Genomic DNA, 134,186 nt, shown 5'->3' on the forward strand with positions numbered 1-134,186 from the left:
CGATCGCGAGAAGATACCAAAGACCGGTCGCTAGCCGCTGGAGTTTGAACTGACCCGGAGGGAGAAACTTCGTGGCCCTTATTTCAAAAAGAAAAAGAGTCATCGCACGCAGCGTAGCTCGCCAAGTACTCCACGGGCCCACGCCCAAAACCGCAGGCTGTTTACTGTTCGGGAATTGACCCAAGTACGTATAGGTGGACACCGTGGACAAATTGCTCTTGCCTACGCTCTCCCAAAGTGTTCCAAAATGTCAAGGTCGTCGTTCTGCTTCAGTGCTTCGTACGAAAAGGGAGAGGTCCACACCAGCCGAGCTGGGAAAAATGACAAATAATCCGAAAAATAAAAACATAGTACTAACAGACTTCTCTCGGTATATATATGTGTCTATCTCGTGCCTCACCTAATTGCTCCCCAGAATTCTTTTTATTTTATCAATCACGTCGCGTTAGTGTCAATCGATGTCACCTGTGTGCCCGATGTTAGGTATTAATCCATTCCAAAATATAATATGTTCCAGCTTTATCTGGAATTTAAAATTAATACTATTTGACTAAGTTAGTGAAAAATCTACCGGCATCTAAATATTGAATAAGTATATTTCCAAGTATATATGTTATGGCCGATTTACTAAAATTAATTTAAGATTGAATATGTTGATATGTTTTTTAAATTTGACCAAATTTTCAGAATTTTGACTTAGATAAAACGGACGGAATAATACTTTCTCCGTTCGGAAACAAATGACTTAAATTTGTATAAATTCTTATAAAAATCCACGTCACTTATTTCCAGCTTTTGCCCATTAAACGTCCCTTCAGTCAGGCAGGAACTTTTCCCATCCCTGCAATATCAAAAGCTCACGTTGCATGATTTATTTTTCTTTCTGTCGGCGATAATTTCTTGAAAATATTTCCTAGTATTTCTCTCTCGTGGCAGTACATTATTGCGCAAACATATACCGGTGTCACGGCACGCCACAATTCAGGCCGCCCTCTCTAGTCTCTCACCGTCCACATCCCGAAACGCAAGCACGGCTGCCGCGCTGCTCCGATACCACCGCACTATTTCCAGTAAAGAAAGCCCACTCCCACTCTCCCCTCCCCCCCTCCCCTTCCCCCTAGAATTCGGAACAAGAACTCGTGCCTATCTCCCTCGCCATTCTAGTCCTCCTTCACTTTCTTGATTCTTTCTTGGCGTCAGGATCTTTCTGTTTGCTAACTTGTTTTCCGTAAACCGGCGGCGCTTGCACGGGATGCTTCTTGTTCTTGCGGGGGTTTGAACTTTGAAGAGCCGAGAAGAAGAGGAGCGGAGCGCCAGCAGGAGATGGGTTCTTGCGCTTCGGTTCACAAGGACCTTGGGTTCCCGTCGTCGCCGCCGCTCAAGGAGAAGGCCATGAACGGGAAGGGTGGCGGCGGCGCGGTCGGCGACGTCCTCGTTGACCTCAAGCGCAAGATTGAGGGGCAGGCAGGGTTCGGCGGCTCCAAGAGCCCTGATTCGGGTACGACGGTTGATCTCCCCTTTCTCCGGTCTTTTTCTGAAACGGACTTCAGATTTTTGTTTGCTTGATCGGTTTGCAGTTACCAGTCAAGTTATTAATTAATCTTTTCAAGGTGAAAAGAATCAGATGGCCGGCCTGTTCTTTATGTGGAAAGGGGCCTTTAAGGGGTTTCTTTATTGATTCGGGGATTTCAAAGCGCAGGACGTTAATTCTACAGTATTAATAATCTGTTTGGAAGATCAAGATCATACACGCTGCTTGATTCAGTTAGTACTGAACTACTGATGATCTTAACAGAAAACAATTTCTGTCAACGCCGACTGCTTCTGGATTCAGTGGTTATATGAAGTTCTTGTATTTCCATCTCTAGTTCCAACTCTTAGAAAAAAGAGAGGCTTTTTACAGTTTATCAGACACTTGCCCAAATCAGGATGCCATATTAATGGAACTATGGAAAGACTGTACCTAAGTTGCTGACCGAGTCCTGAAATTCCCCATGCAAAGTTTTTGTCTAGTATTCCCTGCGCTGTTGCTCCAAATCAGGAGCTTGCTTTTATAGCCATTTGAATACCCTGGGTGCTCTGGGCTTGCCTCTAATATTGTTTTGTCCATAGCTATTGAGTCACTAATCTTTCGACAAGCACACAAACTGGTAGCTTTGTGTATTATGATACACTTTTATCAGTTATAAACTAGCTGAATTTTCTGTCTTGTTGATATGTTTTTTTTCAGTAATGTGATATCTTACAACATAACTTAATTTGACATTTTTTTAATCGGATTCAGTTCTGTTAGCTAGGACAAGCCAGTCAAATTTCTGCCTTTTATTAAACACATTTCTCCTAACTAAACCCGATAATTCTTGTATGAGGCGCGGAACTAACTAAACTGACCTGCAGGTAGCAAGGATGAATTTTTTTTCGAGTCTCAAGCATGGTTAGATTCTGACTGCGAGGATGACTTTGTCAGTGTAAATGGAGGTAATCACATAGCTTGACATTTTTATTAACTATCCAGGGTTATTTTACTCTAATGCTTGAGTTATATTCCTGTGCAATTTTCTGTTCCTCTTTTGAGGCTGTTCTATTTATTATATTATCAGTAGCATGCTACATGCGGTTTGTTTGCTCCACTTGTTAAGGCCAAATTGCATGTTCTCTGATTGGTATCATGTTGAACCGATGATTCATTGTTTGTTTCTCTAGAATCCTAGGGGCTTATTTACCCATTGGCTGCTTGTTCACAAAAGATCGAGACCTTTGATTTGTCTATTGGCGTTATCATGCTTCTTGTCATCTTAACAGTTATGAGCTGCACTGAACTGTTGGACCCCCACCTTTAGTTCCACTTACCTATCCCATGTGGTCCTCAATTTTATATAACCCATGCCAAATCTTGAGAATATATGACGCTCATGCCTGCCTTTTGTGAGGTCATCACATGTTTAATAGTGGATAACAAGATCCTGTACCATATTGTATGATATGGCCAATTGCTGCAACACTTATAACCATAAGATATGCTCTTTGTAACATGCAGATTTCACTCCATCCCGTGGCAGCACCCCTAACTATCAACCCAGAACGCAGACTGTGATGAGCAACGTCTTTCTACCTGACAACATACATAACCCTAAATCATCTGAACCTTCTCCAACTGGTCGAAGGAAACTAGCCGACCTCCTGCAAGAGGCATCGCAAAACGGGCCTGGGGAGAACACTGATACCACCACCAGAGAACCAGGTAGCAGCAACAATGGGCAGCAGCAGCCACAATCTGTTGCTGGGGCTGGGAAGCCAGTGTCCGAGTCCAGCTCCGGTTGCAGCATGGAACCAACACCGATCAGGGAAGTGAAGAGCCGGAAAGAGAGGGCATGGTACACCGGACGCTGCTGCCTGCCAACCTTTGTCCATAGCCTAACTTTAGAGGACGAGAGGAGGCAGAAGGCGAGCCCTGGGCCTTGCGCTGTTTGACGCCACCGCTGCTGCCTCCGGTGTGCCATTCTCCGAGCTGTATCTACTACGGTACCACCTGATCCAGACCTGAATCAAGTTACTGTAAAAAGAAGGCAAGTGCTGAGAGTACTATATCCTTGTAATAATCAAGTGAATAGTCACTCCGGGAGTTCATGTGCTGTATCTGGAATCTTAGCTCGAGAAAATGCTTCGGTTTGTGCATCATCCTATTTGTCTCTGAATCTCTGATCTCCATGGATATGTTTTTCAGCTGCCAGCAATTGGTCAGAAATTGCATGTGGCATGTGTGGGAACTGATTACCTACCTACCATGCCATGTTCTTCAGGATTTCAAAATGTGATCGATTGATTGATTGGTGAACCTTTTACAAGCTTTTTGTGCCAACTAGATTGATGCTGGACAAGTGGATTTCTTCTCTATGCAGAAGCCAATCGTCCAGGGGCCAAAGGCAACTCTGCGTGGATCACGGAATAGACTGGGCATTTGCCTGATGGCATCAACGCCCTGGTGCAGTCCTGTGAGATGAACTCACGAAAATGACATGCCAACTGTCTAGTATGTGGGTGATTATACACCACTGCTTTAGTGATTTATGGATTAATATTTGTTTTTTATGTAAGTCTGACAAGAAAGCAACACAAAACTAAAATCAAACAAACCAAGCAGCACGGCAAAAACATTACAACATTTTCTTTCACAACAATGCAGAAATATTTATCAAGGGGTTCAAAATGAACCAAAACACTGGAAACGCCAGCAAGTAGGATCGATTTTGGGACACACAAAGATACGATCAAAGGAGTACAGAAAATATTACGTGGCCTCCACACCAAATTGACAAAGCAGTGACTGTTCCCGATGGGACCCATTGAGGATCACCATATCTCTGATCAGGTTCGACATAAGTACTACAGATGTATTGATAATCGAGTCCTCTAATTAGGATCACCAAGCGGGGCCGAAGCGACAGCACAATGTAGCATTACAAGCCGTTAGGTTGGCATTGAGAATACAGTATGGTAAGGGTACGGCCGGAGAACAGGCAAGCCTGCCTGACCTAGAAATAGCATCAGAGAGATCAGCCCATCCATTTTATGTTGATATTCCTGGATGTGTTGTTTTCTTGCAGCTTTGCCCCTCGCAAGGATCAATGTTTTAATTTCATACATGTAACTTCTGATCAGTATCATGGATGGACTACCAAAGCGAGGAAGACATGAGAAAGGATCGGATGCGTTGAAGCAGCTCTGCCTTCACCGGATCAGGCACTGAGGCTGTTTCAGAAACATGAGAAGAAAATGATAATCATGCAACAAGAACCAGACCAAACGAAATAAGCGCTTAGCAGTATAAAGCTGCCTATCAATGCACAAGTCTAGAGACATGCAAGGGCAAAATTTTAGCACATTCTCCATTTTTTGGTCTTAAATCCTGTTAAGAGTCTTACAGATAGCAAGCAATCAACTTATGTTGAAAAGATGGACATATGCATGCCAAGACTATTACTTTATAATGGTCCTTATAAATCGTATCCATCGTGCAGTGGAATCCAGTAATGTTCCTTTTTCAACCAGAAATAAAATCACTGGTAAAAGATTAGAATCACTGACCTCTCCCTTTCGGAGTAATAACATGAATAAGATCATCTACTGTTACATTGTTTCTTCCTTTCTTCCTTGCATAGGCCCTAATGAAACAAAATGAGATCATTAGTGGTTAATAATAAGGATGAGGAATGATTCCTTCGATTCTCTAGGGAAAACCATAGCATCCTAATTGGAGACAACCGGAGTGTGCAACAGAACACAAGTGCTCTAATGTGGCAACTTGAGGTAGCATACAGGTTCATGATGAAATGGCCAAGGCTCAATGCTGACGGAACCTGACTAAAACAACTACTGAAACTAGTACTTATGTGCAACAAAGAGTTCATAACACTGCATAATACTTAATGATTGTGCAAAAGGATGTCTTAAAGCACACATGCTTCTTTTGTTACTTGTACCTCTGAAAACTTTGCATTAGAAAGCTTAAGAAACAATGTTATAGAGACTGGTACTGGTATAAACTGCAGTAACTATCTACTAAAGCCATTAACTCATTGATCAGAAATTGATAAGCCTGCAGTTTGCTTTATGAGAAATAAAGAGAAATCTCTGTGCTTTGGGTGAAAATCAAACAACACGATTAACTCTTGAAGAGGCATAAGTTTCTATTCTACCAGGCACAGATCAAATCCAAGCAATCTTAACTGATTGCTATGCACTGATTGCTATGCAATATGCCATTCTTCACAGTTGTTACACATAGTAATCGTTGACCATGATTTGTCGACAACAAAAAGAAGTAATTGTTAGGCATATATTGGACTTTGATGGATGGGGAGCCAAACCTGCAAAGAGCCTTCATGTCATCCCTCCAGCCGCACTCGATGAGCCGCTCCCGGAGAAGCTCCATCAGCCTCTCCTTCTCGCCACTCTCTACCAGCTTCAGGAACCAAAACTCAACTCACTGTTACCACACTCAATGACAGCAGAACCAAACAAAAGAACCCTAAAACCATCCATTGTTCCTTCTAAGACCGCTCTCCCCTCTTCCTACCAAACCCTAACAAAATCAAGTCAAGAGCAACCACTCGGATGACACTAGCAGCTGCACTAGCAGCCTGCCACATGCTTACAATACTCCGGTAACCCTAATTCTGAGGGAAAGGACAGCCGCGACCGACAAATTACATGCCCGATTTCCTCGAGCAGATGCGAACAAGCAGTACCTTGAGGTTGATGATTTCTCTGAGAGAAGCCTCCTTCCCTTCCTTATCCTCCTCCTCCTGGTTCGGCGTCGGCGGCCGGTTAATCGACGCCCTCCTGCCAGAAAATAAAATAAAAAGCATCGCCCCGTCGCATCAAAATCGGACCGAGAAACTGCAAATTCCGGAGAAAAATTCATAGCCCCAAATTGGTTGATCGCTTCAACGACTTGGGGATTAACCGCGTGATGCGCGTACGAACAGCAGAGAATGGATTAGCTTGCTTACATGCTTGGATTGGAACTGGCACTCCCCTCTCTCTCTCTCTCTCTCTCTCTCTCTCTCTTCGTTTCGTGGTCTCGTCTTCTTCTCTGGCGTTTTGTTCTTTTTTTATCTTCTGCTTTCGTGTAGCAGCTACGCTTTGCTCTGTTCCGGTCGGAGCCGACTTACTGGGCCGTTTCTTGCAATAGAAAGGGTTGGGCCTGCACAGAAGCGGTTGCTGGGCTGGTCCTCTGGGCCGCGCTATTTCGCTTGCAATAGAAAGGGTTGGGCCTGTACAGAAGCTTATAGGTTGTTGGGCTGGTCCTTTTGTGCTGCAATCTAAAACAACTACTTATATATATTACAAGGTGTATTTTGCTGTATATCTATTACAATATATTAAATTGAAATCGGTGGTGATGGGTGGGCGCCATTGGTCGGTGTTGGTCGGTCAACTTCGCTAAAATTACAATCAATATGTCACCGTCCCTTATTTTCTTTCCCTCCCGCCTTATTCACGATTTCAGTAGCAGAAATTCTACGGTTTAGATTTACCGAAAGTTATCGTACGGTCCAAATTTGTCACACATAATACGAACAGTCCTAAAATAAATCAATCTCCTTAGCATGAAATTCAAAGTTCTTCGTATCCATCTCAGTATGGAAATCAATCCGAACCCAAACAAAAAATCTCGGTATCAATCTTAGTATGGAAATCAATCCAATCAAAAAATCAATGTCCAGACTTCGCCTCCACCGGCTCGTGCTTGGTACACTTTCCGTTGTTCCGTAGCATCGCACGGGTTCTTTTGCTAGTTTAGTTCTAGATTTTGAATAGACAAATTACAGAAGATTTGAATACACAGTGGAGGAAGCTCTTCACTTCTTCAACTTTTGTCGTCACTAGTAAGTGCCCGTGCGTTGACACGGTCTCTTAAACATATGCACGCAAAATTCACGTTCATTCAAACAATTCCTTTTCATGGAATCCATAATTGTCATATTTCTGAACGTGAGAATTCTGAGTCACTGAGTATATTACCGACTTATCGTTGATTTCTTCAAACGGTGCAAAGGCCGGTCCTTGCCCCCCCCACCGGAGCTAGGCACGGGACGCTGCAGGATGGCCACCTTGTCCAAAGGGTGCAGAGGCTGGTCCTTGCCCCCACCGGCAATAGGCACTGGGCGCTCCAGGATGGCCACCTTGCCCAGTGTCAGCGCGTGCGTGAGCAGCCATACAGAGAACCTGCTAGCGGAGGAGGCGGACGAGCACACCGCGGCAGCGGACAGCACCTGGCCCCAGGTGATGAGAGGAGGGTATTGGCGTGGCAGGCGGCGAAGCGGATGCGGGAGCTTGAGCACGGGCACGAGCGGTTGCGAGGGAGGCGACGCAGGGAACATGGGAGGAGGAGGCAGCGGTGGTTGCCGGAGAAGGCGACAGCAGCAGGTGAGACGGAGGTGGAGGAGGCCATGGGTGGCGCTCTAGATTCAGGTGGGCAGTGGTTGAACGGCGGCAAGCGCAGGAGGTCGGTGTGGATGAGGGGACGGACGGTTGCGCGGCGTTGGGGCGGAGGCAAGCGCCCGGCCGTAGTAGGTGGAGCAGCATCGTGGCAACCAGAGCGCCGCCGCAGCTACTGGGCCGGCAGAAAAACCCAGATCCGTGGCACGGCGGGACAACACCTTGGGTCCCAACCCAGCAAGAGGCAGGGCGAGATGCGGGTCGGGATGAGTCGGAGAGAGATGCGTGGAAGGAAACGTAAAATTGCAGTTTAGCCGAAACCTAGGAAAACAAACCCAATTCCGTCCTTCATTTGGACGGCGGGTTGAATTAACAAAAACTTGGAGGGACAAATTTCAAAATTCGCATGGAGAAGGACGAAGGAAGCTTTCCTCACTTCATTGTTTGGGTAGATAGATAGATTAAACGTCGCTTCAAAAATATCTACCCCACAATATCCAAGCGCATCGTCGGCTTCCTTTATCCCTCCGCATTTCCTCTTCCCGCCTCTCCTCCGGTTCCCAATCCCACCCCAACCGCCGGCGATGCCTCCCCCGGCGGGGCTGCTCCCCTGGCCGTCGCCGACAGCCCCGTTGCCGCGTCCGGCCACCACGACCCGACCGCGGCCCCCACCTCGCGTTCGCCCTCCTCCTCTTCCCCCTCCTCCTGCCCGGTCAGCGCCTCCGCCACCTCGTCTCAAGCCCACCGCGCCGAAACCGGCCACCTCCCTCCCCCTGCCTCCCACCATTGTCTCCACCACCGACCCTGCCTCCACATGCCTCGGATGCGTCCACTTCGGCTCGTAGGGTCTCCCTCTCTTCGCCCCCATGCGCGAGTGCTGGTTTGGGGCATGTGTCAGCTAACTCTTCTTCTGCGCACTTGGTAGGTGTTCAGGGTGCACGCATGAGTTCGACCTGGATAAACCGCCGGTGCTGCAGGAGGTGGCGGATTTTTTCAAGGGTCACGGAGTCGAGGACTTCACCTTCAGCAGGGGCAGGCTGGTACGTGTAGCAGCTCCTAGAAATTTCGGTTGTGCCGCCACGTAATGTCCTGCTATTTTCGTGGTCAGGGCCGTACCCAGAAATTTGAGGCCCATGTGCGAAATCTAAAATGAGGCCTAAAATATTTTTTTGCTGATAACAAGAATATGATTTTTCATTTAATTATACGACTTCTAGATATGCTACAACTTATTGCGACAGTTAGTACCAAACTATATATTCATGTCGACAGAGTAAATGCAATATTCAAAGAGCAAACTAACCTCAACTTCTAGTGAAAAGCATCATCAGTCTGGTATTTCTTGAAACGAAATCCTCGATTATATCTTCATAATTAATCTTCTCCAGAACATCATTTTCTAGTGATATTGTTGCCAATCCATTGAGTCTTTCTTGTGTCATAGTAGAACGCAATTTTTTTTTTGATCAAAGGGGAACTCCCCCAGCTTTGTTAATAAAGCCATAGATAGGATCTACAAATATTCAGGTCTGTTGCAAAACGCAACAAAAAGGTGAAAGAAAAAAGGGCACCATCTTTACACAGACGGCACATTGCAAATTCAGGACCCATAAGAAGTCTACAGGGAGCACTACATCTCAGGCTTCCTGTAACAAGACACACTCAATCACCGACACCAGACATCAGCAGAGGGAGGGATTATCCACTGTTCCACCAGCTTCAATTCTTCTTCCCACTGTCGTCCATCCTTTTGCCCGATTGAATATCTCTCCAGCAACTCTCCTCAGCAACCTAGCACCTTGAAGCAGCATTCTTCGTTCCCTTTCCATCTGCAAGTCACCCCAAAAGTCAATCCAGTGACAAATGTGAAACACCACCCCAACGGGGTCATAAGGAAGTATATGATCAAAACACGCTCTGTTTCTGGTCTTCCAGAGCGTCCAGAAAATTGCAGCCAATAAAATTTTGGCAATTGTTAGATCAACTAAGGATGTAGGTATGTTCACAAAATCAAATGCAATTTGAAACACACCCCAAACAAATCTCGCAAGAGAACACCCAAAGAACAGATGATCAATGGATTCATCCCCTGCACAAAACATACAGGAGTGATCTCCCAGCCATCCTCTTTTCTTCAGATTGTCTTTAGTAAGAATTCTTTTCCAAAGCAGCAGCCACAGAAAGATTTTAATCTTAGCGGGCAGCTTCATCTTCCACAGAACTTTATAAATTTTCTGTGGTTTTTCAGTTTGCATGGAATTGTATAAAAACTTCACAGTAAATCCTTTATTACCTATCTTCCATGCTACAGCATCATTGGACACAGAAAGTTGGACACTGTTAATGAGAGTTAACAATGTTTCCCAACTTTCTGCAAGTTCCCCCACAGACATCTCCTAAATCTCAAACAGTTACCCCCGGAAGAGATCACTTCATGTACAGTAACATTCTTATTAAAACACAGATTGTATAATCTGGAGAATTTACTATCCAAAGTATCCTCCTTGTACCAGACATCCTCCCAAAATCTGGTTTGTTTACCAGATCCTAAGATCCTAGTACAATGGTTGTAAAAAAGGTCCTTGACTTTCATCAAGCCAGACCAAAATTGAGAGGTCCCTCTGGAGCTCTCAGCCTGAGACAGAGTTTGTTTTTGAAGATATTTTTTCCTCAAAATCCTCTGCCAAGCACCATCAGTATTCTCAAGTTTCCATAACCACTTACACAGTAGACTCACATTCATCATGTCTAAGTCTAGCACCCCCAAACCACCCAACTCCTTAGGAGTACAGACAGCCTGCCAATTAACCAAATGGTACTTTCTAGTACCTTGGTCTTCTTGCCACAGCAATCTAGATCTGAAATAATCCAGCCTCTTACAGACACCTTTGGGAAGTCTGTAGAAAGACAACATGTAGAATGGAACAGAAGAGAGGCAGGCATTGAGCAAAACAGTTCTTCCACCAATGGAAAGAACTTTGCCCTGCCATCCACTCATTTTCTTCTCAATCTTGTCCTCCAAGAATTTCCAATGTTTGTTCTGTAAACTAGTTTGGTCAATAGGAATCCCCAGATATTTCATTGGCAGCACACCCAGCTGACATGTAAATATTTCACTATACATGTCACTTTGTTCAACAGCTTTTCCTAAGCAAAAAACTTCACTCTTCAAGAAATTAATTTTCAAACCTGACAGCTGTTCAAACAGGCAGAGGATGAATTTTAAATTTCTTGCATTTTCATCCCCTTCTTCCAAAAGAAAGATGGTGTCATCTGCATATTGGAGTATGGCTATGCCATGTTCCTGCAGATGTGGTGTTATCCCTTTAATGAGACCTATCCTCTGAGCTTCCTTAATCAGCACACTCAGAGCATCCACAGCAATATTAAAAAGCAGGGGGGAAAGCGGGTCCCCTTGCCTGACCCCCCTTTGAGTGTTAAAATAAGGTCCAAAACTGTCATTAATTAAAACCCCTACATGTATTGCTGGCGATTTTAATTTAATTAGAAGATCTGATGAGAAAACTCCAGAAAGCACCTGCACTAAATGGAGTTTTCTCTTTAATGCTATTATTGAGACCTATAACTTAGTGGACCTGCCCCTAGTTAATAGGAAGTTTACCTGGTGTAATGATCATGAATGCCCCATTTATGCCAAACTAGACAGAGTTTTGGTATCAACCGAGTGGTTGGAAATGTTTCCCTTGGTTCAGCTTAAGGCTCTACCTAGAGAGAAATCTGACCATACACCTCTCATCATTGATATGGGTGGGGACTGCCCCAAATCCACCACCTTTCGTTTTGAACTGTGGTGGCTGCTTAGAGCTGAACTGGCCAGTATTGTGGCTGAAATTTGGGCTATGCCTGCTGGAAATAGAAGTGCAATTGATGAATGGAATTGGAGGTTGGCATACCTCAGGAAAAAACTGAGGGGATGGTGTAGAAACATTGATGGAGAAGCCAGGAAAATCAAAGCTCAGTTGATTAGTAACCTGGATCTTTTGGATAAGCAGGCAGAAGAGGGTGGTTTGTCTGTAGAAGCTAGACAAATACAATTGGAGCTGAAACAACAATATAACATCTTTGCCAATGAAGATGATATTAAATGGTTCCAGAGAGCTGAGAGCAAAGATCTTAAGCTAGGGGACAATAACACTAGATACTTCATGAATAAGGCCAGTGGGAGGAGAAGGAAGAATAAGATTTTTCAGCTTATTGGTGAGGAAGGGGCAATCACAGGAGATAACAATTTGTTAGCTCATGCAACGAATTATTATAAAGTGCTCTTTGGCCCATCCAATAGAACACAGATTGGAGCTGATTTCACTTTCCCTTTCATCCTCTCAGAGGAGGATAATATATCCTTGACCAGGGATTTCTCCATGGATGAAATCAAGCATATAGTTTTCTCTTTGGGACACAATAAAGCTCCAGGGCCTGATGGCTTTCCTGGAGAATTCTACCAATTCTTCTGGGATACCATCAAATTCTCTTTGAAAAGATTATTTGATGATTTTGCAACTGGAAGGTTGGATCTGGGCAGGTTAAACTTTGGAACTATCACCCTCCTTCCAAAAGGTGAGGATGCTGATAGAATACAACGTGTTAGACCTATTTGTTTGATGAATGACAGCCTGAAAGTGTTAACTAAAGGAGTGTACTTTAGGTTGTCTGAAGTGGCTGAAGAGATAATTGATAAAACTCAAACTGCGTTTATGAAAAACAGATTCATAATGGAAGGGATACTCATTATGCATGAGGTGCTGCATGAAGTTAAAAAGAAGAAGTTGGCTGGGATCCTTTTCAAAGTTGACTTTGAGAAGGCATATGACAACATCAATTGGTCCTTCCTATATAATGTGCTACTGAAGAAAGGTTTTTCCAACAAATGGAATGACTGGATCTTTAGCATTATTACCAGTGGGAAAGTGAACAGTAGAACGCAAATAGGACTTCAACAACTTGAGTTTGGAAAAACTCCTTTCGGCAGATGCAACGGTCACTGGAATGGTTAGCAAAATTCTGTATGTGATAACCGCGTTAGGGAAACAACCTCGCCATTTCAAATACTTGAGAGTATCAAGAGGGCCCATATATTCCTTAGGGATGAAATCCTGGATCAGCTTCAACTCCACATACAATTCTTTTTCATCAATATCTGAATGTTCTCCACTCCTAAGTGTAGCCTCCAGTTTAACAGAAGAAGATAACAGACTCTTATCATCCAGAGAAATTAATTAAGGTAACTATTAGTAGTACTAGTACTTAAGTAATTTTTGGGGGGCCCTAAAATTTGGAGGCCCTGTTCCGTCGGCCAGCCTGCCCCTGCTGGTGTACGCGCCTGTTCGTGGTTAGATAACTTGGTGTCAAAATTAGTTTGTGGATGAAATGAGATTCTCTCATTTGGTGTTTTTTTTTGGATAAGAAGGTACTCCCTCCATTCCTAAATACTTGTTGTGGTTTTAGTGCAAATGTGCACTAAAACCACGACAAGTATTTAGGAACGGAGGGAGTAGTACATAGCTTAGCTTTCGTGAAGTAATCTGTAACCGTGCATGGCCATTGCTCATTGTGAAGATGGTTTGATGCACAGAAGCTCTCGTTCTGTTGAGGCTACTCAACTAATGTTTAAACCATAAAACTCTAGCGCGGAATGCATCAAACAGCATGTTTATTTTATCTCAAGCTTAGTTGGTTTGCACTTTCCAGTAAATGTTAAGTTTACCTAAGCAATTAATGTGATCAGCTAGTGGATTGCTTTGCCGTTAAGCCTAAATGTGGGAACAGTGTTTTTTAGTCGGAATGGCGCTGCCGGGCAAAGTTAGCGGTACGTGGAACACCAGAGAGACCGTTGATTGGCTTATATCAGGAAGGGACACATAATGTTCAAGATATTCCAGAGTGCAGAGGTTTGATATCGAGATATATTCAATCATAGGAGTTGCACAGTATCCAGCTATCCACTTGAATTTTGTTTGGCTACATGTTATTTTTATTTCCAACATTTTATGAATCGTGTCATTTTTCACATTTTTCCAGCCCATCATCCAAGCATCAATGCTGCAATTAAGCTTCTGAAGCAAGGTATGTTCATGTCATTGCTTGCTTTATATGGATTTGGAAAATAATAGTTTCTTCAGTTTGCAAAGTGAAGCCTAATATATATTAGAACTCTGGTGTTGTAGGTATATCCGAGCTGAATGTGCAGCCTTTTGATGAAGATGCTGGTACTGGTGAACTGAGATACGTGCAGGTAGTCATTATTTTGCTTAATACCGGAGTAGCATGTACAAAAAGTATGTATGTGAATGAAGCAGTCTATTTTTTCTGCTCTAAGAACATATGTACCTTATATATTCTATTTGATAGTATGAAACTTCTAATACAAATGTAATGTAGGAGTAGAATCTAGTGGTTTTCCTTGCTACAAATCATGAAACAGTATGCATTATCAACATGGTGCTTCCTTCAGCAACTCCTGCATGTCATTATGCCAATAACCCTGACACATTTTATTTCCTTATCATATTTTCTAGATGACCGTGACAACATATAACACATCTATTCCAGTTGCAAAAAGATACGGGCAAGGTTAGCTTGTTTCTCCATGTCTTCTAAACTGCAGTGTCGATACTACAGGCCAAAGTGATTCAATTATGTTATTTTCTACCTAGCGAGAGTTCAAGTTTCATTGGTTTGGAATTCGAGAGACGAGCGCTCCAAAAATTCTGAGAAGTTAAGTTTGTTGCAAGAAGTAAGTTCAAACTGGTGTTCAACCCATATAGCTGCTCGTCAGCTTTCGTATTTCTTCCATGGAAGTATCTACCAAGATATTTTCTTCACTTTTGTCTACTCTCTCCTCAATATTTGATTGTCTTGACAGTTCTTATGGAGAACTGGTGGACCAAGAAGTAATATGCATGTGATTCACTCTATATGGGCCAATTTTCAGACATCAACCAGCAATGTAAGATATGCTTGTGAATTTTGGTGGGTGTAATACGCCTGTTCTAATTTTGCTGTGTAATTATTGCACACACTGCTTTTGCTATTTTCAGTATGGATAGTGCAATAGTTTCGGCTTATGTGAAGTTGGGATAGTGACACTCCAATCTACTCCTAGAACTTCTGGTGAAGTTGATAAATACTATTGATAAGGTTGAAGGTGGACCATGGAGTGGATGATTCGCATGGTTCCATTATACCCAGTTCTGATTTCTTCAGATCCAAATATTAGTTCGAGAAAACGCAGAAGACTTGTGTTTCGATTTATAGAAAGAAGAGTTCAGTACCAAGTATTGATCTATGATTTGTATTAGTATGGATCAAGGAATATACCATAGCGGTAAAGAACTTTCTAGGTCAAGCAGTTCAGGTTATGAGTGCCCCAGTTAAAAGAAGCTTACATATGAAATAGTGTCTCTCATCTGATCAGCTGGAGAGGTATGCCGAGTGATCGAGTTAGATTCAACTGTTCAAAACTATTCATATTCCTATGAAAAAACATGCTATGAAACCAACATTTCTGCAAGCTGAAAGGATGCATACATAAGGTTAACGCCATGAGCAAATCCTATAGGACAAAAATTTCAGGCTCTCTTCATGTGCCTTTTTGTTCTCACTAAAGTCTAAATTGATTACTTACAAGTTACAACTTACAAGGTACATATATATGCTTTGATAAAAAAATAGCTCCCTTATGACCTGTTAGCCAGCCAGCCACTTACGTTCAGCACCTATGCTCCTTTTTTCCCAATAATAATGTCCTTACATCTGCAGATAATTTTTGGGCATAAATGGAGACATCTCGTCGGGGAGGCAGATTTGTGGGAGCGTTTCGGAGGAGTTGATATTTCTCTTGATCCTTACAGCTTTGGGCAGGCCAATACTCTGGTATGTGTGATTAAAATTATATATATACATATAAAACTTATCCATGTACACAGAGTATTAATTTTTGTACCAAAAAGTGTTGTGAAATAGGTACTGTAAAATCGAAGCGCTGTTCACATAGTACTGTAGCACCAGTGCAGTGGTTGCGCAGACCTGCTGGCATGCTATTAGTTTAAAATTAGATAATAGTACTTTGTTTCCTTGTTAGTTTGTTATAGATATGTATTAGAGATAGGTTTTCCTAGAAATAGATCCTGAAGTAGATTGGATTGCTAGAGATAACCTTCAAGCTTTATTGCATTGTAAGAGATAGAATTAGCTTAGTGGATATATCAAGTCAGGCCTATAAAATCTATTTTCATTTTTAATGTATATGAGAGGAAGCAAGAAAAATATATTTCTATCGCATCTGCACCTTTCAATGCCCTAGTCTCCATATCATCAAAAATCTTCTGCACCGTAGTTGTTTCATTGTGAACCAAGGCTCGCGACAAAACAGAAAAAGTCTAGGCAGTTCTACTTGCTAGGTGCTGCCATGCTGGTGATTAAGGATAGAGCCATTCCATACACCATATATTTTCTCTTGCATATGGATCTTGGTTATAGTTAGAGCTGAAGTTCGATTTTTTTTACCTTGGGTTGTAATACCATATTTTTCTTACACATGGCTGTATTTTGCCTTGCAGTCTTTTAACTCACTACTGCATAAGTTACTGAAATATGTACCACGTGGCTCAACAGTGGTTGATTTGTACTCGGGTGCTGGCGTTATTGGGCTATCCATTGCGGCTTCTAGGAAATGCAGGTGAGTACAAAATTGCATGTTAAACTATCTATTTCTGCCACTTGGAAATGTAGGTGACTAGCAAAAATGCATGCCTAACTAGCAAATATTGTATTCCCTCTGATCCATATTACTTACCGCAGCTTTGTCCAGACACCATGATGGAACCATTCCGTTCCATCTCATTCAATAGATCTAGAACCATTCCATTCCATTCTAATTGGTCCTCCCAACCAAACACAACTAGCATACCTTTCGTAGGGCCCTTGCTTCTCTTATTAAAATATTTTTTCGAGAAACTCTTATTGAAATATTTCATGAGAAGTTTTTATGCTTGCAGGTCTGTGAAATGTGTTGAGATCAACAAAATGTCGAAGTTGTCTTTTGAGAAGTCAGCAAGCCGACTTCCAACAAACTTGGGGTGCACCATAACTTGGCACAACACCGATGCTTCAGTTGTATGCAACCAAACTTGCATTTTCTTTTTATTTTCTCTCTCATGGTTCCATTTGATATTATATATATTCATTTGGAAACTGCTTCATGGTACCAGGAACCTGTTCATTGGCTTGAAGGGTCAAGTGTTGCTATCGTGGATCCTCCCAGGAAAGGGTTGCACCCTTCTGTTATCAATGCTCTACAGAGAGTTGCCTTGTCTGAACGCAAGGCATATAAGGCTAAAAGGTAGAAATAAGAAGTATCATTTGTGGAAAACAGTCTGTCTGCTTTCATGCTTTTATTTTCAGTTAGTATTTGACAACTACACCCATTGAGTTCTCTTAAGTTGTGATATTCTTGCCCATTTTGGTAACTTCATCCATACTGACATTCATTTCTTGAACAGTTCACTTACAAAGGTCAAAGATGAGAAGAGACCATGGATCCTACGAGCAAGGGAGGCAGCTGTTCATGTTGATAATACAGACATGGAAGAAAGTAGTGGAACATGGCCAGAAACCCTCATATACATCAGCTGTGGCTGGGAAAGCTTTAAGAAGGTGACTTATGTAACTTTATTTACTTGTTTTATGCAATGGCACCTTATGAGTTGTGAGCATCCCCGATATGCAGTTCTGTTATTTAATAAATATTTCACTGCAGGACTGCAAAAGCTTGATATCCAACGAGGCCTGGCATTTGGAGAATGCTCATGCTTTTAACTTCTTCCCTGGCACTGATAGGTACTGGTTTCAACTTCTTGACTGGAAATTGCCCCTATGTTTTACTGCAAAAATTGTTCTGGGAAATCTTGGAGAACTTTTAAGTGCTACACAAACAAAATTAACTCTTCCTAGTTGCTCTGGCAAACCGTTATTGCCACCTGGCTTGGGTCGCTGTCCTATCTAGACTTGAATCTTCTAAGGCTAGTTAAGTTTTCCGTACTTCTTAGGGGCATGGAACACCACTGTAGTTTGAAGATAGTTCCGGAATGGTCTCTCATGTGTGTTTCGATGTTAACTGTCTTGGTTGAATAGTCGTGGACTTTGCACATGGCTTGATGGTTTAGGGTGCTCTTTACATACCTGGCTGGGATCAAAATAATTAACTTTGGGGATGCTGTCTCAATATTTTTGGTTAACTAACCTGTCAAAAGCTAAATCTTTGCTTTGATGACCTATTTAAATATCTCTACTTTTGTTCTCCGTCTCTGCCTATGCAACCCAACTCTTGATTTTGCACCCTAGTTGTTTACTTGTTTATGTAAGTGTGGTTTATCATGTCTATGCTGGATACTTAGTCTAGTCTTGAACCGCGTTAGTTGATGAAATTACTAATGCAGCATTGAAGTCCTGGCGATCTTCAGACGGGAATCTGGAACTGCTGAAAAGAAAAAGAAGAAAATCAAAACGAAAAAGAAGAAAGCCAAGTAGACAACCGGAAAGAAACCATTTGGTCATACCTGGAAGGCTGGAAGTGGCACCAGTTAAAGGAGCTAATCTGCTGGAGGTCCACATATTTTGTCCTTCTCCATGCTAATCCAGGAAGTTATGGCTTGATGTGAGTACACCGTCCTAACCAAGCATCAGACTCAAGGATCTCAAAATAGGTTATTCAGGGACTCCCATTCTGTGGGAAAGAAAAAGATAGGTGCAATTGTATGCTTCATGGGATCTACTTTAGTGGCTCCTAAAGGGCTTCCTGTTGTGTATACCAGCATTGCAATTGTGTGGGCAGTGGGCAGGTTAGCTTTAAGATGGAAACTTCAATCTCGTCGGCTGTTTTGTCAGATTTTGGCCGCGCCTTCTACCTTTTGCTCAAAAACGTCAGATTATACAGTGGTTTGCATCTAAACTTGTAAAACCAGGGAGGAGAGAGCGCGTTCAACTATGATTGATATCCAGTGCAATAGTAGTGCAGTTGTATCTTAGTTTTCGATTTGCTCCATCAGCTTGTATCTACTGCGGTGAGTCTGAGTTTAATTTGGCCTCACAAAAGTAAGTTTTATAGTTTATACTCGATACATAATAACGAGGACATCACCCCCAGAGTTTTCTCTCAATACATTTACGTGGTCTACGTGCAAATTGCTATGTTGGCATTGGTATATTTAAGGGACTGCGAAAACCACACAATTTGAACGAGTAAAGGATTTCCAACGAGTTCGGCAGTTTGCAAAATCACATCTACTAATCATTCATAATATACAACGTTTTCACATCTTCACACAAGCGATGTCAGATTTTATGACAGCGAAACCAGAGGTGTTCAGAATTCAGATACAGATGCTCGCACTTGGAACAAAAACTAGCAGGTTCCCATAGCTTCTTCCATGGGTTTCAAGTTTCAACCAAACTATACCCCATCACCGGTATCATTTTAAGACGAAATGATTGGGCAGTGATATACTGTACAAGGGGGGGCAAAGGGCAAAAATTTGGCACCATGCCATTCTTCATTGGACTCGGGCTAAAAAGAATAACAATGGCTAGAAAAAAACATATATCTATGAGTACCGGCAAACTGAATGCGGGGTAGTGTGGACAAGCAGCACACGTATGCTGGTTCAATCACTAATCCAGATGGCGGTCGTGAAAGGCAATATCAAAATCCATTGCCACTCGCGCTCGGATTGAAAGGTGGCTGCTCCCCAGAATGGCTTGATTTCCTAGACCTTGTTTGCTTTGGGGTCGAATATGGTGAGCTTCCATCATTGGTTCCGTGGAAGGATGAAGAAACCCCATGTACCCGTGGTAGACCAGTCGCATCAGAATCCAGGGAATAGCCTCTCTCAACTGTCTCCGCTTCAAGTGGTATCTCATCCAATGTCTGCATAATTGCCAAAGAAAACATAAGGAGCAAAAACAAATAATGGTTGGATCTGGTGTATATATATTACAATAATTGGACGGAGAACTTCAAGAGGTTGCCAAAACATACTTTGTATGCTTGCTGAAGGACCTTGAGGGTATCACGTATCTGCTTCCTCTTTGTAGTTATTTCATCAGGTTCTCTGAGAATTTCCCCAAAGAGCTCCTCCCTGTGTTGATCCATCAGAAACATCAAGAATTATAATGTAATTAAAAGCAGATAGCAACAAAGTTTTCTATCTTTATGGGACTTCATTCAGACAAGAGTAGAAACTGCTTTCCTCACCTATAAAGGGTAGTTATGAGGAAATTATGCAGCTCCCTTTTTGTGTGATTAACCTGCAAGTGAATCATTTCCTTAAGAGAACAGAACTGAAGAACACAAAATATTCATTACTAGGTTATAAAGAGCTGAATCAAGACGAAAGGAAAAGGAGGGAAGAGATTTGATCAAATCCACCTCTTCCTTTTGGAAGAAAGGATGTGTTTTAGTCTTAGAGCAACCTGAGGCAAGTTTAATCAAATCTACCCAGTAAAACAAATGCCTAAAAGAAGGCTAATTTATCTTTAATATTTGAATACTCTCCCTCATCTATGCAGCTAAGAAAATAGAACATGAACAGTCTACAAATCCAAATAAACAAAGGCCATTAGAATAGATATGACGTGCACTGTCATGTATTGTTAAGAAATTATAGAAGAGTTGCAAGAATCATACCAGAAAATGCATAATTGCTTTTGGTACGAAATCCTCAACATTTTTCCTGACTATATTGTAGTATGACTGCAGCAGCAATTTTGTAATTGCTATCTCAAGGGCCTCCTGCTCAGACTGATTTTCTGAAGGCTTCAGGACCAGTGGTGGCTGTTTCACAATGGTATCCATCAATCACTTGAAAGAAATTCAAATAAAACTAGTGGAAAATTAATAGGATATTTCACCTCTTTTAACTGTATCGAAGAGATTGAATTTTCCAGGCTGGGACTAGGTGAAGCATAAGATCTGCTCACTGAACTATCTCTTGCAGAAGCATGTGCACGGTCATCATTTGAGGTAAATATTGAGCCCCAAAAAGATGTGCTTCCACTACCTGAAAACCAGATAAATAAAGGGATATATGTATACATAATGAAAGGATATACTCCGTATAATTTACCAGATTCTTTACCTGAAGATCCTGGTCTCTCAGCCTCAGCAGCAGGTCGTACCCCCTGTTAATAATGAGCACAACAACAAACGAGCATAAATCTAAGAAACACTCTGACTGCATAGTCATCAGCCTGATAAACAAAATGATGATGCAAAATACCTGGATGTGGTCGGTGACAATTCCATTTACACCAGTAGTTCTACCCAATAACGCACGTGATCTTTGGCTTCTCTCAGCAGCCTGTGGCTTATCAGCCTCTACATCCTGCAGTGCAGTATACTGTTAAATACTAAGATGTCGTGTGGACTGGATTGAATAGTGAAGGATATCAGTGGCAGGTGCATAACTTAGTAAGAGGATAAATTCATCTGCACCACTATTCAATTTTCTAAAAGTGTACCCAAAATATACAGTAGTGTTTATATGTCAACAACTATCCACCTCTTTTTCCCAAAGATACAAAATGGTTTGATACCAATGACATATTGATGTACTGATATCCATTATGGTTTGGAGCATAACAAGAAGATGATCGTGAGTTGCATTGAGAACACTCCAAGAAAAAGCCTAACATACTATTAACAATTGCTAGATATATACATATATAGCTATCCTGCTACAGTGATATATGTGCAAACAGAAGTTCCCCATCAAACAACATTCTGCAAAAGTGTCACTAAATTACATATCCATATAATTCTGAGTTCTGTGACTGTCAGAGAAGTCATTATTAAGAAATAGAAGTGGTGGGTGCTTACTCCCTCCAATTCACAAAAACATGACGTTTTGACCACTTTTAGAGACAAATTTGCACAATTAATTTTTAGGCATCCAACCTAAATATTTTAAAAAGATATTGGCATTTAAAGTTATAAAAGTTTGACTGCAACCATGCCCAAACTCTAAAACATCATGTTTTCAAAAAACTGGATGGAGCATGAATAAAGAGCTCATTCACAGGGCACTTGTTGAGTGGTGCTTTTCCCAGCATGTACATATTTATAGCTCGTACTGATCCTACACTTAAAGTTCTTCACAGAATAAGAACAGAAGAAAATAGTTTCTGTCAGAATCAGAATGGAAGTATCTATAATTTTCAATATAACATATACATACTCTTTTAACCACAGTTGCAGGCAATCTAGCGGCCTTAACTTGCTGCTGTGCCTGCTCTACAGCCTTGCTGCCACCTATGAAACTGGGGTGAGATGTGTTTATGTAATCAGCCTGCACGGCAAATATCATCTCAGGATAAAATAACAACAATGGACCATATAGACGATAATAAAATAATCTGTTCTATAACGATATTAAGACACAAATTGTTAAGGTGTAGTCAGCACCATATATAGAAGTTCGGATCAGGTATGGGCAAGCCATGCTTCTAAACTCCAAAAGAAACTGTAAATAATCAATTGACATCCACAGAGTAAGAACTTGTTTACCTCCATCTCAATAATGTGTGCTATCATATCTTGTGCTGGCTTAAGCCCATCACGTAAAAACTTCCCAATTACTTCATCCATGCTCCTTCTAAGTATAGGAAACTGCTGCAGCTCATTGCAAAGACAACGGTGGCTCATCTACAGCAAAACAGAAGTTATCAAGACAAGTAACAAATAGAAACATTATACCAGCAAGTTAAACGTTAGTTAACGCTATGTGAAGTTAGCCAAATATATGCTTGCATTCAAATTTCCAAGATTTTACAACTGGAGATAAACTGTGACTCTTGTGGGACACTAGGCACTGAAACACTGAGGTACACGAAAATCAGACAAGCTGCCATACAGGTCTTGGCTGCATTAACAGTCAAATCCATACCTTGACTAGTTCCTCATATATGAAATCTGCACACTGAAGACTTGGATCAAGCAATCTGCTGATCTGCCTACGTACAAGGACTTCAAATGGCACCTGACAAATTGTTAGCAAAAGTAAGAGTTTTCAGCTCCAATTGTGCAGAAAATAAAACAGTTTCTGGCACAACTGTGTCATACCTCGGGTACGAACAAAGCACTTCTGGGGCCAGTTGCATTTTGAATCGCCATGCGGATATCTTCGTCAGAGACATCCTCACAAGGGTCAACACCCTACAAAAGAAAAACAATATATCCTCATAGTAACATGGATACTACGAATGGCCAAGTGCTACAATGCAGCACAATGGAAGATATAGTTAAGCCAGTGCAATTAAATTACAAACCTCTAAGCTTTTGACAAAGATAGATTGAAAAATATAATGAATTCTCGCTCCACCAGAAAGCTCGATTGTTGATATATCTTCATTTTTCCCTTCTACCATCGAGGAGAAAGCTACAACACACACATGCTGTTTACATATACAAACAATGACACGGTGACTTAAAGAAGGAACAAGAGAAGTAGTCAAGTGCATTTATTACCATCACAGTATTTAGCCAGAATGTTCAAAAGTTTAGCACCTTGGCCAGGCTGCAATCATGAAACAAAGAAATAGATAATCAACGAAAAGACCAAAAGAAAGAAAAGACAGCTAAAGCGGCCAGATTTTACTAGACGCTAAATAAACCAGGTAAGACACAACAATACTTGCTACAGATGGTTTCACAAATGAGGTGTATGCTTCTTATCACTTTGACCAAATAAACCCAAACCTTGGACTCGACTGGATCACCATAAAAAGCATGCTCCTTAGCAACAGCTGACAATTGGGAACTTATGCGCGACTTCAGTCCTGGCAGAATAGTCCTTATATGTTGGACCAGGATCTGAAACAACGTAGTTGAATTTTCAGTTGAAATCACAGCATACACCTGAAAGTCATGGACTACAACAGATGTCCTACTTACAAAAGTACCTGGTTTAGCTTCTTTGCTAACTGTGGAATCCCGCAGTACTGAGCAAGACCATTGTATGCCTGAAAGGAGAACATATTTCAGAACAGTGGGAAAATAAGAATAGTAGAATACAAAACCTAAAGAAACAGTGAGCTTCACTGCAGCATACCGGTTGGGAACGAAAGAATTTTTCTTCTCGTCCCAGAGCATCCCTGATACTGAGGTCCGAGTTGATATCCTACATGAAAAAGAATACTTTAGACAGGTAAAAAGAAAACCATTTGTGCTATCAAAGAATACGCTTAACACTGCATTTATTAACAGGAAACAGTCCATAATGCCAGACAATTTCCTCATCTTTAACTTATCATTATTATACAGTACGAGATCACTAACTACAAAGTTAGGTCACTATCGAACTGTGACAGAAAGTTACACAGTAGGAATATTTCGTTACAAACACATCTTCACCCTTAAACTAAGCAAACATGCAGCAATTTAATGTACCTGCTGGGAGCGGTTTACAACGCCGACATAACCAAGTCGTAATGGGATGACATTTCCCAGCAAAAAGTTACGGGCATCCGTGCCCCTGTCCATTATATCCAACTGCAAGGAAACAGCACAAAATTAGAAGTGGCATGACATTGAAGGGGGGTTTACTTTTTCAATCCAATAACGAAAAAATTATGGTTCAGGAGCAAACCTTTGTGATAACACCAATTGTTCGAGAACCTACAAGAACAATAAATCAGTCCAGCAAGATACAAACAACTTGATTGAAATGTTCTACTGAACAACACATGAACTTTCAAGGGCATACATACCATCAGGATCAGCGGTCCGAGCCATTTGCAGAGCATCAGAATTTGCTAAATCTGCATTTGCTGGCGAAACAGCCAAGATGATACATGTCTTGTGCTTGATATATGACAATATCATAGTTCTTATTCTGGCCTCAATGTCAGTTGGTTGGTCGCCTACCGGCACCTTAGTGATTCCAGGCAAATCGACCAGAGTGATATTAAGCACATTTGGTGAATGGATCTTCAAACGTATCTGCCTATCTGACACACCCTTGTTACCACCAGCCTCCCTATCTGTTTCTGCCTGCATTGATCAGGAGATTATCATTGACATATGTACTATAATTTCATTCTTATAGTTAAAACAAAGTCCGTGGTTCATTACATGCTTCTCCACCAACAAATTTAAATTCACTCCTGAACTCTCCAACAGTTTATTCAAACAAACACAAAAGCAATTGCAATGTTTCAGCAAAACCAACTAAAACCCAAGCAATATATCACTCAAGCAAACCAAATTAAAATAATCATTGAACTCTTCAACGGTTGTTTTGGACACAGTAAGAAGCAATTGCACAGTATCAGCAGCTGGATCAACCTTAGTAAATCTACACAGCAAAATCAAAAACAGCAAACGTAAGCAAAATCAGACACGTTCAGAGTTCAAGCAAACAATGTACCAACATCTCTAGGGCGCTACAACATAAACCTAAGCCAGTAAACAACCACTGGAAATAAGTACATCACCAAGGGGAACATACTGAAATTGCCCCAGAAAACACCAACAGAGAAAGTATCACCAGCACCAACTGAATATGAATATGGTGCCAAATAACCAAGAATTACCATGATGGCAGTCCAAAAGCATCATCTGCCAATCCAAAAAAAAGGGGAAAGACAGTACCAGCTGTGCTACCTATGTACCTACAAAACCCACCCCAGTTTTTTACAGTTCGCCCAAACAACGACCAAACCCACAACTAAGCAATCATCCGTGATTCTCGTAAAGGACCACAATGCAATTGTATAGCTACCAAACTCTCAAACACACCAACAACATGACCGAATTAATCTAGCTATCACCAGTTCTCCATTCCAGAGCTACCTACGGAGATGCAGACTGTTAGTAGGCGACGGATACCTGGATCTCGCGGCGGATTTCACGGAAGTCGAAGTAGCGGCGTCCGGGCAGGTGCAGGAACTCGCCCCACTCGTCAGCCTCGGCGTCGGCCGGGCGGCGCGGCTGGTGCACGAGCTGGAGGACGAGGGGGCGGCGCGTGCAGATGTCGGAGCCGCGGGGGAGGAAGTCGCGGCCGACGAGCGCCTCGAGGACGCTGGACTTGCCGCTGCTCTGGCTGCCCACGACCGCGACCTGCGGCAGGTCGATCGTGGAGCTGCTCCCCAGCTGCGAGAAGATGTCCTGCAGCTTGTTCACGATCGGAATCACCGACGAGCCCACCACCGCGGCAGCCGCGGCCGCCGACGCCGCCGGGGACTGCGCGGAGGAGTAGTGGTCGTCGGCCATGGGGTTCCCGTGCGGCGGCGCGAGAGCTCCGCCTCTGCTTCTAGGGTTTTGGGGGCAGGAGGAGGAGGAGGGGAAGCAAGAGGAATCCCTAGATCGAGAGCTTATTTTCCGCAATTTTCTGGGTGGGGATTTGAATTGAGAGGTGCCGAGGGGGTACCCCGTATCCCGTATTCGACGAGTGCGTGCGTGTGCGTGCTCGGGAAGTCGGGAAGGAGAGACCGCGGGGGATTTTACTTTTATAGCCCTCATCTTCTTGGCTTAGGGAACAAGAAGAACGTGGTCTCTTTTTTTCAGGCATGATCCGATAATCCACTGGGTTTTACCGTTCACCTGAGCGGTCGTTTTACACATTTTAATTGACGAGTACGGATAAACCCAGTGATCTTCTCAAACTACGCGTCTACGCTGCTGTAAAAAAAACTAGTCTGTGCTGCGCTGATGCATTTTTATGATATTTTACAGTGTAATTTTAGTCTGAAGTACCGGTGATCATCTTGTCAGATGTATTAGATCACCGAGCTTCCATATTGGAGAGATATTATAGCCTACTGTAACATGCAAGAAGGATGTGCCATCGTGAGTTCGATGGACTGTACACGTACACGGTTGGAGCTGGGTTGTCGTATTTAATCAAGCATGCAACGATGTTGTGTTGCCTGAAGGATTTGTCCACATCAGCAGAGCAGAGGAATTGGTCATTTCTTGCAGAACGGGTCTCGCCGGGGAGACCAGACTGACCCCCCAGCTAGCCTGCCACGTCCTCGCGCCGCACGAGGAGCAGTAGCCAGCGAGGTACATGCGCCATCGTGGTCGTCCAGGGAAAAGCGGCGGTGAGATGGACGGTCCACCAAAACGCCGTGCCCCTGGCCCCCGGGTGTGCGACGGACGACGATGATAGTACAGCCATTGACTTCATGGGACCCACCCCCAGCTGTCAGCTGATGTGGACGTCGGACTTGGGCCCAGCTTCATTGAGACGACGACCGGTTATTCGAAAACTAGTGGCCTGGGAGTAGCAGGCATCAACTCTCGCTCTCAGCAACAGTTGCACTGGAAATTTGCCGGTCTTTTCTTTTTTTTGAGAATCAGAAATTTGCCGGTCTGACCGCGAAAATGTTAGAAATCGATATGGGCTCAAAGTCGAGACTAAATTTGGGCGCTACTGGGCCCAAGTAGGACTGGTTCGAGACGGCTCCTCCCCGTGGGCCTGACACTGGTGAGAACCCGTCGTAGATAGCCAAACTGTCCAAGTAACCTGTTTTGCAATAATATACCTGCGCTGCGCTTCCATGAGCAAGTCCACAATGTGAGATTTATATGATTCAGGGAGTAGTTGGGAAAGCAACTGCAAATACTAAATTACCAATGGCACAGCATTATTGCACGCTTTGCTGCAAATTTTATCTCTCTTTTTTATATTTCAATTCAATCGGGGCAGGAGAAGTGCCTACGTGGCAAAGTTTTCTCTAGAAAGCAACCGTTTATTGCAGGTCCCATACATAGAGAGAATCATCTGAAGTTCTGAACCCACGAATGCATAATTGCCACAAGTGAATGGAAGAAATGCACGTCTGCAAATACAATATTTTTTTAGAAAAAACATTATTCCCTCCAGGCTCCAGCAGAGAGTTTCTGACGGCAATGTGGATAACAGTTCCCAACCCCCAAGTACTGCTGAAGAGCACGGCTACTCGGGCGGCTAGCACATTTCCAGCACATTCAACATCTCCACATCGACATCAAGAGGGTCTGACTTCCCACATGACAATCGCACGTTGCAGATTGCAAGAGGGGCAAGAGAGTGATCAAATCGTGGGCTGCTGCACCATGCACGCAGTACTGTAACAAAATTGGAATCGGTCTGATTAAGTATATGTTTGAAAAGATCAACACCCAGAAACCAGATTCAGAGTATAGTATATGACACACACCGGTTTCCCCTCCACGGCACTTCTCTAGCTAGCTAGCTAGCCAGCTTCTCCTTAATCCCTTTCTGTACGTGTTCTCGCCGCTCGCGGCCGGAAGACACAGACACACACATGATGGGGGTTAAGCAGAATGTGCTTAACCAGCTGGTGTCGCTTCTCCTCGGGGCGTCCGTCGCCGGGGTGTTCGTCTTCTTCCTCTCCTCTGCCGGTACCGGCGCGCGGTCGGCCGGCATATCAAGCTTTGCCAATGGAACCATGGCGATACCCACTCCATCCCAGGAAGCCAACCATGCCAACCATACCGGCAGCAAGGTTGCGTCCCACGAGACCAACCAGACTACCCCCAGCCTGCAGGTTTCCAGAAACTCACATCACAAAACCGCAATTCTCGCCTCCTGTAACTTTATGGGTAACTTTATATCTTCACTTCCTTTTCCTTCTCTTGCGTCTGATGATCATGAATTACAGGGGCTGGAGAAGCTGCTGAGGGCGGCGGCGGACGAGGACAGGACGGTGATCATGACGTCGGTGAACGAGGCGTGGGCCGCGGAGGGCTCGCTGCTGGGCCTGTTCCTCGAGAGCTTCCGGGCCGGGGAGCGGATCGCGCGCTTCGTGGACCATCTGCTCATCGTGGCCCTCGACGGCGGGGCCTTCGAGCGGTGCAAGGCGCTGCACAAGCACTGCTACCTCCTGGCGCCGGCGCCGCCCGTGGCAGGGGGCGGCGCCCCCGGCGGTAACCTGTCCGAGGAGAAGGTGTTCATGAGCAAGGACTACATCGATCTGGTGTGGAGCAAGGTCAGGCTGCAGCAGCGGATTCTGGAGCTTGGGTATAACTTCTTGTTCACGGTACGTTGCTTCTTTGCTTCGTTGGTCGTCGTGGCTGTTGGAAGTTGGAACAGTTGGTCTAGACAGGGACTACACGAGAGGAAGGGGAAATAAAATGGTTTCAGAAACGGTCCGATGTGGGCATTGACACAGACATCCTCTCTTTTTTCTTTCCAAACCGAGGCAAAAGAGAAACATCCCTTGAGCCACTGTCAGTTGGTCAATGCGCGAATTTTTGAGGTGTGGTACAAGCAACTAGCAGCTGGTATCTTTTTCTAATGCGGGGGCGTGTCAGGTCAAAAAAATAATGCAGCACATGAGCACTGAAACTTCTATATATAGTCGATTTTCACGCATTTTCTTAAAATTCTGTAGCATTTCAGCATTTTGAAATCCTAATAATCCTAAGCCATAACCTATGTTATGTTGCAGGACGTGGACATCATGTGGTTCCGTGACCCGTTCGAGCGGATGTCAGTGGCGGCGCACATGGTGACCTCATCAGACTTCTATTTCGGCGATCCGTATAGCCCCATAAACGCGCCCAACACAGGATTTCTGTACGTCAAGTCGAGCCGGCGCACGGTGGGGGTCTTCGAGGCATGGCTCCACGCGAGGGAGTCCTTCCCGGGGAAACATGAGCAGCAGGTGCTGAACGAGATCAAGTTCGACCTTGTCTCCAAGCGCGGGCTCCGGCTGCAGTTCCTTGACACGGCACACAACGGTGGGTTCTGCAACAACACCAGGGACTTCAACACGTTGTACACCATGCACGCCAATTGTTGCGTCGGGCTTGAGGCCAAGCTCCATGACCTCAAGAATCTGATGCGGGAGTGGCAATCTTATAGGGCCATGGATGATGAGCACAAGCGCCGGGGCCCCGTGCGGTGGAAGGTCCCTGGTATTTGCATCCACTGACTGACTGACTTGGTGATCGACGTTGTTCGGTTCTCGGTTTGAGAATTGAGATGTGCATAGCTTGATTTTTTATGCTGTATAATCTTGAGAAGCATGATCAAAATTGAAATTGGTGTGTGCCTACCATAATGATATCACCAATCTAGTGCAAAATAAATAAATGAATAATGATATTACCATGCTCTTGGTCATCTTTAGGCCACGTTCGTTTCCACAAATCCCCTCCGAACCCCCCCCCCCCCCAATCCTCGTCGGGAACAAGGCAACCGAACGGGCCCTTAGTGGGTACACAAAGTATGCCATTGTGTTGTTTTGGACAAACAAATTAAATTAAAATATCCTAAGGCATCTAGCTTGCAATCACTTCTCTCATGACTTTCACAATTTTTGGAGATGGTTTAACTTATACGAAAATTTTAGAAGTTGGGAATGAACCCCCTTCCACCGAGCTAGATGGTTGTTCGTCCCGGTGTGTTTATCTGCAATTGGCAGAGTGGAAAATGCTGATGCATTTACATTGTACTACTGTACTTTATAAGTTGACTGGAGTTGTACTAGCCGTCTCACGTACATGCTTCCGTGCTTCAAAGCCTTCTAACTCAAGGCTCCGGAAAAGAGGCCGAATCTCAGTACCATGTAATTTGGGACGACGACTTTTGTTTTCCGTTTTGTTTTCAGGTACTCTGGCACAGTCCCAGCTTCCAACTTGCATATTGACAAGGAGGTCGGTAAGACGGTAAGCAACCGATGGCCGGGGAGACGGTAATTGACTAGGCTGGTTGAACTCTTCCGGGGAGAAAAGAGTCAAAGAGATATCAAAGTATGTAACTGCGTACTCTTCTTCTTTGTTGAAAAGTACGGAGTAACCGTGTGAATGTCGTTGCTTTGCCGAACCACACACACTCGCGAAGGTCGAATACAAGAGGCAGGCGCACCTGAAGAAAATATGCACGTACTACGTCACAACGCAAATTTCAAGTCCAAGTAGGAAAACTAATCAACGGGCACGCGCACATCAGAGTACGCACATCTTTTCCTACTCCGCCCATAGATATTCGGTCGTCGTCCTTAATTTGAATAGATCAACACACCTCTCACGCAGAAGCGTTTTTAAGTACCTGTCCACTTGGAGGAACACACAAGTTACCAATTTTGCGAAGTCCGTTCATCTGTGTCTCTCTACCACAACACACGGTCCTGTTAACTCGTGGAGGAATGGACATAGCGGGCTGCCTGAGCAAGCAGCACGGCGTCAGCGGCAGGGGCAGTTCGTTCCTCCTCGGGGCGCTCCTCCCCACCGTGCTCCTCTTCTTCCTCGCTTCCGACCGGGTCGGCGAGCAGCTGGCCATCATCTCGAGCTTCAGAAATGGATCAGCAGCTAACCTCTCGAGCCACGGCGGAAAGGTCAGGCTTAATTAGCTCACAGCCTAATGTACAGTGCGTTATACAATTAACGTGCAGTTTTCAGCGTGTCGTTGGTCTCTCTGAAAAAAATCGAGTTGCATGTGCAGTTCACGCAGGAAGAGGCATTGTTGTTCCCGGGGCTGGCGGAGCTTCTATCCAAGGTGGCCACGGACGACCGGACGGTGATCATCACGTCGGTGAACGAGGCATGGTCGCGCCCCGGCTCGCTCCTCGACATCTTCCGCGAGGGATTCCTCAACGGCGAGGGCATCGCGCACCTCCTCGACCATGTCCTCGTCGTCGCCGTCGACACGGGCGCCCTGGCCCACTGTGAGGCGGTGCACCCTGGCCATTGCTACCTCCTCGAGGTCAAGTCTGCAAATATCAGCTCCGCCAACCGCTTCATGTCCAAGGGCTACCTCGAGCTCGTCTGGGCCAAGCTCCAGCTCCAGCACCGCGTCCTCCAGCTCGGCTACAACTACCTCTTCACCGTACTTAACTAATTATAAGCCTCTAAATCACATCTCACTTTTCTTACTAGGATTACGGTTTAACGTGATCGTGTCGATCGATATTGTCAGGATGTGGATATCATGTGGTTGAGGGACCCGTTCAGGCACATTAGTCTGTACGCGGACATGGCGGTCTCGACGGACCGGTTCAACGGCGACGCCGAAGCCCTGAACAACGCGCCCAACACGGGCTTCTACTACGTCAAGTCGACGAACCGGACCGTGGAGATGGTTCAACGGTGGCGGGATGCGAGGCATCGGTTCACGGGGGCGCACGACCAAGCCGTCTTCGACGAGATCAAGGCCGACCTCGCCCACGGCGAGCTGCGGCTCAGGTTCGTGTTCCTCGACACGGCGCTCTTCGGCGGATTCTGCCAGTTCCGCGACGAGATTGACGGCAGGGTTTGCGCCATGCATGCTAATTGCTGCATCGGGTTGGAGAACAAAGTGCATGACTTGAGGAACATGGCGGCTGACTGGAAGAACTGCGCGGGGTTGGCGGCGCCGGAGAAGAAGAGCGGGGAATGCCGGTGGACGGTGCCATCTAAGTGCCGGACGTCCATGGGACAGTGATAACGATGGCTGATTAAGTCAGTCCTGCCCAAGTACCTCTTTTACGGTACCCCGGATTTAATACGAACCGTTTATTTGTCCTGATCTAATGGTTAATATTAAGTGGTACTCCATTATCAATCCCACGGAGTACTAAGTCAAAAACGACCGGAGTACCATGAGTGGAAAGACAAACTTGTAATTACGTGAAGGCATTTGGATTTTCTCTTGGTCACTGGATTTTGTTATGCAATTAAAAAAACTAATGTGTTCTGTTCGTGACCTAATCAAGTCGCCGCCATCCACACAGCGGCGCGGGCGCTTGATTGGGTCTTCGCTACGCCGACTGAGGGGACGAGGCGGCCGGCGCCGCTCTATTGTGCGGCCGCTGCCTTAAGGGCCGCTGCATGGCGAGGCGGCCGCGCCGGCGGAGGGATGAGGGCACTGCGTCTGGGGTAGACGAAGCGGCCGAGCCACTCGATTGGGCCGCTGATGCCTCAATGGCCGGTGCGCCGGCGGAGCAGACGAGGCCCCTACCCGCGTCGTTTCCTTGCAGCGATCACTAGCCCTATTTTACGCACAAACTTCATACGAAGTAGTACTTAGTACTAATTAGCTGCATACAAGTAATTCAACGATACATAAGGATTGGACAAGTGAAGAAACCTCAGGCGAAGTCAGATTTTCTTGTTTCTGCTATTTGTACTAATTCGCACCAGGCAGACATGGAGATCTCATCGCTTCATCCAGAGTGTCACTTCGTCCAGTGTCATCGCACCAGACAAATGGTGTCTAACATGGCGAGCGGACGGCCGCGACGAACGGCGGCAGAGGCGCCGAGGGTGGGCGCGGCTGCTCAATTGGAATGCGCGGGCTGAGGCGATGCTGGAGACGGGCTGGGGGCAGCGAATCAAAATTCGATGGACGCGGACGCACCTATTAGATTAGAGGGGAAAAGACCAAATTAACCTTTTGCTATCAACGGTTAGATACATCTGGTACTCCGAGGTATGGTTTTGGAGTACCGGGGTACCGTAAAAAAACTCTACGACTATACAGGAGTAGGTCAAAGAATGTCGTTTCCTTTTGTTGGTTTGTAAATTCAAAATTGAAGAACCCCACCCTCGAGCCTCCCGTGTCGCACCCAGGCGACACCGAGGGCGGAATCCAGCCGGCGTCCAACCTCCTCCCCACCTGACCTCCCCTTGCCGCCGTCGTCGCCCGCTTTGCCACGGCGGTGGCGGGCCCCACTGCCAAAGGTAGTGCGGGGGTTTCTCTCCTGGCGCGCGGTGCGGGTCGGCGTCGATCTCGGCGGCGACTGGATCTCCGGCGTGGGAAGCCAGAGCGGCGGCTTCGGGCGCTGCAGCTGCCTCCCTCCTCGTCGGCTCCTTACATTGGGGCTGGTTGGGGCGCTGCGGAGTGGGGGAGGGCGCGGGGATCTGGGGCCTCATGCCCAGATCTGAGGATGGCAGCCTGCGAGGCTCCTCGGTGCTTGAGGGTGCGGGGTGGCTCGTTCGAGGAGGGCGACCAGCGGGCTGGCTGCTCGGTGGCCGCGTGTGAGCCGCGCAGGAGGCGCTGGTCAGCGGGGATGGCGTGAGGACACCACGTCGGCGACGAGGAGGCCGGGGCGGCGGCCTCGGGAGGTGAGCGATGGTCGGGGATGGGTTCTGCTCGCGCGGACCTGCACTTGGATGGGCGCGGTGACGTTCATCGTGGAAAAGGTGTTGCGGTGTGCGTGCCACACAGTGGTGTTTGGCGGTCGACGACGGATGCGCGTGGGGCAGCTTCTTGAGCAATGTCTTGAGATCCCTTTGAGGCGTGGTCGAAGAGAGCTCTGGGAGAAATTCTTGCACCGGCCTTGTTCGGTGCCGGCGGTGATGTCGCCCTCGGGCGTCATTTTTCTTTGTTGAAGGCATCGTCGTGGAGCTCTCTTCCTCCTCTCAAGGTTCTTCTGTTCTCCGGGTGAAAACCCAAGCTCCAGTTGGAGCAGGTGATGATGGCGCAGATGTGTCGTGGTCCTTCTTGGAGGCATCATCTTTGAAGAACTCTCCCTTGTGCTTGGCAGGTGCTTGATGATGTGGATCGGGTCTTCGCCGTCGGGGCATGTGGATGTCAGGGCAGCGGCCCCGGATTGACCTTTGGAAGTCGAGGCGGCGGCCTCGAAAAACTTTGCGGTGGCGGCCTTAGGTGGTGAGGCCATCATTTAGCATGGTTGGGGTGGCGGCGTTGCGCTACATGGGTAGTGAGTTTCGTCGGCCTGGCTGACACGACCCCTCTGGGTTTGGTCTAGCTTGCATGTCGGGGCGGCGGCCCCGGATCTTGGCACAACGGCTGTGGTCTACGAGCGGTCTTCTTGTGTAGCTAGGGCTGCAAGATTTCCGGGTCGTGCGGCGTTGAGGCTCGCGTGCGAGCGGTGGATGTCGGGACGGCGGTCCCGGACCTTGATGTGTTGTGTTGCGGCTTCGGTCTCTTGTCACGGGGTGATGAGCCTTTCCGTTTGTCGCTGTGTGTTGTGTGTTTGTACGGTTTTCGGCTCGGTTTTCCTCATAAATGGAGTCACTCTATTATTCTTAATGAATTGCAGGAGCATCCTGCCCTCTTGACGAGGTTCCGTAAAAAAAAATCGAAATTAAACCTGAATTTTTTTGTGACCACAAAGCGACAGGTTTTTTTACAAGGTTTATTTGGAACTTTACAAAACCTGTCACTTTGTCAATTACGTGATCCCCTTGGTTCAGCTGTGAGCCTGTGACCACTGATGATTCAAGTTGAAACGGGAAGCTTCGTGTGGTGTCTATTACAAATCCTAAACTCTGCGCACTCTTCTTTCCAATCTTCCTCAGTCTGGAGTCTGAACGTCGCTCAGTCCATGGTGACAATCGATCTCACGTGGTCGCCTGGGAGCGAGTTGGGACGACGGGTTTAGTGTGTGTTTTCACTCCAAACTCTTCGTTTCATAACCTAAACACTCTCTGTCTGATACATGTGAGAGAGTGCCGTGCGTACCCCCCGTGACCAATAATTGTAAGTTTGGTATTCTACTCCTCTTTGGGCAATACTGAGATTGTATTCTGCAGGTGACCTTAGTGGAGTTCAAGTGGATCCAGGTTGGAAACTTCTAGCCACGCTCATACATCTAAGAGCAGCAGGGCCCCTAATTAAACAGGTCCATATCCGGATTTTAGGGGATAGAGTAAAGAAATTGTCTTCAATAGACCCCCCGCTCAGGTCCCTAAACTAGGAAAGCCCCTAGATCACACCTCAGCAGGCCCCACTAGATCACACCCCCATTCCTAGGGACCCGGAGGGGAGCCCTAATCCACTTTTCTTCTTCTCTTTCCTCACCCCTCGTGCCTGTTCTTTCTTCCCCACGCGCATCTGCTCATCCCCACAGCATCGCCACCATCCGTCGCTCGCGGGCTGCCGCCACCGGCCGCATCTACGCTGGCCGTCTCCTCTGCTGCCGCCTCGGCCCCGTCGCCAGTCCGCACTCCCACCGCTCTCGAGACCGCCCGGCCCCCTCCCGTTGCCCTTGAGGCCACTGACCGCCCCACGCAGCCGGCCCGCAAGATCGCGCCCGCCGGGCCCCGCTTTGCCTCCGTGCAGCCGCCCTGCACGACCGCCGATGACCTTGGTCGTGCCCGCGACCGTGCCATCGAAGAAGAAGAAGACAAGAGAAAGAAAATGTCCCACTGACAAATAGGTCACATACGTCATTGAAGCTCAATCAGAAATAGGGGTACAAATTTTAGGAGGAAGCCCCTAAAGAGGATTAAGGGACCTGTTTTAGGGGCTACTGCAGAAGATGCTCTAAGCGTGTTAAAAAGTCTGAAAGTTCAGAACACACTATTATACGCATGCATGTGCATATAGAGCTCAGCATTTTGGGCATGTAAAATTCTCAATGCAATTATTTTTGTTTTTCTTGTTTGGTGTCGGTCGACTGAGAAATATTTTTTTCTATGCCGACCAACCACTACAGCTAGCTCGTAATTTAATCCACGCATGCAATTAGCTATCTAGTCAGTAGTGTGCTGCCATATTTCCTTTTTCTATTTTGACCCTCCAACTAATTAATTAGGCCCTAGATAGACCTAAAAAAATCCCTTTTTTTTACAGGCTGATTACGAAGGAGTATCATTGCACATGCAAGAATTATAATTGCACAACGCACCCAACACGGGCTTCTACTATAGAAATGTGCAACAGCTGCCACTTGCTCCGTACGTACGTACGTAATCCTCTCTCGGTTCAACCGTGACGAGTTGACTTGAGACGGGAAGCTTCTCGCTGTGTACATGTATATGCAAAGTATTTATTTTTATTTTTTGCGCTGGAATATGCAAAGTATTTATTGATCATGTTAAGATCGATCGAAGATATTCCCCGCAAAAAAAAAAGATCGATCGAGGATAATCTGACGTAGTCGATTGGGAGTCGGGACGACGCGGTTTATATCCTTTTGTTTTTCACTCCAAACTATTTGTATCATCCCAAAATCTCTAACAACATGTCATGATGAGTGCTCAAAGGCAAGCTAGCCGTTCGTTTTTATCGCCGGATCAAATCTAACACACGTGGGACATGGCCTGGTGGTCAAACCGTGGCGTAGCCTAGCATGATCTCCATAGCTTTTTGCTAATCACGCAACAGGGTTGTCTAATGGCTAGCTAGCAGGTGTACGTTTCAAGTCATGCCACATGCACGGGCCGGGCGGGGACAGTACAAATAAGCTTCTCCATCCCGGCCCGCTGGTTAATTAGCTGCCACTATCCCCTTCCGGCGCCCATTTTTGCTCCGAGAGATGGCGTCGCAGAATGAGGGGATGATCCAGCTGAAGCCGAACAACTACAGCGCTATGTGGTTCCTCCTGGGTGCAGCTCTGCCCACGGCCCTCTTGTTCATCTTGGCGTCGGATCGTGTGGGCGAGCAGCTGTCCAGCGTCTCCAGCCGGGGGAGCAGCAATGGATATCTGCCGCCGTCTCACCCCAAGGACAAGGAGCCCGCTCCTGCGCAACAACAACAAGAGGTAGCTCAATTGAGAAACAGGGCATGCATCATGTACCATCTTTTTCTTTTTTGTTTCAGTATTGATTTCTCCTGTGATCTGCTGGTTTTGTTTAGAACAAGTAATCGGGTTAGTTAGTCAAACAGTCACATTTCCACGAGATTAGCCGACACTGGGCTAGTCATACATATTAGGTCTTGTTCGGTTACAACAATTCCTGCGTGGATTGAGAGGGATTTTGGCATTCATGAAAAAATCCCAGGCCTAGCCCAGCTGCTACCGAAGGTGGCCATGGAGGACAAGACAGTGATCATCACCACGGTGAATGAGGCGTGGGCCCGGCCTGGCTCCCTGCTGGACATCTACCTCGAGAGCTTCAAGAACGGCGAGGACACAGAGCACCTCCTAGCCCATGTCCTCATTGTCGCCCTCGACCCTGCCGGCTTTCGGCGTTGCACAGTTGTGCACCCTCACTGCCACCTGCTCGAGGTGAAGATCGCGAACCTGACCTCAGCCACGCCGTTCATGTCCAAGGAGTACCTCGAGCTCGTCTGGACCAAGCTCTACCTCCAACAATGCATACTCGAGCTCGGCTACAATTTCCTCTGCACCGTAAGAACAAAAACTTGACCGTGAAAACTCCAAAGAACTAAAATTATCGGTGTGTAACACTTGCAGGATACTGATATGATACTATTGCGGGATCCGTTCCGGCGCATCCCGGTGTATGCGGACATGAGCGTGTCCTCAGATGACTTCTCGAGCGCACGTGCTCCGCTGGACAACCCGCCCAACACGGGGCTCTACTACATGAAGGCAACGAACCGGAGCATCGAGATGCTTCGGTACTGGCAGGCGGCAAGGCCGAGGTTCCCGGGCGTCAATGACCAGCCCGTCTTTGTTAAGATCAAGACCGAGCTCATCGAGAAGCTCCAGGTCCGGATCGAGCCCCTTGACACAGTCTACTTTGGTGGGTTTTGCGAGTACCACGACGACTTTGACAAGATATGTACCATGCACGCTGACTGTTGCATCGGCGTGGACAACAAGGTCCATGACCTCATGGATGTGGTCGCTGACTGGAGAAGGTACAGGAGCATGACACTAGAGGAGAGAAAGAATACGAGTGCGAACCTCACGTGGACGGTCCCCCTACTGTGTAGGAAGTCTACCAACTGGCACAAACCTGTTCATCCGTGACCTGTGGAGAAACCACAAAAAAGCAATTTGGTTGTTGACAATTTGACACCTCGACCGCCTATTGGTGGGTCCACTCGCACCGATGTATCTCCAGTCCAATGATCTAAACTTCTCACTTATTGGGGCGAGCGACGGTTTTTCAAAACCTTCGAGGCTATCTAGCTTGTGCAGGTCTGCATATTTTCATCAGAGTTTAAGAAATGTGTCAAGACACAAAGAATGAAGGTCTTAAATGTAAATTCTGTGTTCCATAAAAAAATCTTCGCTACTCTGGTTAATTGATCAATGAAGTAATATAATTTGTTAAAAACAGGAGAAAAATCTGTCGACACACATGGCAGACCTACGTAGGCGCGCGCCCTGCCGCGTAAAAACGCCACACGTAGCCTACGATAGCAGAAGCCGTCGTCGTCCTACTCCTATAATCGAGCCCAAAACCCCACAGGCTAGCAGGTCGATCGAAAGGTACTTCCTTTCAGCTTCCAAGCATACGAAATATACGGAACAGTTAACTGCTGAACGGTTTCCTGTCTTCCGGACATCACTTCCCCTCCCCGGCCGTCTTCCTTCCTTGCTCCTTTCTTGTTGATCTTCAATCTGCAGTTCGGAACCCGTTCCCGGAGATGGGACTGGTGAAGGAGGGGAGCCTGAAGCCGAACCACCACAACGCCGTGTGGTTCCTGCTGGGGGCAGCTCTGCCCACGATCCTCTTGTTCTTCCTGGCGTCCGATCGGGTGGGAGATCGGCTGCCCGGCGTCTCCATCTGGGGGAAAAGCAGCAACGGGTCTCTGCCGCTGCCTCCGGAGGCCGCTCACCATGCGCAAGAACAACAAGAACAAGAACAAGAGGTATGTATGTACGTGCTCGTTTAGAATCCTTTTAAGTTTTGTTTTGAATCACTCTTAATTCCGCCCTTGTATATATATGCATGTGCCCAGCACACAACCTGGTAGTTTAGCTCGATCGTTGTGAGTTGCGGACTTGAATTCCTGGAAATTTCACACGCTGTGGCGTTGCATAGTTCGTTCCGGTATGCTGAGGCAAGGGGACTGCCTACGAACTTGCAGTCGCAATCTATCGTTGTTGGCTATAAAACCCGTGTCTTCGTTTTCCGTAATTAATGCCGGTCCCATCTGAAAGGCACATTCACTTAACTTTTCAGAAAGAAAGGCACAGCTTGATCTTGGGCATCCACACACCAACGGTTTGGAAATTTCCTCATGTACCCTTTCCATGAAAATGTTTAAATGATCGAATTGTAAATATATACTGAAGAACACACCCGATTATTCCATTTCCAAAAAAAATACACCGTATATTATTTCATTTGCATTGAAGGATTTTCACTAATCCCAATCCACATGCAGGACAAATTCCCAGGCCTAGCCCAACTGTTGCCGAGGGTGGCAATGGAGGACAGGACAGTGATCATCACATCAGTGAATGAGGCGTGGGCGCGACCCGGCTCCCTGTTGGACATCTACCGTGAGAGCTTCAAGAACGGCGAGGATACGGAGCACCTTCTCAACCATGTACTCATCGTGGCCCTTGACCCTACCGGCTTTGGCCGCTGCAATGTCGTGCACCCCTACTGCTACCTCCTCGAGGTGAAGACCGCAAACCTCACCTCAGCTACCCGCTTCATGTCCAAAGAGTACCTCGAGCTCGTCTGGAGCAAGCTCTCTTTCCAGCAGCGTGTCCTTGAGCTCGGCTACAACTTCCTCTACACCGTAAGAACAACAAGAACACATCCATGATCGAAAACACCGAAGAATTAAAACTAACGGTGTGAATCATTTGTAGGATACTGATATGATAATGATGCGGAATCCATTACGACACATCCCGGTGTACGCGGACATGAGCGTCTCCACCGACAACTTCTTAGACGCACGCGTTCCGTTGACCAACCCGCTCAATACGGGGCTCTACTACATGAAGGCGACAAACCGGAGCATCTCGATGCTCCGGTACTGGCAGGAGGCAAGGCCAAGGTTCCCACGCCTGAACGACCAGCCCGTGTTCGCGAGGATCAAGCACGAACTCGTCGAGAAGCTCCAGGTCCGGATCGAGCCTCTTCGCACAATCTACTTCGGCGGGTTCTGCCAATACCATGACGATTTTGACAAGATCAGCATCATGCACGCTGATTGCTGCATCGGCGTGGACAATAAGGTGCACGACCTCATGGACGTGGCCGCTGACTGGAAGAGGTACCGGAGCCTGACACGGAAGAAGAAGAGGAATATGAACGTGAAGCTCACATGGACGGTCCCTGTCCGGTGCAGGAAGTCGATCCATCGGCGTAAACCTGTTCGCCGCCATTGACGTGCAGAGAGACCGCGTCTAAGTGTAACCAATTTGATTGTTGACAATTTGACACGTACGTGCGCTAGTCTGTAGTGTATGAGCTATGAGCTTGGGCTACTAGTTTTTGGTCAATATTGGATTTTATTCAATAATCAGAGACCTGTATTTAGCTAGGCAGTAAAATAGTCAACTATAACTAGGAGTACTCCGGAAGGTCAACTGAGTCCTTTTCACTCGAGACAATCCTACTCTCGTCTCGTTTCAACCACGTGGCGATGCAAGTCGAGACTGGAAGCTTCTCGCACTATATGATGTCTTTTTCACTCCGAACTCGATCTCCTTGTCATCCCAAAAGTCTCTGATTAATGTGCGTGCCGTGCGTGCTCTTCTCCCTGATCAATATTTCTGCTCTTGTGTATTATCCTGCAGGTGACCCTGATTGCAAGTGTCCAGGCTGGAAACTTTTGACCGCGTTGATACAACTAATTAAGCAAAAAAAAGCCTATTTTTTTAGAACTAATTAAGCATCTGAAAATTCAAAACTAGTACACACTATCATAACATGGGTGTATACATCTTGACAAGTAGTACTTGACTACATGTTACAGTAAGCAAAAAAGTCTCTTGCCATTTAATTTGTGCATCTCAAATTCTCATTTCGATCCCATTTTCTCTTGTGCATCGATCTAAATACCCACCACAAAGTACGGTAACAAAGTGGCATCTCTTTCTTTTTTTGCTATAAAAATTGATTTTCCTGGATACGCGCACGCTGGTCAAAGCTGCCGGCATCTCGGGGGGCAGTGTATGACCGTGTACGTACCCGTATCAGCACTCAAAGGCATGCAACCTAGGACCTCGGAGTAATAAACCCGTGCCACGTATGGCAGACGTGCGTACGTAGCTAGGCTGCCGCGTCAAACCGCGAGTAGCGTAAGCTAGCAGGGGTCGTCTTATTGGCGAGCAGAAAACTTACATACATAGGCCCGTGTTTCAACGGATCCAACAGTTCAAGCATACAGTACTAGTTTGTCTGTCTTCCTGCCTGCGTTTCTTGCTCGATGGCCGGGTTGGGGAAGGAGGGGATCAGCCTGAAGCCGATCAGCAACCACAGCGTGGTGTGGTTCTTGCTGGGGGCAGCTCTCCCCACGGTCCTGCTCTTCGTCCTGGCTTCCGACCGTGTGGGCGAGCAGCTGTCCATCGTCTCCGGCAGCTGGGGGAAGTACGGTAACGGCGCCGGCGGGGATCTGCCGCCGCTGTCTCCGGACGCCGCCTATGCGCAAGAACAAGAGGTACTCCGTAATAAAGAATGTCTGAATATGCGTGTGCATGCTATGTTCAGGCGATACGTACGTAGTACGCGCTCATTTAGCACATATCCAGTTTTGTTTACTCGATCGTTGTGAGTTGGCGACTGAGAATTTTCAGGTTGTATAGTTCGTTCGTGTATATGCTGAGAGAAGAACTAGCTAGCTAGCCTACGAACTTTGAAGTCGTCTCAACCGATCGGTGACGGCGTTGACTAGCCATTAATTGTCTTCTTTTCCTTCATTTTTTTTTACTTTGACAGAGAAATAATTTTTAATAACTCACAATCACAGTTACATCATTAACCAAAAATGTACTAGTGGGAGGAGGATTAAACCCAGACTGGACAGGAGAAGACTTTGCTTAATGCTGAGCTCTTTTGAAAGGCACATTAATTCTTTTGAAAGGCCGTTATATACACTCAGATGGGCCTTTATGACAACAAGATGAACTCATCATCTAAGGTTTCCAGGTTTCGCTAAAAAAAAGAATCTAAGGTTTCGAGGTTGATGTGCCCGTTCTATTGTACTTTGACATCCTTGTACTTTACCAGGCTTCACAAAGCCCACGGTAAATACTCAAAACACTAGATTATTCAATAAAAAAACACTTTACTCCATGATATTTTTTTAAAGAAAAGTTGATTATTCCACCTCCATTCAAGGATTTGTAACTAATCCCATTCCGTCCGCAGGAGAAATTTCCAGGCCTAACTCAGCTGCTACCGAGGGTGGCCATGGACGACCGCACAGTGATCATCACATCGGTCAACGAGGCGTGGACGCAGCCCGGCTCCCTGCTAGACCTCTACCGTGAGAGCTTTAAGAACGGCGAGGACACGGAGCACCTCCTCGCACATGTCCTCGTGATCGCCCTTGACCCCGCGGGCTTCCACCGTTGCAACGTCGTCCACCCCCACTGCTACCTCCTCGAAGTGAAGACTGTGAACCTCACCTCGGCCACAAGGTTCATGTCTAAAGAGTATCTTGAGATCGTCTGGACCAAGCTTTCCCTCCAGCAGCGCATCCTGGAGCTCGGCTACAACTTCCTATTCACCGTAAGAACCAGCCCACAAATTACTCCTAGTTGCTAACAATGGATATTCCAACACTCCAAGAAAGTTAACGAATCGCTTGTAGGATGCCGATATGCTACTGTTTCGGAACCCGTTCCGGCGCATCACGTTGCACGCGGACATGAGCGTCTCCTCCGACGATTTCTCCATCGCGCGCGCTCCGCTGGACAACCCAATCAACACGGGGCTCTACTACGTGAAGTCGACGAACCGGACCGTGGAGATGCTCCGGTACTGGCAGGCGGCAAGGTCAAGGACCCCGGGCGCCCACGACCAGACCGTCTTTGGCAATATCAAGCACGAGCTCGTGGAGAAGCTCAAGGTCCGGATCGAGCCCCTCGACACGTCCTACTTCGGCGGGTTTTGTGAGTACCACGATGACTTTGAGAAGATCAGCACCATGCACGCCGACTGCTGTATCGGCGTGGACAACAAGGTGCACGATCTCATGGACGTGGCAGCCGACTGGAAGAGGTACATGAGCATGACGCTGGACGAGCGGAAGAAGATGAGTGGGAACCTCACGTGGACAGTCCCCGTGCGCTGCAGGAAGTCGATCAACTGGCGTAAACCTGTTCACCCTTGATGCCCCAAAGAGATCTAAGCAAATTAAGCAATGGCATATGTCGGTTTTGTTGACAATTTGACAGCAGCGTATGCTTGTAATGTATATGATCGACCCACCGTGTGTCCACGTGAGGTATGCACTAAGAAATTTTCATGAACTTAACACACATAGGCATGCATATACCGTGTATCGGCTTAGAATAAATTGTTACTCTGTTACACTTCCAAATAAATAAACAAGTAGTAGTTGTTAAGATCCGCGGAAGGACATGCTAACTCTACTTAGTTGTTGACAATTTGCTTTTCACTTGAACACAGCTAAAATTCCGTTCCTAATATTCTGAAACGCTTATTTTATAGCATATCATCTGAAATGTATGACTTTATAGGATCTTGGATGTATAAATTCCAATCGTAAGAAACTTCATATGTTCAGAAAAGAAGAGAGCGTTGAAGAACCAAATTGGCAAAGAGATTCTGAGTGTGTAGTATGCAGGAATTCTGGGACTGCAATACGAGAAAGTGGAGAAAAAAATGAAGATGCATATTATAAAAGTATAACATGAATCTCCAAGCAATGGACGGTGTAGATATGTAGTATGGAGAAACCAATTTCGGCGGCAACCGAATCGACAGAATTATAATAAAGCTCATTATGCATTCACAAATTTCTACGGTCCTTCACCAATAGTATCCAACGATTTAGATGAAAGAAGGGACAACACTATCTCTTTTGTATCACTTCTCTTCTTCCTCCTTCTCCTCGTTGCCACTTGACGCAGAGGTTGTAGGGCTTATCACGTTCTTATCATGACGCATCATTACCAGCACTCCTGCAGCCCATAGCACGACCGGGTCAGCACCATCTCTCACCATTACGGCCAAGGCCGGGTTCTCACGAGCATCGACAACGGCATTCTCCAAGACGGGCACAGCGTCCTCATTATAGACATTGGCATCCTCCGTGGCCGCCGGCGCCGGCATTACTGCCAGTGCTCCGCTCTCCTCTGCCAAAATCTCGGCAACGGCCGCCGGTACAGCTCCGTTCTCCCCCGCCAAAATCTCAGCCGGTGCTCCGTTCTCCTCCGCCAAAATCTCGGCAATGACAGCGTCGGCATGTGGAGCGTCGCCTTGGCGGTAGTGCACCATCACCAGCCCAAGCTGGCCGCACGGCTGGTTCTCGACGCCCAAATCAAGCCTGGGCGAACGGAACGCCCACAACTCGACCATGACGTGTTCCCCGCCAGCCGCGTCGCCTTTCGTCGCTCCAAGGCCGTTGTCCTTGAGGAATGAGCCCCAGCCGGCGAAGAGCCGGTAGGTGGCCCGGCCAAACTTCTTGCAGCGGAGATTGTAGGGCTTGCCGTGGCGGTCGTATGCCCGTATTTGGAAGCCGTCTTTCGTTGGCATTCGAGATTTCTCTTCCTCGGTCAGGATCTCGTCCAACAGGCACGGCAGGCCGTGTTTGGCTTGCCAGCTCCTGCATGAGATGAGCAGCCGGTGCTGGCAGAGGTCTCTGTCCGTTACCCACAGCTTCTTGCCGTAGATGCGCACGGGTGAGGCGTCGAGGTCCTTGAGGATGTCTCGTAGCGCTTCGTCGACCACGGGGTTCTTGTCGAGCGAGATGTTGTCCATGTCAGCCCCTGCCGACGAGGTCTGCTGGCCGTCGCGCCCCAAGCCGGCCCAGAACACGCTGCTTGGTTGGGCACGGATGGCGTCGCCCATGGCGTGATCTGCTGGGTTTCTCCTAGATGGATCAGGCTTCGAAATACGCAGGCGTGATAACTTAGCTAGAAGCTAGCACGGTCACAAAACTTGGGTAAAAAAGCACTCGTGTATATGCCTTGTTGCCTTGTTTAACCCTTGTTTATTTTATCTCTTCTCCTACTCGACCGGAGAGGCACATTAGAGGACGTACTACATTGAGATTTGAGAGACCTAACATGTTACGACTTACGAATTAGGAAAAATATCCAATCCTAACCTGATTACAATGTTACAAACGAATAGTTCCAAGCTTCTCCATCTCCGGACTTTTTTTTTTTAGTGAATTTCAATTAACCACAGTTCTTGTGGCCGGCTTCTCACGAAACCCATTTTTTTTTAATTTGCTCGCAAAACCACGCATGTTGGGATTAATTGTTTCAACTTATCAAAAACTGATGTTTAAACTGTGAGTTAATTTCAGAAAACCACACCTTTTGATGTTAGGATTTCACGGATACACAGGTTTTGTGGTTTGCAAGAGAAAACCACAGGTTTTGGGACTAATTTCTTTTAGAAAATTCAAATGACCCGGATTAGGCACTTTGACAGCAAAACCGACAGATATGGCCCACATGTAAGTCGCCAGGTTGGCAATTTTGTCCATCTCATTTCTTCACACAGCCCCCTTGCCTTCGCTGTATTCACGAACTTCTCCCTCCTCCTCCTTCTCCCCACCAGCACTCTCTACCTTGCCCGCAGCCGGCGACCTGCCCGGCGCCGCCTCCGCCCCGCACCCCCACCCAGTGCTCCTGCCCCGTGGCCGGTGCCGCCCTCGCCTGCCCACGCCCCGCGCCCCTGCCCCGCGACCGGCGCCGCCTCCGCCTGCCCGCACCCCTGCCTTGCTCCGCCCCCGCTTGTCGTCCCAGCCCGCCGCCGGCGCCCCGCCCCCGCCCTCCGGCGGCGACTCGCCCCAGCCCCGGGCCGCCTCCGCCTGCCCCCGCCCATCGCCGACGACCGGCCAGCCCCACACCGCATCCGGCTGCCCCATCCCGCCGCCGGCGACCCGACCCTCTGCCCCGATGCTGCCATCGGGTTCTTGGGTAACTTTTTTTTGTTTTTTTTTGTTTTTTGAGATGTGATTTGGAGTTGGGTGCAAATACAAACTAAGACGAGGGGTTGGGAAAAAGAGAGATCTTCTGACGTGGCGACTTACTTGTGGGCCATATCTGTCAGTTTTGCTGTCAAAGTGCGTAATCCAGCTCATTTGGGTTTGTGAAAAAATCAGCCACAAAACATGTGGTTTTCTGTTGCAAACCGCAAAACTTGTGTCTCCGCGAAAACCTAGCCTCAAAACACGTGGTTTTCTGAAATTTACTGTTAAGCTGTTTTGACCGTTTTAATTGCATGTGGGGGCCGCCGTAAGTTGCCACGTCAGACGCAAACCGACCCGACCCGTTAACCCGGACAGACTTTCAAACTTTTTTTCCGACCGTATGGTTTTTCTTTGATTAAAAAAAATACTTACAACGGACTACATGTAAAAAAAACTGTCAAAAGTACAACGGGCCCCACATGATAAGCCTGGCGTAAAAAACAGTGCGTGTCTTGTTTCTTTATTTATTTATCGCTTAGGCAACTAAACCTACTTGGAGTCAGAGTAGACCACTGAAACCAACTCGTATGCATCAAGGACTGAACACATTAACTAGGAAAGCAATTAATTCCAGCCTGATTACAACCGGTTACTCGTATGCATTGCAAACACTTGCCAATTAATTGAACCTCCGAGTCCAATCCATCGAAGCTTGGCAGGCGCCGGACTCTGCAGACGGGCTATGGTCCATGGGCCCATGACGAGCCTCTTACTCTTTTGCTCACAACTCTGGTGTAGTTTCAGAAAGGCCAACATAGGCAAGCTACGGCCCATACGTACCAATCAATTGATTAACCTTTTTTTTTCCAGCTGTTGATTGATAGAAACCAATTGATCGGATTATATAACAGAAAAGAAATGATTCTCAAAAAAAATACAGAAAAGAAATTATCATCTCTGCCGTAGGTTATGTACTCCTGTACCATGATGAGCATGTTACTGCGACCTGCGGGCAAAGATGTGATTTTGACGGCGTGTGGGCATGTGGAGCGGGTGGTTTGGAAGGTGTTATCCCCATCAGTGTTGTGATTTGTTTCTTCTATACACATCATGTAATTGCGTCACGTCGGAGTCATATGTTGCGGAGGTGTGTCTGGTCTGTAACTTCACATTAAGTCATCACAGGTTCGGATGTCACCCCAGGAGAAAATTTTATTATTTGGAGGAGTAAATGAGTAATTGGTGTCGACTATAGTGCAACGCGTCGAACCGTGGAGTAAGCTAGCAGGAGTTAACCGTAGCTTTGGGCTAATTACGCAATTAAGCGTTGGCTAATCGTTTCAGGACAGGTGTACTTAATTTCAACCGGTGCACATGCATGCATGCAACGGGGACAGTATCTTCCATAAATATCTAAACAGGAAGGCTCTCGAAAAAGAAAAAAAAAGAGGGAGCAAGAATGTAAGACCGCACACTCCGGTATCAATTTCAACTCACCCAAAGGCAAGCTCGGCTAAAGTCTGTGCACACGCCGACGTACGTTCCCCGTCAACCCGTAGCACAGGCTACCAGAGGTTTTGTCCAGTCCTACCTTTTTGCCGAATCACGCAATGGATTGTCGATCGAGGCGTTCCAAACTTGCAACTTCGGAAAGAGGCACTATAATTAGGAGTGCACGCCATCTGAGGTGTATGAACTTAGCAATTCCCATGAACTTAATCTACACAGGCATGCATGAAATCCGGAGCTCTCCAGAAATTGTTGTTAAGGTTGTTAAGATGCATGGACGGAAAAAAAAACGGTTTTGCTATTTCTTAGGCGACTGAGAAATAAATATTTTCTAGTTGATGATAACAACCTTTTGATTCAATCGTCGAGATCAGTGTAAGATTAATGTGGTCTCGATGGATAAGAAAATCTTCATTGGATGGATGTAATTGTCGATTAAGAAATAACTATTTTTTAGACGACTGAGAAATAGACACCCAAAAAAGGGTTGCTCTATGATTTGTCTAACTACGTCGACAAGGTATAGTAAAATGAGCTTGCGCCACATTGCGAACCAAGGGTTATTTAGGGGAGAAACAATCGGTAAAGCATACACATCCGACAGAGAGCGGATACAAGTTTCTTGCGATATGTGACAAGATAATCCCCTAGAGTAGCTCATTAACACTTTCCGATGCTATACAAATTTAATTCACTTATTTCCAGACAGAGGGATCACATGCCGATGGTTTTACCGAAAATGTCTTTCCATCAGTCCACTTGCCAATACTCAAATTATATACAGTAGGATCACAACCCCGTATCAACACTCAAAGCTGGCAAGGAAGCTGAGCTAGTTGCTTGTTTTTGTAACTTGGTCACCGCGGCGGAAAAATTAATTACTCTGCGTCAAACCGTGGCGTAGGCTAGCATGCATGCATGAGAGTTTGTTTAACAGTGATCACGCATTCGAATCACGCTACAAGGGTTGAATTAATTGGCCAATGGATGGAGCTTTCGTTCTCGATATATATCTACATGCAACGGCCGATCGACAGTACGCGTCAGTACTGCCTTCGTCTTGCTCTGTTCGGAGTCGGAGATGGGGTTCCTGAAGGAGCCGAATTGCCGCTACAACGCCGCATGGTTCCTCATGGGGGCAGCTCTGCCCACGATGCTCTTGTTCTTCCTGGCGTCCGACCGTGTGGGCGAGCAGCTGTCCATCGTCTCCAGCTGGGGGAACCATAACGGTGATCTGCCGCGGCCGTCTCACCCCAAGGAGGCCCCTCCTGCACAAGACAAAGAGGTAAGTACTTCTCCGGCCGTATGAGCAGTTACAAAGAAGGCAGGCATGCATGCATGCTACCTACGTGCTCATTTTTTTACTTCACTCTTGCTCCAATTATATGCCTAGCACAACCCAGGCTTGGGAAATTCGTTAGTTTTATCATTTTCGATTGGATGGCTATGATTGTTTACTGAGAAATAACTCTTTCTTAGACGACGGATAAATAGACAATTCCTATATTATAATATATTGTCGAACATAGACACGAAATAAGAAGAAGTAGTTAGCCAAACAGTAAAATAGTTTGAGGTTGCTGAGAATCAGTGGAGTAAACTAGACTCGGTGGCGGACAAAGATTTTCAATATTGGATGAGACGAATCATTGTATTTTCAATATTTGGTGGGACAAATGCATTGCGACTATTTTTTTTTATTTTTTTTAATCTTTACTTGTTACAAGAATTTTTAAAACTAGTGAGTTTGCACATGCAACGCACGTCTGCACAATACGTGACAACTTGATTTCTACTCCCTCCGATTCAAAGTATCTCAGATTTAGTACAATTTTTTGCTTAAGTTAGTATAAAATCTACAACACATATGGATCGGAGGGAGTACCTTTTTTTTTATATGATGGCTTGTCTTTCTACAAAAAAATTTGTCGATCTTATTTTTAAGTCAAGATGCTAAAGTTGGGCCTCCAAAATTGCCCACATTTTCTTGATAATATCATCAAATCTGAACCATCATGACTAACATACACCCTAACACATTGAGTCGAATCAATCACATTCGAACATAAACAATATTCAAAATCATCAAATCTGAACCAACAAGGATACATGGTTAAGGTTTACAGCCGAATTTTCAAGAAGTTGCATAACCTGAACCCAAACCCTGAATTACGCTCCGCTCAAACTACGATTGTACTCCAGTAGGACCACATTTTAAAAGTAAGTAGTCTGTCCTGCTTGACTCAGGATGGGAAACAATGACAAGCATTTCAAATTCCCAACCCACCATTGCCAATAACATATCCTAGTACAACGATATTTTCAGTTATTAGATGTCTAAATCTCCTAACCATTTATATCAGTACCAGAAACAAACACCTATGTCATCTCTTGTTTAACCCATCCATATTCCTGCAAAGAAATATGCCAATGTGAGCCAGAAACATTTTACACCAACTCTAAACACCAAAAGTGTACTTAATAGCATGAGTTCCAAAAACATTTTGTATGGATTGATTTCCAGGATAAAAAAAACAACCATACTGGTCAGCTATCGCCTCATCCAGCAAAACTAAAAATAATAATTCTGCGGCAGATACATAGCAAAATCAACACATGATTTCACAATGCTACGGCCGAGCTAATTGAATTTCTGTGGCACAAAACAACCCAGAGTCATAGTTGTGCGGTTCTGATACAGCTGAGTCCTCTGATGTATGCTCACCACAATTTTCTGGTGGCCGTTCATCACCAACACGCTAGAGCGACATTCTTGCTTGTGTAACAAGCTTTCTAGCTTCGATAAGTGATGCTTGAGCAAAAGGGTTTGTTGCAGCAACAGTCTCAAGAGCATCTGTAGCTTTCTCTGCTTCCAAAATGAGTGACCTGATGGTGAAGAATAAGAGGATCAATTGAGATGACACAGAATAACATTTTGAGTGAACAAAGCAACTGTGGAATTAGGTAGTTTAAAAACAGTCTTGCATGTATAGCTGGCATGCATAACTTTCTGTCAGCAAAGTGTCAACAATCAAGTAACTGAAATGACAAGGAATTCAACTCCAAGTGCATTCCAATATGGCAATATATATTGTAGTTACCTATATGTAATTCATCTTTTTCAGCGATCTAGAGTGATGTGCTTGTTGTTTTATAGTTGTCATTCTTGTCTTATAGTTGCATAATTATCAATATGAAACCACCATCAAAACAAATAAAATAATTTTGTCCCAAAATAAGAATAAGTGAATCACAGACAGAGGAGAAGAAATGAAACAAACCATTTTCTCCTTTATATGCTATTTTAATACAAGTGCTGGTAGAGTTTCATTGTATGATTTCGTAGCATACCCCATTCATAATATTAATTGGTTCCACCCGGGTTTTTTTAGAAATCCTAAAGCATTTCTAATGGTGATTTAAGGCTGCATATAGTCAGAGCTTAGATCTATATTGATTCTTCAGTAGCAAACTTACGTGAGTTACATACACCTTTTCTCCGTGCTGACAGCACTCCCAAAAATATGTGGCCACCTGGTCCATCTTTGTTCTCAAGTCGTGATCGTGGAGGTCGAGCAGCGGGGCCAGGTCCTCGGGCATGAGCTCCATGATGCATAGAATTAGAAGGCCTATGTTGAACATTGAAATAGCAGTATAGCACCTATCTAGAGCAACTGTCACTCAAGCACAACCTTAATTGAAGCACTGTGGTGTAAAGTAAAGCTGCAAATGATAATCTACAAATATGATATTGTTCAACCATGTAAGTAGAGTAGCAGTCCTCGAAGCAGGGCAGTCCCTCAATATCGTTCTATATGTACAATCACTTTGGTAACTGGCGTAAGCAAGGACTGTGGAGCACAATTGCAAACAATGCATGCAAGTGAATGAATAAGATAAATTGTTGTGTCCCTGCATAGAGAAAACATCATCTGCAAACAGCCCAGTGAAAATCTGCTGCAGTGCAATGATAGAAGACCAACAGTTTGAATAGGAAGGGATCCTGTCCGTAATGCACATCGATCAAGACAGTTCACAAGTCTTTGCAATATCTGAAAGAGAACAAACATTTTGACTACCTGTGAGATGAATACAGTTGTGCATTTAAAAGGACATGTTTTTCTTTTAAAACTCATCCAAGCCAACCAAAAGCTAAGCAAATACATCTTTTTTATGAGCGAACCTCAACACAAGCATCCTTCTGCAGTTCCAGAACACTGTCTCCACAAACAGTGAGGATAGTCATCTCGAGGCTCTCATCTGCTGTAACAGAGTCAAGCTGAAGGAACATCTGATGACAACACACGGCCACAAGATCCAACAAGGAATGTTTCGTACAAATCCTCAACCTCCTTCCAGAAACGAGCTCTAGAAAGTCTATATGAATTCATGTCACTTTTACATTTAGCCATTTCCTGCTTCACCTCATCTGTCACAACACGATTGAAGCATTCAGCAGAAATTCTCCAAAGAGTACCCCTAGGATTGTGTGTCCTTATGTTCATGCTTGTCTCTCCTTATCCCTGCTTCACCTCATCTTGTTTGGCAATCGGCGGCGGCACGATTCTGGGAGGACAACATCAGCTACTTACATAATTAGTCACGTCTCATGTAGAGACAGTAAGAAAATTTACACATACATTTCAATGAGCACATAGTGTGCAGGGACGGAATTATACCTGGACCCTGGTGCTTGGTGCGGAGGGGGCGTGCACGAGGGGGGCTGGGCAGAGGCGGGCCGCGGGGGTAGGAGGCCGCGGCGGGCGCAGGGGAAAGGAAGGAGGCAGCGACGGCTTCAGGGGAAGGGAAGGAGGAGGAGGTGTGGGGGCGGGCTGTATGGCGGGGTCAGAGGCGGGCCGTGGGGGTGGAGGCGGCGGCAGGGGAAGGGAGGAGAAGGAGGAGGCCGGCCGCAGGGGAAGGAAGGAGGAGGAGGAGGCGGGGGTGTGGAGGAGTCGGCAGCCGCAAGGGGAGGGAGGAGGAGGAGGCCGCGTTGGAGGATGGCTGGGGTGAGGAGAGAAGGAAGAAAAAATGGTTCGGGTGGGGGGCTGAAAGATTTTCCTGCGGGGTTGAATTTCAGCCTCAACAGGTAATCACTAAGCGCACACACTTAGCAAGTAATCTGTGTTTAGTGAGTCTGATTGTGGGACTATTAGTATTTCGTGTACGTTTAGTGGGGTGGACGTTGGGATGAATATGTTGGTGCCTTTATAAGTAGTAGAGATTTACTGGGTGGGCCCTTCGCACCCAGTCATCCGGTTGGGTCCTCCCCTGACTAGATTGTGAGAACTCATCACAATACCAAATGCAATCTTAGATTCTAAGAGGTCTCTATAGTTTTATGTTGTGTCTTTTTTTTTCCGGTTTCTAGATGCACAAATCAAAACAAGATTTGAATTTCTGTGACATAACATATGAGTAGGGTGTGTAGTTGAAATATATTCTGTTTTTTTTCACGACTTTTTGAACGTCAACATATTTCATACTAGTTGCCTCCCTTTTATAAAGAAAAAGTTAGAACATTCGATTGCTTGGGTGTTTGTATCTTGTGCGTTAGGGCCAAGGCATGGTCCCTCTATGCTTGTTGTCCTTTATGAGAACAAGATGAATCAAAAATTGTTTCCATTTTATTCCAATCTTTTTTTGAGCGAATATTCCAACTTTTTGTACTCTCTCCGTCCCAAAATAACTGACATGAATTTATATAGATTCTTATACAAATCCACGTCAATTATTTTGGGATGGAGGGAGTAGTTACCATCGTTGCAGGTGAACATAAGGTAGTCCACTAGAGGCCCATTTACATCGAAGGGGTTTCTAAAAATCCACTATGCACACAGGAAATGTTTCCGGGCTTAGCCCGGCTACTAGCGAGGGTGGCCATGGAGGATCGGACAGTGATAATCACGTCGGTGAACGAGGCTTGGGCACGGAACGGCTCCCTGTTGGATCTCTACCGTCAGAGCTTCAAGAACGGTGAGGACACGGAACACCTCCTCAACCACGTCCTCGTTGTCGCCCTCGACCCTGCCGGCTTCCGCCATTGCAATATTGTGCACCCCCACTGCTATCTCCTTGGGGCGACCAACGATAATTTCACCTCGGCTGCACAGTTCATGTCCAAAGAGTATCTCGATCTCGTCTGGACCAAGCTCTCTCTCCAGCGGCGCGTCCTTGAACTCGGCTACAACTTCCTCTTCACCGTAAGAACAATCACACTCTTTATAATCAATATAAGAAAAAAAGCAAATCTAGCATTGTGAACTCCGGAAATTAAGTTCAAATTGACACCGTCTAAAATGACTTATAGGATACAGATATGATAGTGTTGCGCAATCCGTTCCGGCACATCACTGTGCATGCAGACATGAGTGTCTCCTGCGATAGCTTCTCCGCAACGCGTGCTCCCCTGGACAACCGGGTCAACACTGGGTTCTACTACATGAAGGCGACGAACCGGAGCATGGAGCTTCTCCGGTACTGGCAGGCGGCGAGGACTAGGTTCCCGGGCGACCACGACCAGGGCGTCTTCTACAACATCAAGCACGAGCTAGTCGAGAAGCTCAAGGTCCGGATCGAGCCCCTTGATACGGTCTACTTCAGCAATTTCTGCGAGTACCACAACGACCTGGGCAGCGCCTGCACCATGCACGCTGCCTGCTGCAAAGGTCTTGACAACAAGGTGCATGACCTCATGGACATGGCCGCTGTTTGGAAGAATTACACAAGCCTTGCGCCGGAGGAGAGGAAGAAGATGGGTGGGAAGCTCAAATGGACCGTCCCAGCCCGATGCTATAAGTCCATGGGGTGGCACTAGCTACTAGAGAAAGGGCTGCACGTCCCTGACGGCCAGAATTTGAAGCCCATGGCGTGTGTAACTAACTGTAAACCTGTTCTTGAGCAAAGCATGAATGCACACCGACGCGGTTCAGTTCTTGAAAATTTGACACGTACGCTTGTTAATGTACTGTGATACGACTTGCATCCGTATATATATAATATATGTATCACAACCACGCACATGCCGACATTTGGCCCTGGATATATTGTTGCTAAGATCGACGAAGAAAAACGGAAACAGCTAGCATGCCGTAGCTGTGAATGTGAAGAGTTCTAGAGGTGCTGTTAATTGCTTGATCAGATGACGGAGACAGCAGGTAACTGTGCAGTTTCAGAGGGAGTAGTTGCTTTCGGAAACCTGTTATTGCGTCTTGAATCTTGATTCTGAATGGATGCGACTGTCCGGGGAATGGGTTGAGAAGCACCTGTCAAGCAAGCTTGTCATTGAGCTCAATTGACCTTTCTTTGTCAGATCCATGAATGCACAGACGGGAAATGGAACAGAATGGTTCAGCTGTATATACGCCCAGACCTGAATTGCAGTTACCCTGAGTTTCTTCACGGCCCATCAAACTGGTCACATTACAGATATGACCTGTTCTAACACAAGTGGTCAATGTAGCTAGCACGTATTAGATTCGTTGCGGCATGTGCGCACCGGAACTGTTTACAAATTCAATAGACGTACGTACGTATACTGTCGCATGGAAGGCGGCATCGGAACTAATTTAGCTGCTTATTATTAACCATGGAGAGAGACAGGACTCTCGATCTCATTGCAGAGTTACGTACATGAGCTGATGAGCACGACGACCAACGCTGCACGTTGCTCTAGCAGTAGCAGAAATCGGTAGCGGTACCAGCACGGTGTTACTGAAACACTTGTCTAACCCTTCTCTATGTTTCTTTTGGCATGACAGTATTTCCCACAACCCTGCATTTTTTTTTCAGACAATGAAAGATTTCATTTGCTCCTAGCCTCTGCATCATGGATACGAAACCCCCAGAATTTGTTAAGACCGAAAATTAGGAAGTTTTTTTTTTCTTTCTTTCCAACAAACCCTGGAGATAGATTTGAGATCTTAGCAGGAGTCCACTCACTCTGTCTCGACCTCCACTTGATTTGACTTGGATTAAGGTCGTCCGTGGAGCTAAGCCGGTTTACTCCATTTTGCTCAAGCCGATTCGTCTGCAACGTGCCGGTGGCAGTGTGGTACTCACGTTTGAACCTCGGACCTCACGTTGACACGGACCCGTTAATCACTCGATCGACGGCCATCCCAAAGCTAAACAAGCAAGGAAAATAGTACTCCGTGCTACAGCGCAACCGGAGAGTCGGGGGCCACGAACTGGCACACATTGAACTCGCCTCCCAAGAAAGGCCAATCAGTATCCAAGAAAAGTCAATCTCGCTACTGGTACATGCTTATACGAGCTAGTATTACCACGACGTACGTCCCAGGTTCTTCTCCTCTGTTTCCCCTGCCTAGCTCTCTGCTCAGGCAGGCATGGCGAGCTCCAAGAACAGCATCTCGCCGTCCCCGGTGGTCGTCTTCCTCCTCGGGGCCGGCTCGGCCACCGTGCTCCTCGTCTTCCTCTTCACCTCGACCGCGAATCCCGCGTGGCCCACGATGGCCTCCCAGGGGATCAGGCAGACGGTGGCAGCTGGTTCCGGTTCTCTGCATCAGCCCTGCAGCACCACACCGGCGCCGAACAGGACAGCCGCATCAGCGAGGCAGAGAAAACCTAGAGCAAGAGCCCCAAAGGTTTCTCCTCCTACTAATGCGGTACGTCGTCCTTGTCCTCTCTCTGCTTCATTCTTATCTGCCGGCCGCCAATAACAGAGCAAATAAGCGCCCTGATTTGATATTCCAGAGAGGCAGCAGGGGCGTGGAGGACGACGAGTTCGCGCGGATGGTGCGGCGCGCGGCGATGGAGGACGGGACGGTGATCATGACGTCGGTGAACGAGGCGTGGGCGGCGCCGGGGTCGCTCCTGGACACGTTCCTCGAGAGCTTCCGCGTCGGGGAGAACATCTCGCATTTCGTCGAACACATCATCGTCGTGGCCATGGACGAAGGCGCTCTCCTTCGTTGCCACGCCCTCAAACACCCGCACTGCCATCTCCTCCTCCCGGACCCGGAAAACAACTCCCCCAACGGGACAAGCCCGGACCTCTCCGGCGCCAAGAGCTACATGACCAAGGACTACCTCTCCCTCGTCTGGTCCAAGCTCCGGCTCCAGCAGCGCGTGCTGGACCTCGGCCACAACCTCCTCTTCACGGACGTGGACGTGGCGTGGTTCAGGGACCCGAGGGTGCACATCACCTTGGCGGCGGACATCACGACGTCGAGCGACTTCTACTTCGGGGACCCGGACGACCTGGGGAACTACCCGAACACGGGGTTCATCTACTTCAAGGCCACGGCGCGGAACGGCCGGGCCATGGCGCACTGGCACGCGGCCAGAAGCCGGTTCCCGCGGGAGCACGACCAGTTCGTGTTCAACGAGATCAAGCGGGAGCTGGCGGCGCCCGGGATCGGGGTCCGGATCAGGTTCATTGATAGTAAGGATGTCAGCGGGTTCTGCCAGCTCGGGCGCGACATGAACCGGGTCGCCACCGTGCACACTACCTGTTGTATCGGGTTGGAGAACAAGCTGCATGATCTTAAGCGGGTTGTGGTGGATTGGAAGAGGTATTTGGCTAGGCCGGTCTGGGAGCGCCGGGCTGGGTTGGTCGGGTGGACGTTCCAGGGTGGGAAGTGCATACATTGAGCGAAGATGGATCGCCGGGGAGTTGAGTTGAAGCTGGCCGATCGGTTCTTGGTAGCTCGGTCGAGTCAGCCTCTTCATGTTTCTGTAGCCCAGTGAATTATATGATGTGGTTTGTACTAGTATATGTGCTTAGCTCGCAATTGATCGAGGACAGCCAACAGTAGGTCAAACAAGTAGTACTGCGGGTCTACGATTGCCTAACTACGTTGGACTGGGAGGGGTTTAATCTTTCCTGTGACTGACCAAGCTAGGCAGGTAATGTGAAGTGTGAAGTGTGCCTTCTTGAGAGGAAACATCTGCCTCCAGCGATGTCGAATCTTATCTTTGCCAGGTTCAGGACGGGTCGCTAGCTAGCTACTAGCCGATATGGGAAAATTGAAGCCTTTATCCCGCCATTGTTTGTAGTCGGGTTTTAGACGTTGTGATCAGAGCTTACTGAAGGCTATTCAGATTTTTGCATGATCATAAGTTCTTGAATTTACTGGACTCGATGTTCATCTTCTTTTTTCGGCTGGATCTTGGTCGTTTTGAGGACGACGGCCAGCACAACCATGTTTATTTGTGACGGATCATTTTGTGTTGTTTTGATATATCAGATATGTTTTCCTGAAAAAATAAAAAATATATTCAGGGATGAACATGCTTCCTTTGTGGGCATGATCCCAGAAAAACTGGGGACGTGGCATGTGTACATGGGCCAGAGTGGAAAAGGCCAGCAGGACAAGTAAACATCGTTCAGGTCTGAACAAGTAAGGCAAAGCGTAAATTGGTGTTACGTTAACGCCGGGGGAAGGCGGAAAGATCAGACAAACCCAAACCGCCGCTCCTGTCTCTGCAGTCTATAGCAGAGTGACAACTGACAAGTCCACGGGGAGATCACCGAGATTTCTCAGATGGCCGGAGACACCACCCGGCGTCGAGCCGCCGCTTCCACGAGCCGCGGGAGTCCCTCCTCCTCAGAACCAGATCTTCGGGCTGCCGCCTCCGCCGCCGCCGCAGCGCGGCGTAGCGGCCGCGGCGACCATGGGCCCCTGCGCCTCATGGCCGTGAGCGTCCGAACCCTCCTTTTCTTAGGGATTGCTTCCGCGGCCCTCCTCGCCGTCGCCTTCGTGGCGTATACCGGCGGGTGGTGGGAGGATTCGGAGTCGGAGGAGGCCGCTGCGCTGCGCAGGATGGCGCGCTCCGTCACGCCGCTTGACGCGCCCCTGATGATGGATCTGCCTCAGGTGAGGACCTTTAATTCGTGGGATTTTTTTTCTGTCTACCCCTTGGTGATTGCAATGCATCAGTTGCTTTGCTGCAACAGTGGAACTTAGGACATGTATTATGTAAGAGTTGTTAGGCACCTAACGGAGGACACCACCGTTTTGTATTTCATCCTCAGGGTAGAGATGATTGCTGGTTGCATGGTTAAATGGTTAATGATGAGACTTCGTTAAACATTTGGTTAGATAAGCAATATGATCAAGTACGTCTGTTTTATTAAGTCTGTAATGAAGTTAATTTTATGCGCACTACGCACTAGTGAAATTTTCCCTTGGTTAGTCCAAGGTTGTTAACCTCGTTCAGAGGTGTGAAGTTAGCACTACATAGTTTCTAATGCATACACGATCTATCGCTCTTCTATGGTGATTTACTCTCCACTCTCAAGCTGGGTGATTTATATGCTGATAGTAACCAGAACAGCATTCTGATAGTTCATGTTTAACTGGTTGCAGTTCCAAGGCGATCACAAGGAAAGCTTATACTGGGGTACTTACAGGCCAAATTTATATCTGGGAATTCGTGCTAGGTGCTTAATTTTGTATCTCTTCCTATTGCCCCCTATAACATGCTAATCAGATTGATTTGCTCTCTTTGAGAACTATTCAGGATGTCATTAGTTTTGATGATGCGAACTTATTCATGTCAAACATTAGGCATTCAATGCTTTTTTGGTCTCATTTGATTTGTTCATTTGTGTTAAATAAGAAGGAACAGGCACACGATTTGAGTGATTCTGGTGCTGCACCTTGTGGGGTGTGGCCCTGCTGGTGCAGCTTGCTATTTTTACAAGTGGGGAACTATATTTGTATTTGATGATGATTCTGTATTTCCAAGCCTGTGAAAATTTCATGCTAACACGATTAATATTTCAGAACACCGATGTCTCTCATTGCTGGGTTGATGTGGATTGGCGTGAAAAATGGACAGTATTTTCTTCGTCATGTTTGCCAAGATTCTGATGAGCTTAGCACGTATGGGTGGTCAGATCATAATGGTAGGGATTATGGACGTCAAGAGTTGGTTGACCATGGCTTACTGTTGACCACTAGCTTCCTAAAAGTGAAAGGAGAGGGCAGTGGCTATGGTGGAGACTGGGCAGTTCGACTGGATGCTAACCATGAAAGGTAAGTCAATTGGCAAATACCGCGTGAGCAAGATGCCATCTGTTGTTACTTATTATTACTTCTACCTACACCATTATCTAAGAAATCAGAATAAATTCATCCAACGAAGTTGCAATTAATTTAGGTCAAGTCTAAGCGAAGCTGAAGAAAGCACCACACATCTGTTCTTCTATATTGCCGACGAAGCAGGGAAGTCGATCACTATGGGCTCGCATGAGCCTTCTTCAAGAGGTCCTCTTCTTTTGGCATCAGGGTCACATGAAGATGTTGGTGATTGGGAAGTCCACTTGAGATCTGAGGTATACATATCATTTTCTTGGTTTGTCAACTTGTTAGGTTACTAGTATATGGCGATGTAATGCCATATGGTTGACATTTATGTTGACCTAAACGAAACTCTGTTTTCTCACAGGACAATTTGGAAATTCACAGATCTGGATTCCAGTCGACTAATATGCATAATCTAAGTGACCTAGTTCAACACACCCTTGCGACTAATGTACTGTCTAACTCTTCTTCATTTACCTTACTATTGTGGAAAAGTTTTACAATCTTGTGTATAACTGTACCTTTTGAACTTGTGTTTGAATTTTTCTGCTTCTGTGGACTTCTCTAGGCAATGCAAAGTGGGAACCTTAACCTGCCTGACATGACGGAAGACTCTGCAAATATAATGATATATCAGGTAGTCTAAAGGTGAACTAATGTTATTCCATCAATATAATGCATACGGGTACTCCCTCATGTATGCGTCAAGCTTAGAATAAGTCAATATACACCCAGAACTTAAGTAATACATTTTTTGGCTCTGTGATTTACGTTTTTCCTCTGTTTTCACAGGTTTCAATAAAACTTCCTGCCAAAATAGACATAGTGTTCTTGTCAGGGACTGGCTCAAAAGATCCAATGATTGCGGAACGTGTTAATAGGCTAACAGGTGATTCTGGTGCATAGTGCACACTGCATAGAGATAGTATATATCCATAATGGGATTCCATCTCCATCGTCCATAATATGCATGCACTAAGCATTTTGAAGGAAGAGAATAATATGCATGCACTAAGCATTTTGAAGGAAGTGACACGAGCTCTTGACTTTATTTTGCTTCATTGTATTAAATATTAGACCTGTTTGCCTGCATCTTTTCCTTTATTTGAACCTGAACTTTTGGAATTTTGAAAGCATATTATATTCATTTTGTTTGTTAATTGTTATATCGTTAATGATGTCAGATTTTCAGGACGCACGCTGAGCACCTCCCTTGAATCAAAACGGAAGGATTTTGAAGAGAGATATGATCAAATTTTTAATGTAAATAATAAGGTGCGCTTCTTGGATGAGTTTTCTAGTTTCCACAATCTTTTTCTTAAAAGTGTCTAGTGTTGTTTTCTTCTCATTGTATTACTGTTAGATAGGACCTGTGTATTTAATTTCCCAAATAAAATGTATTTGATAGGGCTTATATTTTTTTGTTTATGGGGGTAGACATGATAGTGTGGTACATTTTTGTTAGTGTTTGTGTGCTTTACAGTTCTAGGACACTCAAGCTAATTGATTTCTTGCTAGGAAGACAAGTAGTTGTTCCAGGCGATTGTTAAAGCTTGACTAAAATGTGTGTAATGCACCTATTTTGATGTTATTGTTGCTCTGATGCAGATCGTTTCCAAAGAACTATCTGTTGGTAGATCTGCCTTATCAAGTCTTCTTGGAGGTATTGGCTACTTCTATGGGCAGTCAAAAATTGCACTTCCAAAAGGTTTTTCAGTAAGTTTTGGAACTTCACCTCATAATCTTGTCTGTTTCCTTTTCCTCATGGGTGTTTGCCACATTACTCTGGTGATCTATTCTACTCTAAGGGACTGCTACCCTCTGGTAGTTTATTCTTATCTGTACTGTGCCAGGTCTGTTTCTTTTGAGTAGTAGAGCAGATATAAATTCTTGGTTATCGCATATCACACAAGAAAAATATAATGTTTGAAGAATTCCTGTTGCAGCAAAAAAATGGGGATAAATATATTCCATATTGGCCCGCTGCGCTATATACAGCTGTGCCAAGTCGTTCTTTCTTCCCTAGGGGATTCCTGTGGGATGAGGGCTTCCACCAGTTAGTCATTTGGTAAGCATTCTATCAATTTACAAATTTCGATGTATGGCTTCTGCTACCCCCATTTCATTTTCAAGAACTTTACTTCGGTCCTGGTACTGTTACTTTCTTGATGGTAATTTACAGGCGTTGGGATGCGCATATATCCATGGATATAATTGGTCATTGGTTAGATCTAATTAACGCAGATGGGTGGATTCCTCGAGAGCAAATATTAGGAGCTGAAGCTTTAAGGTTAGTGTCCACTAGGAGTGATGAACTATGCTTATAGCTACGGTTTCTTATATCATCTAGTTCTTGGCTTCATGCAGTAAGGTTCCTGAGGAGTTTGTTCTGCAGTACCCTTCCAATGGAAACCCTCCGACCTTATTTCTTGCGCTACGTGGTAGGGCATTAATTTCTTCCTCGCTCTTCATTTTTATGATGTAACTATTGCATTAATTTCCACCTATTGCATGCTTTAAAATGTCAAATGTTGAAGTATATGCGCTATGCAGAAAATAATGTGACACACTAAAGTTCCCTGTCTCTAGCCCTCCTTCTGAAAATCATCCAGGAGCTGTTTGGGATTCACTAAGGACAGATGGACAGATGGGCTCCCCCTCCTCCTATGGTGGGTGCGGAGGTTAAACAGCTTTCCTAGCTTCTACCATCAGGCCACTGGCCTGTTCCCCCGTCGCTCATACTTCACATATTCAAGGCATAAGAAAATATTAAATAACACTCATGCAACAGAAAGCATGACTATGAAGTTTTGAAAAATATGTAGGTTAATTATTTTGGTGCATGTGTATATAAAATTATGCGATGAGAGAAAATTGATCACATTTACCAAGCATCATTGTTTTTAACATGTGGATCTGGCCAAGCAACAAAACTGATGAAGTTAATCACGTCAGTTTAATCATGTTTTTAATATAATTTTTTTCATTGCAGACTTGGCGAGTGGCATACATGCACACCAGTTTTCAGATGAGGAAGCTGAAAAGATATCCACTTTCCTTAAAACGGCTTATGTACGGCTGAATTCTTGGTTTCAGTGGTTCAACAGTACACAATCAGGTGAACTTTGCTGTTCCAATGTTTTTTATTATATACTCCCTCCTTTTCACAAAGGTTGGCGTATTTTGTTTCGTTAAGACAAGCTTGTGACAAAGAATTACTCTATTAATATGTAAGTTATATGATATGAAACCATGATCATTAGCAAGAACTTTTAAAGACGAATCCATTGATATAAATTTCATGTATGAAAAAACACATATTAATAGAGTTTTCATCGGTCAAAGCCTTCTCTTAACGAAACAAAATACGCCAACCTTTGTGAAATGGAGGGAGTATCTACTATTAAGACTGAATAACCATTGGTGGCTGTGAAGATGGAAACAATCTGTTTTTGTTCTGGCAAGCATGGTAAAGTATGTGTGGACTAGATATTCACTTTATTTTTAGGTCTGTAATCACGACAGTGTTCAGAAAACGCATAATCATGCTGAACCTGCAAGCTGTTATACTCTCTCCATTAAAAAATAGAAAATATAAGGTGTATTTCATTCTCTTTGACCAAGAATTACTTCATTAACATGTGACTTATGTGATCCAAATCATAACCATTAGCAAGTATGTTTTAATATGAATACAATGATATCCATTTTATGTCACTCAAATTGTACATTAATGGAGTAATTCTTGGTCAAAGCCTTTGTCAAAAGAAACGAAATATGACTTGTATTTTGGAACGGATGTAGTATGATTTATAGACATATTATTGAAGATGAGGATTACCATACTCACTTGAACTTATTAGGAGCTACTCCATACATGTGTTGTATATGATGCAAATGACCAGAAGAATAGATACATTTATGGTTCCAAAGCCTTGACTTGGAGCTACTACTTTTAAGGAATATATTTGGTTTAGTGAGTTATCTTCTCGGGCATTAGACTTTAGTTCACTAACGATTTGTTTGGATCCTTTGCTGTCCTTTCCTAGCTAGGCTAAGTTTAGCTTAGCTCACTTGGAAGTGGCTGACACAAGCAAGGTTTTGTTGTTTGGTTGCTTCTCTTGTTCAGAAGGGCAACACATTTAGGCTACTTGTTATGGCTCATATTTTTCTGCACAATTAAGCGCTTGCTGTTGCGACCAAGTCATTTCGGCTTGCTGACCGGGCCAAGCATTAACTTGCAGTTATTGGCTAAATTATTTGCTTGTACAAACCGCCAATCTGCTCAGCTAGGCTAGGATCTGAGATCCAAACACATCCTCACTGTAGTAAGCATAGCAACTCAGCACAATTACCAGAAAATGTTACCGAAGCTAGGTCAGAAGTACAAATAGCTGGCCCAGCTGAAAAAATCGTCTCTTCTGTTGATTATCTAGATATTCTTCCCTTTTCTCTCATGCAGAAGAAACGCAATAAACTTTTCAGAAGCTATCTGGTTTCTCTTCATTTTCCCTGATTCTTCTATATTTTGTACTCTCTTCTCAAGCTGACTCAAAAAAGAGGCCCCAGCTGATCAACTGTTCCAGTGAGAAAGAAAAATGAACCCAGTTGTCTGAGTATGGAACGCTTATATGCCTCACGTAAGGATCTGCCTGTCCAAACTAGAAACTGCACATGGTTGTAGGTTACAGCGCCTGGGTTTTGATGGCCTCGGAAGAGATAGGCTCCATTTCTTTGCACTGTTCTAAAAGGTTGCCTTTGTTTTGATGGCAAACCTTCGCACTGCCTTTGGCGGCAGTAGGTACCGCCTGCATGCCTTCCTTGTCTAGTCTGTCTAGATGGCTGCCTAGCCTGATTGGTTGGTGACCGTGCAGTAGTTGCCTCTAAAACGCCCTCCTAGCCTAAGTGCCGTTTAGAAGACTTTTTTTTTCTCATGGCATTGTTTTGTGCATTTAAGCTTTCTGTGAACTGGTTTAATCTGTAAGATATTGTATAATTTATTTATCCAGTTAAAGTCAAAGTTTATTGTTGAGTCAATCAGCCCTGGATGTACTCTTCACTATCTGTGGATTATTATCCATTATGTTTCTGCTTGTCATGTCAACATTTCCAACTTTTGGCCTATTTATCATTAATATTTTTTACCTAATTTTTTTTAGGGAAATATGAAGGAGCCTTTTTTTGGCATGGAAGAGACAACATGACAACAAAAGAATTAAACCCAAAGGTTGTTGAACAATTTTAGTTGCTTGCTGCCCCTCTGATCAATTGACTCGAAAGTGTAGTTCGAAAGAATTTGTTGTTGAGAGTAGAGTTTCTTCCCTTCCATTCTCCACAACATTGAACTAGCACGATAACTCCTAATGTTGCTGACTTGTGTACAGACTTTGACATCTGGGTTGGATGACTATCCTCGTGCATCTCACCCCAATGATGAAGAACGCCATGTTGACCTCCGCTGTTGGATGCTTCTAGCTACAAATTGTATGAGCTCAATTGCAGAGTTTCTTAAAATGGATAGCTCTCTTGAGAAGGTACCACACTATGAATAGATCAAAAGAGGTGCTTTGTCTCGACCATTCTCTGAGTGACACTTCTTGATAAATCTTCATTGAACTTCTACAGGATTACAATAAGATGTTGGATCAACTTTCAGATTTTGGGACACTCAACAAGGTCTTGCTCTGAAAATTTTGAGATTTCTTCCCATTCCTGGATTCTATATTTTTCTACTTTTGTTTTTAAGATCAATCAGATATTTCATCTTTAAGTCAAATAACTAGTGTATTAAGTTTTGGATATGAATAAAGGCATTTGTAGCTGATACAGTGCCGATAATTATGACTAATACAAATTTCTCATATGACTGTTTAACATAGATAAAAAAAACTGTGCAATGGGTGGTGGCTAATGTTATCGACAATTCGATTAAGTATTGTGGTTTTAGACTTTAGTTCCTGCCCAAATCCTAGGGATCTTGTAAGCAAATGCCTTGGAATATTTTTAAAAAACATGCTGAGCTTTCTGTTTGCCTTTCCATATGCCAGTATTTTTTTTATTCAAAGAGCACCTAATTACTACATGCCTTTTATTTTATCGGATGTCCCCGAAGGGACACAGATGCTTTTTATTAACTTCTATTGACTATTAAGTATCTGTATGTAACAAGCAGTGTTTGAGCAATTACTGGAGTGGAGTTCTATGTCCATTTCGTAATTGTTTGTTACATTCAGTTTTGAAGTGTTGTTATTTTTACAGATGCACTTGGATGAGAAAATCGGTGCCTATTTTGACTATGGTAACCATACAGAAAAGGTTGGTGTTGCACTTCCTCTCAGCTTTGTTATTCTGCTTGCCAGACATGATTATTGATTTTGATCGTAAGATCATTGTTGAAGGTTCGATTGAGATGGTATGAAGTGAACAACAAGGGTGTTATGAGACGTGAACTCTTGAGAGAGACATTACAACCCCCTCAGATGCAATTAGTACCTCATGTTGGTTATGTAAGCCTTTTCCCATTTATGATGGGGGCTATTCCACCTGTAAGCTCGTTGCTTCAATCTCTTTCTTTCTCACTTTTAATGCTTTTCATCCCAGCTTAATGATCCTCTTCCTAAGCACCATTTAACTCTGCAGGAATCATGGGTTCTTGAGAAACAGCTCGACCTTATATCTAACAGTTCTATCTTATGGACGGATTATGGCCTTCGGTCCCTTTCTAGAACAAGGTAATACCTGAAGGCCTATCTATTTCACTTTTTTTTTTTGCAAAGAAACGGCTCAATGGTCAATGCATGAAATTTGCACTTCAGAACTTCTAGAGCATCTATAGGGGTGTAATTTCGTTAGAGGGCCCAGTGTTGAAGACTGGGGCCAGCAATATTACACTCATCTAATGGTGTACTATTAAGTCTTTTAGTTACTGGATTCTAAATTAATTGCTGATCCATGGTCTAGTTCAATATATATGAAGCGTAATACGGAGCATGACGCCCCGTACTGGAGAGGTGCTATTTGGATAAACATGAACTACATGATTCTTTCAGCACTCCATCACTATGCACACGGTAAACTCTTCAATCAATGCTGTGAAATGAAGACTCATCCTTTTCAAACTTCACTGTATGCACAGTTATCTAACATTGTGCTGTACTGCAGAGGACGGCCCGTACATGAGCAGGGCAGGGCAATTGTATGGTGATCTAAGATCAAACCTGATCCGGTATATCCATCTTTCTCGCAAGCTGAATGAAATTAGCTGAATTGCAGCCTCTCTAATAGATTGCTGGTGCCTCTTGTCATCTCTCATTCGCAGGAACATCGTGCAGAATTACCATGAAACTGGGTTCTTCTGGGAGAACTATGACCAGAAGAACAAAGGGAAGGGAAAGGGTGCAAGGTCGTTTACAGGATGGACTTCACTTGTTGTTCTGATCATGTCCGAGTCCTACCCATCATTGCACAGGTGAGATACAGTATATGCCAAGCAGCCACACAGAAGATATCGATCCCAATTGGAATGGAAGGCCTTGGCCATTGTTGAGCCTTGTTTTGGCCGAGATACAGTGGGAAGACTGGGCCATAGCGTTGCTGGTTCAATCAGTCTTTGGACAATAACTCCTTACATCTGGGCTTCGAAATGCCATGAGATGTATAAGCATCTAGAAAAGTAGAGAAATTGATACAACCGATTATGCTTGTGATCTGTCAAGGAGCAATGACACGGTGCGCACAGTACCATTTACTAAGAGCAGGCAAAATCTGGCTCCGAAGTTCCAATCATGGCCTGATCTACACCTGCAACCGGAGGAAATTGCATAAATCACCCATCATTGGACATGTTGCGCAAAAAAACCATTATTTGTCTTTTTTTTCCTGCAAAACACTTAGTATCAGTCTAATATGTTGCACATAAGTCGTAACCTGAGTTTCGTCGTCTTAATGATGTTTTTGACCGGTGGGGCCCACGGCCCACCTGTCAGTACCAACATGGCAGCTTGGGCTTGCCAGCGTGGAGTGGGTCGATTCCGATGGCCTCGACCAGCCTGCCGGCGTGCACGGTGCGCCCATCGTCGTCGTGATGTACTCCCCGAGCTCCTCCTCCATGCCGCGCACGTGTGTGCGTGCGGAGGCGGCGGCGAACTTGCAGAGCGGCGGCCGCGTGCGGAGGTGACGCGCGCGGGCTGGCAGAGTGGCGGCGGCGGCTCGTGCAGGTCAGAGCGGCGACCCGGAGCGCAGCGAGCATCGGTTCGTGTGGTCACTGACCTGGAGATAGCACGACTTGGAGGTTCCTATGCAGACCAGTGTGTGGACGGCATGGTGGGCGGCGGCATGGTGGAGGTGCTCGAGGAGTACTTCGGCATTGACCTGATCCACGCTGGCAATCGCATATGGCCTCGGATTGATATGATCCAAAACTTTTGTTCATTTGATGCAATCTTTATGACGTCCACTTGTGAGCCAAAAACGGTTGCCAACAACGTCCTTCCTACAAAGAAGAAAAGTCGGTCAAATTCGGTCTAAAATTGCAAGAATCATATTGCTCGAGTCTCAACCAAATTCCCACTCCTGACTTGTCGACAACCACTGGTCCACTAGCAGCACCTCCGACGCGTCAGGTAACCGGTTAGTTAAGCCAAAGCGATACTACCCCCGACCCCGTGCCCCAAATTCCGCCCTCGGACGCCGGCGGCCGTGGGCATCATGATGGCCGCGCCGAGCAGCCGCGCGGTGGCCATCGGCGGCTCGCTGCTCCTGCTCCTCGTCTTCGCGCTCTCCTCCACCGTCATCTATCTCACCTCCTCCGGCCCCGCCGCCTCCCCCAGCAGCATCCTCCTCAACCTCCGCCCCGCCAAGTGCCCGCCGGCCCCGCCGCTCCGCGTCTTCATGTACGACCTCCCCGCGCGCTTCCACGTCGCCATGATGACCACCGCGGCGAACGGCTCCGGGGGCGAGGGTTTCCCCGCGTGGCCGCCGTCCGCGGGCGGGATCAGGCGCCAGCACAGCGTCGAGTACTGGATGATGGCGTCGCTGCAGGGCGGCGGCGGGGAGGGCAAGTTCGGGGCCAGGGAGGCCGTCAGGGTGGCGGATCCGGAGGCCGCGGAAGCCTTCTTCGTCCCCTTCTTCTCCTCGCTCAGCTTCAACGTGCACGGCCGCAACATGACCGATCCCGACACCGAGGCCGACCGCCTCCTTCAGGTTACCGCTGATACACCTGATTATTATCTCGTTATTTTTGCTGATAATTCTGTTCTGTGTTCTATAATTAATTAACTCGGCCTAGATTGGGACATCTCTGCGCAAAATTGTGTTATGTGTTACGGAAAGACGATGGCAGGAGCAGGACCAGCCAAAATTACCCGGTAAAAAGATGTTACTGCAGACACAGTACGTGCATAATATAATGAAAAATCAGCTATCCAATAAGCACAATAAGCTCATATAATTCGATGATAAACCGTTGGGCTTTGAACAATGCTCTCATCAGTTGGTGTTCCATCACTGTCGACAACACTATTTAGCAGTAGTGGTCTCCTCAAATTATGTTTAACCAGACAGAATGATGTCCCCTTTGCTCAAATAATGCAATGTGCCCTTTTTGTCACTAGTAATGGGGTTCTTTAGCTTGCTCAAATGTAGTGTTTAGTTAAGCTAGGTCTAGAATGTTCGAGAAATGAGAATCAGCAGCTATAATCTGCGAGGTGTTAATGATGAGAGATTTTGCATAAAGGAACTGACTGTTTTATGCACAACTCCTAAGTAGTTGGTCACTGTGCATCTTTATAATTCTTTAAATGGAAGGAAATTGTCATCATGTCATAGTTACATACTAAGAAAAACTATCGAAAAATACATTGTAAGGAAAATAATTCAACTAAGTACTAATTAAATTGAACTGATCTTTTTTTCTATCTTGTTCTTGTAGGTGGAACTTATTGACGTTCTATGGAAGTCTAAATATTGGCAACGATCTGCGGGCCGTGACCATGTGATTCCCATGCATCATCCAAATGCTTTTAGATTTCTGCGAGATATGGTCAATGCATCTGTTCTTATAGTTGCAGACTTCGGGAGATACACACAGGAATTGGCTTCCTTGAGGAAAGATGTTGTGGCACCATATGTGCATGTTGTAGATTCCTTCATTAATGATGATCCACCTGATCCATTTGAGGCTCGTCCTACGCTGCTTTTCTTCAGGGGACGAACAGTCAGGAAAGCTGTATGGAGTTTATTTATGATGACACCCATCCTAATCTTTTATTTGTAATGGAATTTTATCTTGAGAATATGCATCTTAGGGGTCCTTTTTTCTTTCAGGAAGGAAAAATCCGTGCAAAACTCGCAAAGATATTAAAAGACAAAGATGGTGTGCGCTTCGAGGATAGTCTTGCCACGGGCGAGGGCATTAACACAGTAAGCATCTCTTTCATTTTTATCCTTTTTTATTTTCTGACCTAAAATTAGATGGACTAGTGCCTTCTATGTATATGGTGGATTTTGTTTATAGTTTTGGTATGTTGGTGTGATTCTCTTTTCTGTTGAGGCTTATTGATATGAGAACGTGACATTTTGAACGGTGATCCCAACAGTCTACAGAAGGTATGCGGTCATCAAAGTTCTGTCTCCATCCTGCCGGGGATACTCCTTCCTCGTGCCGCCTGTTTGATGCCATTGTCAGTCATTGTATTCCTGTGATTGTCAGCAGCCGGATCGAGCTCCCTTTTGAAGATGAGATTGATTACAGCGAGTTCTCTCTCTTCTTCTCAGTTGAAGAAGCTCTAAAGCCTGATTACTTGCTCGACCAGCTCAGGCAGATGCCTAAAGAAAAGTGGGTTGAGATGTGGTCAAAGCTAAAAAATGTCTCCAGTCACTATGAGTTCCAGTATCCCACTAGGAAGGGTGATGCCGTGAACATGATATGGCGGCAGGTGAGACACAAAATCCCTGCAGTTAATCTTGCGATTCACAGGAATAGGAGACTAAAAATTCCAGATTGGTGGTGACACTGGTGAAATTGTGTACATATTCATATATGGACGGCTAAAATGGCGGTATTATTTGGATGAAGTCATGCTGGCTTCCTTGTGCACCAGGACTTCCATCTTAAGCACCCCTGGGTCTGAATCCAAGGCGATTTACTGACGGGGCTAACATCTTACCCCATTTTTGTTCTATTGTATAACACCATAACCATGCCCCTGATGTTATGATATAGTGGAGGAAACATAGTAATGTTATAGGATACACACATTTGTAACAACAGAGTGGATGTTGCAAACTTGCAATGTATTCCCGGTAGATATCGTTCCTTCTCTCTGATTGCTACTTCTTGCATCTGTGTGTATCACGTGGTAACATGGCCATCTTATTCTGATGGGAACTTCCTGTGTGAAACTCTTCTTCGGGTGGTTGTGATTGTTTGTTGCCCGGCTCAACACCTGGTGATTAAACAAGACTTGCTTGTCAAATCTGAACCTTTACGTTATGTTTTTTAAACTTCAGAAGACGGAAAGGGCAGCTGAGAAAAATATCGGAGGGAAGAGAAATATCGGAGGAAAGAGACGTTTCTTCCTGGACAAATCGATCGATCAGGAACACATGAATCGTTCACCTGTCTATCTCAATTTTTTAATCTCGTTGACTTGCCACTGGAGTACCACATGCCTGATATTATTAAGTTCTACGTCAAACTGGAATTTCCGTGATATGTTTCTTCTGCAAAGCTAATCTGCCATCCGTAAGCTAGAAGAGGCAACGCTGTCATGGCCTTCTGATGGCACCACAAAAATATAATCTTCTCTGCTAGTCTTTGTTCGTATCGCCGACCTGAGCAACGCAACGCCTGCCGTTTCCCTTTCGATATACACATCCTTTGAGAGCATCAATGGATTGTTGACGCTCTGCGTGGACACGTTGTGTTGTTCACACCACAAGGTACGTCCTCCTGACTGACCGGTCTCATGTTCTTTTGTAGCCAAAGAAACTTTCCAAAAGGCCAAAGCATCTCACCATACATGCATGCAACGCAATGGATTATTTATGGATGAATCAATTGTATACATACTTTGACTAGTCGTACGGGGGACCTTGAGATAATCCAACACAAACCTTTTGACCATTGCTGTGTTGCATTGCTTCATTATTGACCACCAAAAATGAACACCCGAAAGCACTTCTTGGTATCAAATGGGAAAAAAAAAACTATTGATCATTCTTGAGGCAACGGACGAAGGAGTCAACCATAAGCATCCCCTTATTCCCCTAGGCTCTACTAAATGCTCCAGCTCCGAAGGTGCGGCATATCGAACGGTCAAGGAGACGGACGCACGAAAAGGCCACGAAAATGCATGTGATGATGTGATGCAATCGTCTCCGGGAGCAGAACCGACCAGGAACGACCAAACACAGAAAATCCTTTCGTTGTCAATGCTTAATTTAGACATGAGAGTACTGGTTGTTGGCACTTATCCGGGGAACAATGCGATGATCCATATAGGCTATACGGCGAGGGCCGAAAACAAAGCCAAACCCACACGAGGCCTATGCAAAGCAAAGCTGAAAAGAAATGCGGTGGCGTGTATCTGCTGCTGCTTATCGTATTCCTTGTCTTTTTTCATTTCAAGCTGCTGCTCGCCTGTTCGTACCAGACGTTGTAACGTGTGCAGCGCATATCTTGTGTTCTTCCTTTTGTCTGTCTGAATCCATCTTACGTTATCTTCATTTTGGTCTCGAATACTGAAATATTTTAGATTTCAGTAAACAATTTGTTTTGCTAACATAGAATTAAAGCACAGGAACACGATCTGAGTTTTTGTGAAATCGCACTTATACATCACCTCAGACTCCATCCTCTTCCTATGGTTTTTATCTCTCATTTTACAAATTCATGCGACAAACAAACATGATTTTGAAATTCAGATTCAAATTCAACTGAATAAGATCCTGATAAAATTTTGGATTCATTTCGAAACGAGGGCAGTCAAACAAGCCACGAGCGCAGGGTACTTTGTCGGTCAGCTGGAGTGAGTGATTGGAGAAGATCAGAACATGTAATCAGATGATGCAAAGTCGCCGGGCAGAAGAGCGAATCGGATCCATCCGTATCCGTACGATGAAAAGCGAAGAAGTGATGAGGCCGAGAGAGAGGGAGATTATTAGTCCAAGCAATTTTAATCGAGACATCTAAACCACCCGACGACTTGCTCAAACCCAGCCAGCTCAGCGGATTAGCCCCGGACGCTGGTAAATAGTGGTCACCTTCCCTTCCTCTTCCTCTTCCTCCCCCCTACAGCACGCGAACTGATCCCCTTCCGCACCACGACATCCTCCTCGTCTTCCGATCCGAAGCAAGCAAGCAAAGCGCGGCGGGGGCGGGGATGGCGGCGGCGCCGCCTGCCGACGGGCAGGAGAAGGTGATCGCGGCGGCGCAGCACATCGTCAAGTCGCTCGCCAACTCCAAGAACGCCGCGGACGACATGATCCGCATCCTCTCGGGCTTCGACAACCGCTTCTCCCTCATGTCCGACCTCTTCCCGGCTCCACCCAACGCCGGTCCCGGATGCGGCTCCGTCCCGGAGGATGAGGGCGAGGGCGGGGGCGGGGCCTACGGGGAGGAGGACGACTACCAGCGGGAGGGCCCTGGCCCTAGCGGCGGCGGCGACGACGAGGACGACGAGAGGGACGCGGCGGTGGAGGAGGCGGTGCGGGTGGTGGAGCAGTGGGATTCCCCCGCGGCGGGGGACCGGCTGGTGTTCGAGTCGTCGGAGGACGCGGAGGAGTACCTCGGCGCCGCCGCGTGCCTCGTGGGCGCGGCGGGGCCGCGCGTGGAGGCGGCGCTGCAGGTCGCCATGGCGCGGCTCGAGGAGGAGTTCCGCCAGCTGCTGATCCGCGGGACCTCGTCGCTCGCCGCCGAGGACCTGCACGCCTCCCTCCTCCGCCGGCTCTCGCTCACGGTACCCACCTTCTACTCCGCAGCCGGCGACCTGGACTGCCCCTCCTTCGCGAGCCACGGTGAAGAGGGGGACGAATCTGCGGGCGCGGGCAGATGGAGCTCGGTCTCGGACGGCGAGATCTCGCCCTACCTCATTGCCCCGGACACGGTCAGCGCCCTCAGGGACATCGCGGACGTCATGCTGCGCGCTGGGTATTCGCCTGAGCTTTGCCAGGTCTACAGCGAGGTGCGCCGGGACACGCTTATGGAGTGCCTTGCCGTGCTTGGGGTCGACAAGATGAGCCTGGAGGAGGTGCAGCGCGTGGAATGGGGCGTCCTGGACGGCAAGATGAAGAAGTGGATCCAGGCGCTCAAGGTCGTTGTCCAGGGCCTTCTTGCCGAGGAGCGCCGCATCTGTAGCCAGATCCTTGCGTCCGACGCTGATGCCGAGGAGGAGTGCTTTACTGAGGCGGCCAAGGGGTGTGTCCTGCAGCTGCTCAACTTTGGTGATGCCATTGCGATCGGGAAGAGATCCTCTGAGAAGCTGTTCCGTATTCTTGGCATGTATGAGGCGTTAGCTGAGTTGCTGCCAGAGCTCGAGGCATTGTTCTCTGGTGAGGCGAGGGATTTCATCAAGGAAGAGGCAGAGGGGATACTCGTGAGGCTAGGGGATGCAGTCCGAGGCACGGTTGCTGAGTTTGCCAATGCGATACGTGGGGAGACTTCTCGCAGACCACTGCCTGGTGGCGAGATCCACCCGCTCACGCGCTACGTCATGAACTATGTACGACTGCTTGCTGATTACAGCCGCTGGCTGAACGATCTGCTTGATGGCTGTGAGTCTGAGCTGGAAACTGGGGGTGAAAATGTGGATATGACTCCACTTGGACACTGTGTGCTCATACTGATCACAAATCTGTTGGACAAGATTGAGGATAAATCGAAGCTGTATGATGATGAGGCACTGCAGAACATATTTCTGATGAACAATCTGTGGTACATTGTGCAGAAGGTGAAGGATTCAGAGCTAAAGACATTGCTTGGGGATAACTGGATCCGCAAGCGCCGTGGTCAGATAAGGAGGTACTCCACAGGTTACCTCCGATCCTCATGGACTAGGGTATTAGCTTGTCTGAGGGACGATGGGTTGCCACAGGCAACAGGTTCATCGAGTGCACTCAAGGCTGCACTGAAAGAAAGGTTCAAGAACTTCAACTTGACTTACGAGGAGTTATACAGGACACAGACAGCATGGAGGGTTGTGGATCCTCAGTTAAGAGAGGAGTTGAAAATTTCTATCTCAGAGAAGGTCCTTCCAGCATACCGCTCGTTTGTTGGAAGGTTCCGAGGCCAGCTAGAGGGGGGAAGGAATTTTGCGAAGTATATAAAGTACAACCCTGAGGATGTGGAGAACCAGGTCTCAGATTTCTTTGAAGGGAAAAGATTGAATGCTTAATCAATCTGTCTACATTTCAAGGTGAGTGCTAACTCCTAGATTGTGTATTCATTGATAGTTCATATACATTGGTAGAAGGTTTTGCAGTCAGGATTTTCTTTTTGCTAATTTGTTGGTTAAATTTGCAAGATCATAATGGTACTTGCTCTTCAATTGAATGTTTGGGGAGATACTTGGCTAAATATTATTCAGGAACCAACTGTTGTGGTATTACAGAAATTGCATCCCCATATTACCTTGCCAACTGCCAATTATAAAAGTATAGCTGGAGTGTACATTATTCTGGTGATTTTGTAATTTATAGTGTGTATGTATCTAGCGTAGTGACAAATTTTTATTTCTCAACTTACAATGGTTTGTTATGCTCCTTAGTGAAACTTTGAAATTTATAACTTTGAGATGGTCTTATTGTTCTAAATTTCTCCTGAAAAAGCTCTAAAAACTACTGCATATTTGAACCAGTAATATGAATTCTGCATAAGTAGCATTTTCTCTGGTGCAGTGATCTAGTTTTCAGATGGTATATTGTCCTTGTTAGACGAATTATTAGCAAGTCAATAAAATCACAAAGTTTATGAAGCAGGGAAACTCTCCAAAACATTATGAGTTGTTGTTATTGTCGTTCTTTTTAGTCATGGATTTACTTGAGCATGATCAACAAACTTAACAACCTTATTTATATGTTCAGGGATGTTCATATCAATGTTGGTGGTTACAAGTCCCTAGCAATATTCATTCAGTCCCCGTACTAGGGAACTTGCTCTGCCAACATTCTTTTGAGGTTTGAAGATGGAGAAATCAGTTTTGACTAGAGGGGCGTAAATGTGGTAAATTGCAAAGCAAACAGACATCTTGATTGTTTCATGGTGGGTGCTGACATTTGTGCTTGGGCTTCCACATGGAATTTAGGACCCTGCGGTGAACTGTGTAACTGCTATTCTTACAGTTTACCTTTTGTTGATTGTTGACTTGTTGGACTTCAGAAGAATGGTTGCCGGTCGGTGGTTGGCATTTTATGTACATTTTATACCAGCAGTTATGTTCAGTTGTTCACTTTTACCTTAGTGCAAATTTTGTTATCTTCAGTTTAGTTGGTTGCTTGCAGAAAGTATGATAACTTAAAAATGTTGACTGATAGCACTGAATCCTTTTGCATATGTTCTTCAACTTCGATCATAAGGCGGTGTAACAATTTCCTGATGCTTTTACTGTTCTTAATCTTGTCCGTTCATAGAGCGGGGTTTTCAGCCTGTGCAGTTTTCTTCCATTTATTATTGTGTTCTTAATCTTGTCAGTTCATAGAGCAGGGTTTTCAGATTGTGCACTTTTCTTCCATTTATTATTGTGTTCTTAATCTTATCAGTTCACAGAGCGGGCTTTTCAGCTTGTGCAGTTTTCTTCCATTTATTATTGTGTTATACTGATATTTTATCTGAGATGTTTGCTCCTTGTCTTTATTGCCCTGTTTGATATATGTCAGGGATCTTTGTTTTTCGTATGTTAGTTGTTGCATGGTCGAGGAGATAACATGCAGAATGCCAAAGTATTAGGGTGACTATTCATGATTTCATATCTTGTATAGTGTAGAAAAATGTGACGAGAGATGATTTACAGATACAATATGCTTCCTCCGATTCACAACAAGTGTCTCGGAGTTAGTACAATAACTTTGTACTCACTTGTCATGTATCGGATGGAGTATACAGTTTTATCTACCCTGTGCTGAGTGCTTATGCTGTGTTCTACAGTTTCAGACTTTCAGCAGAGTCTGGAATAGTGGCGAATGTGGTATTCCAGCAGTTTTTATCGCTAGTTTCTGATATTATCTAGCAATGCCTATAGGGTCCTCTGACGTTGGAACATAATGAACAACACATGTTGAGAAGTAAACCTGGCATGGCTACACCTACATTCCAGGTGTTATTGAACTCGGTCAGCTAAGAACATCAACAGAGCCAGTGTTCCTCAATTATGATAAGCTAGCTAGCTATGCAGAAGTGACAAAGAAAAACCTTAAGAAATTTAGCTGAAGTTGCTAAGGAGCCCAATTAATGAACACTAGAGAAAAGAAATGAGAAGGAAAAGTACCAAGTATCCCTACACAAAACAGAACAAACAGAGAGATTATCCTGATCGATCTTGCCTAGGAGTGAGGAGGAAAAAAAAAAAGCTTTGTCAGTTTGTTCAGAACTTCAGACCCTGCTGTTCTGTGGCATGGGGATGACGCCGTTGAAGAAGTCCCCAAAGTAGCCCGGCGGCTCGTAGACGAGCTTGGCGATGATGTCCCTGAGCGTGATGAGTCCGTCCAGGTTGCCTTCCGCGTCCACCACGTAGATCCTCTGCCTCTTCTCCGCGTCCAGCCTGAGGATAATGTCCTTCACCGTGTCGTCCCCGGTGCACGTTATGATGCTCATCTGCTTCTCCCCCGAGCTCTGCCGCGCGCTCGCGATGAACTCCTTCGCCGTCAGCGTCCTGCGCTTTATCATCCAACCGGTAAGGATCAAGTTCCATTAATCATCAGGCTGTGATCTGATCTATGAATGATGATTTGATCTAGCTCATCACCTGTAGTCTCTGTTGGCCTCCGATGCCGTGAGCAGGTGCTTGACGTCCTTGATCATGATGCTGCCCATGGGCTTGTCGGCGCCGTCCACCACCGGGATGCCCCCCACGCCCCGCTTCCTCATCTGCCGGAACGCCTTGAGCGCCGACTCGTCCTCCCGAACCTCCAGCAAGCAAACCATCGTCGGCATTGGGCATCGAAAATGGTCCATTGAAATTTTAATGAGGAATACCTACCTTGACGAGCCTGCTGGGCTTCATGATGGGGAGCCCGAGGTCGGAGAGCGTCTTGGTGCCCCAGTCCTCGAACCAGCTGAGCCCGACGCACTCGGAGAGCATGTGCACGACTGCCGCCTGGGTGATGATGTTGCTGATGGTTCCCTCCCCGATGTCCACCACGGGGAGGCTCTTCATCCGGTACTTGGACAGCAGCAGCAGCATGGTGAGGAAGGTGTCTGAGCTCTGCAGCGCCAGGAACGGCGCCCAGCGGAAGGACCCGGAGATGTCCTTCACCTTGGTCCGCTTGAACAGCTCCGACGACGGCAGCGACCCGAACGCCTCCGCCACGGCCGCCTCCGCCTCCATCGACGCCGCCGCCGGTGGCTGTGCTTTTGGGCCTTCGAGCGCGACGGTGCCGAGCTTGGCGGCGAGCTCGTCGGCGCCGAGCGCGGCGCCGGCGCCGGCCTCGGACTGGTGGAGGAGCCAGACGGCGATCCCCGCGAACTCGACGATGCCGATGTAGCGGTCGATCCAGGACGCGTCGTCGGGGGCGTCCACGTTGCGGACGGGCGCGCCGTTGATGCGGTTGCGGGACAGGATGTCCACGGCCTCGGCGAGCGTCGCGTCCGAGGGGATGTCCACCAGCTGGGAACCGAAGGTCTGCGGGAAGGAGGAGACGGGGATGGCGTCGAAGCAGCTGTTGAGCTTGTCGCCCCGGCTCAGCTGCTGCTGCTCCGGGGACTGCTCGAGGCTGTCCCAGATGTCCTCCACGCGCATCCCGATCTCCGCCTCCGGGCTCCACCGCGCGCTCCCCAGCGGCGTCTCCGGCACCGGCCCATGCTCATCGTCCCGCCGCTCCTCCCGCGTCCGGATCTCCCGACGAGCCTGCATCGGATTCGCTTGGGATGGATGATCCTTTGGCTTTCCTCAATCCTCCTACGCGCGCGACCTTGGAGGCTCTGCTTGGTCGCTTCTCCCCGCCGAGAACCGTGGCAGATGTGTGTGCTTCCGCCAAGGTTTCGCGCGCCAGAAACACAAGGGGGAGATGACAAGTGGCTTGCAGCCCGGCACTTGTGGGCTCTCTGACATTCCTTCTCTGTTGTTCGAAGGAGTAAAAAGGAAACGAAATTCCTCGATGGATCGTTAATGGGCCTCCGATGGGTCGAATCTACGGGCGGCCCAGTACGGACTCCACTGCGGAGCCAGGATGGGCCGGGAGATATTTTGCGGCTACTACTCCTTTCGCAAGTCATGGCTGTCGGGGGGTCCACATGGCAGCGACGGAGCAAAGCGGTGCCGCGGTCCCCTTCTCTGGCTCCCAGGACAACAAAGAACAACTCCTCCGAGCCCCCACACCTCAACAACACTTCGCCCCCAAATCGAAGCGAGGCCTAAAACCCTAAGCCCCCGGCGCCGCACCGGATCTCGCCGCCGCCGACGACCCCATGGACATGGCAAGCATGAACGACCCGGAGAGGCTCTTCTTCTTCGACCTCGCCTGTAAGACCGCCAAGGCCACCTACGAGGAGAACCCCCTCGACGCCGACGTACGCATCCTCCTACTTTTTCTCCCTGTTCCGTTCTGAGTGGACGCGATCCCGTCTGATCTGATGTTGTTTCGTGATGCGTCGCAGAACCTGACGCGATGGGGCGGCGCGCTGCTGGAGCTGTCGCAGATGCAGAACGGCGAAGATAGCCTCAAGTGCCTCGAAGGTATGCCCCTGAGATTTTTGCGCCTGGACCTGGTTATACCGGCGGTATTGATTGCTTCCATGTGGAGTTTGGGGTGGCTTTCGTTGCTTTCTCCTAAATTGGTTGGAATAGATCCTCTACCTGGGCGCAGTTGCAACTGATTGCTTGCACTTATGTTGTGTCTTCTAGCATCCTTATAAAGGCTACCCTGTTTTAGTCAGGGTGCGCTTCTGCTGCACCACATAAATCAACTTCGTGATTAGCGGACACATTCCACATATCCTGCTAGTCCCGCTTAGCCTGTTAGTAGAGCTTGTTGCACTGTCGGGTCGGACTCGCACGCATGCTGACTGGCAAATGACATTTACAGTATGCATAAGTTGTATGCTGGTGTTAGGACTCTTACATTGCATACACTTGATTGTCATTGTTTGCAGTCTGGAATCCATCGTAGTACATGGTCTACAGCTCTGCAGAGGTTACTCCATGCAATGTCCGAATAGCCTGCTAAGCCTGTTTATGCCGTATGTTTCTGATCACGCCGTGTAGCTATGCATGCTGGCGTTGCGGCTGATGTGACCAACATGGGAACACCGCAAACGAGTCCACTTACATCCTGATGTTATAACCTATAGTAGTGTTTTTGAAGGTATATATATGAAATAAGTTATGTTGATCTTTTTGAGAACAGAGAAAAGCATTATGGTTTAGGCGCTAAAATGCTCCGGTATTTCCGTTGTTGGTATCATATTAGCAACCACAGAAGAAAAAACGTTATTGCTAGTGTAGGCATTTGGGATGTGTCCCATCTTGTTTGGCCTGCCTAAATGGTTAGATGACTGCTCCTTGCATGCCATGATAGTTTATGGAGTGTTGTTGCGATTCTTGTATTCAGGTTTGAGAAGCTACTGCTATTGGTAGTGATCGATTATTTGGACGAACAGGTGGGTTAAGGGAGTAAGATGTCTGTCCAAATTCTGTAGGGAGTTTGAAAAGCTTATTATTGTAACTGTTTCTTTGCGCGGACAATTTTTTCTTTATGCTTAAGAAAGAAGTGCTTACATTCATGAACTAGTTTGAGATTGTTTGCTGGAGAACTACGCAATAGGTGTGTTTCAAGAATGTAGGAATTCACTACCTGTCAGATATCATAGCAGTTACTGAATGGAAATCTAAACTGGCCACATTGCAAATACTCCCTCCGTTCCTAAATACTTGTCGCTGTTTTAGTGCAAGTTTGTACTAAAACAGCGACAAGTATTTAGAAACAGAGGGACTACCATTTTAAGCTTATGCTAGCAAAAGCCAATGACCTTTCAAAACTAATTATTTGTTAAGCTTGTATGTAGTAGGCTAGTAGCATTGTCTTCATAGTTCATCCGTATGTGTGAGAGTTTCGCTGGGCGTAACCTGGAAGATTTTAATCTCTTGGTACAAACCTTCAGAATGGGGTCAAAAGTGAAGTATGCTGATCCAGCTTCATTTGTTACAGATGCGGAGTCCAAGCTGGAAGAAGCACTGAAGATTGATCCCAGCAAGGCTGATGCACTCTGGTGCTTGGGGAATGCCCAGACCTCTCGTGGGTTTTTCACTGCAGACACCATCCAGGCTAATGAATGCTTTGAAAAAGCAACTGGTTGTTTTGAGAAGGCTGTTGATCTGGTATGCGGAGTCTTGCATACAAACACATTTTCATTATTCCATGGTGGAGGCTGACCTGCAGGCCCAAGCTCATATGACCGAGGCGCCATATGCACTCTGTTCCACGCATAAGCCTCTGGAAGGATGTTTGCAAATACTCCCTCCATTCCTTAAAGATTGGCATATTAGCTTTCATTAAGACAAGACTTTGACCATAAATTACTATGTCAATGTATGGTTTATATGACATGAAATTAGTATTGTTAGATTCATTATCAAAAGTACTTCATGATACTTGTGGTTTCATGTCATATAAACCACATTTTAACATAGTAATTTGTGGTCAAAGCCTTGTCTTAATGAAGCTAATATGCCAATCTTTAAGGAACGGAGGGAGTATGTGTTTATATGCAACGTTTGTTTAACTTGAAACTAAGATACTGTCCCTTTTCTTGTAGGATCCAGCAAATGATCTGTATAAGAAGTCATTAGATTTGTCATCCAAGGTGCCCTTTGTTCTCATTTTATGTTTTGCATTATTTCTGTTATCTTTCTCAAGTTATGGTGCAACCATCCAGCTATGCCCTGTGACCAAAGTGCAAGTTTGTAATCATGATCGAGAATCCTCGTTTTATTTCATGCTGTCAACATAGTTAAGTCCAGGACCCTTGTTTTGTTTGGTACTGTGAACACAGTTAGTCCCGTCTTTTGCTTAGAAACCTTTTTAACTGGGTTAACTCAAATTTGTTACTAACAACATAAGAACATCCAAGTCAATAGGGGAATTTGAATCCTAACAACTCTGAACCTTATAGGCCTCCGGCCTAAAAATCCTCTAAACCTTCTATTTCACTAGATTTTTGCTACTTATATCATGCTTGTGTAGAGATTTTAATTGCCTTTCTGTAACACCTGCTTCCATTTACCTCAGGCACCTGAACTGCATTTGGAGATTCATAGGCAAATGGCATCTCAAGCAGCGGCAGGCCCCTCGACTTCAAGTGCAAGGGTATATTGTTTACCTTTATTCTGCTTGCCTTTTCTTAGCTGCTCTTTAGATCTGTATGCAACTCCTGAGATATTCTAGGCTCCTTGCATTGCCAATTCGTTTTGCAGTGTTAAAAAAAGGAGGTTTGTAGTGTTTGAGTCGATATATCAGTTACCTTTTACTCTTGTCCTATACCCACCTCATTTTTGTAATTTATTGGGGCTAATCTCCATCTATTACATATCAATATAGCATAGTTAATTGCAATAAACAGCAGGCGTTTTTATTGTTTTGTCGTTGGGACTTATCATTGGTTTCCTTGTATTCATCGACTATTTGATATGCTACGTTAGTTTTTTATGTGTGTTCTGCCTGCAATATGTTAGGCCTCATCCACACTCTTGACCTTGATTCTTTGCCGTCTTTCATACATGCTGTATACTCTAGTTGTGTTCCTGTGCCTAATATATTGTGGCTTGCAGCAACCAAGGAGAAAGAAGAAGGAAAGTGATTTCTGGTATGATGTTGGTGGATGGGTTATTCTTGGTATTGCCATCGTTGGTTGGGTGGCAATGTCCAAAAATCAAGCCCCTCCACCGCCGCCGCCACCTCACATGTGATGTGGTTCAACTTTTAAAACCTGCAAATGGCATGCGTATGTTAAGTGCCGCGGACGTAAATCTTGTTAGGACTTAGCCAAGTTATGAAGAGAAGATGGTGTTCCCATGTTGTGGTGGTGAAATTTTCGACGATTGTCTTCCATTCCAGGCATGACAAGATTTGTCTTGTCATTGACATAAGCGGCTGGATGCTTCCTTATACCTTTATCTTATTAGCAAAGAACCTTTAGTATGTTTTGATGACTTAATCTCCGGTGTTCACATAATATTCGGATTTCTCATGTTTGCGCTCCCGCGGCATGTGCTGCTTTTTCATGGCATTCTTTTGGCAGGAATGCACCTAATAATTGTAAACGACGTTTGTCATGTTCATACTCATGGAATCTGCCTGCCTTTCTGGTGATACCGAGGCAGTTTGTTGTGTCAGCGTAAAACTGTGTGCCATCTCTTTCCGAGTTGGTTGGAAGCCAACTCGGAGACGACACAGCTCCTGTTGTCGCACATGCAAGGCCTGCCATCTCACGTGCACACGAAACGCATTGGCCTCAATCTCCAGCCCAATTTTCCAGTCTCAACTGTCCGAGATTGCTTGCCAAAACAGTATCTTTGGAAATCGTATTCCAAACAATCAGTGATCGCCTTTACTTCAGTCACTGCACTTTGGCGAAGCACGCGGTCTCCACTCCTCCATCTCCAGGTGTGGGAGCTCGCACATGCAGGGTTACGCAAAATTTCGTGGCTGGGGCCGTTGTGTTGTGCCCTTGTGGTGTGGCCGTGTGGGGGATCCGGATTCCGGAAATGAGGGCTTGGAATTGATCGCGGCATGTTACTGGCAATGCATGTACCCATCTATACATGTACCCTGTTACTGGCAAACCAAGAAAAGCCCTGGCCTATGGCCTACCCATATCCATCCGTCCGTCCATACATCATGGCAGGGATCAATGACCCCCTTGTTTCAAGCCTGCCCAGTCCATTCGGTCTCCGGGGGCGAAATGCACAACGACCACAAGCATAGCTCACTTTTGAAACGTAGAAATCAAATTTGTTATGGCAGGAATAAAAATCGGAAAGAATCTGAGTTTACTTCTGAACCGTGATTCTAAAAAATAAAAATAAAAACTTCTCTACCGTGTCACTGTGTCCAGATCGAATGGCCAGAATGCCAATTGGCAAAGGGGTTAATCGCATAGGAGTAGGGAAGCGGATGATGATGATGCCCGGTTGCCCCCTCAGACCTAGTACTAGCTCATCGGATGTGCTTCCCTAGGACCCAACTCATGTCACTCATGGTGCACAGGCCGGCCGGGTCTCTCGATCCAGGACAGAAAAAAAATGAGGAGGTGCATAGTAGCAGCAGCTGAGGGTGATGTCTTGTGGGGGATCCAATCCAGTCCAGTCCAAAGTCGAAACAGAGCAGCGAATGCTTCCTTCTCACGCCAGCTACGATCGACGAGCTACTACGGCTATATGGCTACAGGAGCAGCCGGCCGGACGAAGGCTATGGCGGGGCCGGGGCCTCCTCTCGCCGTGCGTCTGACACGGCCGTCACGCCTCATCACCACTCCATGTCCCATGTCTCCTCCTTCCTTGCTTGCAATATCATCGATCGAGTGCGTTGCAAGCAGCATAACCTGGAGTAATTGTTACCAGCCACAAATACACGCCAGCTTCTGGTGAGTTTGCTCTGTGTAAATATTGTGGCCGGTGTGCCGGTGTTAGTCCAAACAGGGCTTAATTAAGGGAGCCAGATATCGTCTTCCTCGTACGGTGGACGGTGGACACGTGTAGAAATGTGGACACAACAAGTTAGCGATTTGGTCGGTTAATGTGGACATGTACGCACATCTCCATTTACGCCGACTGATCGATCAATCGAGATTCAATCAAGAAGGTCAGTAGCCTTAATTTAGCTTGCATCTGACGGTAAAACGGCGGGTAGTCGACTTCTCCTACCTCCGGTCCCTTTTTCGGGAGCCAGCGACACTTAGTTCTCTCTGTGTTGACCCAAGAGAGAGATGGGCGCCCGAAATACGTATTGTGCAGCAGGATATCTAAACTTTGACTAAATTTAAATGCATCTATACATTAAATCATGTTTAGATATACTTAATTTTTAACAAACTTGAGACTTTTTTGTTGGACGGAGTGAGTATAACAAGAGATGGATGGATAACATCTGAGGCTCTTGGCGTACGTGTTGGGCTAGCTGCTGGTCGATGGACAGCAACGCCGGCCTTTGTTTTTTTGTACCTGCATGAACCGTAATTTCAAACCAAGGATGGTGCGCTGCAATGTGCAATGCACCGGCCCGGCCCTCACGTACCAAAGCTTCACTGTAGCGTACGTTCCAACGCATTCATACATGTCTCACGCAAGCAAGCGCTGACACCGGCCAACACGTACGAATCGAGACTAGCTAGCTAGCTAGAGGCCAAGAGAGCATGCATACATGGATGATTAATTCACTGATTAATTAACACGCTAGCTACACTATACTTGACCGAGCTGCTGCTTGTGCCTGGCCCATTTGATGGCACGCCGGCAGCCGGGAGGGTCAGCCAAATGCATGCTAGCTTTGCATGTGATCTCCCATCATTTGCATTTGCATGAGCTGTGAAGCTAGCTTAATCACTCGATCAAGATCACTTGGAGCTTGATCATCATTGCTCCATTAACTTCGTCGTGTACTAGTATTTTGCACTTGTAAGTAAGCAAGCTAGCAGCTAAGCCCTGTGCAGCTAGCTGCTGGTGGCCTGGCCAGCATGCCTTTCTCCCTTTGCCCACACCCAACACTAGCTTTCCTGGCGCATGCATGCATGCTCCCGGCTAGCTTAGCCATAGCTGCATGCATTGCTTTGGCTGAGATAGCAAGGAAGCTGAGTAACTGGACACAGCAACAGGTACTACATGTTGTTGACTTGAGTTGATCAGGGGCCACACCTCCTTGGTTCCTAGGACTGCATCTGGCCCTCTGGTTAGGTAGTGTCATTAGAGTACAAAACTCAACCAACCCCCCCCCCCCCCCCCCCTCCTCGCCACCGCTTTTGGACTTGATGCATGTCCTTGCATTGGCCTCACATGCACCATGCATGCAGGCAGGCAGCCAAACCTGAGCGAGCCCCCCAATTTCAATCCTGGTACCCTTTGCTGCGCCAAAACTAATCAAAAACTTTAGCTTTTTCGAGTACTACTTGTGTTTAGCTTTTAGAAGAAGAAAAGGCTAAAAGGTAGTCAGAGTAAGCAGATCTCAAATTAATTGGTATAACCACTTTTGTTTGGTAACTGGAAATTGATTGGTGATGCATGGCTTGAGAATGTTTTCTTGTTTTCTCCCCCCTCTTTCTGCTTATCTAGCTATATACTGTAGGATCGAACGATCAATGCAATTATTTCTCCTTTGTTTCAGACACTGAAGCACAATGATAGTGTTTTCTTGTTTTCGGTACTATGCACAATATATGTTTCATTTCGATTTGTCCTCAAGCTAGCTACAGCGCTAGTTTCACACGACAAATTAACTTGAAAAGGACGATCTACACCGTATGCATGATCGCCAACCTGCAATCTAAGCAACAGGCCGGTAGCCAGTGAGAGTGTGCTTTTCGTGCGTTCTAATCCATCTTTGGCGACGAACATGCAATGCAATGACATGCCATGCCCGCGTGGCCCCACATCATGTGTGCCGTGTCAGAGAAGAAGAAGCTCTAGTGGCTCTGCACGCCTGCATTGTGCATATGCCTATTTCGACAGACGACCGAGATTGATTTGGTAGCCAAGCTAGCGACGTAGTTCAGGCCAGCAGCCGGCCGGCGTGGTGTGTGGTTAAAGGCGTTGCAGCCTTTTGGCTACTCGCTGTACCTGCTAATAATAACTGTACTGGGTACTCACAGTACTACAGTAGTACTCACAGGCAAGCTAGCAAACTGACGTGATAGCCAGCAGCAAGTACTGCATGCTGTTTTACTGGAGTAGCAATATTTGCTGTGTAAAGTCGGTCAGAAGCAAATGCCAACCATGAGTTCATGACCTTGCAATGCACGTCCATGCATGAACTAGGTTAATTATCTTGGAGACTGTCAGTAGTTGTTTGCCTGGTTAAGCTTAATTAAGCCCTCTCTCATCAAATTATAACTGAATTTTTCAGAATGGAAAACCCAACACCTAGCTTGATCAATGGTTATCATGTCCTATAGCAGTTCTTTTCTGAAGAAAATGGACTTGCCCTTATCCGTTTGGTTGGCCATGCTAATTGATCAGCGAACAGCTTATTATCCGTTTGGTTGGCCATGCTAATTAATCAACAAACAGCTTAAGCTCCTAGCTAAGAGGACAGATCTCTCTCTTTCTCCCTGCATGGGATGTGGAGCAAGCGACCACACTTCCTTTTTGAAAACCCTTTTCCCCTTGATTAAGTAACCTCATTTTCTTCTCATGCACTAGCACTGTACATGCAGAAACATAAACCCAGAACAGTAGCAGCCAGAGGGCACACACAGACACATTGGGGTGGTACCTCTAGCTAGAAGCATCTCTGCTGTACATCCTATCTAGCTAGTCGTCCCTCCTCCATAAACAAAAGCAGCAAGAAATCTCCTTTGCTTGTCTGGCAGATCAGATTTTTAGTTAGCTAGCATTGATTCCTGTCATGTTGCTTTCTTCCCCACCTGATTAATCTCTTGTGCTTCTTGCCTGCATCCTCCTGCGTGCAACAAAAAATGTGCAGACCATGCATGACTTGTTCCTAATTAACCATGCATGCGTTAAACATAATTAACCCCCTTAATTTTTTTGAAATGCAATGTTGCTTTACCTTTCACTGCTAGGTTGATCTCAAGCCGGCCAGCATCTGCTGCTGCTGGTAATAAGTCAGTAAAGTAGTCCTAGCTAATAAGCTAAGGCAGGCGCAGGCATACACAAACAGAGTAAACCCCCACTTACACGCTTTTAGTCTCCTTTGGCTTTGACGACACGCTTGTTGGTACGTTAGAGGGGTCATCTCTTTCCATGAAAAAAACAGCATTGGATCCATAGGCTGCACGGACGGACGGTGGATCAGAAATCGGAAGAGCCATTATCATGAGCATGTTCGGGAGTCTGCCAACAAAACCCAACTTCATTAATGTAAAATGAGATCTCTTGTGTATGAGTGAAACAGATGGAGTTCGATCTAACTAGAAAGTGTGCCGGATGATGCATATCATTTGGGGTTTCTAGCTAGCTAGATCGTCTCGATGGGCCATGCATTAGTGGTCCAGTGATCAAGAGCGCATAACATTGATGCTTAAACCGGGGCCACAAGTGAGATCGAGCTAGCTCTGGTGCATGCAAAGTGGCGCTTATGACTTGCGAAAGCAGCTTAAGCTCGAGATGCTTGATCCACACGCTTACATCCGCTCTTGCTCTTGCACGTGCGACGACCAGAGAGAGAGAGAGAGAGATGGACAATAAACAAATTATAAGGTCCACCGCACTTTAACCGAGCTCCACTTGCTATAGCAACATATATCAGAATAAAATGCAATGTCGATCTATAGTCGATCTATAGTGGATGTGCGACGGCGCACATTCTCCCCCTTTCATGTCGATCGCCGCCGTCTCTTGCTAGCCTTATCTCCCTGACGACGATGTACTACCAGCCAGCATAGCACGAGCCCTTTTTTACTGCCCCTTTTTTTCTTTGGTGACCCGGGCGCCATTTGTTGTGTCACGCTAATTGGAATCGAATATGGAACGGCTTTTCTTTTCGTTTCTTTTCCGCTAGCTATAGATCCTTTCGCCTCTTTCTCAAGCTTGCGTCTTTTTACCCGTCTTCCTTTTTGACGAACCTTTGTTTAAAACAATTTGTGGGGAGAAAGATGAGGATGCCATTCGATGCGAGCGCAGAGGATGTGGAATGGTGGGCATATGTCCTCTTTTCTGCCTTGGATTCATTGTACTCCTCCCACTAGTATTTGTCCGGTTCTCTACTTTTCACCCGCATTTTTCTACCTGGCCTCCTCGATCGTCTATGTTTTTACTTTATTTTTCTTGGATTTTATTCCATATTAGATTCGGTGGCATTAAGCTGGTATTCCCTCCGTTTCTAAATACTTGTCGTGGTTACACTAAAACCACGACAAGTATTTAGGATGGAGTAGTTTGCAGTATTCATACGCCACTACCAATACTCAGACATACAGCATCGGCTAACAGTAGCAGCAGCAGTGTACTGGATACTAGAATCAGATAGATACTCGTTTCCGAAAAGAAACGAATAATGCAAATTTGCTAGATTCAACCCATGATCTCATCATTGCCACGAAGCTAGCTGCAGCAAGAACCGCCGCACTCGCAGCTGTTTCATTCTCAGGATCGATCGTCCCACTTTCTTGACCGGCCGGGTTTAGCTAGGGACAGTGAGTGCCCAACTCAATTACCCGCGACGCAAAGCAAAGGTAAAACAAACTCGTTCAAGGCGCAAAGTAAAAGCTACTAACCCAGCTTTGTTCTCACTTCCCCGTGTCAGTGGAGCGCCTCACGCCTGCTCCAGTCGTGCGCGTGGACTCGGGCCAAAAAGAAAGTGAAAGAGAAAGAAAGAAAGAAGCACGGATGGAATTTGGAAACCCCGGCGCAAGTTCAGGGTCTCCTCCGTGCTTCCTTTTTATCCACCCCTTTTATCTGTACTGTAACGAGAGACCCAGAGGGTAAGTTTCAGACTGTAATTAACCCAGCGAGTTAAAGTCAGTATGGGCCCCGATGATTTGGACGCACGTACGTACGGCTCTGTACGTACATACACACGGTACGTGCCGCTGCCGCAGGTCGTGTCAAGTACGAGTTCTCCCTGGGAGGGGACGGCGTTGCACGGCTCCGAAATTTAAATTTTCTGAGGCATCGACGTGACCGGGCTATGATAATAAATCTCTGAAATTTTCTGTTGGCCGTTTCCGATCCCAGCGGTGTGTACGTAGTACTGCGTAGAGTGTACGTAGATGTAGACTAGCTAGGCGAGCCGTATATACGGCCGGGCGGTACAGCAATAAATCGTTTGCTGCTGCCAATCACACCAATGGATCGATCAAAACACAAATACACACTACGAACGGTGTTGTTCGATCAGGACGGACACGTCCAGGAAACGCCATTCTGAAGCCTCTCCCTTTCAAACTGGCTATAGCGCCAATGCCATGCCATGCCGGTGTGATGACCACCATAAATGCGTCCCAGTGCCGGCCGTCGGTCGTCCAACGAAACCTTTGGACCTTTGCTTGCTCTGACCGATCGATCCACTGCATATGCATGGCGAATTGGCGATCCATGACTCTGCACAGCGCGTAAACTCCACAACAATAATGCGCCGTGCAAGACGACGGGCAGCAATTTAAAGGGGAGCGAGCTATACTTACTGCACAAGACCAGGAGTAGTGTATTTCCGGTGTGCAAGGGCTGCTGCCTGCTGCCGACACCTCCCTCCATTGGATTCCCCTATGGCCCTATCTATCGAGCTCGACGCGCGATCGAATAATAGCGTAATGGCGACCGGTCGATCGGGATCAAAGCTCGGGTCAGTCTTTCACTCTGCCGCTGCACATGATAGCCTGCCAGTGCACAGGAATGTAGTATATCAGGGTCAGAGGAGAGAAAGAAATAAAGGAAGAAAGTAAAGGGGGGAAGAGAGAGATGAAAAGGAGAGAAAGGCGCGTAGGAGGAGCATGATCGATCGGCCGAGCGAGCGGGCGTAGTTTCTTCCTTTTCACCTTTATTCCGGCCGGCCGGCGCACTGATGCCTGTTCTTCGCACTCCCTTTATTTCTCCTGCCCCCCAAAGCTTTTCTTTCTAAAGGCGCCGTTGCACGAACGAATGATGGTCTACGCTTGTTCTTGCTCCTTCTGGTCTGGTCTACTGCTTGGAAACACAGAAATTACAAGCACAATTTCCCGTTTCGAGCGAGCCCAAAATATGGCGCTGATTAAGTGTTGGAGGCTTGATCAAAAGCAGAGTCCAGAGATGAATGAGAGGCGAAGAGATCTAATGATCGGAGAGATCCCACATTTGACGTCTGAACATTGTTGGCTCGCGAGGGCGCTCTCGGTCAAACGCCTGAACATGGGTGTGCCCGGCTTAGCCCAATCAACTGAGACATGTCCATCGCCTGCTCATTTGCTTTTTCTCATGACACCTGATGTCTCCGCCATCCACAGCAAAAACCGCTGGCGTGAAAGTTCTAGAGACTGCACAGAAAGTCTCGTATGAACATAGGTCACCAGTAAATGATCTGTTTTCTTTCTATCGTTTCCTTTTGGCGCATATGAGATTTTTGTTACTCTTCGCGTTAGAGGTTATAACCAGCTAATAGTAGTTCACGTAAGAAATAATTCCATATTTGCCACTCAGAATTTGCTCATATGCACAAATGCCACTGAAAATTTGCATGTTCTAAATATGCCACTCAATTTTGCATGGGGTACAAACATGCCATTTCCGTTAGTTGACCGTTAAGTAAGAGATGAAAAGACATTTTGCCCTTATGTAATATGTTGATTTTCCATTTACAACAGAGTACTCATTTTAAAGAACTTATAATTCCAGGTTTTCAAGATGTCAGTAAGACACCCTTTTGGAGTAAGTTTCAGCAATAACAATTTTGGCATGAAAAATTAAAATTTTCAGCAGCATTTCCTTCATTTTTCTTAACATCACAAAATTCACAGTAGATTCAGCAGAATAATATACTCCCTCGGCCGGAATTACTTGCACCGATTTAGTACAACTTTGTTTTTTTTTCTGCCCTAGGGTATTTCGATCAATATGAAATAACTGACAATTAACTTAACGGTCAACCAACGGCAGTGACATATTTGTACCACATACAAAATTTGAATGGCATATTTGAAACAGTCAAATTTTCAGTGGCATTTGGACATATGGACAAATTCTCAGTGGCAAATATGGAATTCTGTCTTCACATAAAGTTGAACACAAAAGCAGTATTGTGCCCTACCAATAGCAAACCATTTGTGTACATACAAAAATAACACCTGTTGCAATCGGACATACAGGAAGCAATTTGTATAGAGCAGGTAGCAGATTCAAATACAGTACTATGCCTTGCCAACAGAAAATACATTTATGTAGGCTACAACTAGCCGCTTACGATTGGAATGTGCAAACGATAACAAAACATTAACGAGCCCCTAATCGGAACGCTAATTAGTGCAGCAAGCAAGACAAGATGGCAACCGGCAGTCACGCTTCTCAAGAGATGCTGTCTCTTGATAGCCGTTGACCATCAGAGCAAAACCATTAAGGAGGAGCATCAAAAGCGCTAATTAATTGGTCCCTTGGGGGCTCTTGACCCCAAGCAAGCCGAATCACGGCAGTGAAAAAAGAGACAGATAGGGAGAAAAAAAACAATACTGTCGACCATCACTCGGAGTAGTATACTATCAAATCAAAAAAATATTACTTGGGTCAATCGGTTTCGCTCGCCTCGATCAATTGCACCGTGCATGAGCGACTCTAGAAAGTTAATAATCACTCCCATGGAATCATTCATCCATGCATCATGGAGTAAACAAAACAACAACTCATGTTGCTTGCTTGTTCATCCCTGCATAAAAATCATTTTTAATCAATATCCGACCAGCCAACACGAACTCGGGCTAGCTGGTACTCGAAGATCCGAGTGGACCAAGCGCATGATCGATCCTCACATGTTTATTATTTATTATCAACCGAACCCTGATTAAAGTCGCGGCACGCTTGCATAAGGGAGAACAATTAAGCATCGAGAAATCGAACAACTAACACTCGGTTCTCCACGAACAAACAAACAAAAAAAAAATCCGATTCCTGGCACCAGTTCGCGCGCACGATCGAGAACTTTTCTGGGTTTTCTGTATCTACTCTCATAATACGAGGCACGCACGCATCTTTAGATCATCAATTTGATTAATTAAATATGTGTGTTTCTTAACAAAAAGTACACCATTTATCGAAAGAACTTTCTAATGATATAATCTTTTTATTATTTAATTTATATTTAGTTAGCTAAATTGACGATTTAGGAATGCGTGTGTACGTGACGGAGGGAGCAGTTGCTTGGCAAGGTCAAACGTGCATGCATCATAGGAAGGGCCGGTATTTTGTAACGTGGTGGCGTACGTGCCGGGTTTAATTGCTGGACGCCCACGGAGACATCTGGCATCCATCGTCGAATACGTGGGCGAACTCATCGGACTCCATATGTGTATGGTATACGTACATTGAAGAGGAATTGTCTACATTTGCCTGCCCTTTTTAATTTTCATTAGGTCGCCGCTCGCACCGATGGAACAACCGAAATCACCAAAACTTCTGACCGACCCTAGCTGCTGGAGTAATTACTAGTTCTACATATAACTAGTGCTACATATTTGTAGGAGTACTCCGTATCTTAGTTTTTTTCTAATATATTTTTTATGTAGCACTACGTACTCTCCGTTTTGAAATATACAAAGTGCTCTAGCTTTCTGTTCAATTATATATATTTTGAAGTTTGACAAAGTTTTTTAATAATAAAAAGCTGTCAATATCTACAACTTTATCTTAGGTTTATAAATCTGTCGTAGTACATGTTAGTAGTTACTTTTTCTATAAATTTGATTGAATTTTAAAAAGTTTAATTTTAGGACAAAACTAGAAGATACCATATTTAGGAACATATATATACTGGATGTTTCAAATTTTGAGCGGTATCGTAGAACTACAGGTTACACAGATATATGGAGTAGGAAATACCGAAATAGACATGAGAATTGAGCGAGCAGTAGATCCGATCTAGCCTGGCCCCGGCCATCAGTTGAGCCCGTGCCATCGTTTCAGCTACAAGACAATAAATACGCGAGCTACTGCCGCTGCTCCGTTTTCTCTGATGTCAAAAAGTCCACGTCCGATCGAGGGTTCTCGGCTTCTCGCTAGCTACTACTCCTACCGCAGATGTCCGTGTCGTGGAAAAAATACTACTAGCACGATGCACCTAAATCACGCACATTCTTAGAGCCGGAGGCTCCTTGTAACTCTCAACGCATCTCCGCAACACGCCAAATAAGCCTGCCTTTTTTTTGCCCGTCGCCTCCACAAAATCTTCGGGCTGGTAAAATTTTACTCAAGTTTCCGTTGCAGTGGCGCCGTTGGGTCAACAAGTTAGGTATCCGTTTATCATGGTATCAGTGGGAGTAGTAGTGATTCCCCAACTTAGGTCGAGAATAAAAATTTGCATCGATCTCCCGGAAATGACTTGAGTGGCCTACTTTGTTTGCCGGAACAAATCAGATATGCGGTGCTAGTCCAGTCTGCAGCTACAGCTGTAGGGTGTTGCGTATTCTTGTTTAAGAGGAATCAGAGAGATGAGAGATGGCTGAAGGCTAGTGATACTACAACGTCATCGTCTCGGTGTGTATTCTTTCCATATAACCTAGGGAATGGAGGATAAGTAAAATGAAAACAAACAAAAGGCGGCGTCACTTTAGCGGAAGCCTAGATGGATTCCACCTCCTCAGAGTTCAACACCAGCAGCCAGAGGGAAAGCTCCAACTTGTCCCGGGCCTCGAGAGGGCAAAAACCTACGCACCGCATCTCGGCACGGCCACCGATTAATCAAAACAAACAAACTAGGTGCCCGTGCCGCCCCTCCTCGTCTAGAGCAAGCAGAGTCCATCCAAAACATCGAAACACAAAGCGACAGACAGAACGAAACAAGAAATTAAAAACGTATCAAACTCAAAACTCGGTCGAGATTGGGTTTCTAAAAGGAGCCGCGGTTTTAAATCTTAACTTAAGAGAGGAAGTTAAAACTTAAAAAACGGATCTCTTCGTCTGCTCTTCTTCCCTAGGAGTTGTCACATACGTACATACATACGTCTGACAAAGTGACAAGGCGACGCCGAAACGGCAGGGAAAAGAAAACGAAGGGGGGAAAAAAGGCCTGAAACGCTTCCTCATTCTCTCCGGGACTCCTGCCGTAGCTGCGCCCGGTCGAGCGGTTGCGCCGTGGACCAAGGGCTAGACTCTGCTGCTGCTGCATGTTGCTTCAGGTCGTCGTCGGGTCATTGGGCTTGGGCGGCGTCGGCGGCGGCGGCGGGGAGCCAGCGGTCCATGGGGACGCACTGGACCTTGTGCGCGCGCTTCCAGTCGAGCGCCTGGCACGCGCGGGAGCAGTAGTTGGCGGCGCCGCACACGGAGCAGCGCCGGAACTCGTGCCGCCTCGTCTCCTTTCGCCCGCACCGCAGGTGGGAGCACAGCCGGAGCTCGCCCTCGGCGCCCGCGGCCTCGTCGGTGCCGGAGCTCTTCTTCGCGGTCGCCTGCACGCCGCGGGACGCCCACCAGTCGGACATGAAGAGGTTCGCCGTGTGCGGCTCCGCCTCCGGGAGGCTCCACCCGAAGTCGGACAGGAGCGGGCACCCGGCCCCTGCGCCGGCGCCCGCGTTGGCGCCGGGGACGAGGGGGAGCGAGGCGAAGGCGCGGTGGTTGGCGCTGGCGAGGGCGAGGGAGAGCTCGCGCGCGTTGGCAGCGACGAGGAGGCGGCGGCCCTCGGCCGCGTCGCGGCGCACCCCGTAGCCATCCTGGAGGCAGTGCCCGAGCTCGCGGAGCGCGTCGACGTGTCCCAGCGCCGCGGAGCGCGCGCACAGGGCCGCCCCGGCGCGGAGGTCGCGGTCCGACTTGGCGCCGCCGCTGCCGTTGAACTGGATGACCGCCAGCGAGTAGAGCGCCGCCGGGTGCCCGCCCACCGCCGCCTTCGCCAGCATCGCCGCGCCGCCGCTGCGGCTGCCCAGGCAGTAGAACCGGATCTGCACGCAGACACTCGTCAGCCACATGCATGTCGATCGACTCAAGTAGAAGGGGATTGATTGGTTCATGGCGTCGTAGTACGTACCATGCCGAGAATGTAGCAGGCCTCGAGGTTGCCGGCGTCGGCGCAGCGCTTGAGGAACCGCTGCGCGGGCTCCGACCACGCGGCCGCCTTCACGGCGAGCGACGCCGGCGAAGCGTTGGCGAACACCATGTCCTGGTGGCCCAGCCCGTTCAGCCGCTTGCACCTGAAACCGTCAGAGATCGATCAGAAACGCTTCTCCTCAGTAGCCATCCTTGTCTGCCTCTCCACGCAACATCTCATCCCCCTCTCAACCTTCCATTACTGCAACGCAACGCAGCCGTTGCGATTCGGGGAAGAAGAGGAGAGATGCGTCGTGACAAAGCCGTTGAAGATTGATTGAAATAAAAGCAGCGGGGGGCGTACGTTAGGTGGACGGAGAGGAGGTCGGAGGGCGAGGAGGCGGAGGCGGCGAGCTTGGAGAGGATGGAGAGGACGAGGTCGTCGGGGAGCTCGTCGAGGTAGTCAAGCCCCGGAGCCTGCCGCTTCCGCCGCCCATGGCTCTCGCCGTCGGCGGCGGCGGCGGACTGCGCCGGCGACCTCTTCCTCTTCTGCCCGACCGCCGGTGGCGCCGGCTCACGGCCGCCGCAAGGGGAGTAGAGAGACCCGCTCCGCGTCCTCATGGTTGTCTCCGGAGAAGGGGAAACGGCCGGGGCGGGGCGGGACGGGGAGAAGCGCCGTTGGTGGTGTGGAGAAGATAGTGCGAAAAAGGGATAGCAGGAGGAGGAGCTTTTATACACGAGAGGGGCCGCGGAGTCGGCCGTACTGTGTCGTGACTGCGAGTTGAGGGCCGTGCTGGGGGCCCAGATGTCAGAGGGATATTTAATAATTTCTTTATCGGTTTTGGAGTACTGTAATTTTTTCTTTTTTGAACTTTTTATCTGTCGTGTGGTGCTGCGGGGACGAGTAGTCTGAGGAGCAGGGAAGGGCAGGGCAGCATGAATGCAACGGCTGTGGTGGTGTGCATGAATGCCCCTTGCTTTCAAAAGCCAGCTTTCTCTTTAAAGAAAAGCCTGCGGGGGAAAAATAAGGGCATTATTATTTTCTACTGCTGCGCTGCGGCAGTTTTTCCACTTTCATTATTACAGTATTTTGAGCGTTGGACGCATGTAACTTGTGATTCTCTTTATTGCTGTCTTGAACTGAAAAAGAACGGAAAGGCAGGGAAACGAATTGTGAATGCAATGCGTTTCTAAAACATCACACGTTCTTAGGGAGTCTCGTGTGTGTGTGCTTGCTTAGTTTTGATCTTATCTGACGGGTTGGGATGCGACCCGTTTGGACGCTAACCCTTGTCTCGTTGATGCTGGCCACTAAAGAATCACATCGGTTGTGGCTTCGAACAAAACCCCGAGATGTTTAGTTCCTTACGCAACCAAATAACAAGTGCCCCATATACACGACTCAGAAATTATTATTGGAGTAGCATTCCTGGAACAGCTACTCCGAAGGAAACCGATTCCAACAGCAGCGTGTGTGTTTCTTCCTGGGCATGCATGGAACCGATCGTCAGTAGCTGGAAGAACCTTCGAGAAAAACTAATGTGATTTTAGTCGTGCGTCGTTGATTCTCCTCGGCATCTTCGGCTTCCTTGTTCGTTGCGCGCGGGCGGTGAGGCAGTTGGGCAGCATTCATTCATTCACAGCCCCCCCGTAAATAAGTGGCCAGTTTGCTTGCGATCCGTCGTCAGCTTGGCCGGCGGAGGGACGCGGCGGGGCGGTGGGTTGGGTTTGGGTGGGTCGATCGACCGGGCCGGGTGAGTGCTGATGACGACTGCGGGGCGCGGGCGGTCTCTCCATGTGTCTCGCCTCGGGTTCCCCTCCCGGCCTCGCGCTGCCTGCAGTGCATTGTGCATTTTCCACTATGTTTGACCGTGACGCAGCGCTTCCTCAGCCTTTCTTTATTGCCGCTGCTGCGCCTGCGCTCTCGCCCCGTCGCCATGTCCGTCCGTCCTCGTTGATTCGCGTCCGTCTTTATTCATTGATTGATTCGCGCCCATCCTTTACTACGTTTGTTTCTCTTTTCCAACGGCAGAGTGAGCGGCGGGCAGGCACGTAGTAGTACGAGCATTTCTGATGAACCTGCGGGAAAGAGGATTGTGATTCCGAGGCGTTTTTCTCTCGTTTGCCTTTCGCCGTTTCATCTTTCTACTTTCCTCAGCTGCGATACGTGTGTTGCAGGCTGCCCCGGTGAGTTTACTCAGGCCTGCGACTCCGCGCGATTCCTCGAGAAAACGCCAAGGTGCTTCACGGGGTCTCTGGCAGAGAGAGATACATTTTGCATCGAAACAGAAATTTCAAGATGGGAGTCCATGCCACACTGTAAGCTGTGATTTCTTTTTGACAAAATCTATCTCGGCACACCCTGACGCTGGTTTTTCGAAATCTCGCTCCTGAAGGGTGGGCGGCCTATTTTTCTGGCTAGGTTGCTCAACTCTAGCATACAAGTCATGCACAAATGTGTATTTACATAAAAAATAAATAAAGATTAACTTGCTGTACTCCCTCCATATACAAATCCAAGTCACTGACTGTAATCTCTCTTTTTTTATGCAAATCCAAGTCACTTATTTTTCAGACGGAACATGTATATGAAGATATATTTTAAAATATTTTATTTCTAAAAATCATGAAAAATGCCAGACTGATGAGTATTTTTTTCCCAGCTTGCCATTATGTAATGAAGTGCGTGCTAGGAAACTAACTCAATCAACCACATGTCGTAGATTTTACTTCTGGAGTAGCGGCCCTTAAGGGGGAAAAGGTACATATGGGAATTCTACGAAGAACTAACAAGACAGAAAGCCAAAGCAAACGACCGGATGACTCAAGAGTGTTGATGGTGTGAGACGGCTTGGGAGTGGTACTGTTTTATTGTCATTAGTTAGATCATCTTCTTTCACTTGTCTAGCTTGCATGATAATATGCTACATTATTTATGCAATGATGTTCTGGATTTTAATATTTATCGAAAATGCCTAATTGTTCAACAATTATGACATCTTATATCTAGAAATAGATGGAGTATTTGTTTTTGGAAGATTACAGTTCATTTGAACAACTAAGTGTTTGCTCATGTAGTTATCCACGTATGAAAAATAGTTTCTTTCATCCCGAAACACAAATGCCAAGAATTAAGTATGTAGCTTGTCTATTGAGTTGGGACAGGGGGAGGGTTTATGGGCACGAGTGGTCGGATCCTCATCTAGTCACCAGAAAGAAAGACAAGTGGCGAAAGAATTTTGTTCCCGCTTTCTGTCATCGAAACTCCTTTTCTTCAGCCTTATCTCCAAACAAACACCGAATAAAAATAAATAAATAAAAAGGCCACGGCGTCACAGCAAATGCCTTCCAGGTTGCCATCGGCCAGCAGCACAAAGCCGCGTCGCATCAAAAGGCAGCGACCATAATATCCGCCATTTTCGCCAGAGTGGAAAAACACGAGACATCAAAAAAAAAAAAGGGTCACGATATTCCCGATAAGCGAACGCGGAGGGAACCCAAGGGATGGATGATGGAGCGCGGGTGCGCCACGAGAAGGAGAGGCCGTGGTGTGCAGACGTGGAGCACTGCCGCCTCCTGGCCCGGGCTATCGTGTATTTTCCATTCATTCGTGTGGATATGGCGCCCGGCGCGCTGAGAAAAGAGGCGAGAACAAGTCAAGTGGGGGCTCGCCCCGGTGCGCGGTAGCGCCAGCCAACCGGAGCCCGGCGCCGGATCGCGCGGCAGGACAGAGGATAAGCCAAAGGCAAACAAAGGCCAGCCGCGTTGGGGCGCATGCGTACGTGCACGTTGCCGAGACGAGATCGACGCGCTCCGGGCCAAAAAAACGCAGGCAATCTGGACGCCACTCTCGGGCTGCGGCCAAAACGCAATCTGGACGCGCACGGGAATCTGGAGAAGGAGCCCCGATGGATTGGATCGGGGAGCGAGCGGCGTCTGTCCACGTCCACACACGCGCACACACAAACACGCACGTAAATACGCCGACATCTGAAAGATCGGCCCATCGACAGTCCCTGCTGGCGGGCACAGTGGTAGGTCTCGCTCAATCTCGGCCCGTCGTGTCTCATCTCATCCACCCCAGCCGGGAAGAACCGGCCGCAATGCATGCGACCTCATCTCCTCCCGATCGTGTGACACCTGTGCTCGACAGCGTGTAGTCCAGTGTAGTGGCGCGCTTTTATCCGTGATTTTTTGGACGTTTTTTTCTTCTTCTTTTCAAACAGTAGTCTGGACTCCTGCATCCATCTCCTGCGCCGATCAAGACACGCCCTGCGCCATAGCTTCGGCTTTGCTTGCTAGTGGAGCTTGTGCTTCCGTCCGATGTGTCGTCCACTGAAACAGAGAGATCTGCTCGCTCATCCGCTGCTTTGCATCCATGATAATCCGGCACGATGAGACAGTTGCCACGCAATTTCCATTCTGTTTCTTACACAGGCAAAAGTATATGAGACTTTGTTGGCGGCATCCGTCCCAAAGGGAAGTGGATCTGTATATCATGCTTACGTAACAGGGGATAGAGTAGCTCCCAAGCAGATCACGAGCAAGAACCGAATCTAGGACTGATCTCCTTTCTTTCTCCTAAAAAGGACTCTAGTTCAGACTGTTTTAAAAAAGGGTTTTTCTGCCCCCAAGCAATTAGCGATGTTAATGCGATGAGCAGGGATAAAGAAAACAACAAAAGATAAGCTCAAGAGAAAGGAAAGGAAAAAAGAAGAGGGGTCATCTACTGGTTGCTACGCCACCACATGGTACCAAATGAAGGCCGCTTTAAAGATATCCGGAAGAAAAAGACTTGTGTCTCAAAGAACAATGATCCGAAAGAATCAATAAGGAAAGAACCATCCGAGATTTTTCGAACGAATTAATGTGTATACAGTTCGTGTACACAAAAGCAAAGCCTACATGTGAATGAAGCCAACACCCACACTAGCTCCTACTCTCTACTATTAGCTTGCTTGTAAAGAAAAGTGGCAAAGTTACCATTTAATTTGCTCCTCAGATGAACGCAACACTGGTCGGCGCATGATCCAGATTATTAATTGGCTGCACCAACATAGTAGTACCTCCCCAAAAGGTAAAACTCACGGTACCGCTTTCTGAAACTGTTGCGCCACCAAAATCTTGGTTGTTTTATAAAAGAAAAACAGAAGCAGCGATAGAAGCGTGAATGCTTGGTTTCTCAAGCGTTGCACTCAAATTCTCCAGCCACAAAACGGCAAATAATATCCTGTTATCACGAGGAAGTAACTGGCCCACATAACCATCTGGTCTTTGCAAACATGTGGTGGGTTGAGTTCAGAGAAGCTGCGACCCAAGAACTGAAAGAAACTTGCTTTTGATTAGGCGTGGACCCAAGAGCCATAAACTAATTAGAGATGCAAATAGCAACGGCACATCTCGTCTTAACAGACAAAAAAGGAGTATTAACTAACACGTTCATTTAGTAGCAGTAGTGGTATATATTCAACTAGAGGATATTGAGTGCAAGCGAGAACTGTTCATCGCTGATCAGACAACCGTGACATAGCCATCTCTGCAAATAAAAAGAATGCCGTCCAGACAACTACCACCGTCTAGAAATGCAGAGCCGTCGGATCCTGCCGCAGGAGGGAGAGGCTGGCTAAAGCTATTTTCTTTTGTGTTTGACCAAACTGCCACTCCACACATCATTCATTGTTGATCCCCTAGTTTACTTGCAGAGGCCGCCGATGATGCTGTCGCCATCGTCGCCCCCCCTCGTCACATTCATGTCGTGTTGTTAGCAGCTTAAATTTTTGAAAAGAATCCCGCGGTGGCTTCAGTTCGGTGCGAAGCTGACACCTGAATTTGTGGATCAAAAGGCTGACGCCCAAGCAGGCATCAAGGATAACTGAATTATAATTCATTCCCTCCAGGTTTTCACTTTCATACGGTGATGGTCCAACAATGATCCAACCCTGAAGGTATGACCAAACGTTTGATCTTATCTTTGATTTTGCTTGCTCTATCATACGAGTTTCTGTTATGTTTCTGGTTATGGAATTGCATCCGTATCACTTTAGTCTGGCAGATCTGAAGAATCTGATACATTCTAACCTAGCAAAATGGGTATTCTACAGGAGTGCACAGAACAGTAGAGAACTAAAGCAAGAAGAGTCGGGACGTTTCTTCATCCAAAACAGTGCAGTTTCATCAATTCTCAGTAGTGCCGGTCCCTGTCTCTGTTCCTGTGAAACGTATTCCGGGAACAGTATTAGGGTGGAGATTTATTTGCAGGGCCTTTGGATGTAACTGTCGGAGAGATTTATACAGGCGATCGATGTACACTCACATCATCCCCCGGCCACACTGTCAAATGCTGTCGAGATTATTCGAGGTGAAGTGCTGCGCACATTTTCTCCAGGGAATCGGAAGCTGACAGAGAAAAAGGAACCTTTTTCTCCAACTCTTCTTTTTTCTTCTCCCTCTTGTTAGACCTGTCGTTCTCACCGAAAAACGGCAGTTGGAAAACTAAAAGCTCTCAAGAATGCAGTTAGTTACTATATCGAGTAGACCTATTAACTGCCATCAAAGAGTTTTAATCACAGTAAAAGCAGGTCAGGTGAAACCTTTTCTCCATCCCTTTCGTTTTTGCCAGTAAAATCACCATGTCTCCTTGGCTGAAAAGGTTGTTTCCTAGTACTACAAGATTGTAGTAAATAAATCGAGTTCTTCTGTGGTACACCACATAATTGCACTGCAAATCAAATCACGTAGCTGTGCCAAGGATAAATAAATCTTTTGCAGGAGTCGACATGTCCGGAGACGTTCCTGTCATGTCCTGCCGAAAAAGCCTAAAAACCGTGCCAACCTTTGGTTTTGTTGCAAGAGGGGGGCCACACATGGAAGAAAAAAAGCTAAGAACATACAGAACACGGGAGCAACCTAACACGATCTGCAAAAGACCAACCCCTCTTTGAAACCGCAACCTAATCACAGCCTAAATTAGGTTTTGGGCGGCCATTTGCATGGTTGCCCAGCCGAGGTTATTAGCAGGACAAATCCACCTAAAAGCAGTCTTCAATAGGGAATAGAACTAGACAAGAAGCTTGTACCACTAGCTTAGCCTGTTCCATGCAAGCAAGAGTGACCCACTTCCTGCTCACTCTCTCTCCTCAAAACTAAGGAGACATGCCAATTCCATTTTGTTTATTTTTTGCTGTCAGGCATTCAGATGGGGAAGAAGAATGGTGATATGAAACACAAGAGCTATGTTAAGGGGGGGAAGCTTGCAAAGATGGTCAATGTGGGGTTCTTGTTGCATTGCCTTTGAGAGTGAGAGGCATGCATCAGCATCTTCTCTCCTGTCCTATGGCCATGGGCAACATTTGGAGGCGCCCAGCCGGCACACATTGTCACGGCGACTTTAATAAGATCGGGGGATCGATCTTGACATGGCGATGGTCAGTGAAGAGGCGTCTGATCAGATTAGACGTGACGCCCTATTGGCTGGAAAGGGAGTAGTATAATTGAGGTGTTTGAGACGCACCCCATGGCCAATGGTGTCATGACACGTGTCTGTTGCCCCGTCAGCTGGCGGTCCAGACCCAGACCTAAATTTATGCTCCCTGATCAGTTGGAACGCATTAAGCCATTGGCTTGTGGTTACTTCTTCTTTGGGGAGCTATCAAAGGCTCCAAAAGGGTATCTTTAATTGCAGGGAAGAATTTAAGGATCCGTGTTGATCTGGCATCAAGCAACTAATTAAGCAAGCAAGCAGGAGGAAGAGGAGGAGGAGGAGCAGCACTAGATTAGTGGTTTGCACGAGTTCGGTTGGAGCAAGTGTGCATAGACTAATCAGATTTGTCTGACACTTTTTTTGATTCCTGCTGATTCAGACATCACATGTAGTGGCATATCAGATGCAAATGAACAGTAGCTCAACATATATAGCAGATGCAAGCTGGTGCTTGCAGAAAAGAATCTGTGCCTGAAGAAGAGGATGCTTTAGTTTACTATTAGCAACTTAGAAGTACTTCTTGTGCTTTGCTGACCTAACTCCCATGAATGATTCATAGACTGTGGAGAAGGCCAACAGAAACGCATGCCTGCCTGCCTGCATCTGCTCCACCATTAGCCTATGCTAATCTTCCTGTACTGACCCAGTATACTATTAGCCACCATTACCAAGCGCTAACCACTGCATTAGTTCAGAACGGTCTCTTCGCTACAGCGTATCTGGCGAATAAGTTGGTTTCACCTCAACAACAGTTACTGCACGCCTATGATTCTTAATGTCGGAGGGGGTAAAAAATTTAGAAAGATGGTGATGGAGAAAGGAGGCCCTTTTAATCTGTACTTGGATTGGACAAGGGGCCCCGGATGACTTGTCAAGGTAGGAAACGCCAGCAAATCGGAGAAAGAAAGAACAATGATATGCCTACAAAAATGAGACTGTTAAGGATTAAGACAAGGTGAGCAGACGGAGCTTGCTGTTGCTGTCATATGATCGTAGCCGACTGATCGATAGTACAAAGCCGTTTGCCGTTCCAGTACAAGAAAGAATCGATGATCTGTGACGCAAAAGGGCGATGAACACTAGCACAAGACTAAATTAAAGCCATATTGTTTGATTAGCGTGGTGTCTCCGGTGCTTAAAATGGGTATTAAACCCCCGACCATGACAAGGACTAGCCTACAGATGCAAGCAACCTATCAGATGAGGCTATGGATCAGAATTATTTACTTTCTGACAAGTGCTTACGAATTGCTGACAGTAGCACCACAGCAGGTCCTGAGTCCAGACATGTTATTAACTGCATGCAATGCAACCCCTCAGAGCAAAGCCACAGCACCAAATTTACCAGAGTACGTACAACTCATGTGAAAACATGTTACGTATCTACCTACCTTATCAACAGAAAGGCTAAACGGTTTCTACTTTCCTTTTAAAAACCAGTACCTTTTTCTTTGGTTCCATACGGTTGAAAAAACATGCTCACTACTGTAAGCATTGCCTCCCTTATCTGAAAGAAAAGGCTAAAGTAAACCGAACACCAATGGCAATCTGAAGTTCTGAACCTACTCCAAAAAATTGTATTCCGAGATGAGATGAGAAGTGAATTCTGAAAGCAACAGTTAATGTACACTTATCTATCTAGTATCAGCTGTTCAGATGCACCTACAGAGACTGGTTCCCTCTCTCCTTTGTTTTCCGAGTAGACTAGCAGCATAGGCTTGTATCACGGCTACTGAAGGATAACAATATTAATACCCTGTGAGCTTAAGCTACATTAGCATGCTCCTTAGTAGGTTAAGAAACGCCATCAGCAAGCACCTACTTCCATGCATCTCCGGTTCACGGCGCGCCCATCGTCTCATCTCTTCGGGGTGGTGCCATCACTGTGCTAGCTCGACGTCGACGGGCACCGCCACGGCGTCATGTCGCCAGTAGAATAATGGTGGTCGGGGTTGGGGAGGATGAGACGTGACTGACGTCCGTGATTAGACGAGATGTTATATGTCTTATGCGAGAGGTAGGGAGGAGAGGACGGGGCCTTCCTCTTTGTTGAACAGTAGCAGCTGTTGTTGCACAGCGTTGATTTGCGTGTTTCAGCTGCTGGAGCTGACTGCTGGGCTGCGATATATACATGTCCTGTTGTTTGTTTTATGCTGTTCGATGGATCTGGACATGGAAGAAGAAGAATTAAGTGCGTCGAGAAAAGAAAAGGAAACGGGAGAGTTTGCTACAAGTCACTCGTGGATTAGAAGTAAAAAGCAGAAAATTCAGAAAACACAGGGAGTAGCTATATATGACAGAGGACCGCTTGGACTGCAGGCTTTTCTCTGGAATGATTAAACGAAGGCACGGCAGCATCTCATAAGAAAATCACTACTACCTACTATAAATGATTGTACTGCAGCCTTCTTTTCCTGACATTTCTACGTGCCTGCAGAGAGAGATAGAGTCTGAGAGGGGACAAAGCAGTACTGACAATACAGTGTTATGTTCACATGAACAACTCTTCAGACCAAAGCAACCAAAACCTTACTTAGCCTGCTGTGAAGGAGCCGAGCTGATGAAAGATAGCTTAAAGAAACCCAATGAGCTGTTAAAACTTGGAGCTGTCAGCACACACAAGGGGGGTTGGCAAACAGGCAGAAGAAGATGAACAGCAATGTAACCTGATAAGTTAAACAACAGCAGCAACTGCTGTAGGATCGAAGCAATCTTACCACTGCATAGATCTGTCATCTGTTAACTAACCTCATTTTTCGACCGGTCGGCGACGACGTCGAAAGCGCATGTTAATTAATCTTGGAAATGACTAATCGCCTTTTTCCGTACGAAACTAACTGGATTAGGTTCCAGACAAAGGCAGCATGTCTCAGGGCTTTACATATCAGCAGGTTCAGGAAGAAACCAAATACGCTTGGAAGCAACGTTGTAGCCGATCTTGACAAAGCTCTTACATCAGGGGCTAGCTAGCTTAATTAGTTGTTAAATTTGACTAGATAACCAAAGCATAGCCTTGTCCCAAAAGCGAACTTGGGGGGCAAATGTGCAATATAGTATGAGCAGTTCTGCAATCCTGTCCATGTCGTGGCGTAACTGATCAGTGCAAGGGCCATGTTAGTCGCCCGACTAAGAGAATAATTAGCAAAGTTCCATGTTAGTTTTGTAAAGGTGTCTGCCTTCTATGGGTTCGTGGCAAAAATATATTTGACATGCCAAACAACACATGGAAAAGGAGGGGTACTGTTTTCTCCTTATAGAACAGGGTGTTGCACTAGTTCTGTATAGACCCCAGACCTAACACAACACCTACTATTACTTTTCTGCACCCTACTTGGTTACTTTTCTGCATGCCACTTAGTGCCATATTTGAATCACTTCAAATCAGTGCTTCATTCTTTGTTTTAAGCTATCTTCTTTCTAGATTAATTCTAATCAGCTCTAGACTTGATTACACATAGCACATATAGTGCTCGATTAAAGTGACAAATAATCAGGCTGCAGTGTGCATCTCTATTATTATCTGCTGTGTTTTTAATTGACATATATAGAAGGATACAATCCTTCTGTGAAACCATTCATAGTTGAGGTGTAATTAAATTTCTTTTACAAATACAAGCTGGTGTGTATGGGAAAATTCAGAACGTAACAATTCCAAAGAAATCAGTTTATTTCTCGCACGAAACAAAGAACAATCTCATGCTCCCTCTCCGATCGATGCAAGAACACTTATTTAGTCGCTTCAATAAAGAGAATAATACAAGCGACATAAGCATCAAAACCTCCAACAATGCAAACTACTACTCCCTCCGATCCTAAATTGTTGTCGAAATATTACATGTATCTAGACGCATTTTAAGAATAAATACATCTATATTTGGGCAAATTTGAGTCAAGAATTTAGGATCAGAGGAAGTATTTTATTGGCGCTTAGACAATTAAAGTACAAAATAATAATTCATTTAAGCGCCAGGCCCAAAATTAAGTGTCGATACCGGTATTTGGGTTGGGAATAAACCCCACAAACAAGCTAAAAAAAACTCACTCCTTTCCTAAATATAAGATGATCCACGTCGAACTTCTTAAAGTTTGACCAAGTTTTAGATTTTTTTTACTAATATTTAGAATATCAAATAAGTATATTATACAGATATACACCATGACTGGTTTAACAAACTAATCTAAAGTTGTATGTTGATAGATTTTTTTATACTTAGGACAAAGTTAAAACATCTTATATTTAAAAACGGAGAGAGTAGAATTTTTTTTTAACCTATCACATAGCTGATCTTCATCTAGAAGTTTTTTTTTTACCAATTCATCTAGAAGGGTTAGGCATGATACATGACGCCATGCATGTACATGTTACAAAAAGGACTATAGTTGTACAGTGGCTGCTAATTTTGCAGTTAACTAAATCAAACTATTCTTCCGTACCCGGTTGGAGTATCCGGCGAGCGAGTCTACCACTCGTCAACGGCAGCATATATAGAGCCCTTTGGCAGGCACCGCCATGGTGTCACTTCAGGCTAAAACAATAATTTTCCTTCTGAAAGAACTCTCCCGACTAAAATAATCCAGCAACCAAAATAAATAAACAAATCCAGTTCAAAGACGTGAGCTGCATGATTAGGACGAGCAAGTCAATAGGCTGTGTTATCAGTTTGGGTTAGCGTAAGCGGGAGGAGAAGGCACAAAAAAGGCTGTCGTTACTCTGGCAATTAGCTTCTCACACGTTCTTGTATTTTTGTTTTGGTTCTGTTAGGCGATTTTTTTTAAAAAAAAATGCAGTGTAGAAGTGCAGTGCATGCAGCTCAAATGTTGTTCCAGGTGTTGATGGCTTGGTTTGTATACATACATGGGGGCCATATATGTCCGGCCAGACGGCCAGTTGTGTCTTCTTTGCTTGTGGAACCGGAACAGCACCCAAATCATTGAGGAAGCTGATTCGTATTGTATCTTGCACAAAGAATATGGGGGAAAATATCTGTTGATTTTTTTAGAATTTTAGGAACCGTGAGATGTGCATTGAAAACTATATACTCCTTTTTGAATTTTAAGAGTAGCTGGGAATAGTAGCAGAAGAACGCATAACACTAATAATCTACCAATGACCTTTTTTCAAGTCAATGCCGCAGGAGATTAGCAGAGCACGCAAATAATTGAACATGTTGGAGGATACAAAATTCAAACCTTATAAAAATAGAAGACTGGAAGCGCGGAGTAGTACTAGTATTTTGGTATGTGCATGCGTGATATGTGGGGTTTCCCTTCTTGCAGTTGATCTTGCAGTTGTGCATACAGTAATTCCTCCGTCTCATAATAACTGATTTGGACTTGTCTAAATATGGATGTATCTATGACTAAAAAATATTTAGATATATGTAATAGAAAATCAATTAATATGGGACGGAGGGAGTACCTGTGTGTTCGAGCAACAACCCCAGTGCGCAATGATTCGGTATAGCGCCCTTGGGTATACAAGTCGTTACACTAAGTCTGTATAGAGTTTACAAATAAATTGATATTTTAGTTAGGATAAAAAGGAATATCGAACTAAAAAATACCTGACATTATCTCGTATTACTGCATGTCACGACATACAAATGGACCCTTTTTTCTTGCTCTCGATTTGTGTCTTGATTGCTCTCGATTTTGTGCCTTGATTGCCCACCACATCGACAACAGAAATGCATTCTCCTGTCTCATGTCCATGAGAGCGACACAGTCCACAGCCGATAGTTATCTCTTTTTTTTATAGTAAATGAAAGACCCTTACATGGGTCATACGGAGTATGAGTCAGGTAGAGGTCCATAGCTATCGCCACCGTAGTTGCTGGGTCTGAAATTCCATAGTAATAAGCACCGATGCACCCAGAAAATGTCCTTCCATCCCGACACAGCCCATCTCCGTGCTCACGGTCCAGTCCATTTTCTTTCGGCCTGTTGCAAACACCGGCCCGCATACCCAGGCCAGGCGTCCTTTTCCTGAGTCCTGATACCATTCTCTCAAAACAAATTTTGTAAAGATTGCACTAACCCCCTAAAAATACTGGTATGTAAAGATTGCACTAGTTTCTAAAAAAAAGAAGTAAACATTGCACTAGTTTCTCCAAAACAAATCTGTAAATATCGCACCAAGATGTCGGTGGATGCCTTCGTGCCGAAGTTAGAGAATTAGGCTATTGGTTCGATTCCTTTAATTATGATGTAATTTTCACTAAATAAGCAAAAAAAGAGACTAAATTAGTGAAGGAATTACCTTTTTCGTTGGGTTCATTTGAACCCAATGGTTCTATAGCAGCTCCGCCACCAGCGTGGAGGTGGTCGGAGAGGCGAGCGACATCAACGGACGCGTCTCCCACTCCCCTGAGAAGTAACTGGTGAGGTCCTCGGCGCAGGACCTGGCTCGCTCGTGTGAAGCGGTGACACCAACCACCCCACGGCCGCGGTCGAAGGAGGCCTTGCGGATCCCCGCCCGGAGATGCGCAGGAGCGAGGGTCGAGGACGTATTCGGTACTACTGGTACCACCGCGCCGATGGTGAAGTAGACGGGGAACGGCGGCGGTGAGGCCGTGTGGCCTTGGAAATTTCGAACATCCTTGTTTTTTGTTTTGTTTTGGGGGGACGATGTTGTTTCTCGTTTCCTTTCCGCAATCTCTACTTTATTAGTTCGTTGGGCTTCAGGAGAGAGGGGACGGGCTCGTCCCTTTGCGGCCTATCTCTTCTGCTGTGTATGTGCAATTGGGCCAGGCCGTCGCAAGGCACCGCGAGACCGTGGCTTGCCTCTGGCCTTGTAAATCTTCGAGCTTGCACGAGGTTACATCTGAGATTTCGCTGGGCCGGTCTCTTGCTGCCTTGTTTCGAATCCCTCCCCGTCCAGTCCGATGTTTATCTCGCGTTTTTGCCTATGCTGTGCAAGTTTTTTACAATGGGCAAGGCAAAGTTGACGATATTTTTGTGCGCAATTTTCTTTTCACGATACTAGACTTTTATATGTAGACTTATATTCTTGGGGGGACTACCATATACACATGTCAAGTCTCAGATTCTGAACGCCGATCAAACAGCACGGCATGGAGCCACGCACGGGTGACAAGAAATCAACTGAACAGTGCCACTGGTTCTCCGCTGAGACCGCTGCCCAGCACACACGGAACAACCATGCATTTAAGAAGGATCCACCAGAGTCCGCCGCTCGAGTACGACGCGGCCGACGTCGACACGCAATGCTCTCTCTCTCTCACACACACACGCTGCTGCTGCTGCAGGCAACCACAGCTTCTGAGCTCATGCCGCTGCTCCATCTCTCGTTCGTCACCCTCACCGGAGCAGCTAGAAGTCGAGGCGCTGCAGATGAACAGCCAGCGGCCGGCTCGTATTCGCATCAGGAATTCAGGATCGAGATCTGTTGAGGTCGAAGAGAGAGCGGGCACCACGGAGCTGCTGGTGCTGATAGGGGAGGCGGGGTCACGGGGGCGGGACCTCCTGCTGCTGTCCCCGCATCGCCCGGCACACTGACGCGGCCAGTCTGGGAACGTACTACGTGCGTTAGCCAATGGCCCGGCCGGGGACGGACGCGGCCCAGATTTGGAGATCGATCCACAGTGAATGAGTGCCGTACTCACCTGTACTGCTGCTGGCTGTGTGCCCGGCCCGGCCAGCCTCCATCGCCCACTCCTCATGTTTACCACCCGTTACTGCTACGCATCTCGCTCGGCTACTGGCGACGGAATGGACGGATCGTTGGATGGATGCAAACACCTGGTTGTTGTTCCTGCCTTGTGTCACGCGAGCGCGCTTGCCTGCACACAGTAATAAGCTTGATCTTGACCTGACAGTCGAGGAAAATGAGTGTGTCGAGGGGTCTCAGTTTTGCTCCCGTGCCAATGATCGGTTGGATCGACCGATCTCGGTTCTCACCGTATTCCAATCAGCGCCAACGCACGTGAGACTCGTTTTTGCAGTTTCAGCACCCTCGGTGTCCGGTGAGACTTCTCACAGAGTACGCACCCAATAGTGCTCCATGAACTGCGTCTCGCGAAACAAAAAATCTGCAGTGGCAGGTACGCGAAATGGCCGGCGAGGAAGAGGATCAGGGGGTGGGTGCCTGATTGGACGGGGGCAAAGCGGGGAAGCAGGCAGCGCTGAGCGAGGCGAGAGCACATGGCTCGCGCCCTCCGATGTGCTTTACGAGATCCACTTCGATCTCGCTTCCGTATCTATGTATTCCTCGCTTTGCTTGGCATCTTTTCCTTCACTCTCGCGGTTCGGGGCCGGAGCTTCTCTCTCTTTTTAGAGCGCGTTCATGCAATTTTCGTTGCTGGAACATTGGGACCCACATGCTCGTGAGACGCGTCTGCCGTGCAATGTGTGTAACAGTGTCAGAAAATTCAGAATCATCTGTAGCTCAGATCATTTACTCCCTCAGCACATGTACAATTAGGACATCCCATAAATAAATAGTTGATAATTCTCCATTAGCAGCAGTGCATATTGGTTCTCAAAACTCATTTGCCTGACGGGATCATGATTTCTTTTTTGGAAGTGGTCCTGCGCTTGTATTAAGATCTGAGGTGAAAGGACCTCAGGGTAAAGTTACAACCAGAGATAACATCTACTAGGACCCAAGAAAAAAACATAATTACAACTTGGTCCCTTGTGGACACGTACACACAGGGCACACGTCGAGTTTTTGGCGACCTGCGCCAAATATCTTGGGCATACCTGCGCTTCGGAGAAGAGAGATTCGCCCCTGTCATGGGCAGCCGTCTCCTGGAAAGGATAGATGCGTCTTGGCCTTCCATCTTCCATGCCAGCAAGTCCTTGAACCCACAATGGGGCCTCGCATGGAGGTTGAAGAAGGATTTTGCTGGAGTTGAAAGAGAAAGAGGCAGCTTGCATCTGCCACCAAAAGACCTGAAGTGAAGACTTGAAGAACCACCGGTGTGCTAAACTATGAGATTTGGGAGCAGGTGGTTTTGGATACACATCAACGCAGGATTTATTCAGGGAAAGAAAACTAAGAGAAGGAAGAGCAAGCCAGCCAAGGAAACAACGAATCTCAGCGATTTTTCCTGCCAGAAACAGAGAACAAGGTCGCCAAGAACTCGCCACGTCCAAGACACGCTGGGCTCCAAGAGAAAGCGTCGCCGAGACGACGAAAACGAACTGAACAACAACTACTATGTACGCACCCGCCGGAGTGGGAGGGGAAGGAGAGCAGGCGAAGCTAACGGCACAGGGCCAGACAACAAGGTTTCTGGAGGAGACGAGAGCTTGGGGAAGAGAAAGAAAGGGAGCTCGTTCAGCTTACGGGATCATGATTTGAATCCTTCCTTACCTGAAACTCAATTGTGAAACGAATATCAATATATTTCAGATGAAAAACCTCAATATTTTAGAGTATGAAACGTTTGAAAATTTTCAAATGACGTGGGATCTCGATGACGGCCCTCTATAAATCCAACAAATTCGACATGAGACGCATCCATATATGCAATAGGCAACAACTAGTGCTAGCTAGCTGCTCATGCAGAGTCTGGGGCGCAAGGTGGCACACGGTCACCATACAGTTCGGTCGGTAATAAAATAAGCAAAAACAAGCTTGACAAACAGAATCATCATGCAGAACCCAAGGGGTCCCTCAGTGTCAACTCGTTCTACTTTACACGCATACTCCCTCCCTCCAACATTTTTACCTTACTGCACAGGTTTATCTGATCCGGCCTTGTTCCAGCGTCGGCCTCGATTCCGGAATTCCAACAGGGAGCAGGGGATGGATTATTTGGGCCCTCCCTCTTATCCAACCAGCGGGGCCCAAAGAGACCGCAACCATCCGATAACACACACACACACACAAAAACACAGAATCACTCCACCGATCGATCTAAAGTCCCAAAAACCGGCCCCGACGCCGTCGACACGACCATGTGCTCTCTGCTCTGCCGTGGCCAGCCGGCCTCCCCCACCTCCACCCAACTGACCCGATCGATCCGTAAGTGCGGTGCCGCTCCACTCGTGTCGGGGTCGGCCCCTTGCTCTGCTCTGCTCGGGATGGGCGCCCTGCCCTGCCCTGCCTGCCTGCCGGCTCGCTTCTCCCCAAATCTCAGCGCGTATGATACGTCAAAGCTGATTGATTCTTCAGTGCTAACTTTTATTTTTCCTCCCCAAAAGGAAAGGAAAAGGTGTCCTGGTGATCTCTGCTATAAAATAGTTTAACTTGGAACCGATGGACGAACGATCAACCGGAGGAGGGAGGACGTGAAAAAGAACACGCACGATTCACACAAGAACACACAGATTTACCCAGGTTCGGAGCCCTCTCGTCGAGGTAAGACTCTTACTCCTGTTTTGCTGTATTAGTCGAGATAGACAAGCTCTACAATTGTGCTCCTTGAGCTGTGTTCTTGAGAAAGAAGAAGAAAGAGAAACCCTAAAATGTCTAAGTGCTCAATCCCCTCTCCAGGGAGGTGTAGTGCTCTATTTATGGGCCAGGCATGTCACACTGACATGCGGACCGAGTCTAATGTCACCTTCCTTGGGCCCCGCCGGGCACGCGGCTCGGTTCCCTCCAGGCAGTACCGCAGGGGACAAGACAACTTTACTTTTCCCTGTCAGCCTGCAACGGGTACAGCTATCCTCTGCCGGCTTCCGTCGTAGATTCCCTTTCGGTGCTTCTCTAGCGTGGTCACCTAACACCGGTACGCAGGCGCTGACTGCTTTTCTGAGATGATAATGACGCTACTTTACTTTGCACCGCGTGGTCAGGATAAGACCGTTGAAAGTGCCGAGATCAAGGGGCTCGTTCTTATCCTGCAAACTTACGATATAAGAAAACTATGCCGACATACGTCCGGAATGCCGGCTTATCGTTAGATTAGCTTTATGATGCCGGCATACGTTGCTATGCCGGTTTTGCTTCCGTTATCTCTGCTAGAGTTGGGTCGCCATGACCCTACCCGGTGTCACCCCGACAAAAGTCAAAAGCAGGAAAAGAAAAGAAGATCCACTTGGCAATTTTTGCGTTAGCATAGCGCATATGGTACTGTATGTACGTTGTGAGGAGCTGAGCGAGTGAGCGGCCTCGAAGGCTCTGCTGCGTCTATAATAAATCAACTGGCCCTCCAGGCGCCGGGGTCAGCCGCTGCCGGCCCACTTGCGTTTTGCATCGCCAGGCCGTACCGCGCTCCTTCTGAGTCCCGAGATTAGATTATGGTTAGTGCAGCTGATGCCGCATTTAGTCTCTTGCTGCACGCTTTAATTTCAATCCTCGCCGTACGTACATGGAGTATAAGTAATCTTGAATTTGAAGCTAAGCTTGATCTGAAGGAGTGGTAGTACAACACCATCAGTACCTACTTGCCTCGCCTTGTCCTTGTGCCTTATGCGTGAGGGTAACTTACCTCAGCTCGCCGCTGTCCATGCTTCATTACTAAATACTGGCTTTGCGAGCTGTGCAGTTAAAGAAGGGCGCGAGCTATAATAATTCCTCTTTTAGCACCGCCTTCTGTGCATGTTCTCCTTCACATCTACCGGCAGCACTGTACCCCCACTGCTATTACTAGCGCCATTCACCCGCTCCAGTCTCGCCGTTATATCTAAGCTAGCTTGGTCCCATGAGCAAGCAAATTGTTACTACTGGCAGGTGGCAGCGCGTGAATGCAAGGCAAATGGTCCGGACCCCAACTGGATCGATTGTTAGCTTGCCGTGGAGAAGGCGCGACACGACAGTATGGACACGGCACGGGGGAGCTAGCTAGCTGTACCGATAACACAGGCCAGAACGCAAATGCTGCCGCTACTAGGCAAGATCCCAACAGATTTAGCAAGCAAGCGCATGTGCAGAGGGGCGAGGCAACGGCATATGCCTTGTTGCGTAGCCAGTGGCCGCATGCAGAGGAGTAGAGAGCAGAGGCAAGAACAGAGCAGCAGCAACTTGCCCATCCGTCGGATCCGGCCGGTGCGTGCATGCATAATGTGGGTGAATGGACTGACGGGACAAGCTCTGCAGAGAGGCCAGTGGCCGCCCTGCTCCCTCCCTCCCCTGACTTTTCCAGCTCTTTTGGCCCCAAATCATTTGGCACCTCGCTCGATCTCTCGTCTCTCACCCGCTTGCTTGCTTGCTTGAAGAAGTCACCGAACCAACCAACCCCCGTTAACTAGTGTTTCACCGTGCAATGGGAAAGCGTTATTATTAAGTTGCATGCGCACGCACGTACGATCGAGATAGATGCGTCATGCGTGTCGTGCTACCGTTTTTTTCTTTTTACTACGTGGGGTAAGTACATTGAGATGGACGACGATTCATGCATGATTGGAGTCTTGGAGAGGAGGACGGCAGCTTGAGCTGAGCTTAGTTAGCTTAAGTGCTACTAGCAGTAGTACAGCACAGAGGAGATGGAAGAACCTACGTACTCCTACGGATTGATGGAACTGAAGGGAAGGAGATGAGAAGATTATGGAAGAAGAAGATGAGCCTATAGCGGCTTCCAATCCTATGTACAAGTGTGGCATGCCATGACGCAAACGGATGCCCTTGGTGAATTCGATCTGTTATCATCAGTACACCTTCTTGGAGAAGAATGTGCGGAGCCCGAACAGCCCCTGCGGAGGGTTGCATTCCTCGCCCGCGCCGACGCCGACGCCGACGCCTTCCGCGCAGCTCGCGTTGTTCCTGCACGCGGCCGCCGTCGGCGCGCTCACGCTCGTCGCTGCCGCAGGCTTGTCGTCGTCTTGGGTCCCGGCAGCGGCGGCAGGGGCGGCCTTGTTCTTGGCCATGGCCTGTTGCTGCTTCTGCTCGGCGGCGGCCTGTTGCTGCTGCAGCTTGTTACGCCTGAGCTGCCAGACGGGGCTGGCACGCCCGAGCCGAATGCCGCTGGCGCCGGCGCCTGCCGCCCGGCCATGGCCGCCGGGCACCCACCTCCTCAGCATCGAGGTGGGACCACCAGCAGCCTGGGCGGCGGCGGCCGCTTCAGCCGCTGCCGCCGCCGAGACGGCGACGGCAGCCGTGGCAGGGCCGGAGGTCTCGCCGCGGGAGTTGCTCCGGGAGCAGGGCGCGCTGCTCACCTTGCGCCCGGCCGGCGCCCCGGACGACGATGCCATCGCCAGCGCGCCGCTGACGACGGCACCCGCGGCGCCATTGGCATTGGCGTTGTTGGGATTCGCAGTCGCATTCGCCTTGGCTTTGCTCGTGGCGCCGTTCATGGAGGCGGAGGCGGAGTGGCCGGCGGAGCGGCTCCGGGAGAAGGGCCAGATGTTGATGTTGATGAGCTCCGAGTTGCCGCTGACGCTGCTCACGCGCCGCTCCGTCTTCTTGCTAACCCGGTCCTTGGCCTCGGCCCCGCCCGCCTTGAAGATGTCCTTCCACTTGAACGTCACGGCAGGGAGGTCGGGCGGCGGCGCTGCGCAGCACTCCGCGAGCGGCTGCTGCGCGGAAGGCTCGCCGTCGCCATCGCAGTGGGCCTCCGGCAGCGCAGTGGAGTCCTCGGCTACGGCTTCGGCGCCGGAGTCGGAGTCTGAGGGGGGCGGCTGGAGCGTGTGGAGCGGGAGCACGACGCCGTCGGAGAAGAGCTCGTCGGCGGTGAGCAGGGCCGGGGACGGGAACGAGCCCGGGTTCTTGCCCACCATCCAGAACTCGAACTCCGGCGACGCGGCCGGGGACGGCGAGGACCGCCCGGACTCCATGGCAGGCGGCGGCGACTCCATTGTCGACCAATGCAGCTAGCACAAGCTCCAAGCGAGCTGTACAGAACCTAGTACTACTAGACTTGGGATTGGACGGAGTACCCTTGACCCTAGTGTAGCGACGGCCAAACAAGGAGTTGGCTAGCTGGAAGGAATTGGCTGGCTGATGGACGCCATTGGCATCAGCAGCTCAGAGCACATCAGACAGGGGCAGCAGCGAAGGGATGTGAAAGAAAGTGGGGAACTCGAAGAGGAGGAGGGGAAAGGGAAGGCGTAGGCAGCGACTTGACGCGGATTTATCAATCACATCAAAGCTGCCTCGGGTGTGGTACTGGTGGGGAGAGAGCATACTACAGCGGTGGCTGCTCTCCTCGCTGAGAGTAAATTGGATAGAAACACCGCATTTCGGACACTTGTACGGAAATCACCGTTTTTTCTAATTTTCCCGCATAACCATTGGTATTCAGCGAAGTTATTGCATATATCACTGATTCTGTCGATTGCACCGGATTAGCACGTTTTTGACCGACCGAGCCCACATGCCAGGTTGACCAGCCTTAGAGGTGTCCGTTAGCGCCGCTTTGACTGTTTCGTTTTCCTTTGTTTCGCTTCCTTTCACAAGTGCGGCCGCCATTTCAGAACATGGAGATGGCCGCCTGAGCCGGGCAAGCCGGCAAGGCCCAGCATCACCGGCGGTGGAGCATGGCGGGGGCGTCGGAGTCATGGGCCTTGAGGCCGAGAAGGGACAGCATGCGCGTGCACACGTCTCTGTCCGCTAGGCCGCCGGACTTGGAGGAGATGGCGGCGGGTCCAGTGCTTCGGGGCACGGCGGGGCGCTCCGAGGGGCTCTTCGAGTGCTCGCTGGCACGGGGAGACAGATGGCGGCGGATTTGTGGGAGATCCGGCGTCGGAGACGCCTAGCGACGCGAGGTTGCGGCGGCCGGCAAGGGTCTGCGAGGCGGGGCGGCTAGGGCTCGCGGGTCTCCAAATCAAGGGCGGGGCGCAGAGCATGGACGGCGCGGGGTTGCAGGCGTTAGCGCGCGAGGCGGCGGAGCAGCAGCGGCGGGATGCTGTGGGGAAGATGAGGTCGGAACAAGAGGATGAGGATGATGGTACCATGGTGGATCTCTCAGTCAGTGCGAGAAGAGATAGGCTTGGATTGACGGCGTTAACGTCAGCTCGGCCCGATCAACCTGACATGTGGGCCCGGTCGGTCAGAAACGTGCTTATTCGCTTCAATCGATTGAATCAGTGCTATATGCAACAATTTCACTGGTTCTACGCGAAAATTAGCAAAAACGGTGGTTTCCGTAGCAACTGTGCTAAATGTGGTGGTTCGGTGCGATTTACTCGCTCGCTGATTTCCACGTACCAGTACATCGGCCTCGCGTCGCGTGTCGCGGAAACGCATTCAGAACTTGCATATGGGCTCTGAAATCTTTGTCTGGTGACGCAGCTGCCGCGCGCCCCCCCGCTGCAGTTCCGATGCAAAACCCCGGCTTCGGCTTTCCGGCCACGTTTACCCGACGCTCGTAGAGTTTACTTACGGCTGAGTACATCGAATCGAAGTGAAGGGTGCCGGCCGGGTGTTCCGCTGTTCAATGTCCGTGGTGTGATAATAAGTGGAGTGAAACAACAGGGTGGAGTCACCTACGTAGTACGTGCTCGGTGGCCGACGTAGAGCACAGTGTGACCCATGCATGATGTATCCGTGCAACGTTAAGGGGGCTAGGGCCGTGTAGCGTGAGGTACAGTGTACAGCCGTGCAGTTTAGCTGCAACTCACTTCGCGTTCAATGCGTAGTATTCTGCTGGGTGCCACCGCGGGCCATATGTACATGTACGTCCAATGCGCGCCCTTGCTTCGATTGTTTTTTCTTCCTCAGTGATTTTGCACATGAAATTTGGGGGATAGGAATTTCGGATGATCAAATCTAAAAGTTGAGTATACCAGTAGGGGGGTTTTGCGACTGTGATCCGTGTTGCATTTCCATATCTTCCATGAGTTGCTGTTTTGCACTGCCGACGGAATTAACAAAGTACGGAGTTACCAGTATTATTATACGCACGTACGTGCGGTGCAGTAAAGTAAGCCGCAGCTAATCATACACGCTACGTAGCAATAAGTATACAGCTAGCATGCGGACACCGGATCGACCGAGCAAGTTAGCAGTTCCATACAGAGTATTTTTATCCGTATTTCCCTCTTTTTTATATACAACAACGAAGACACCGCCTAACTAACGCATACAGATCGTCAGTTACACAGTTAGCTGTCCTCACCTGATTAACACCTTCTGATCCGATCCCATGTATACATATGTATGTATGCTTGTCATTTTGTCAAGACAGCAGCTAGCTAGCGGCGCCAATAATGCACGTACGGCGGTGGGATGTATGATTCGTTCGTTGTATGTGTGTGCCACCCGGACGAAGGGAAATTATTCACGGCGCACTTAGCTCGTTGCTCCGATGAGGAAGGAAGGAAGAAAGCTACGTACAGTACAGGGAGGCGTCTGTCGTCGTGTTGTGATGAGTGAGTGGGTGAGACGTGGTGGTTCCGGCCGGCCGGAATAATCGAATCCCAACGATCGAACTAGGACGCGCACCGAAGGGCGATCGAAAGCAGAAAGCGAGAGGATCGTCAGCAGCACATGGTGGGGGTGCATGGCGCGCGCCCATAATTTTGCGAGCACGAATCGGAGAACCCAGCTCAAATACGTGTGTGGGCTCGGATTCCGCCAAGCTAAAGCTTCTAAGGCCGGGGATAGCAGGAGCCCAGACTCATGAATGCATGCATGCATGGAGCCAACTGAAGACAGGATGCCCTTTGCCTTTGAATCTCATCCTCTGCTGTGCCTTTATCTTTTTCATTTCTCGTAAGCAGCCGTCGTTGTCGCCAGTTCGTCGTCTCCGTTTCGGTACTCGGCATTCCAAACTTGGCCTGCATGCATGGCGACTGGAGAGGTAAAGCGAAAGCACCCTGTTTAGTCAATTACTATACTGTACTACAGTACGGTGGAGTATCAAGGTTACACTTATCGTTACAGTAGTCGGAGTTTTTCCCTCTCGTTTATGTGGACTTGGGAAATCAGTCACTCACAGTGGGTGTTCAGCCACGCGCGATAGTGTGTGCTACACGCACTGCTTAATTAGACTTTGGGCTGACCAACGTGTACGTAGACACTCCCGCGGATTGGCCGGCCGGCGCAGCACCATGTGGGCCGATCGAGCTCCGCATTTACCACGGTTCGGCCCGTTGGCCCACTGCGACGGACGAGACGACAGAGCAGCGCGCCCTGCTGCACTCCCCATATCACTACTGATGACTGATCCATGGGTGCACGGCTCCAGATGTACGCTGCACTGCTGCTCCGCCGCCTACGTCTGCGTCTGCCCCTGGGCCTGGGCGCTGGCTGTGAGTCGCGCGTCTAGCAATGCGCGCCAGCTGCGGCAGAGAGACAGACAGACAGAGTATTTGGCAGGTTACGACGTTCCTAGGTACAACTGCGGAGGCGCATGCATGCCATGGCAGGGCATACGGCGGTGCACCGAGAGCCGAGAGCCCGGCCCGGCCGTCGGGTCGCTTTCTGCCTGCCTAACCTAGGAGCGAATGAATGGCTGGATCAGCAAGCCAGCCTGAGCCCGGCCCAGTAACCGTCTCGCTCGGCCCCACAGACATCGGATTCCGAGCCGGATCGATGGTTCGCTCCTGGGCCCTGCCACGATGACCATGGCGCGACTACCATCTGGCGGGTCAGTCGCCGCTTGTGGTTGTCTGGCCCGGGCTCAAGTTTGCTTGCGCTGAGCCCAGCCCCGCTTCCTTGCGTCGTCGGCCTTTGATCAAAACGGGTGGGCTTTCATTGTTCGACCCGATTAAAGAAGGCCCAGTTAAAGCTGCAACGCCCTAATGGATCATTTTTGCAAAGGAAAAAAAAAACTGTCTGATGGAGTGATGGGTCGGGATGATAATTACTCTTGTTTTCTTTTTGAGTATGCAAAAGGCGGGAGGGATCATTCACTCACTCCTGTCATCGTCTAATTACTCACGTCATGCAAAAAGGAACATATACCCTAGTAAAATGACGTGACCGAAAGCAAAAAAAACCCGGGACTTACAAGCTTTCGGTGCGTGACGCATATCTTAGATTGATAGATGTATGATGGTTGATGTGTAGGTAACTGGGTCGTGCTTTTCTATTTTTGGTAGCCCGTAGCGCCTATACTACGACTCTAGCAGCCGGTGCAAAGACTCTCTATTCGGCCCTATAATCGCGTCTCGTTATGTCACTCTACGCAAGACACAGAGTGGTTCACCTACACGCTGCAAAATACAGGGCTAGCTAGTTCGTCACTGCGCTGAATTAGAATCCACTTTAGAAAACAAGACGAAAAGGAATCAGCTGCTGCAGTTTGGAGAACGAACCATAATGCCAGAGCTCTGCAAGGCTGCAAGGAATTGTCGACAATTAAGGTGATCGAGCATCAGGACACACAGAGACAAGATCTGTTCCAACTAATTAACTACCGGCCCCAGAAAAAAGGCTACTCCTTTTAGCAGGTCGGTTGCTGTATTTAGCAACCAAACCAGCCAGAAATATGAGGCAAGAGAGAGCAATCAGCCCAATCCTGCAGCTTGGATCGGATGGAGCAACGACGTCGTCAGATTGAGCTACAGCGACAGGTAAATTTTGTTTATGCCGCAAAGGCTCGGCAGCGGTCAGCAGGTAGGCGGCGATCTCTGCACTGGCCACGTGAAACCTGACGTACGAAAATCACCCAAATTTGGGAGTAAAGAACTCGGACGGAACCAAGAATTTTGCAGGTTGCCTTTACGTTTGCAGCGCCTGCATATTGAACGATGATACACAGAGTGCGGGTCTGCATGTCATGGTTCAGAAAATGTCGATGCAAAACAACATCCTGCAATTAAGCACAGTACATCCCAATTTTATCTTCATTCATCACGGATCGATTCCATTTGATCCAACATTTTCTGGCTACTGTTACTATGCACAAGGTTCAGTCGAAGGAGGAAGAATTTCGATTCAGCCGGAGGTTTGAACTTTCAACAGGGAACATATTACATATAGACACTGCATTGCTGCTGCTGATTCTTTTGCAGATCGAGAAACCCCAGCAGCCTAGCGGTGCAAGATAGCTGCTCGGCCGTACCGTCACTTGGATTCAGGTCAATTCCCGGCAGCCGAATTCCATGGATGATTCAGGTCGGACCCCTTGGCCACCTACGCCGCTGGACAGTGACATGCACGTCCGTGCTGACTGTGACGAATGACGACCAGTTCGCTGGTTTCAAGCCAACGAACATCTCTTGCTTGAGTGAGGTTCAGTGTACGTTCAAGGTGCGCCGATCATATCGTACTTAATTAATTTGTTAACACATAATTTGTCATCAGTGGTGCTCTCCTCCTTCTATTCAACTTCATTTCGCAGTTAGCTCCAACAAGCGTGCATGGTTCCCATATGCACATGGTCCGGGATCGACGGGCAATTGATTACACGTAGTTTAGTTTAAGCGAATCGAACCTTGATTCGTAAGCAAAGCACGTAAAACAAATCTGGGTACGTACGTACGTATACCAAGAGCTTAAAACAAAAGAATTATAAATGGTTACTTAGCTGTACTTTGCACACGTTGAGCTATCAGAGGGGGGACTTACTTTACTCTCAGCTGGCTCGACCTGGATATCGATCGCACGTTAACAAGTACGCCTATACTATTAATAATACCACTACTCAAGTATAGTAGCGCTAGTGTAAACACACATAACCAAAACGATTAATAAATGACGAAGCAGGCATGCATTGTGCAAAACTGCAAATATAGATATTGATGGTCCCCTTAATAACCCATATATACTCTGCAATAATTAATCTCGTGTCAGTCTACCCAGTGTGGGCATCAGGTCGGGCATGTATGCATGCGTGCGTACTAGGTTAATTACCGGCCGGCGCCGTATGCATGTACGTTCATGACTTCATGCATGCGCGGACCACGTGACCGTATACGTATAAAGACAGGGGAAGTTAGTTATTTAGTACTCCTAAGGTTCACTAATTAGCAAACGTAAGAGCTAGCATGCACCGGACAGCCGGCTTGGTAGCTCAACGACATGACTCTCACTGCAAAAGTGGGCCAAAATTAGTTAACTACAACTGCATGCGGCAAAGCCCTGCACGCAAAGCCAAATTTGAGCCTGCATGTGACTATGTTGGTTTGGCTGTATTTGTGCTGCCTCTAATCTTTTGCACACGCAGCTGCTAGCTAGACTCAAACGCACGTACATACAGCTTTCAAAAAACTCATGTCTTATACGTACGATATCCCGTTTATCTTTGGTTCATTAATTTGAATAATTTCGGGATTGATATTGGTAGAGTAAAACTCACACTTTATGTACCTTTATATGTGGATTTTTCGTGTATGTGTTTTTTTGGAGTGAATTCCACTTTTACTCTGTACGTGTTTGCAAATTCACTCAATAAATAAATAAATCCGAGCAACTAAAAACAAGTGAGAGCATATGAATTGAAGATGATTTTTAGCTTCTTGGGCTTGTCTTTTTTGTTGCAGTCCACCACAAATCAAGTCATTTTATGATAAAATTTTGCACACGCATAATGCATCATAATACGAAAATGCAAGATTTTCAAAATTTGTTGAAACTCCAAATCACACTTTCCATTGTCAAAATAAAGAAGCACGTATACTACTCCGGAATAGAATATCCAAAAAAAACGACAAGGCAACTCGTTAGCTGTCCAGTTTGACTTTAATTAGGCTAATTGATAGACATGCTATTAACCTCTGCCCTAAACATGTAATAAATCGTATAAGCTAGACATGCTAAGTTCATTAAGCTTCAGTTTCCTTTATGTTCTCAACCAGCAAGTTGGATTTAAGAAAGGAAAAGTATAAAGTCGATTTAGCATAAAGAAATATAAAGAAAGCGGCGGCATACACTTCCAAAGGCAACTTGCCGTCCCATGCAAATGCAGCTGTTCCCACGCGGTCCAATTGCACGTTGCATAGGTCCTAATTAAGCAAGATTAACAAGCAGAAAGCTGACTAATTAAGCTCCAAGATACCACTAATAGCCTATTACTGTTCTGTCTCTCGCGTGCCAAAGAAGCCGTACATATATGCTCGCTTTACGCTGCCACTACTGGTCTAGCTAGCTCTTTCTTTGAGGTCCTGCACCTAGCTAGCTCGCTAGATACCACCAAAAGCTAATTTAAGTAAACACTATCACAAGTTAAAGCTTAATTAGCTAATGCATGCCTGCCCTTTGCCTCCCGTGGATCAAGGGACCACTTTGATCGTGAGATGTGCACCCATCTAACCTAAAGCATCAGTATATATTAACCAGTTATGACACATTCTCTCTCTCGAACGTAGCACTAACTAGAACCACCTTCGTAGATGCTTTGTAGGAGGAAGGGATCATTGCATTGATTATGTGGATGCTAATCCACTTCCTCTTGACAAACACTATTTATCAACACACTTTTTTGTAAAGTCTCCTTTCTGCAAAGCAACAGTATACTATTGTGCTAGCTACATAAAGTTAGAGCTTGCATGCACATATCGCATACTATGTGCCTAGATTAGCTCATTTTGCCAATAATGATGTCGTTGGAGGTAGCTAAAAGGGAGGCCATAGCTTGAACGCAACAAATTTGTTCTGCGGGCAGTACTGCTCCGTAATTAACAAGCAGTACCTTAATGCATCTTCTCATAATTTAAATGTGTACAAGTTGGCTGCTTTTAGATTGGTGTGTCTCCCGTCATGCTTTTTCAGACATGCATGCATGGTAATAATTAATAATATACTTTTCTATATCAGCAAAGTACCAATTCAAAATCTAGATATGGTCTATGCATGTGAGTAAAGTAGTACTACTACTTGCAGATGCATGCAATTAATTAGTCGAAAGCATTCAAAATTTACTAAATGGAGTAAGGTGGAGTACTACATGTCTACGGTCCTGTTTGTTTGGTCTTCTGTTTCAGCTTTTGGTGCTTTTAGCAATTTTAAAAACACCTTTTTCGTTTACACATGAAACTGAGAAGCACCTTCAGGCGTGTTTCTCAGTTAGAATCACCAAAAACACGTCCGAAGGTGCTTCTCAGCTTCCAAAAACACGTCCGAAGATGTTTCTCAGCTTCATGTGTAAACATGAGAAATGCTTTTGAGATTGCTAAAAGCATCAAAAGCTGAAACAGGATGACAGACAAACAGGAACTACAACTATTACTACTACCTCGTAAACATGAGAAAACCTGATCTAATTGGACGACTAATTAATAGTACAGCGCAGATGAACAATTGTTCATCGGCCAAGATCAACATTCGTGACCCTGCACTAGTCTTATTTCGTGGCCTGCAACTGAAAAGCTGTTCCACTCCATGCACGTAGCAGTACAACGACTGACCACGGGGAGCGAGACGTGCGACGCGACCGTGCGTCTTGTCAGTTTATCTGCTCCAGTAATATCCCCACATGTACGAGCCTGTCCATCCGTTGCTTTAAATTACCGTGGTCACGAGCTCGCGGTCACTGGTCAGTTCCATATGCACGGTTAATTTTCAGCAATAGATTTTCCGTCTTCAATTCCTCTCTTGTTATCTCTCTCTCTCTCTAAAAAAAAATTCCTCTCTTGCTCAAATGGATGCACGTACGGTTCAGTTGCTAACTTCAGGAACCAGCATTTTTTCTACTATCTGAAACTGGTTTGTGCATTGCATTGGAGCGTGTTGTGCGGTGAGTGGCGGTCGAGGATGTACGTGGCTACTGTAGCCTGAGATGCTCGGTGTGGCAGAGTGGCGTTGAATGCTAGAACCAAGCCTCTGCAAGTACTCCTAGGCTGGTCGTACGAGTTGACGCCGCTGAGAACCGCGTGACGTCGCCTTGCTTAATTGGAAGCGCCTGCATGCAGAGGCTCGTGGAGCAGATCGGTATGGTTCATTCATGCATCGTGTGGCGGGGCCGGAGCTAGCACTAGCAGAGTGTCCTCTGGCGTGTCGATCGTTCTCGGGGCCGGCCAAAGCTGCAGCTGCATGTACACGGCTGCTCTGCGACTCTCTGCCGAGCGCGCCCGCATGGCATGCATATGTACGTGCTCGGGCGGGTCGGTGGGTGCAAGAAAGACTTGCAGTGCTAGCTACTCCGGACGTCGGTCGTCTCTCTGTGCATTGGCGCCGGATGCTCACACGACGTGCAACAGTGGGCGGCTAGCTGCCGGGCTATAAGTCCAGCCCCACGTACATACTGTGTGCCGGTGTGCGTGCGGGGTCGTGTTCATGTCGGTTCAGACGGGTAACACGATGTTTGGTTGACTCGATTATCCGTCACGGCGAAGGACGACTTGCCCTGCCACGTACGTCGGATCGATCAACGACCTAGCACTATAGCAAGTTGTGCCGTGTGCCGGTCTCGTCGACTCAACAAACTAATTAACTCCAGGGTCGACCACACGACTCTCAGATCAGCAAAGATAAGGTCTGGACCAAGGACCATCCATCCATCGATCTTGTCACACGTTGAGAACTCATCATTGAGGCATGCATTTCATGACGTGTCAGCCCAGCTGCAAAACAGGCACCGAGACGCGTCATGCCACGCACGTGGAAGGTCCGGCTCTCCGCGCGTGTGGTCCGCCCGGTCACTGCAAAGACTGTCCAATTAAGCGCTCCACCAGCGCGCCGTGTGGATCGTGTTGGGAACGACGGCCAAGATTTATTTGCCGCTGAGAGGGACTGCGAAACTGCCTGCCCTCGTCTCAGGAGTCAGAACGCATGTGGTATTAATTTGTTCGCTTGAATAACTGCCAGAGGAATTGTCGTATCCCAGCTGAGTAAGAATTAAGAAACTCTTCGAAGTGGCTAGCTAGGAACGATATATACTTCGGACAGCACTAAGAGAAGAGTGATGGGAAGGTGTACGCACTGGCCAGCTGGTTAATCAATTAGTTAAAGTACAGAGGATTCGACGGTGTGCGAGAACGGTGCAACCACAGTAGACGAAGAACCGGATAAGAACAGCACACAATGTGTCACCTCATCTCGGCCCGAGTCGCCTTGGAGAGCAAACGATATTTAAAATCTTTGCTCTGACTAAAGTGGATCAAGGCCTTGTCTCCAAGAGAAAACGTAGAGAAGTGTTGCTCAGCTCCCCGGCCAGGCAGGGGCGCCTGTCACTTGACCTTTTTCTTTGCTTTACGAGTATGCACACCACACAACTACAGACCTACTGACCTGCTCCAGGGATCAAGGCCAGGCTAGCAGATCACCTGGGGGGTGTAACTTTTCAATGATGGCCAATTACCACTCTTAGTAGTTTAGCACTTTAAGTGCCGTGCCTCTCCAACTGCATCCCCTGCCGGCCGGCTCCTTAATCGAAGAGCGGCGGCAGCATGGCCAAAACAGGCAACACACACCGTCGCCCGAAATGTCCCTCAAAAGCCACGGATTTCAGATGCATGTTTGTGTCCGTTTGTAGCACCATTGTATCCGGAAATGTTGGCATTCGGGCAGAAACCCTGCCCTCTCGTCGTCCTGGAAAGCCTATTATTGCGAAGAAGAGAAAGAACACTTTGATTTTCAGTGGCTATAACCAGACAAAATCTGTACTGGAATATTATGATGGTATTTATCACGCCTAAAACACGACCAACTCGCCTTTCGAAGAGAAAAAACACAAAACACGAGCGATTCGTTTCCTGTCCTAGGATACCAAAGGCTAATTGGTCTCGAGATCCCGTCTCCTGTGTGATTGATCACTAGAATTTCTTGTCAAAAAGAAATCTTAAGTAGGGAGCTGTAGACCACTGCGCCACTCAGACACCACCGGCCTGGCCGGCCCCACCATAAAGAAAGCAGGCAGGCAGAAAGCACGCAGCCAGTAGCTCGCATATATAGGAACACCCAAATCTAACCACGGGATACACCTCCAAACAGAGAACTAACTAACCCCAGGTTAATTACAGCGACAAGATACTAGGTCACTGTCTCTCAGACAGTCAGTAACTTCACACTTTTAGAAAACATCCTGCGTTGCAAAATATAAGAGGCATAATTTCTATTAAATCAATACGGAGTAATATATCATGGAATATATTCATGTCCGCACGAGCACGCATGCAGCGGAAGGAAAAGCAAATGAAAAGTGCATTGCTTTTTTGTGTCGTGTATATTTACCCACGAAATGACCGGTGAGATGGACGTGCTATGGATGGATCCATGGAGGGCCTCTCTCTGCTGAACGCTGACCGACGTGACCAATCTGGGATGTGGGGGAGACAGACATGCACTGATGCACGGCACGCAGCGAGCTGCAGCCTGCCAGATTGCCAGTGGCTTCTTTAATTTTTTTCTGCCAGGGCCGTCGCCACTGTGGAGGAAGCAAACTCGAAACATCTTGCACTTTTCCGTGACGTGTGTACCATTGCACATATATTTACCACAGTGTATATCAATAGAAACAATTCCCTTTGAATAGTTTAGCAAAAAATAAATGAAGTATAAAAACTCTGTGACAATAAACATGACTACATAATAGTCACACGATTCAGCAGAAGATCTCAGTAAGTATTAGATTTAGTTACAATTTTGCAGAAGGATCTTTTTTGGCATGTCTTCCATGATTTTTTTTTTGTTGATTTTGCTCTTGTTATTATGTTTTCTAGAAAAACAAAGAAATGAGAAAAATATGTCAATTGAGTGTTAAAGCATACCGAAATATAACACCAACTATTTTGCCTAGAAATTGTTTAATTGCACCACAAGGAAAGCAGCAATGATTTTTTCTATGTGGTGGACCTCACTAATTTTTTATTTAAATTTACAGCCTATGGGATAAATCCTATTGTTTGAAATCTCGCAAATCAAACAAGCTTTATAAAAATAAAATTCCTTAAGAATAAGATCTTGCAAATTCATTCACATGAAATTCTTGAATAAGAGGTCCAATAAAAGTCAAATCTGATTTGTTTATCACTTGTCAGTTTCAGCGTTTGTTCTCTGTTCTGATTTTGCTGGATATGTTGTTAATTTTACTGTATTTCTCTGACTTCTTTACTTCCTTTCTTCGTGTGACAATATACATGCACATGCACATGATTCTCATCATAAATTTCACGCGCTCCATTTCGAAAAGAAAAAAAAAGATTATACGGCAGAACCCATTTCCTACGGTAGCCGCGGGAAATTCAGTACTGGAAAAGCGAGGCCCGATGCTGAAGATATATTCCATTCTGCAATAAGTTTGACTCGTTTATACCAAAGCTTTGACCCACACAGAATCCCCAGTCTCGATACCGTTCTACCCTTGCAACAAGCAGGCAGTACAAAAACTATAGGTAGGGGCGAAGTAAAGATATGACTTCTGTATTTTGAACTGAACTAAAGAAATGACTCTTGACCATTGGTCAGTGTGTGAAATCTAGGAACTATAGTGTAGCTAATTAAGAGTTGGAACTTGAACCTCAGATAGCTGCGTGGACAATGGTGCTAAATAATCCCATCGGATGAATAATTAACTGTTGGGAGAATACCTTTGCTAGAGGGACCACAGAACATGCACATAGCACAACGTAGGAAAAAACCCTGCGATGGTCCAGGGATGATTTAGAATACTTCTGCTCATGATATATTTATACGGACCTTGTCGTGAATAAATTAATGACTTGTCTAGTTCCATGAAATCTTATTAGTCGATCGACTATAATAACCTGACAAGTTGTACTTTAACTGTTAGAAAATGCAAAATTAATACATATATGTTATTTATTTCTGAGCGTATCTTCTGGATAGTATAAAACTGCGATCGACTGCATTGTTTTCCACCTCCGCCGCCACTGTTCCCTATAACCCTCATGCCTATTACCCGGCATATTTAATCTCGTATCGAATCAATTAGTTTACGTCACAAGCATTTTATAGAAACCCATGACTTCAAATAAATAGTATATGGATGCATCCATTTCATGATGTGGAACTATACAGAGGTTCGTTTTAAAAGTGCAAGATGCAATAATCATGAGGAAAAGAGTGGTTGTGATTTGTGAATATCATGTCAGCTGAAATGAGGCAGCAATGCTCCACGCACACAAATACAAAGTACAAACACAGAAAGCCTCCGGCAGGCGCGCAGCAGCATCTCTCCTCCATTCACAGTCTCCATGCATCCATCCCTTTCCAAACTTTTGTACTTTTGCCCTGCCTCCATCCCCCTACAAAAGGTGAACGAAAGGGAGGACAAAGCACTGCGCTTGGTCCTTCTCTACATTACAGGCGTTGGTAATTAAAGTGAGTGAACAGTAGATGAAGCAGTGGAGGAGGAGGTGAGGTGCCCCCCTCTCGGCAATTATTGCCACCTTTGGAGTTTGGAGTCCTCCAATAGGAGTCTCCTCCTGTGTTGTCTGCAAGGACGCTATCTTTCTCTCTCCCTCTTCCTTCCTTCTCTTCCCCTCTCTGCCCATCTGCTCTCTCCTCCAGCTCTGCTCTCTCAGCCTTTTCGAGGTTGGTGCTCTTCTTCACTCTTCACACACCGCTTCTCATCATCGCTTTAAAGCCTAAAACCACTGCAGCGAGCTACTCTGTTCTGGTGGGTGTCGTGGTGGGTTTGGTCCGGTTCCTTGGATTCTTAATTGCATCCTGTTGCTCGCTCCTGTGATCTCTCTCTCCGTTCTGATAGCTAGCTACATCTCACTCCTTTTTCACTGTCCTGCTTAAGCTTTTGCTTGCAATCAACTCTTCTTTCTGGGGTGTCTGTACTTGATCTCTTCCTTCTGCTTCTTCTTCGCTGAGTAGAGAGATCAGGAAAGGTTGAGCCGTTGTTGTCTCAGGCGACGGCTACGCGCTGCAAGGAAGCCTTTTTAAGCCACACCATTCTCGCTGATCACCACAAGCTTAGCTCCCCAGCAGCAAGCAAGAAAGCAAGAAATCTACCATGGATTGGGAGGCCAAGATGCCTTCATGGGACCTGGGCACGGTGGTGGGGCCAAGCGGCGGCGGGGGCGGGGGGCTGGACCTAAAGCTCGGGGGCCCGACGAGCTGGAGGCCGGTCCCGGCGGCGACAGCGGCGCCGGTGGCGCCGTCGTCTTCTCCGACGCCGGCGAAGCGGGCGCGGGCGGGGGCGCCGGCGCCGGCGTGCTCGGTGGAGGGCTGCGCCGCCGACCTGTCGCGGTGCCGCGAGTACCACCGGCGGCACAAGGTGTGCGAGGCGCACTCCAAGACCCCCGTCGTCTCCGTCGCCGGCCAGCAGCAGCGCTTCTGCCAGCAGTGCAGCAGGTATACAATTCCATCCGTATTTGAATCCGTCCTCTCCTCTTTAACATTTTTTTGCAAATTCAGACAGTAGCTTTACGCATGCAGCTTCTGTTCTCTTCTCCTGCCGTTTGACATTTCAAACTTGAGAAGAAGAATATATCAACCGTACTGCTAGATTGGCGTAGTAAAAAGCACATCCGTGTGTGTGAGTTAGTGAGTACGAGTAGTAGCGGTGTGCGACGACGGTCGTTTGGCGAAACAACAAGAGCAATTCGCTGTCAGATTGGAGCAGTTCCCTGTCCCTGCGCCATCATGGCCGCGCCCGTCCGTTAATTTGGCGCTTGCACTTAACTGCACCAATCGATCGATCGATTGATTAACCGACGTGCCCCCACACTAAACTCGCGACTACTACTGCGACCCATCTGCATCTGCTAGTGCTTTCCCACTCATACCGTCAAAAATTGCCACGAGTGATTAAACTAACCAACCCGCCGTAAAAGCTTGGTAAGCGTAAACCAGTTCGATAATAATCTCCACCTGTCCAAAAGTCGTTTTTTTTTGCTGGAGCTAGTCCAAAAATCGTTTTCTGATGACGCAGAAAAAGGTTTCAGTTTGATTTAGCAAAACACACTTCGAAACGCGTGACGAGGAGCAGTCAAATTTACCTGGCTGGCTGGCTGGTCCTGAGCGGCTCAAAGGTCTGAACCAGACACGCAGCCAGCAGCAGGGTTTGACGCGTTGCGCCGCTCCCCCGACCAGACCCGACAGGGACGCCGCGCAGCCACCGGAACCAGGCCTTTCCGGGTCGCCGTCGGTGCCTCTCCTTCAGTCCTCGTCTCACGCCTGCCTGCTACTTCGCTCTCCATCGGCCATCGGAGTATTACTTAAACTTACTGTTGGTCTTTGGCGCCACGTGACTTCATGTTACCGTCAGGCAGTGGGTACATTTTTTCTGCCTGTTACTTTCAAAATCGGGGTTACTGTTGATTCTTTTTGTTTTTCCGATACGTCGTGCTCGGCCGGCTCTGGCCCCTGTCGCATGTTTTCCATGCGCTCCGGCCTCCGGGTCGTCGTCGTCTCCCAGGCCGGGGAGAAAAGTCGTTCCGATTCTCCTCCCCGTGTGTGGCCTGCGTGCGTGCTGCTTGTTCTGGAAGACAAGGATCGAGTTGCTTCTTGGAGGAGGATCTTCTGACCGGTCAACGGTGTGATCTGCGGCCGTGGCCTAGAAAAGGCAAAAAAAAAAAACTGTGATCTGGCCATGTGATTTGAGATTGTGCCGTGATTAAGCTCATGTTCGTCTTCCTGTTAGGCGTGCCAAAAGACTGGATGAAAACTGCCTGACAGGAAACTCTGTGTTGTTTGTTTTCAGGTTCCATCTGCTCGTTGAGTTCGACGAGGTGAAGAGGAGCTGCAGGAAGCGGCTCGACGGCCACAACAGGCGCCGGAGGAAGCAGCAGCCGGACCCCCTCGGCCCTGCCGGCCTCTTCGCTAATCACCACGGTAAAACCATCCATCCCTCTCTCTGTGCTGCTAATGTTTTTTACGCCGCATGAAACATAAGCTGAGATTTTGGCGTTCCCAGTTTGAGTGAGACAGACAAGAGGGAAATTTGGGGACGCATTTGGTCGATCATGTGCTCACGTTTTTTTAATTTTTAGCAGGACTTTGTACTAGTCCTTTTCCCCTTTCTGTTGACTGACAGTACTATCCATGGGAACACTTCACACGTGATTGATGGAAAGCAAAACGAAAGTTCCTTTCCGAAATGTTTTGAGAAAAGGATGTTTGACTCCTACAAGTCCTGAACTATCATTATGAAGCATGTCCGCATAATAAGCTGTAAAAGCCAATCTCTTTGATCTGGCATTTCCAGGAACTTTGGCCGGCAAGAGAAGATGTCTGCCTGAAATTTCTTCTGAACTTATCTGAAACTGCTGTACCTATGTGAAACCAGTTAACGCTGCCACAATGAATTGAACATGCAATTATTGGTCTAGCAATAAATATTAGTAACATCAAATAACAAGAAAAACATCCAACTCATGCCTTACGAAGACCTTACCTGAAAACAGCTGATCTTTAGCTGCAATCAAGTAACAGGGTAGGGGTAGATGCACTTTAAACTCCTCTGCCAAACAAATTTACAGTTCTTTTTTTCCTTCTGAAAGATGAATTTGCAGCTTGTCTATGTAGAAATTTCGTATCAACTGGACGACATGCCCAACTGTAATGCAGGTTTGCATCAATAAAACATCGAACTCACATTCTCCGCTTTCCATCGTTTTCAATCAGGAGGAGGAACAAGATTTGTGTCGTACCCGCAAATCTTCTCCACGACGACATCCATGGCGCCGGAGCACAAGTGGCCTGGCAGCATCGCCGTCAAGACGGAAGCCGACGCGTTCCAGGTCGAGCAGTACTACTCGTCACTCCAACTCAACGGTGCCGCCAACGCCGCCGCCTCGCTCTTCCATGGCAAGGAGAGATCGAAGCGCTTCCCCTTCCTGTCCGATCACCATGGCGACA

At 46.9% G+C, this 134,186-nt stretch overlaps 20 protein-coding genes and 5 long non-coding RNA genes across 36 annotated transcripts in view; 15 read left to right on the forward strand and 10 right to left on the reverse strand.

Annotated features, from left to right (window-relative positions):
* The first annotated feature begins 963 nt into the window (after positions 1-963).
* On the forward strand, positions 964-3,842 carry LOC100820886 (uncharacterized protein At3g27210). The gene is made up of 4 exons (XM_010234450.3): positions 964-1,070; positions 1,289-1,498; positions 2,398-2,478; positions 3,038-3,842. Exons 2-4 carry the CDS (start codon positions 1,324-1,326, stop codon positions 3,469-3,471), a joined length of 690 nt encoding a protein of 229 aa, XP_010232752.1. The 5' UTR covers positions 964-1,070; positions 1,289-1,323; the 3' UTR covers positions 3,472-3,842.
* Positions 3,843-4,263: 421 nt separating this feature from the next.
* LOC100821187 (transcription and mRNA export factor ENY2) lies at positions 4,264-6,672 on the reverse strand. The gene is made up of 5 exons (XM_003564895.4): positions 6,513-6,672; positions 6,249-6,342; positions 5,868-5,962; positions 5,086-5,162; positions 4,264-4,749 (listed from the first exon to the last, which is right to left on the reverse strand). Coding segments are annotated over exons 1-5 (345 nt in total). The 5' UTR covers positions 6,515-6,672; the 3' UTR covers positions 4,264-4,672.
* Positions 6,673-8,433: 1,761 nt separating this feature from the next.
* Positions 8,434-19,056, forward strand: LOC100821483 (uncharacterized RNA methyltransferase pc1998). The gene is made up of 15 exons (XM_003564896.3): positions 8,434-8,785; positions 8,870-8,984; positions 13,742-13,853; positions 13,984-14,028; positions 14,130-14,197; positions 14,481-14,535; positions 14,619-14,698; positions 14,828-14,911; positions 15,724-15,837; positions 16,524-16,642; positions 16,962-17,079; positions 17,175-17,305; positions 17,466-17,619; positions 17,723-17,802; positions 18,402-19,056. Exons 1-15 carry the CDS (start codon positions 8,529-8,531, stop codon positions 18,490-18,492), a joined length of 1,623 nt encoding a protein of 540 aa, XP_003564944.1. The 5' UTR covers positions 8,434-8,528; the 3' UTR covers positions 18,493-19,056.
* Positions 19,057-19,230: 174 nt separating this feature from the next.
* On the reverse strand, positions 19,231-26,434 carry LOC100821795 (dynamin-related protein 3B). Its single transcript, XM_003564897.4, has 20 exons — positions 25,847-26,434; positions 24,727-25,009; positions 24,606-24,634; positions 24,407-24,508; positions 24,069-24,137; positions 23,920-23,979; positions 23,717-23,830; positions 23,486-23,534; positions 23,287-23,396; positions 23,081-23,173; positions 22,905-22,997; positions 22,526-22,663; positions 22,197-22,307; positions 21,240-21,344; positions 21,099-21,141; positions 20,872-21,020; positions 20,648-20,794; positions 20,216-20,268; positions 20,000-20,099; positions 19,231-19,888 (listed from the first exon to the last, which is right to left on the reverse strand). The coding sequence occupies exons 1-20, from the start codon at positions 26,228-26,230 to the stop codon at positions 19,664-19,666; spliced, it is 2,457 nt and encodes an 818-aa protein (XP_003564945.1). The 5' UTR covers positions 26,231-26,434; the 3' UTR covers positions 19,231-19,663.
* A 1,696-nt stretch (positions 26,435-28,130) lies between these two features.
* Positions 28,131-30,080, forward strand: LOC100822106 (uncharacterized protein At1g28695). The gene is made up of 3 exons (XM_010234451.3): positions 28,131-28,512; positions 28,627-29,004; positions 29,416-30,080. The coding sequence occupies exons 1-3, from the start codon at positions 28,270-28,272 to the stop codon at positions 29,899-29,901; spliced, it is 1,107 nt and encodes a 368-aa protein (XP_010232753.1). The 5' UTR covers positions 28,131-28,269; the 3' UTR covers positions 29,902-30,080.
* Positions 30,081-30,797: 717 nt separating this feature from the next.
* Positions 30,798-32,604, forward strand: LOC100821299 (uncharacterized protein At4g15970). The gene is made up of 4 exons (XM_010235281.3): positions 30,798-30,921; positions 31,004-31,305; positions 31,413-31,796; positions 31,887-32,604. Exons 2-4 carry the CDS (start codon positions 31,117-31,119, stop codon positions 32,388-32,390), a joined length of 1,077 nt encoding a protein of 358 aa, XP_010233583.1. The 5' UTR covers positions 30,798-30,921; positions 31,004-31,116; the 3' UTR covers positions 32,391-32,604.
* A 4,465-nt stretch (positions 32,605-37,069) lies between these two features.
* On the forward strand, positions 37,070-38,705 carry LOC100821600 (uncharacterized protein At4g15970). The gene is made up of 4 exons (XM_024458878.1): positions 37,070-37,091; positions 37,192-37,398; positions 37,640-37,989; positions 38,056-38,705. The coding sequence occupies exons 1-4, from the start codon at positions 37,070-37,072 to the stop codon at positions 38,575-38,577; spliced, it is 1,101 nt and encodes a 366-aa protein (XP_024314646.1). The 3' UTR covers positions 38,578-38,705.
* A 280-nt stretch (positions 38,706-38,985) lies between these two features.
* Positions 38,986-41,217, forward strand: LOC100822419 (uncharacterized protein At4g15970). Of its 2 annotated transcripts, none has more exons than XM_003564899.4 (3): positions 38,986-39,425; positions 39,945-40,307; positions 40,381-41,214. In XM_003564899.4, the coding sequence occupies exons 1-3, from the start codon at positions 39,201-39,203 to the stop codon at positions 40,903-40,905; spliced, it is 1,113 nt and encodes a 370-aa protein (XP_003564947.1). In that variant the 5' UTR covers positions 38,986-39,200; the 3' UTR covers positions 40,906-41,214. The 2 variants fall into 2 exon arrangements, with proteins under 2 accessions (XP_003564947.1, XP_024316014.1); XM_024460246.1 differs by lacking the exon at positions 38,986-39,425 and adding an exon at positions 39,456-39,781 and having other exon boundaries at positions 40,381-41,217.
* A 593-nt stretch (positions 41,218-41,810) lies between these two features.
* Positions 41,811-44,091, forward strand: LOC100821916 (uncharacterized protein At4g15970). Its single transcript, XM_010235283.3, has 3 exons — positions 41,811-42,179; positions 42,890-43,252; positions 43,335-44,091. The coding sequence occupies exons 1-3, from the start codon at positions 41,949-41,951 to the stop codon at positions 43,854-43,856; spliced, it is 1,116 nt and encodes a 371-aa protein (XP_010233585.2). The 5' UTR covers positions 41,811-41,948; the 3' UTR covers positions 43,857-44,091.
* Positions 44,092-46,214: 2,123 nt separating this feature from the next.
* Positions 46,215-46,589, reverse strand: LOC104583366 (rRNA 2'-O-methyltransferase fibrillarin-like). The gene has a single exon (XM_010235284.1). The coding sequence runs from the start codon at positions 46,587-46,589 to the stop codon at positions 46,215-46,217; it is 375 nt and encodes a 124-aa protein (XP_010233586.1).
* Positions 46,590-49,166: 2,577 nt separating this feature from the next.
* On the forward strand, positions 49,167-55,160 carry LOC100822223 (uncharacterized protein At4g15970). The gene is made up of 3 exons (XM_003567363.3): positions 49,167-49,428; positions 53,981-54,343; positions 54,451-55,160. Exons 1-3 carry the CDS (start codon positions 49,225-49,227, stop codon positions 54,955-54,957), a joined length of 1,074 nt encoding a protein of 357 aa, XP_003567411.3. The 5' UTR covers positions 49,167-49,224; the 3' UTR covers positions 54,958-55,160.
* A 1,080-nt stretch (positions 55,161-56,240) lies between these two features.
* Positions 56,241-58,301, forward strand: LOC100822728 (uncharacterized protein At4g15970). The gene is made up of 2 exons (XM_003564900.4): positions 56,241-56,767; positions 56,856-58,301. Exons 1-2 carry the CDS (start codon positions 56,489-56,491, stop codon positions 57,753-57,755), a joined length of 1,179 nt encoding a protein of 392 aa, XP_003564948.1. The 5' UTR covers positions 56,241-56,488; the 3' UTR covers positions 57,756-58,301.
* Positions 58,302-58,588: 287 nt separating this feature from the next.
* On the forward strand, positions 58,589-68,111 carry LOC100822845 (mannosyl-oligosaccharide glucosidase GCS1). Of its 2 annotated transcripts, XM_003567365.4 has the most exons (22): positions 58,589-58,981; positions 59,474-59,547; positions 59,894-60,145; positions 60,270-60,444; positions 60,558-60,644; positions 60,762-60,830; positions 60,986-61,082; positions 61,386-61,468; positions 61,802-61,909; positions 62,140-62,261; positions 62,376-62,483; positions 62,561-62,634; positions 63,186-63,311; positions 65,353-65,420; positions 65,578-65,727; positions 65,819-65,869; positions 66,452-66,508; positions 66,592-66,738; positions 66,833-66,924; positions 67,154-67,263; positions 67,355-67,418; positions 67,512-68,111. In XM_003567365.4, the coding sequence occupies exons 1-22, from the start codon at positions 58,649-58,651 to the stop codon at positions 67,663-67,665; spliced, it is 2,601 nt and encodes an 866-aa protein (XP_003567413.1). In that variant the 5' UTR covers positions 58,589-58,648; the 3' UTR covers positions 67,666-68,111. The 2 variants fall into 2 exon arrangements, with proteins under 2 accessions (XP_003567413.1, XP_014754677.1); XM_014899191.2 differs by lacking the exon at positions 59,474-59,547 and having other exon boundaries at positions 58,842-58,981.
* On the reverse strand, positions 67,711-68,382 carry LOC112270677. The gene is made up of 2 exons (XR_002963077.1): positions 68,120-68,382; positions 67,711-67,993 (listed from the first exon to the last, which is right to left on the reverse strand). It is a non-coding gene; the product is annotated as an uncharacterized LOC112270677 (long non-coding RNA).
* On the forward strand, positions 68,376-71,593 carry LOC100823043 (probable arabinosyltransferase ARAD1). Its single transcript, XM_003564901.4, has 4 exons — positions 68,376-69,394; positions 70,122-70,418; positions 70,517-70,612; positions 70,789-71,593. Exons 1-4 carry the CDS (start codon positions 68,900-68,902, stop codon positions 71,200-71,202), a joined length of 1,302 nt encoding a protein of 433 aa, XP_003564949.2. The 5' UTR covers positions 68,376-68,899; the 3' UTR covers positions 71,203-71,593.
* Positions 71,594-73,399: 1,806 nt separating this feature from the next.
* On the forward strand, positions 73,400-76,685 carry LOC100823665 (exocyst complex component EXO70B1). The gene is made up of 2 exons (XM_003564903.4): positions 73,400-75,606; positions 76,274-76,685. The coding sequence occupies exon 1, from the start codon at positions 73,576-73,578 to the stop codon at positions 75,583-75,585; it is 2,010 nt and encodes a 669-aa protein (XP_003564951.1). The 5' UTR covers positions 73,400-73,575; the 3' UTR covers positions 75,586-75,606; positions 76,274-76,685.
* On the reverse strand, positions 76,368-79,557 carry LOC100823360 (SNF1-related protein kinase regulatory subunit gamma-1). Its single transcript, XM_003564902.4, has 3 exons — positions 78,385-79,557; positions 78,151-78,311; positions 76,368-78,057 (listed from the first exon to the last, which is right to left on the reverse strand). The coding sequence occupies exons 1-3, from the start codon at positions 79,255-79,257 to the stop codon at positions 77,778-77,780; spliced, it is 1,314 nt and encodes a 437-aa protein (XP_003564950.1). The 5' UTR covers positions 79,258-79,557; the 3' UTR covers positions 76,368-77,777.
* Positions 79,558-79,690: 133 nt separating this feature from the next.
* Positions 79,691-83,733, forward strand: LOC100823969 (probable mitochondrial import receptor subunit TOM20). The gene is made up of 6 exons (XM_003564904.4): positions 79,691-79,913; positions 80,001-80,079; positions 81,551-81,720; positions 82,158-82,205; positions 82,631-82,708; positions 83,170-83,733. The coding sequence occupies exons 1-6, from the start codon at positions 79,812-79,814 to the stop codon at positions 83,305-83,307; spliced, it is 615 nt and encodes a 204-aa protein (XP_003564952.1). The 5' UTR covers positions 79,691-79,811; the 3' UTR covers positions 83,308-83,733.
* A 3,924-nt stretch (positions 83,734-87,657) lies between these two features.
* On the reverse strand, positions 87,658-88,348 carry LOC112271093. The gene is made up of 3 exons (XR_002963935.1): positions 88,249-88,348; positions 88,121-88,162; positions 87,658-88,009 (listed from the first exon to the last, which is right to left on the reverse strand). It is a non-coding gene; the product is annotated as an uncharacterized LOC112271093 (long non-coding RNA).
* Positions 88,349-95,022: 6,674 nt separating this feature from the next.
* On the reverse strand, positions 95,023-96,918 carry LOC100823153 (F-box protein At1g67340). The gene is made up of 3 exons (XM_003567366.4): positions 96,566-96,918; positions 96,203-96,365; positions 95,023-96,116 (listed from the first exon to the last, which is right to left on the reverse strand). The coding sequence occupies exons 1-3, from the start codon at positions 96,820-96,822 to the stop codon at positions 95,376-95,378; spliced, it is 1,161 nt and encodes a 386-aa protein (XP_003567414.1). The 5' UTR covers positions 96,823-96,918; the 3' UTR covers positions 95,023-95,375.
* An 8,306-nt stretch (positions 96,919-105,224) lies between these two features.
* Positions 105,225-110,334, reverse strand: LOC104582932. 10 transcript variants are annotated; one of them, XR_002964028.1, is made up of 4 exons: positions 109,941-110,334; positions 106,215-109,673; positions 106,062-106,112; positions 105,225-105,847 (listed from the first exon to the last, which is right to left on the reverse strand). It is a non-coding gene; the product is annotated as an uncharacterized LOC104582932 (long non-coding RNA). The 10 variants fall into 10 exon arrangements; XR_002964031.1 differs by having other exon boundaries at positions 105,231-109,019; positions 109,101-109,177; positions 109,246-109,673; positions 109,941-110,329; XR_002964030.1 differs by having other exon boundaries at positions 105,231-109,041; positions 109,101-109,177; positions 109,246-109,673; positions 109,941-110,329.
* A 1,877-nt stretch (positions 110,335-112,211) lies between these two features.
* LOC112270585 lies at positions 112,212-113,535 on the reverse strand. The gene is made up of 2 exons (XR_002962848.1): positions 113,380-113,535; positions 112,212-113,021 (listed from the first exon to the last, which is right to left on the reverse strand). It is a non-coding gene; the product is annotated as an uncharacterized LOC112270585 (long non-coding RNA).
* A 43-nt stretch (positions 113,536-113,578) lies between these two features.
* Positions 113,579-114,131, forward strand: LOC112270586. Its single transcript, XR_002962849.1, has 2 exons — positions 113,579-113,675; positions 113,855-114,131. It is a non-coding gene; the product is annotated as an uncharacterized LOC112270586 (long non-coding RNA).
* A 1,871-nt stretch (positions 114,132-116,002) lies between these two features.
* On the reverse strand, positions 116,003-117,735 carry LOC100823458 (transcription factor Sp8-like). The gene has a single exon (XM_014898664.2). It carries the CDS (start codon positions 117,383-117,385, stop codon positions 116,240-116,242), a length of 1,146 nt encoding a protein of 381 aa, XP_014754150.1. The 5' UTR covers positions 117,386-117,735; the 3' UTR covers positions 116,003-116,239.
* Positions 117,736-130,644: 12,909 nt separating this feature from the next.
* The window catches only part of LOC100823756 (squamosa promoter-binding-like protein 2), a 4,281-nt gene continuing 739 nt past the window's right edge, over positions 130,645-134,186 (forward strand). The window contains exons 1-3 of the mRNA XM_010234454.3: positions 130,645-131,678; positions 133,030-133,160; positions 133,953-134,186. The exon at positions 133,953-134,186 is cut by the window's right edge and continues 739 nt beyond it. Of these exons, the coding sequence (XP_010232756.1) occupies positions 131,338-131,678; positions 133,030-133,160; positions 133,953-134,186 (706 nt within the window). The 5' untranslated portion in view covers positions 130,645-131,337. The remainder of the gene's footprint in view (positions 131,679-133,029; positions 133,161-133,952) is intronic.

This window comes from Brachypodium distachyon, chromosome 2 (assembly GCF_000005505.3).
Source record: "Brachypodium distachyon strain Bd21 chromosome 2, Brachypodium_distachyon_v3.0, whole genome shotgun sequence".
In the NCBI taxonomy this organism is placed as follows: Eukaryota; Viridiplantae; Streptophyta; class Magnoliopsida; order Poales; family Poaceae; genus Brachypodium; species Brachypodium distachyon.

Bases quoted from the DNA above. Each gene is read 5' to 3' on its own strand.
- LOC100820886 (XM_010234450.3), top strand. From the start codon at position 1,324: ATGGGTTCTTGCGCTTCGGTTCACAAGGACCTTGGGTTCCCGTCGTCG. The intron at 1,499-2,397 runs GTACGACGGTTG...ACTGACCTGCAG, and splicing joins CTCCAAGAGCCCTGATTCGG to GTAGCAAGGATGAATTTTTT. The intron at 2,479-3,037 runs GTAATCACATAG...TGTAACATGCAG, and splicing joins CTTTGTCAGTGTAAATGGAG to ATTTCACTCCATCCCGTGGC.
- LOC100821187 (XM_003564895.4), bottom strand. The intron at 5,963-6,248 runs GTACTGCTTGTT...TGGTTCCTGAAG, and splicing joins GAGAAATCATCAACCTCAAG to CTGGTAGAGAGTGGCGAGAA. The intron at 5,163-5,867 runs GTTTGGCTCCCC...TTGTTTCATTAG, and splicing joins GACATGAAGGCTCTTTGCAG to GGCCTATGCAAGGAAGAAAG.
- LOC100821483 (XM_003564896.3), top strand. From the start codon at position 8,529: ATGCCTCCCCCGGCGGGGCTGCTCCCCTGGCCGTCGCCGACAGCCCCG. The intron at 13,854-13,983 runs GTTTGATATCGA...ACATTTTTCCAG, and splicing joins AGATATTCCAGAGTGCAGAG to CCCATCATCCAAGCATCAAT. The intron at 14,536-14,618 runs GTTAGCTTGTTT...TTTTCTACCTAG, and splicing joins TGCAAAAAGATACGGGCAAG to CGAGAGTTCAAGTTTCATTG.
- LOC100821795 (XM_003564897.4), bottom strand. From the start codon at position 26,230: ATGGCCGACGACCACTACTCCTCCGCGCAGTCCCCGGCGGCGTCGGCG. The intron at 25,010-25,846 runs GTATCCGTCGCC...TGATCAATGCAG, and splicing joins AAATCCGCCGCGAGATCCAG to GCAGAAACAGATAGGGAGGC. The intron at 23,397-23,485 runs GTAATAAATGCA...TGTGTGTTGTAG, and splicing joins TCTGGCTAAATACTGTGATG to CTTTCTCCTCGATGGTAGAA.
- LOC100822106 (XM_010234451.3), top strand. From the start codon at position 28,270: ATGATGGGGGTTAAGCAGAATGTGCTTAACCAGCTGGTGTCGCTTCTC. The intron at 28,513-28,626 runs GTTTCCAGAAAC...CATGAATTACAG, and splicing joins AGACTACCCCCAGCCTGCAG to GGGCTGGAGAAGCTGCTGAG. The intron at 29,005-29,415 runs GTACGTTGCTTC...GTTATGTTGCAG, and splicing joins GGTATAACTTCTTGTTCACG to GACGTGGACATCATGTGGTT.
- LOC100821299 (XM_010235281.3), top strand. From the start codon at position 31,117: ATGGACATAGCGGGCTGCCTGAGCAAGCAGCACGGCGTCAGCGGCAGG. The intron at 31,306-31,412 runs GTCAGGCTTAAT...TTGCATGTGCAG, and splicing joins TCTCGAGCCACGGCGGAAAG to TTCACGCAGGAAGAGGCATT. The intron at 31,797-31,886 runs GTACTTAACTAA...CGATATTGTCAG, and splicing joins GCTACAACTACCTCTTCACC to GATGTGGATATCATGTGGTT.
- LOC100821600 (XM_024458878.1), top strand. From the start codon at position 37,070: ATGCACGGGCCGGGCGGGGACA. The intron at 37,092-37,191 runs GTACAAATAAGC...TCGCAGAATGAG, and splicing joins GCACGGGCCGGGCGGGGACA to GGGATGATCCAGCTGAAGCC. The intron at 37,399-37,639 runs GTAGCTCAATTG...AAAAAATCCCAG, and splicing joins CTGCGCAACAACAACAAGAG to GCCTAGCCCAGCTGCTACCG.
- LOC100822419 (XM_003564899.4), top strand. From the start codon at position 39,201: ATGGGACTGGTGAAGGAGGGGAGCCTGAAGCCGAACCACCACAACGCC. The intron at 39,426-39,944 runs GTATGTATGTAC...ATCCACATGCAG, and splicing joins AACAAGAACAAGAACAAGAG to GACAAATTCCCAGGCCTAGC. The intron at 40,308-40,380 runs GTAAGAACAACA...AATCATTTGTAG, and splicing joins GCTACAACTTCCTCTACACC to GATACTGATATGATAATGAT.
- LOC100821916 (XM_010235283.3), top strand. From the start codon at position 41,949: ATGGCCGGGTTGGGGAAGGAGGGGATCAGCCTGAAGCCGATCAGCAAC. The intron at 42,180-42,889 runs GTACTCCGTAAT...TTCCGTCCGCAG, and splicing joins CCTATGCGCAAGAACAAGAG to GAGAAATTTCCAGGCCTAAC. The intron at 43,253-43,334 runs GTAAGAACCAGC...AATCGCTTGTAG, and splicing joins GCTACAACTTCCTATTCACC to GATGCCGATATGCTACTGTT.
- LOC104583366 (XM_010235284.1), bottom strand. From the start codon at position 46,589: ATGGGGCAGCCGGATGCGGTGTGGGGCTGGCCGGTCGTCGGCGATGGG.
- LOC100822223 (XM_003567363.3), top strand. From the start codon at position 49,225: ATGGGGTTCCTGAAGGAGCCGAATTGCCGCTACAACGCCGCATGGTTC. The intron at 49,429-53,980 runs GTAAGTACTTCT...CTATGCACACAG, and splicing joins CTCCTGCACAAGACAAAGAG to GAAATGTTTCCGGGCTTAGC. The intron at 54,344-54,450 runs GTAAGAACAATC...AATGACTTATAG, and splicing joins GCTACAACTTCCTCTTCACC to GATACAGATATGATAGTGTT.
- LOC100822728 (XM_003564900.4), top strand. From the start codon at position 56,489: ATGGCGAGCTCCAAGAACAGCATCTCGCCGTCCCCGGTGGTCGTCTTC. The intron at 56,768-56,855 runs GTACGTCGTCCT...TTGATATTCCAG, and splicing joins TTTCTCCTCCTACTAATGCG to AGAGGCAGCAGGGGCGTGGA.
- LOC100822845 (XM_003567365.4), top strand. From the start codon at position 58,649: ATGGCCGGAGACACCACCCGGCGTCGAGCCGCCGCTTCCACGAGCCGC. The intron at 59,548-59,893 runs GTGCTTAATTTT...TTAATATTTCAG, and splicing joins TATCTGGGAATTCGTGCTAG to AACACCGATGTCTCTCATTG. The intron at 61,469-61,801 runs GTGCGCTTCTTG...GCTCTGATGCAG, and splicing joins TTTTTAATGTAAATAATAAG to ATCGTTTCCAAAGAACTATC.
- LOC100823043 (XM_003564901.4), top strand. From the start codon at position 68,900: ATGATGGCCGCGCCGAGCAGCCGCGCGGTGGCCATCGGCGGCTCGCTG. The intron at 69,395-70,121 runs GTTACCGCTGAT...TTGTTCTTGTAG, and splicing joins AGGCCGACCGCCTCCTTCAG to GTGGAACTTATTGACGTTCT. The intron at 70,613-70,788 runs GTAAGCATCTCT...TGATCCCAACAG, and splicing joins CGGGCGAGGGCATTAACACA to TCTACAGAAGGTATGCGGTC.
- LOC100823665 (XM_003564903.4), top strand. From the start codon at position 73,576: ATGGCGGCGGCGCCGCCTGCCGACGGGCAGGAGAAGGTGATCGCGGCG.
- LOC100823360 (XM_003564902.4), bottom strand. From the start codon at position 79,257: ATGCAGGCTCGTCGGGAGATCCGGACGCGGGAGGAGCGGCGGGACGAT. The intron at 78,312-78,384 runs GTAGGTATTCCT...TGCTTGCTGGAG, and splicing joins AGCCCAGCAGGCTCGTCAAG to GTTCGGGAGGACGAGTCGGC. The intron at 78,058-78,150 runs GTGATGAGCTAG...GATAAAGCGCAG, and splicing joins GAGGCCAACAGAGACTACAG to GACGCTGACGGCGAAGGAGT.
- LOC100823969 (XM_003564904.4), top strand. From the start codon at position 79,812: ATGGACATGGCAAGCATGAACGACCCGGAGAGGCTCTTCTTCTTCGAC. The intron at 79,914-80,000 runs GTACGCATCCTC...GATGCGTCGCAG, and splicing joins AGAACCCCCTCGACGCCGAC to AACCTGACGCGATGGGGCGG. The intron at 82,709-83,169 runs GTATATTGTTTA...TGTGGCTTGCAG, and splicing joins CCTCGACTTCAAGTGCAAGG to CAACCAAGGAGAAAGAAGAA.
- LOC100823153 (XM_003567366.4), bottom strand. From the start codon at position 96,822: ATGAGGACGCGGAGCGGGTCTCTCTACTCCCCTTGCGGCGGCCGTGAG. The intron at 96,366-96,565 runs GTACGCCCCCCG...TGACGGTTTCAG, and splicing joins CTCCTCTCCGTCCACCTAAC to GTGCAAGCGGCTGAACGGGC. The intron at 96,117-96,202 runs GTACGTACTACG...GTCTGCGTGCAG, and splicing joins CCTGCTACATTCTCGGCATG to ATCCGGTTCTACTGCCTGGG.
- LOC100823458 (XM_014898664.2), bottom strand. From the start codon at position 117,385: ATGGAGTCGCCGCCGCCTGCCATGGAGTCCGGGCGGTCCTCGCCGTCC.